Source organism: Lolium perenne, chromosome 3, assembly GCF_019359855.2.
Source record: "Lolium perenne isolate Kyuss_39 chromosome 3, Kyuss_2.0, whole genome shotgun sequence".
Taxonomy (NCBI): Eukaryota; Viridiplantae; Streptophyta; class Magnoliopsida; order Poales; family Poaceae; genus Lolium; species Lolium perenne.
In genome coordinates, this window is record NC_067246.2 from 13,392,258 (window position 1) to 13,536,436 (window position 144,179).

General features: G+C 47.0%; 1 protein-coding gene across 1 annotated transcript; it reads right to left on the reverse strand.

The window, feature by feature from the left end:
• Positions 1-33,778: 33,778 nt before the first annotated feature.
• On the reverse strand, positions 33,779-34,904 carry LOC139837793 (mannose/glucose-specific lectin-like). The gene is made up of 4 exons (XM_071827071.1): positions 34,899-34,904; positions 34,480-34,802; positions 34,145-34,436; positions 33,779-34,033 (listed from the first exon to the last, which is right to left on the reverse strand). Exons 1-4 carry the CDS (start codon positions 34,902-34,904, stop codon positions 33,779-33,781), a joined length of 876 nt encoding a protein of 291 aa, XP_071683172.1.
• Positions 34,905-144,179: the final 109,275 nt, after the last annotated feature.

Genomic DNA, 144,179 nt, shown 5'->3' on the forward strand with positions numbered 1-144,179 from the left:
GTTGAGTGTGTCGGTACTTCCCCGCTCCCATTTCGTTTTGGTGGAGGTCTCCGGGTGAAAACCTAGGTTCGGCGTGAACCGACGCGATGGCGGCGTTCTCAACGTCGTCACTCTGTTGAGAGCATCGCTTTTGGAGACACGACATTGTAGGTACCTTGTCGTGTTCCTCCGGTGCTTGTTGTTGTCCATGCTCGACCTTCATTTGCGCCATGTACGCCGTCGCCGGAGTCCTACCATTCACCTGCCACCTCCTTTTCGGCATCAACGGTGCATGGTGCGTCGACAAGGGAAGTCCAGTTGGAGTTGTTGTTCTTCAGAGGTGACCGGCGTTGGTCGAGACGCGGCTTTGTCATTTAGCCTGGATAGGCTCTTTCGCGCTGGAGTTGTAATGTCTGTGGTATTTGTCTTCGGACTACCCGGTGAGGTGTTCGTACTACACTTGTTGTTTGGAGCGAGTTTTAGCCATCTTGCCCCTAAAATTCTGCCTTCTAGAAACATATAAAGGCGTAAAAAAGACTCCTAGTTAGGCACGTACTAGTACATAGTTCAAGTCGTACGTGGTAGGTTCCCCCGGAGTAATTCGTATGCAATCCGAGTAGTAGAAATTTAGCTTATATCGGTGTTATATATAGAGAAAAGATTGTGCTAAGAACCAATGGATTGTCACAATTATAAAAATGAAATCACCCCCCAAGAAAACTATAGAAGAAAGTGCCCATGAGCTAAAATAAACGTGTGCTAATAAAAACAAAAATAGGAAAATGTTAACAATGACATTCCACGGGAAGAAATATCCCCGGCGGCATCCAAAAACTTGCTCTAACACAGTAAGAGCTATATACAAAAAAGGCCCCAATGCAAAGAATCTCTCCGGCTAAATAAATGCCTAATGAACATATAAAATGGCATGTTTTTTAACACCCAAGGAATCGGTCAAAACTAAGAAAATGAGGTCTCGGCGTAAAAACTCTCTCTCGTGACGCTCGACTTGGCCAATGGTGCCGGTAAGAACTTAGAAAACATGGTCGATCAGAAAAAATATGTTTGTGTGGAAAAGGTCTAGGGACCTAAAAATGTGGCTAGACACCTAGGGAGTGAAGAAATATTATGAGCTGACCTCCCAATAGAAAAAGTCTTTTTGGCAGAAAAATACACGACCACAAAAAAGAATACCAATAACACCATTGGTATCGTTAAAAAACAAAAACTTGTGCTAAGACCCATGGAAATGTAAATGACCCCGAACAAAAAAAATTGACAAAAAAATATGCTTAGGCATCCAAGAACGTGCGCTAACTTTCAAAATTTCTATAAAAACATAAGTTGTAAAATCTGAGAATGAGGCCCAACCAAAACAATATCTTCATCTAAAATATTGTCGAGGACAAAAGTAACACTCACACCTACTGAGCCAATAAAAATTATTGAATTAACATCCTACAAAACTCAGGCTAAAAATGCATGATTCCTCAAACAATTTGGTCTAACACACAGTTGATAAAAACCCAAAAAAATGTTATCCCAACAAAAGAAATATCTTTAACAAAAAAAATATGCCCTAGAACATCCAAAACACGGATGAACACTGATGAATAAAAAAAATAAAAAGGCTTGAAACAATCTCGATGACAAATATTGCCCCTAAAATGTGTCCTAACACCCAAGGAATTAGTAAAAATTGAAGAAACTAGGATAGCAAAAATATCTATGTATTCAAAATATGGTCAAGCACATAAAGTGGTAACGGCCACCATATCGGTAATAATAATGATAGAGGAATCTCAGCCAAAAAAACTCTCTATCAAAAAATTCAAATACCTTGCTAACACCACACTAGTGCATAAATGATTATAGGTGACCATTATTAGTGGTGAACCACAAAGGCGCGAAACAACTGTTATTTCGGGAAACTACCAGTGGCGTGCCAGGATATGGCCACGCCACTACTAGGTTACTACTGGTGGTGTGTCGGTGGAGAAGCACACCAATATTGAGTGGGACCCAGTAGTCGGAACCGGCACAGTATTGTAGTGGTGTGGGCTCTCAAAAGCACGCCACTAGTATAAGTACTACTAGTGATGTGGTTCTATTCCAGGCACTCCACTACTACCATAAGCCGGACCCGCTTCTGGGACCTACTAACTAGTGGTGTATCTCTTGTCTGGAACGCCACTAGTAGTTACATTACTTGTAGCGATGCAGTTGGGCGCACAAGCCACTAATAAGTGGCATCGTACTAGTGGCGTGTACCCTTGCTTACACGCCACGAGTATTATCTATATTAGTGACATAGTGACAGAATGGCACACCACTGATATAATATTTTAGATTTAAAAAATAGTGTTAACGTTCGGCCGTTGCCTGCCGGTGAGCCACGTTGTTCGTGCGATGACCTCGTGGCATGACCCCAGAGATGGGTGGATGCCTGGTGCGGCCGACACCTCATCACCGGGGTCATGCCGAGAGGCCGACGCACATTCATGGCCCGCCGGCGGCGCCGGAGAGCAGTTTCCCCACACCAGCCCGTGGAAGAGGAGCAACATGGGGGCCAACATGTGCGGGGAAGAGGTGCAGCCCATGGGGCAAATGCCGGTGAGCTAACTAAGAAAACAGCCGGGATATAGCAGCTAGGAGAGTGTCGGCGGTGCACGCCCGTGCTTATATAGTGTGTTATTAGTGGCAAGTCATTGTGGTGACGTGCCACCACTAGTAGAAAAAGGGGCAACCGTACCGGTTCCAGAGGGGCTTTTGCACCGGTTGAGCAACCGGTATAAAAGATCCGGTACAAAAGCCCCCCCCCCTTTCGTACCGGTTCCTTACGAACCGGTATTAAAGGGGCCTCCACATGGGCCACCAGGAGAGCTTAGGGCCCGGGAGCTTTGGTACCGGTTTGTAATACGAACCGGTACCAAAGGTTGCCACCCGCGGCAGAGAAAATGCATAAATCTCTGCCGCGGCAGAGAATTCAGGGTTTAGGGTTTTTGGAGGGGTTTAGGGGTATCGGACCGTTTCATATCGCGTCGATGCACCAGAAATGCGTTTGGGTTTAGGTAGTACATGAAGATCAAGGTGATGCATATATCAACTTGGTGCATATAATATAACACATGTAATTGCATAAGATCGCGAATTAAGTAGTACATGCATGCATGGAGATCGATCTTCATGCATATATAGTGGTACTCTCCGAGGCATACTATATATCTATTACATGTAGCATAGTGGTACTCTCTAAGTCAAACTATATGTTACATGTAGATCTTTATGCATAGTGGTACTCTCCGAATGGTGGTATGACTTCCCGAAGGAAAAATCCCGCCAATTCCTCTCCAATTGCTTTGAAGCGCTCCTCGATTGAGATCTTCTCCCGCTTTCTTGCCAACTGTAAAAGAATAAGATACAAATGAATACATGAGCTATGTGTGTGTGTATATATATATCAAATCACAATCAAACAATTATTACTGAAACTCAGCACAACTTATGGTAACAAAATAAATTTGTGAATATTGTTTTCGTACCTCTGTATTTCTTTGATTATTCGTTCTCTCACTGACAATTCTGTGGATGTACTCGCAAACGTAGTATCCACATAGATCAGTCCCCAGTGGTTGTTTCGCGCATTTCTGTAAAAGAATATAATTCAATCAAACAATAATCAAGTATGATAAAGGTGTGTGGACCTAGGTAGTACTACTTACTTTGTTCGCACGCCATGTCAGCTTCGGTGCCCATTCAAAGGACTGATCTTCCTTGATGAAAGTTTCCCATACGCTGCCCGACAAAAGAAAATGCATAAAAGAGTTATCAATCAGTTGATATCAGGAAATTAACAAAAAAACGATAAGAATTAAAATTACCTTTTGAGCATAAGAAAACAAGACTTGTATAGTATAGGCTCTTTGGTTAGTGAGTCAAAGACTTCAACTTCTCCATCGTACATTTTAATGATGATAAGAATAAAGTGAAACATGCGCACGTTTAAATATGTAGTTTCATATATATAAGTCATCAGTTAATATTTTAACATATGGTGAGCAAAATAGAATGTGTTATAAGACAGTAACACTCACTGGAAGTTGTAAGGCCAAAGTATTGTCCTTTTGTCACGTTGTCGCTTCAAAAACCTTAGCAAAGTCTCCGGTGTATCCCTGTTATAGAGGGGTTCTTTTATGGTTCTGACATGCATTGTGTCCGGGTCAATGAACCCAATGTCCGTGATTTCGTCCCTTTTGCATTCGAGCATCTTCGATCTGCATAATATAGCGCACAAAAGATTATAATTTGCAGATAATGAAGGAGCTGAGCTAAAGACTTCTCAAACTATATAAATAAATCGCTTACAGACAATAGCAACTGACGATAGATTTGTTGAGGGCCCAGAGATTGTATAACTGGAAAAGCTCGCAGAAGTCAACGCTCACAGAGTATTCTTGGAAGTAGTGCTCTTCCTTAACTCGCACCATGATAGTCTCGATCCCTCTCTTTGTGGCATTACTGTACCACATATGCAAGTTACGCATACTTGTTGGTGTAGCTTCCTGAGATTCTCGACCAAATCTTTCCCTTGAACATATTTATATACTACTTCAGTGAAGGGGTAATCGGTTGTGTTTTGTCGAGAACTTTCAACGGCCTTCTCATCAAACACCTTGAGAGGGGGGACCGATTGAACGGGTTGTTCTCCGAGCTGGTAGACTTGTTGTTTCCTTTTCTTCACCGTGACACCCGATTGAGTGGGGTTTTTCACCTCCATCATATCGTCATACGACCTTTCAATAGAACACCTATAGTCAGATGGCGGCGATGGTACATGGTCATATAGATTCTCGACGGTACGATAAACTTTCACCGGATCTAGTGTCTTCTCAATAGGTATCTCTGGCACTTTCTTAGCAAAAAAAGCTTTCAGCTCAGACTCACAGGTTTCATTGTTTTCCTCGATAGATTTTTCCCAAGGTAACTTCTCAATAGGCGGCAGTGGTTTCTCCTTTCTAGATCTCTTCCTAGGCGGCGTACCGTTCCGCTTAACGGGCGCTGTCTTACGCGGAGGATCTCGAGATGGTGGACTCACGCTGGGGTCCCTCTCACGTAGGTGTGGACTTTGCTACTCATGTGGACTTCTAGGAGGAGGAGTCGAAGGCCTTTCATGCTCATGTGGACTGCTACGAGGAGTCGGTGGCCTTTGCAAAAGGACAATGTATTTCTTGGGCCATAGGGTGAAACCGTGCTTGACATTGGCAAGTGTCTTCTCATCGTCACCTCTAGGAAAATCAAGCTCCACTGTTTCAAAAGCCGGAACAACTTCATCCACCCCGACACGAACACAGCCAGGTGGAATGAGCATATGGTGGTGCGTTGCTCCATCTTCACTTGGGTAAACATAGCCGACCGCCACCTTAACGGACGCATTTCTGAATAGCATATGTAGCTCGCAATCAGTCTTCTCCATGACATAATCCACGGGGTAGCTTCCTCCACATCCGTCAAGATGCGAGGAACCCACACTGCTTCTTCGCTGAGATGGGGCGGCATCGGCTTGAGGATCCTGTAGAAACAGCGGCTGATCAGGTGCCCTCTGATTTTTCTCAAGCACCTCCACCCTATTTAACAATTCCGTTAATTTGTCTGAATCCTTCTTCTTCTTTCGCGAACGGCTTCTATAAGTGTCAGCGCACTCCGGGAACGCTTCCTTCATGGTGAGACCTGGGCGAGCTCGTACCCGTCCAACGTGTTTAGGATTCCCCAGAGCGAGTGTCAACTCGTCATTCTCTCTATCGGGAATGTACTCTCCCTTTCGAACCTTTTCAATTGCATCAACAAGCTTCAGTACGATTTCCTCAATTTTTTCCTTCCATTTTCCCTGCGCAACGATCTGCCCTGTCTTTGGGTCCAACCCTGCCCCATGCGCGAATAACCAGAACTTGGACCGGTCGGGCCAGTCCCATGTCTGTGGAGTGATTCCTGCATCCATCAGTTTATTTTCAAACGCTGTCCACTTCGGAATGGCAGTCTTGTAGCCACCTGACCCCAAATGATGCCAAAGTTTCTTCTTTGAAGCATTTTTCGTATTTGTGACCGATCGGGACACAAAATTAGACGATTGATTATACCTCTTAAATGCGGGCCAGTGATCTTTTATCTTCACTAGATTATCATCGAATACTGGATCTTCATTCTTATATTTGTCCCATAAATTTTTCTTCCTGGTCTGGAATTGTATGGCCATCTTCTTGAGAGTCCATTCCTTGACTTTATTCTTCTGGCTTCCGGCATGTCTTCCGGTAGGCTGAAGCATGTCAGTAGACTTTCCCAAAGAAATTTTTTCAGCGCGTCGTTGACATAACTAGCTTCAGTCTCCGCGTTCTTCGGCTTATGCCACTCTTGAATGCTGATCGGTACATGGTCCCTAACAAGAACTCCAGCTTGATTTGTAAATTTGCGGCAGCGCTCTTTGGGATGCACCGGTTCACCATTATCCTTAAATGTGGTGAGGGCTAACCTACCCTCGCCCTTTAGAAGTTGCGTCGGGCCTCGTTTTGTTTTCACAGACTTGCTCGATGATCCAGAAGGCTAAAAGAAAATTGATTCGTTAATAAGTGCAATACAAATAAATGAATGCATCTAGTGATGAACATAGACTTGATACATAAATATACACCTCACCGGAGTTTGTTATGGACACTTCATTGTCTCTTCTAATTTCTTCAGACTCAAGTCCCTCACCGAAATCGTTCAGAAAGTCTGGGAACTCATAGTTATCTCCATCAGTCCCACGGGCACTCTCATATATCAATTTCTGCACCGCTTCTTCTTGATCCTCATCTCGGACGAAGGTGCCGTCCGCCATAGCTCAATGTCACTACAAAATTAAGAAAGCAATTATTTCATTCATCATGTCATGATCATATAACAGATTGCTAGATGGATAACAATTGAAATGAAGAAAGCAAAAACCCTAACCCTAACACTCGGCGCTCCTCCTCTCGCTCTTCTCTCTATGTCGCGGCGGCACCGCCACAGACTCGGCGCTACGGACTCGGTCACGGCCACGGACTCGGCACCGCCACGGACTCGGCCACGGCCACGGTCTCGGCGTTCCCCCTCCTCCTCTCGCTCTTCTCTCTTTTTCTCGACCCTAACCCTAACACTCGGCACTCCTCCTCTCGCTCTTCTCTCTATGTCGCGGCGGCACCGCCACAGACTCGGCGCTACGGACTCGGTCACGGCCACGGACTCGGCACCGCCACGCCGGGCGGCGACCTCGTCAAGTCCATCCTCTGCGCGGTATGGTCTCTTGCTCGCTCCCAGCTGGATTGAGTAGCCATGATCCAGGCTATGCCGCTGACGCAATGGGGGGTTTTTGTGGTCGTAGAGATGCAACCCTTACGCCGGCGAGCTGTTCACCGTCGAGAAGACTCCCCGGACGGTGCCGCTACTGTGCAACTCCACGGGCGTGGCGAGCCGGGTGAGCGGCGTGGCCGCGGCTACAGGGTACTGCGCAGACTGCAAGGACGTGTCCATACCGGGGTCGCCGTTCCAGCCGCCCAAGGGCGGCGCGACGGCGCCGAAGCTCACCGCGAGGTGTGGCAGTCAGAGGGCGACTTCTGCGGCGCGCTGGGCGGCGAGCCCATCTGCTTCGACGGCGAGGCCGCGGCGTTCAACACGACCCGCGTCATGCCGCCCGTGAACGGCATGTGCCTGGGAGCGCGTCGTGCCGCCCGCGAACGGCATGTACCCTGGCCGGCAAGGTGTTCCTGGCCACCGTGCCGACCGGACTTCGCCAAGAACGGCCGCTTCTTCGTCTCCTACAGCTGCGACAAGACGCAGTCGGCGTCATGCTCCTCGCCGACATTTCGTCAAACACGTGGTGGGTGGCGGACGCGGTTTAGGGCGCCGCGGCACGCGCCACTGCCCGCAGGGAGGCGAGGTTGATGGCTGCGGCGTAGGCGGCGGTTGGAGCAGGGAGGCGAGGTGGATGGCTGCGGCGTAGGCGGCGGCCGCTGCGGCGGGAGGCGCTGCCGGCCAGAGGAGGGGAGAAGGCGCGGGATGTAACATCCCAAAATTTTCAAAACAAAACAAATGAATTCCCCTTTTTCCAAATTTTGGAACCAACAAAAACTTTTATTAAATTAAGTTTGTTGCATAGTGAGCATTCTTAATTCTTGTGCTATTGCCATGATTGCTTGTTGAACTATTTTGAAATAATCTTAAACCCTAAACCTCACCCCTCTTTTCACCATCCAAGTTAAAACAAAATAAAAAGAAATTAAATAAGAAAAGGGCATTTGTGCCTATGGATATTTTTGGAAAACTTTACCCTAGGCCTTTCTACTTTGTTGAGAGGTTTGGAAAACCTTCATAAACTTTACCTAGCACTTATCAAACCAAATCCAAAGTGAATCCAAAGAAAATAAAAAAAAAACTAAAAATGCCATAGAGGCATATGAGAGTAAAATGCAAATTTTGTGAATTTGAGAATCTTGACCCTAGGACTTGTGGTGAATGGTTGGATCACTCCTATATACCATTTCAACACTCAACAACCTCAATTGGGTCAAGCCAAGTTAAATTAAAACTCAAATGCAACATATGCATAGAGGCATATGTGACACATAGCCATAATACCCAATTATTGCCCTATGACTTTAAACCTTGACCAAATGATGGGAAACCATCTCTAAACCTAACCTAATACTAAATTGACCCTAACCCATGTCCAAGTAAAGCAAGGTCAACAATTTACAAGAATAATGAAATTTGGCATCACCTCTTATGTGTTATGGCCATTTTTGCAAATCTTTGAGCTAGACCTTTTGGAATGGTTTCAATGGTTTGGAAATGTTCCTAAACTAATAAGAATCACATTTGAGTCAAGAAAAGTCAAATCAAATAGAGAGAAATCAAATAGTGAGAAAATGCCACTTCCACTCACATACACTTTGGCCATTTTTGCAAATCTTCCACCAAGGCCACCATTGCTTGCTCTCTTGCTTGTGAAACTCTTATATATCAAAAACAAACCCAAATGCATCCAAGAAACCAGAATCAAATCAAAAGAAAATTCAAATTTTCCATCACATGTGATAATGGTCATTTGGCCATTTTATATTTTCTTCACCACTTTGCATCCCTGGATCTTTTTATCTCTAAACCAAACTTGGTCAACTCTTGCCACCTCATCCATGACCATGTCATGGTGAACATCTTTTGTGTTGACCACCCTAGTTGACTCTGCCTAGTTTGACTATTATAGATGAGCCAAGTGGAGACTTTGAAATCAGGTTAAGATCATACCCATTTTGCCATTTTGCAAACTAGCCCCAAATTGACCACCACCACCCCCAATCCCTTTCTCTATTTATATAAATGAAGTGCACCAAAAAGAATTTCAAAATTTGAAAAGAAGTTTCATGCGGCCATTAACACAAACACTTGGCAGGCATAAACTCAGAATTCGCACACACCCATTTACCCACTGGTTTTTAGCCTACACTTCTTTTGCTTTGTGATCATCAGCCTACTGGTACCATCCCTGCATCATCCTATGCCCTGCAGCCCTGAGGAAAGTGATGCCATGATCATATTTCATCCATGCCGAGCCCCCATGCCATCACCATGCCATCTCTCCTCATCTGCTCCCTCTGGTCACCCTCACTATGTCAACTAGCTTCCCTGCACTACCCTAAGCACGCTTGTACCAGCCCTAAGCAAAGAGACACACGCCAGGGTCCAGAACACGCGCGCCCAGTACCTCGCCACGGCATGTCACGCACGCGGTGAGCGCGCCCAGACAATGCCCTGGACGCGCCAGTACGCCACTCGCCTGGACGCTGTCGTCCTTCTCTTCCGCTCACCTTGCGCGTGCACACTCCACACCCTGCCAGGAACTCGCCAGACATGCTCGCTTGGCCGCGCACGCCCCATCACCGTCGCCATGATCGACGCTCTGCCGCGCCTGTACTGTGAACACTCGAACGTTGCCAGCAAGCTCCAGACCACCCTCTCTCTGCGCCATCAAGCTCATTAGCTTCGCCTAGCCGTCGCCTACACAACGCGCATCCTCGCTTGCCCCTTCGAGCACCGGAAACTCCACGCCGTCGACGACCCCTTCGCAGCAACCACGGCACCCCTCCATCCGCTATAAATAGAGGAGCTCCGAGCCTCGATTCTTCACACAATCTGCTCCCCTCTCATCCTTGCCTCTTCTCCACCCACCAATTTGACCCCACCTCGCCGGAGCAGCCTCAATCGCAAGCTCGTCTCCGCCGGAGCCCGCAGATCATCTGCATCGACTAGAGCCGCCCCAAGCCTCGCCACTGTACCAGGAGCCTCTACACTGTCGACAACGTCGCCTCGCCCCTCTCCCTCGATCGCCGGCGGCCTGGAACGCTCTCCGGCCCCCTACCTACATCGCCAGCACGCCCTCCTCTCGCCGGAGAAGAAGAACGCCCTCAGTCGTTCGATCGCTTCCTAATCCAACGGCTGACGCTGCGTACCGTTTCGGTAAGAAAATAAGTCACTGACGTGTGGGACCCCATGTCAGCAGGCCGAACCGTTACTGGGCTTCTTCTCTGTTTAAACCCATTTCGGCCCATCCAGTTTCCCGCCTAGCCCACTTGAGTTATTTTTTCAAATAATTAGTTTCATCTAAATTTAAATACTGGTGCCCCATTCAAATTTGAATAACTTTCAAACTACTGCACCAAATTTAGCAAACTACATATCTCTGGAAAGCCCATGAAATTATCTACACTTTGCCACTGGTCTTAACCTCATATCTTGTGTAGTTTTTGAATAGCAAAAATAACAAAACAGAGACTTTTCAGTATTCAAATAAATCTTAAAAATCAACCAATTTGAATTTTGAAGTGAATCCAATTGAAATAATTCACATTTAACCAACTCTATTTTACTATGTAAAAAGATAGTATAGGTTCTGTACATGATCATGGGCTAGAAGCAAAATATTGGCTATGTAGTCAATACTAGCCCCTTTTCAACTATTTCAAATTTTAGGAAATTAAATCTATGAGGAGTAGCACCTCATTTAAATCACTTTCCCAAGTATGATGAAGTAATGTGATGACCCATATTGCATGGTCTCATACTTGCTCACTTGTAGTATTTAAATTGCAATGGGTATTTAAATCACATGAGATAATGAATCTCATTTAAATCTTGTTTCTCAAATAATAAGTGTGAAGTGTTGACCTGGGTCAACATGTGATCATACATGGATATTTGAGAAGATTAAATCTTAAGAAGGTTCAATGAGAGGAAATTATTTCTCACAAACTAAAGAGAAAACCCTAACTCCAATTTCAATAAGAGGAAATTATTTTTCCTAATACTAAAACAAGGAAACCCTAGCATAATGTTGTAATAAATGTTGAGTAGTGATGCTAGATCATTTGTGTGAGCCACTAAGGCTAATTAAGAGTACTTAAGTATTGTTTGGTGATTGTATCCTCGTATTCATTTATAGACGCTAGTACCGGAGACTATCAAGAGGAGGAGGTATTCTACCAAGAGGGAGAAGGAGAACACTTTGATCACCTCACCAATCAAGGCAAGCTAACACTCTTGCAAAGTTCCCATGTGCAAAGCTCTACAAGAGCAAGGCACCATTACCTTTTACTTTATGCTTAATGATCCTATTTCCCAAGTTTTATCCTTATAAGCTTTTACTTTGTTTATTAAAGCTTACTTTTATAGTTAACTTTGGTCTAAGTATAGAGTGTTACAAGAGTATCAAACTTAGCCTAGATAGCTACAAATTATTTAGCACCCCTCACGACTAGTTGCTAGTGCTAAACATTAAAAGTGACTACTCTAGTGGGGAACTTGTGAGTTGAAATGACTTTGAAAACCTTGGAATGAAGAGTCATTCTATTGAGAGATTTTGAAAGGTGAATGTGACTTGTGAATGACTTGGTGAAACTTACCAAAAATCTGATGGTTGGGTTCGGGTGCGATACCATTCCAATTTTACAAGTACCCCCACAATACCTGAATCTGGGTAAGGCTTAGCCGGAAACTTATGTATTTTAGTATGGGTTCCCTCTGAACAAGCGTCATAGGGGTTATGCCGAGGCTGCCTCCATTGAATGTGAAATGACGTGAAATGAGGTGAACGTCCTACCCAAGCCCTGTGCAGTTCCCGGGTTGACGGTTTGTTTTCACCGGGAGGCCAAGCTCATGGGGAGAGGTGCCTATACTAGGGTATGTAAATGAAAGGTTATGATTGGTAGTTCGCGTACTGCGTACGATAAATCAGGGCCAGTTACCCCTGACGAACTATTGCAATTGTTGTGGCACAAGTGTACAACCTCTGCAGAGTTTGACCTATTCGAATAGCCGCGTCCGCGGTCATGGACAGTTGGAGAGACCATACTGTTCCGTCATCAGAATTTTTCTAAAAAATATGAACGGTGGCTTGTGATTTGAATTGAAAGGTGACTTTGACTTTGAATCACAACTGAGTGTGGGAATGACACTAATGTTCCCACTGGAGTTAAGCTAGTCAAAAGAAGAGTTGTTTACTAAAGTGCTTATGAAATAAAACTGGCTTTATGCAAATGAAACTAGAGCTTAGAACCCCCTTATTATAGTTGATAATACTTACACTAGTATTAGTTTGCGAGTACTTTAAAGTACTCATGGCTGTGTCCCTGGCTATTCAAATGGCCAGACTATGAAGAGGAATACCAGAACCCGGAAGAAGGACAGCAGGACGTCTACGACAACTAGGATCACTCCTGACGTCAACAGTTGCCTGTGGAACAGATGGACCAAGACCGCTACTATTTCGCTTCCGCTACGTGTTTTGTATTTGGATCACTAGATCTATTATGTTGTACTAAGACTGGATCATGTGATCCTTTATTTGTAAGACGATTATGGTATGTAATGAATGATGTGTTGTGATATCAATCTATTATGTCTCGCAAAAACAATATTCCTGGGATTGCGAGGAATGGCATAATAGGCATCTGGACTTAAAAATCCGGGTGTTGACAAGTTGGTATCAGAGCCATTGTTGACCTTAGGAGACCCTAATTAGAATGGACGTCTGAAAAACTTAGTTTCAAAAACAAATGAAGTGATTATTTATGAAAACTTATTCTCACTCTTATCCTTGAGATCTTCTTCAAAATAAGAAAGTTGTGCCCTATTCTTCTTATACTACTACATAAAATTTTGACACACTACTCACTTCTCTAACTTACTCATCATAATTCTTCACAGATGGAGTACACCTGCAAGTCCTATCAGCTTGGCCACGGAGGAAACCTCATGTTCGACAAGGATCTGAAACAACTGGTTGAATATTTAGGACGCCCGTATCCCGAGTTCTTCGGAATACCCCTCAACAATCCATCGGGAGGACCACCTCGGTGGGAAGTTACTGCAGATCTGAGAGGAAGCCTTGGAGCCCCAATATGGGAAACCATCTGGTTTTCTGTAACGGGAATTACCTGGAAGGATGGAATAGCTAGAGCCATGCAGGAAGCAATTGTCCGTCTATGTGGACAGAATGTAAACAAGCTCAAGAATACCCGCTTCATTTACTACCCAAGACATGATCCCATGGGAAGACCATTAACCATGCCCCCGCACCCGGAGATGAGCCACTATGTTGCCTACCTCGACTACATGCTGTACAAGACCCACAAGGAGTTGGACAACGCCCTCGCCTTTCGCCAAGCACATTACCCGTGAAGACGAAGAATCCCCTCTGAAGAGTAGTATCATTAAAGCACTTTCGTAGGTGTGAGTTGTGTATCAGGATCCCCTTGTATCGTAGAACGAATGAATGGTTCTTCAAACCAACGGTGTGTTAGTTTTGTAATGTGTGATGCTTGGTATGAATGAAAAAAGTGTTGTTGGTTTTTACCCCCGCAACACTACGCAACTTTTCAAGTTATGAACTTTTTAAACTTTAACAAAACAAACCATAGAAATTTCCCTCTTATCTTATCATCTACCTCAATGTTCAGATGGCCCCACCAACCCGCAGCACCAACCAAGATGCAATGATGCAAATGTTGCAGATGATGATGGCAGACCGAGAAGTCGAGAGAGCTGAACGACAAGCCAACATTGCTGCACTGCAGCAGATAGCTCAGAACAATCAGGGCCATGGAAACCACGATCACCCTGGATCAAAGCTGAAGAATTTTCAGAACACCAACCCACCCATGTTCAACAAGACTGAAGAGCCCCTCGATGCTGATGATTGGCTCCAAACAATGGAGAACAACCTCGAAGTTGCGGCAGTTGAAGCCGCAGAGAAAGTACTGTTCGCCACCCACTACCTGTCAGGGCCTGCCCGAGCCTGGTGGACAAGTGCCCGCGCAATGAATGCAGGACAGATGATGACCTGGGAAGACTTCAAGCTGAAGTTCAGCAAATACCACGTGCCCCAAGGACTGATCAAGAAGATGAGAGACGAGTTCCGCGAACTCAAACAAGGAAGGATGTCCGTGGTGGAATACCGCGATAGGTTTCTTACTCTGTCAAGGTACGCCCCGGATGAGACCGACACCAATGAGAAAAGGAAGGAGAGATTTCTGAACGGACTGCATGATGAAATGCAAACTGTGTTAGTGAACATTCCGTTCGCTGACTTAGAAGCCCTGGTGGACTCAGCCATACAGATGGAAGGGAAGCTGCATCAGGCCAATGAGAACCGCAAGCGCAGAATGATCAACCAGAGTGGACCCCACCATACCCAGAAGTACCGCAACAACTCCTCTGGAGGATTCACCCCAAGATACCACAAGTCACCTGCTCAGACTTATCGCCCAAACTACACCAACAACAATGGAGGACCCCCGAAGACCGGAGGCAACACCAACAACAACAACAACCACTACAGCAACAACAACAATGGGAACAACAACAACACCAATAATGGTCCGAGGACTGGAAGCAATGCCATCCCCGTCAAACCAAAGGATAAGTCAACTATCACCTGCTATGAATGTGGCACTGTAGGCCACTACTCAAATGAATGCCCCAAGAAACTTGCCAAGACTGCACCCAATACTGCTGCACCTGCTCAGCAACAGCGCCGCTTCGCAGGTAGAAGGAACCAGAACAACAACAACGGCCGTTTCTACCACATGAATGCCACTGAAGCCCAGGAAGCACCTCAGGCCATGCCAAGTATGTTTTCCGGTTAATCAATTGCTCAATCTCTCTTAGGAACCTAACTTTTCTTAAAATCTCGGGACGAGATTTGTTTAAGGGGGAAGGGTTTGTAACATCCCAAAATTTTCAAAACAAAACAAATGAATTCCCCTTTTTCCAAATTTTGGAACCAACAAAAACTTTTATTAAATTAAGTTTGTTGCATAGTGAGCATGCTTAATTCTTGTGCTATTGCCATGATTGCTTGTTGAACTATTTTGAAATAATCTTAAACCCTAAACCTCACCCCTCTTTTCACCATCCAAGTTAAAACAAAATAAAAAGAAATTAAATAAGAAAAGGGCATTTGTGCCTATGGATATTTTTGGAAAACTTTACCCTAGGCCTTTCTACTTTGTTGAGAGGTTTGGAAAACCTTCATAAACTTTACCTAGCACTTATCAAACCAAATCCAAAGTGAATCCAAAGAAAATAAAAAAAAAACTAAAAATGCCATAGAGGCATATGAGAGTAAAATGCAAATTTTGTGAATTTGAGAATCTTGACCCTAGGACTTGTGGTGAATGGTTGGATCACTCCTATATACCATTTCAACACTCAACAACCTCAATTGGGTCAAGCCAAGTCAAATTAAAACTCAAATGCAACATATGCATAGAGGCATATGTGACACATAGCCATAATACCCAATTATTGCCCTATGACTTTAAACCTTGACCAAATGATGGGAAACCATCTCTAAACCTAACCTAATACTAAATTGACCCTAACCCATGTCCAAGTAAAGCAAGGTCAACAATTTACAAGAATAATGAAATTTGGCATCACCTCTTATGTGTTATGGCCATTTTTGCAAATCTTTGAGCTAGACCTTTTGGAATGGTTTCAATGGTTTGGAAATGTTCCTAAACTAATAAGAATCACATTTGGGTCAAGAAAAGTCAAATCAAATAGAGAGAAATCAAATAGTGAGAAAATGCCACTTCCACTCACATACACTTTGGCCATTTTTGCAAATCTTCCACCAAGGCCACCATTGCTTGCTCTCTTGCTTGTGAAACTCTTATATATCAAAAACAAACCCAAATGCATCCAAGAAACCAGAATCAAATCAAAAGAAAATTCAAATTTTCCATCACATGTGATAATGGTCATTTGGCCATTTTATATTTTCTTCACCACTTTGCATCCCTGGATCTTTTTATCTCTAAACCAAACTTGGTCAACTCTTGCCACCTCATCCATGACCATGTCATGGTGAACATCTTTTGTGTTGACCACCCTAGTTGACTCTGCCTAGTTTGACTATTATAGATGAGCCAAGTGGAGACTTTGAAATCAGGTTAAGATCATACCCATTTTGCCATTTTGCAAACTAGCCCCAAATTGACCACCACCACCCCCAATCCCTTTCTCTATTTATATAAATGAAGTGCACCAAAAAGAATTTCAAAATTTGAAAAGAAGTTTCATGCGGCCATTAACACAAACACTTGGCAGGCATAAACTCAGAATTCGCACACACCCATTTACCCACTGGTTTTTAGCCTACACTTCTTTTGCTTTGTGATCATCAGCCTACTGGTACCATCCCTGCATCATCCTATGCCCTGCAGCCCTGAGGAAAGTGATGCCATGATCATATTTCATCCATGCCGAGCCCCCATGCCATCACCATGCCATCTCTCCTCATCTGCTCCCTCTGGTCACCCTCACTATGTCAACTAGCTTCCCTGCACTACCCTAAGCACGCTTGTACCAGCCCTAAGCAAAGAGACACACGCCAGGGTCCAGAACACGCGCGCCCAGTACCTCGCCACGGCATGTCACGCACGCGGTGAGCGCGCCCAGACAATGCCCTGGACGCGCCAGTACGCCACTCGCCTGGACGCTGTCGTCCTTCTCTTCCCCTCACCTTGCGCGTGCACACTCCACACCCTGCCAGGAACTCGCCAGACATGCTCGCTTGGCCGCGCACGCCCCATCACCGTCGCCATGATCGACGCTCTGCCGCGCCTGTACTGTGAACACTCGAACGTTGCCAGCAAGCTCCAGACCACCCCTCTCTGCGCCATCAAGCTCATTAGCTTCGCCTAGCCGTCGCCTACACAACGCGCATCCTCGCTTGCCCCTTCGAGCACCGGAAACTCCACGCCGTCGACGACCCCTTCGCAGCAACCACGGCACCCCTCCATCCGCTATAAATAGAGGAGCTCCGAGCCTCGATTCTTCACACAATCTGCTCCCCTCTCATCCTTGCCTCTTCTCCACCCACCAATTTGACCCCACCTCGCCGGAGCAGCCTCAATCGCAAGCTCGTCTCCGCCGGAGCCCGCAGATCATCTGCATCGACTAGAGCCGCCCCAAGCCTCGCCACTGTACCAGGAGCCTCTACACTGTCGACAACGTCGCCTCGCCCCTCTCCCTCGATCGCCGGCGGCCTGGAACGCTCTCCGGCCCCCTACCTCCATCGCCAGCACGCCCTCCTCTCGCCGGAGAAGAAGAACGCCCTCAGTCGTTCGATCGCTTCCTAATCCAACGGCTGACGCTGCGTACCGTTTCGGTAAGAAAATAAGTCACTGACGTGTGGGACCCCATGTCAGCAGGCCGAACCGTTACTGGGCTTCTTCTCTGTTTAAACCCATTTCGGCCCATCCAGTTTCCCGCCTAGCCCACTTGAGTTATTTTTTCAAATAATTAGTTTCATCTAAATTTAAATACTGGTGCCCCATTCAAATTTGAATAACTTTCAAACTACTGCACCAAATTTAGCAAACTACATATCTCTGGAAAGCCCATGAAATTATCTACACTTTGCCACTGGTCTTAACCTCATATCTTGTGTAGTTTTTGAATAGCAAAAATAACAAAACAGAGACTTTTCAGTATTCAAATAAATCTTAAAAATCAACCAATTTGAATTTTGAAGTGAATCCAATTGCAATAATTCACATTTAACCAACTCTATTTTACTATGTAAAAAGATAGTATAGGTTCTGTACATGAGCATGGGCTAGAAGCAAAATATTGGCTATGTAGTCAATACTAGCCCCTTTTCAACTATTTCAAATTTTAGGAAATTAAATCTATGAGGAGTAGCACCTCATTTAAATCACTTTCCCAAGTATGATGAAGTAATGTGATGACCCATATTGCATGGTCTCATACTTGCTCACTTGTAGTATTTAAATTGCAATGGGTATTTAAATCACATGAGATAATGAATCTCATTTAAATCTTGTTTCTCAAATAATAAGTGTGAAGTGTTGACCTGGGTCAACATGTGATCATACATGGATATTTGAGAAGATTAAATCTTAAGAAGGTTCAATGAGAGGAAATTATTTCTCACAAACTAAAGAGAAAACCCTAACTCCAATTTCAATAAGAGGAAATTATGTTTCCTAATACTAAAACAAGGAAACCCTAGCATAATGTTGTAATAAATGTTGAGTAGTGATGCTAGATCATTTGTGTGAGCCACTAAGGCTAATTAAGAGTACTTAAGTATTGTTTGGTGATTGTATCCTCGTATTCATTTATAGACGCTAGTACCGGAGACTATCAAGAGGAGGAGGTATTCTACCAAGAGGGAGAAGGAGAACACTTTGATCACCTCACCAATCAAGGCAAGCTAACACTCTTGCAAAGTTCCCATGTGCAAAGCTCTACAAGAGCAAGGCACCATTACCTTTTACTTTATGCTTAATGATCCTATTTCCCAAGTTTTATCCTTATAAGCTTTTACTTTGTTTATTAAAGCTTACTTTTATAGTTAACTTTGGTCTAAGTATAGAGTGTTACAAGAGTATCAAACTTAGCCTAGATAGCTACAAATTATTTAGCACCCCTCACAACTAGTTGCTAGTGCTAAACATTAAAAGTGACTACTCTAGTGGGGAACTTGTGAGTTGAAATGACTTTGAAAACCTTGGAATGAAGAGTCATTCTATTGAGAGATTTTGAAAGGTGAATGTGACTTGTGAATGACTTGGTGAAACTTACCAAAAATCTGATGGTTGGGTTCGGGTGCGATACCATTCCAATTTTACAAGTACCCCCACAATACCTGAATCTGGGTAAGGCTTAGCCGGAAACTTATGTATTTTAGTATGGGTTCCCTCTGAACAAGCGTCATAGGGGTTATGCCGAGGCTGCCTCCATTGAATGTGAAATGACGTGAAATGAGGTGAACGTCCTACCCAAGCCCTGTGCAGTTCCCGGGTTGACGGTTTGTTTTCACCGGGAGGCCAAGCTCATGGGGAGAGGTGCCTATACTAGGGTATGTAAATGAAAGGTTATGATTGGTAGTTCGCGTACTGCGTACGATAAATCAGGGCCAGTTACCCCTGACGAACTATTGCAATTGTTGTGGCACAAGTGTACAACCTCTGCAGAGTTTGACCTATTCGAATAGCCGCGTCCGCGGTCATGGACAGTTGGAGAGACCATACTGTTCCGTCATCAGAATTTTTCTAAAAAATATGAACGGTGGCTTGTGATTTGAATTGAAAGGTGACTTTGACTTTGAATCACAACTGAGTGTGGGAATGACACTAATGTTCCCACTGGAGTTAAGCTAGTCAAAAGAAGAGTTGTTTACTAAAGTGCTTATGAAATAAAACTGGCTTTATGCAAATGAAACTAGAGCTTAGAACCCCCTTATTATAGTTGATAATACTTACACTAGTATTAGTTTGCGAGTACTTTAAAGTACTCATGGCTGTGTCCCTGGCTATTCAAATGGCCAGACTATGAAGAGGAATACCAGAACCCGGAAGAAGGACAGCAGGACGTCTACGACAACTAGGATCACTCCTGACGTCAACAGTTGCCTGTGGAACAGATGGACCAAGACCGCTACTATTTCGCTTCCGCTACGTGTTTTGTATTTGGATCACTAGATCTATTATGTTGTACTAAGACTGGATCATGTGATCCTTTATTTGTAAGACGATTATGGTATGTAATGAATGATGTGTTGTGATATCAATCTATTATGTCTCGCAAAAACAATATTCCTGGGATTGCGAGGAATGGCATAATAGGCATCTGGACTTAAAAATCCGGGTGTTGACACGGGACAACCCTAACCTGGTTGCCGGCGGAGGGGGGAGCGGCGGGTGATGACGGCGTGGTCCTCGTGGCGACGGCGAGGGTGTGGAGCGCGTGGTGACGACGGCGGAGACGGCGGCGATGGCGAGGGTCCTGGCGACGGCGGAGGGAGCACGCGCGCGGCTTCGCTGTGTGTTTGATGCGTGTTTTTTGGCCTCACGCGCCTAAGGGAACGAGGGGAGAGACCTTTGGTACTGGTTGGTACCACCAACCGGTACGAAAGACCTTTCGTACCGGTTGGTGGTACCAACCGGTACCAAAGGGTTTTTTTTGGTTTTCTTTTTCTTTTGCTGTTTTCTTTTCTTTTGCTGTTTCTTTTCTATTTCTTTTTTCCTTTCGGTTTTTTTTTCTTTTCTGTTTCTTTTTCTTTTCTTTTTTCTTTTCTTGTATGTTTCTTTTCTTTTCTATTTCTTTTCTATTTCTTATTTTCTATTTCTTATTTGCTGTTTCTTTTTCTTTTCTTTTTCTTTTTCTTTTCTGTTCCTTTTCTTTTCTATTTCTTATTTTTCTATTTCTTTTCTATTTCTCTTTTTTTCTTTTCTTTTCTATTTCTTATTTTCTATTTCTTTTTCTATTTCTTATTTTCTTCTTATTTGCTGTTTCTTTTTCTTTTCTTTTTCTTTTTCTTTTATGTTCCTTTTCTTTTCTTTTCTATTTCTTATTTTTCTATTTCTTTTCTACTTCTTTTCTATATCTTTTCTATTTCTTTTCTTTACTCCCGCCGTCCGCGCGGGAAAGTTTCCCGCCACGTACGACGTCGCGCGGGAAAGTTTCCCGCCACAACGCCGCGCGGGAGAAAAAAGGCAGGAAAGAAAGGGCGGGAATAAAATTTTATTACGATTGAACTCGAATTAAAAGTACATTGCTTAACTGAAAATTAAGATACATGACCAGATTCGAATGTTGGAGTCATTCAGTCATAGTCGTGCCTAGCCCTATAAACGTCGCCACTGTAGTCGTCGTAGTCGCCGATGTCGTCGTCGCTGGCATCGGGGTCGTGGTAGTCGAACCTCGGCGGGTGAGCACGCGTGGGCTGGGACTGAGGGTAGCGCAGGCGGGGGCCATGGTAGGCCATGACGCCCTGGAGAGTCCGGCCGCGCCACCACAGCCGACGACCAGCCTCGTTGAAGTTCGAACGAGGCGGGCCGTCCTCCTCGTGCCTGGCAAGCGCACTCTCACGCCGATTGATGAAGAAGCTTTCCCAAGTCGGGTTGTAGTCGGGATGCCACTAGGGATTCCTCCGCTGCTCTGGCGTGAGCTCGAAGTAGTAGTGGTTCGTGATGGCCATCTCGCGCGCCACACCTAGAGGGACAGGAGGAACCGGTACGCCTCCGTCGCTCAGCAACCAGCCGGTCGGGACGCTGTAGCCCGGCGGGCAGGGGTAGTTCGAGGCGCAAAGCGCCTCCGCCTCCCGGGGGGTTAGAGATACGATGGAAGCCATGAGAGAGAGTGATGAGAGGTTTGCAGATATGAGTCTAGATGTGATATGTAAATGGAAGCCAAGCCTACATATATATAGTGATAAAATGGCGGGAAGACGGAGGCGGGAAGACGGAGGTGGGAAGACGCAGGCAGGAAGACGGAGGCGGGATAAGGACGCGTGGGTAACCTTTAGTACCGGCTCGTGGGTGCAACCGGGACTAAAGCTGTCGGCAGGATAAGGACGCGTGGGTAACCTTTTAGTACCTATTGGTGGGTGCAACCGGGACTAAAGGTGGTTTTTCTGTCATCTAACAAAACTGTCGGTGGGATAAGGACGCGTGGGTAACCTTTAGTACCGGCTGGTGGGTGCAACCGGGACTAAAGCTGTCGGCAGGATAAGGACGCGTGGGTGGACGCACTGCTCGATGAGATTAAGCATGTAGCGCACGACGCCCTGTCGGAGGAAGAAGACAAAGTAGAAGCGGCGCCATGCCTATAAAAGGAACATCGATACGCCATGGCAAGCAGCTCAACAAGCCAACATGGATGGAGAGTTTCATCCCCATGGATGGAGGAAAGGGTTGGGAAATCTCCCGTGGCATCTTCGGAAGTTCCGCCTAGGAAAAATTTCCCTGCAAGCCCGCGAAAGCTACTTAACTAGTAAAACAAGCCAACCATCTCCATTGTTAATATCTTACATACAGTAACATTATTACACAAAAGTGATTTCCATATTGAGATACACAAGTTATGATCCCTATCTAGTCTTCTGAGTTTTCTTCATGTGTTTCCCTTTCTTCTGATTGCAACGCAACCATGGACAATCTTCATTATTTAAGATGATGCTTGGGTCAGTTTTTACCTTGAAGGGTGGAATATCATCAAACTTATTATAATCTTCTGACATGTCTGTCTTGTCCTCTACTCCCACGATGTTTCTTTTTCCTGAAAGAACTATGTGGCGCTTTGGCTCATCGTATGATGTGTCCTCTTGCCTTTCTTTTTTTTTTTGGTTTGCTAGACATGTCCTTCACATAAAAAACCTGAGCCACTTTACTGGCTAGGACGACTGGTTTGGTGTCGTACCCTAGATTCTTGAGATCCACTGTAGTCATTCCGTACTGCGCGTCTACCTGTACCCCGTCTTTCAGGTTGAACCATTTGCACCGGAACAAAGGGACCTTGAAATTAGGTCCATAGTCAAGTTCCCATATCTCCTCTATGTACCCATAATATGTGACCTTCTTCCCATTGTCATCTGGTGCATCAAAGCGGACACCACTGTTTTGGTTGGTGCTCTTTTTATCTTGGGCGAACGTGTAAAATGTATTCCCATTAATCTCGTACCCTTGAAAAGTCGATATAGTCGAAGATGGTTGCTTGGCCAACAAGTATAGCTGCTCGTCATCAGTGACATTCATGAGACGTGTTTGCAACCAACCGCCGAAAGTCATCATGTGTTTTCCATCAATCCAATCTTCACGTTACTCCGGGTATTCAGAGCGTAAGATATCCTTGTGTTCCTCTTTGTACAGAGCCACCAAGATGGAATTATGTAGAACTGTGTAGTGTGCTTGAGTGAAAGAATGTCCGTCCATACACGTTGTTGCTTTCTTTCCTAGCGTGCCTTTTCCACGCAGTCTCCCCTCATAGCGCGATTCAGGAACACCGATCGGCTTAAGGTCAGGAATAAAGTCAACACAAAACTCAATGACCTCCTCTGTTCCATAGCCCTTGGAGATGCTTCCTTCTGGCCTAGCACGGTTATGAACGTACTTCTTTAAGACTCCCCTGAATCTCTCAAAGGGGAACATGTTGTGTAGAAATACAGGACCGAGAACGCCAATCTCTTCGACTAGGTGAACTAGGAGATGTGTCATAATATTGAAGAAAGATGGTGGGAACACCAACTCGAAGCTGACTAGACATTGCATCACATCCTTCTGTTTATTTTGTAGAGTTAGTGGATTGATCCCCTTCTGAGAAATTGCATTGAGGAACGCACATAGCTTCACAATGGGTACTCGAACATTTTCCGGCAGAAGCCCCCTCAATGCAACCGGAAGTAATTGTGTCATAATCACGTGACAGTCATGAGACTTTAGGTTTTGAAACTTTTTCTCTGACATGTTTATTATTCCCTTTATATTCGATGAGAAGCCAGACGGGACCTTGATGCTACTCAGGACTTCAAAAAAGATCTCCTTCTCTTCTTTGGTAAGAGCGTAGCTGGCAGGACCTTGATACTTCTCTGGATTCAGGTTGTTTCCTTCGTGGATACTTTGCTGGTCCTGCCGTGCATCCGGTGTATCTTTTGTCTTTCCATACACGCCCAAGAAGTTTAGCAGGTTCACGCAAAGATTTTTCGTCACGTGCATCACGTCGATTGCAGAGTGAACCTCTAGGAATTTCCAGTAGGGTAGCTCCCAAAATATAGACTTCTTCTTCCACATGGGTACGTGTCCGTCAACATCATGCGGAACAGATTGTCCGTCAGGACCCTTTCCAAAGATCACTTTTAAATCCTTGACCATATCATATATAACATCCCCAGTAGGGCGGGTAGGCTTCATTCGGTTATCTGCCTCACCTCCGAAATGCTTTCCTCTCTTTCTTACGTGATGTTGTTTTGGAAGAAATCGACGATGCCCCAGGTACACATTCTTGTTTCCCAAATATATACTATCAGTCTCACCTAAACAGTGTGTGCATGCATTGTATCCCTTGTTTGACTGCCCTGAAATGTTACTAAGAGCAGGCCAATCATTGATGGTTACAAACAACAACGCTCGTAGGTTAAATTCCTTTTGTTCGTGCTCATCCCACACAGGTACACCTTCGTCACGCCACAACTGTAAAAGTTCTTCAACCAATGGCCTCAGGTAAACATCAATGTCATTGCCGGGTTGCCTCGGGCCCTGGATGAGCACTGGCATCATAATGAACTTCCGCTTCATGCACAACCAAGGAGGAAGATTATAGATACATAGAGTCACTGGCCAGGTGCTATGACTGGAGCTCTGCTCCCCGAAAGGATTAAAGCCATCTGTACTTAGACCAAATCTTAAGTTCCTTGCGTCATCTGAAAATGACTTGAACTCTCTGTCGATTTTTCTCCACTGCGACCCGTCAGCGGGGTGTCTCAGCATCACATCTTTCTTACGGTCCTCTTTGTGCCATCGCAACAACTTGGCATGCTCTTTGTTTTGGAACAAACGTTTCAACCGTGGTATTATAGGAGCATACCACATCACCTTCGCAGGAACCCTCTTCCTGGGGGTGGACTCGCCCTCAACATCGCCAGGGTCATCTCGCCTGATCTTATACCTCAATGCACTACATACTGGGCATGCATTCAAATTCTCGTACTCCTCGCGGTAGAGGATGCTGTCCTTGATGCATGCATGTATCTTCTGCACCTCTAATCCTAGAGGGCAGACAACCTTCTTTGCTTCGTACGTACTAGAGGGCAATACGTTCTCCCTTGGAAGCATCTTCTTTATTATTTTCAGCAACTTTTCAAATCCCTTGTCAGAAGTACCATTCTCTGCCTTCCATTGCAGCAATTCCAGCGTGGTACCCAGCTTTTTCTGGCCATCTTCGCAATTTGGGTACAACAGTTTGTTGTGATCCTCTAACATTTTCTCCAACTTCAACCTCTCCTTTTCACTTCCGCAGTTTATCTTCGCATCAAGAATGGCTCGACCCAAATCGTCATCGGGGTCATCAAAAATCGGCTCATCAAAAATGGGCTCTTCTTCAGCTTCGTCTTCCCCCATTCTACTATCACTGTCTTCAGTGAACATAGGATAGTTGTCACTATCCTCTTCTTCTTCGTTGTCTTCTAATATAACCCCTCTTTCTCCGTGCTTGGTCCAACAATTATAGCTGGGCATGAAACCGTTCTCCAGCAGGTGGACGTGAAGGGTCTTTGAGGTAGAGTAATCCTTCATATTCTTACAGGAACTACATGGACAATAGAAGAAACCATTCGACCGCCTGTTTGCCTCAGCCACGTTGAGAAAATAATACATGCCATTAATGAAGTCGGGATGGCACCGGTCACCGTACATCCATTGTCGACTCATCTGCATTATATATGTATATCAAAAATCATTAATTACACAACATCATGGATATATGAGTGACCAACTTAATTAATATTCAAGTTCATCACATAAAACTAAGTTTTTTTATAAAAAAGAAGAGGCTCACCGAGGTGGTACGGTGCCGGCTAGGGGACGACGCTGGCGAGCGACGGCGGTGAGGACGGGGATGATACTAAAACCTACAAAACATACTATAATTTCAGCTCAAATTGCATATAAAAAAAATAAAATCCCTAACTTAGGCATTTCATCGAACACCTTGCTAGAACTAGAAAAATAGTACGAGTTAAAACTACCAAAGAAATGAGCTAAATTAGGAACGCCGGAAGAAAGGATGATATTGCTAACCCTTGGATAGATGTATGCCGTTAATCTTGTTAAAATGGTGGAGAAAAAATAGAGATTTGTTGGAGTGTGAGAGGTGCAAAATTTTTTAGAGTGTGAGAGGAAGAAGAGAAAATGAGAGCCAGGGCCGGGCTGGGCGATGTGATAATATAGGGTGGCACCCTTTAGTACCGGTTCGTGTTACGAACCGGTACCAAAGGTCCAGCCCTGGCCCCACACGCGCCTGAAATTCGGGTGGAAGACCTTTCGTACCGGTTCGTAACACGAACCGGTACGAAAGCCCCTCACGAACCGGTATAGATGCTCCTCGCCCGCCTGGGCGCACAAACCGGTATAAAAGCCCCCTTTAATACCGGTTCGCAAGCGAACCTGTACGAAAGCCTCAGACGGTTGCCCCTTTTTCTACTAGTGCACTAGTATAAGACACATCAGTGTCGCGTCACTAATATATTTGTAGATCACTATTCACATATGACCCCTATCTGCTTGTTCTTCCTCCTCACTTTATTTGTCCTCTCTCCCCTCTTGTTCTTTTCCTCACACACTCTCTCCTCTAGTGGCTAGCTAAATCTACATCTCCACACACTAGCTCCTCTAGTAGATAGCTAGATCTACTTCTCCACCCACTATGTCCTATAGTAGCTAGCTAGATCTAATTCTCCCCCACCCACTCACTAGCATTGAATATCTCTCTGTCCTGCATTAATGATGCATTAAATACCACTCACTCGATCAACACCTCGGTCATCTTCTAATCTCTAGGGTGAGAAAACCTTCTCCTCCACCAGTACACATATTTGTTGACATGCACGTGTGAGATGATGAAAACCTTTGTATCGGCCATCCAGCTGATCGATGCAACGACTCATTGTAGTTGCTCCATGTGTTCATTTTACAAGGAATGTACAAGGGTTGCCAATGTTTTTGCGAAACGTTGATTCATTTCAGTTTCATCAAATTTCTGACACTCAATATGCCCTTTTTTGGCAAAGGTCATGCCGACATTTTATATGAAGCTCATTGGTTCTAATTCGTTTTCTTATACCTTGTAGGCATTGATCTTAAGAATACATGGATCGAAGCTTACATGGTTTCTTTAAGTTCGCGGTTGAATATATGAATCGAAAGGGTAGCCGAAAGATATTATGTCCGTGTCGTCTATATATGAACCAGGTTTTGCTATCGTGGCACAGTGATGGCGCACTTGCTCTGACATGGTTTCATGCACCAGTTTTAGAACATACCATGTCCATGTCCACCTCCAAACTAAACCGATAGGCTCTAGTTTGACCGAACCTAAGGTTGAGAATATATTGGGGAGAGCTCTTGTAGGAAGGTGAGCACCAAACCATGGTCCATCACTATCCAGCCACATACATGAATAAGCGAGCAATTAACAACCTCTAAAGGATGAGAATACTTTCTACAACCCACATAAATCGTAGGTGAGATGGGAATGCATCTGACTCATTCTGACACCACCTATTAATTAGAGTACTACACGCACCATGATCAATCTAGCTGCAAACTAATATGTGCCATTGGAATGCATCTGACTCATTTTGTGACTACCGGTTAACTGTAGTACACACACAAGCATTAATCCAGTTGTAGCATGATTGGTGCCATGGGAATGCTTGTGGCTCGATTTGAGATAAGCAATTATTATCCTCCTATGGCATGCACATTAATGCAACCGCCCATGGATCCACTAGCTAGACTTGCTTGCTAGCTCTTCAGTCAGAGTTTCTAAGATTGAAGACGAACATCGATAGCTTGTTGTCTGCATGTGAATCATTACTACCGAGATCATTCCTAGCGATGCATGGACAGATTAATTAGCATACACATCGAACCATGCGTTTTGGACACATATGTTTTTAGTTTTTAAAATGACTTTAAGTTTTCAAATATTGTGGTATTGTTTCATATTTAATTACTCCCTATTAGTCATTAATGCTAACTACATTCACCTTTGTGCTACTTTTATACTACTTTTGTCGCCCATATTTATAAATCTTTGTAGGCACTATTATGGGAGGCTAGCTGCGCAGATTAACCAACAGACTCGTGATTTATAATGTAACGTAAAAGTTGACACGTTATGTTTGTTTTCTGTTTTTTATATAGTTCGTGAGAAATTTAAAATATAGCCGACAGAAGGCTAGAAACAATTTGTGTTATGTACGTCGTCTAAGTAAACTGTTGGGATACTGCATCAGCCTGGCCTAATGAAGAGTCTGAATAATTTACTCCTCTAACGAGAAGTCCCAGAGTTTTTTCCTTTCTAAAGAATGGGTGGTCCCTAAGTGTGTATTGCTTATGTATTCTGCTTAAAATAACCAACCGTAACGAGTATTCCTTGGAGAAGTTTGATCAGGTGTGTATGTTGATCGTATAGGTGAAAGTCCCTGTAGACAACTTTGATATTGCATTGACAGGCCATAAAAATTCTATCTACCAGTCCTTTGGAAAAACTTTTCGGAGTCCATGTGCTCCTATAAAATTAAATGTGCTTAGAATGATTGCAACACAAATTCGGCATTCGGTATGACGGTATGTTGATCGCTCGATCTGCCGCGAACTAACGGCAGACTCCCTAACACCATGATACTATAAGGGGAGGGTGAACGAGTTGGCTCGCCAAGCTCCTCCTATATCACCGGACATTGTTGTTACCTACAACAGATATATGTAGATGCAAAATAATGAATATAACATCTGGGGTAGGTTTATATACGTGCTAAACCAGCCAAAAAACATGATTGCATCATTTTGTTTTCTATTAAATTAACCACCGCATGATGCATGGTTAGATGATGGGTGGATTACATATTATTTCTTCGGAAAGTTGAGAGTACGATTCTTTGCATATGAGATGATCAAATATATGTACATATTTGTGTTGTACTCCTAGATGCACACAAAAATGATAAAATTTAGGCTACATGTGTCCGCCATATAGAGGCAATGAGTGGTGAAAAGCTTCGTCTTTTAAAAAAGGTAACCAAGAACCAATCCCGCAATTTATTTTTGTAATTTTACCTATGACTGTAAAATTATACAAAATAAATCATGGCCCTTTTCGGTAGTGATTATAATTTTGTAGAGAAATTGCTGATTGTTTACTGTAAAATCCCATAATTTTGATAAGTAATTCTTTAAGAATTTATAATTTCTTACGTGAAACCAAGTAGAAAAAGGGTGTTTAATAACTATGTTCTACTCCATGAAACTAATAAAAGAATGAGTCAAGTTTGCCTCTATCAAATATTATGCCTATGAAGAAAAGATTGACTACTACTAGATGAAGCTCTAAAACCATATTTCTTACATAGTTCCTAAAACCTATATCGCTTGCTACTATACGTAAATATAACATTGTGAGACAATTAAATATAACATTGTGAGACAATTGATGGTGAGAAAAGTGTAATTATAATTTATACAATCGAATAACAAATATACTGCAGGAATATAGATCATATGGCTCCATGTGAAAAAGCAAGAAAACGATTAGATACATGTATATTAATAATCAATAAAAATAATAATTTTTTCTGTTATTTGTTATTCGTACAAACTTTTTTTTTGCATGAAAGAAGTAATAAAAGTTCTAGCCGGTGCAGGTGCACAGGTAAATGACTAGTTACACTAACCAGTATTGTATTACATGTCAACTTTGCGTGCCAACTTTTATTACAACTACTGGAACATACCTATATCTTCTGCTGTGATTTTTATTTGTCTTGCTCTACTGTGTCATTTCGCTGCGCTGAGTGCCTGAGTGTTTAGGAGTACAATTTTACTAAGAGCCCACTATGTAGTTCCTTCCATCTATTAAACTGAAGTTCGGGTTCAGAAGACCATTAAGCAGTGTATCTTGCCGCATGACCCCCAAAGTGCCTCTGTCTCTTGCCCGTGAAGATGAACAACATGCAGCTGCTGGCGACTCCTAGGAGTACTTGTGTTTAGTGTGCACCTGACCGGCGAGGAAGCGCCCATGGGGTGCCCCAGCCACTAGTATCAGACAAAATGGTGGACAATTAGAACGGAGGGTCAACCACAAAACTAATATTATTAAATTAAATGTACATAAAGTAATAGACTTCAATTCGATACACATATAAATCTTAAAAAAAGAACGTCCTAACGATCTTTGTGAGTTGGAGAAGATGGTGGATCACGAAGATGCAATGGATAAGAAGTTGATGCAAAAGAACGTCCACCAAACTGTCTCTGAGTCATTGTATGAGCAGTAAAAAACGAACCAGGTGGACAAGCTGAATCGCACATGATACAATTTTTGGAACCGACCAGATGAGGTGATGGTGATGTATCGCTTTGTACTAGTGCTTGATGAAGGAGGAGATATGTAATTACATGTGTTGGAAGACTATACGCTATGAAACTATGAGTATTTTAACCCTGAGCTAACATGCAAGTGATCGTGGAATACTTCCCATCTTAGAATTCAGGCCTGTAGTACAGTAGGGATTCAGAATAGTTGCATCCTCTATTCGGGATTGTGAATGCTCCCACATAAAATTAAGCATAGGATCATGACTACCACACCATTCTAGTGGTGTGCCACTGCTAGTGATCTCACCGCTAGCCCTTTTTCTAGTAGTGGTTGTACCATGTGGCCCGAGAGAGGACTACTGGTTGTTAGAGATATATTCCGTGTACTATAAACGGATAGTCTAGGATAGAGATAGGACTCTCGTGTCTTGTCTCACACTCCAAGATGACCCCTTGTACTGCTATATATACTCGCCCATGAGGCTCAATAATACATCCACCACATTACGCCAATCACTCTCCCTCTCTATCATTCTTCATGGTATCAACCACAAGTTTCTAATCTAGCCGCCGCATAGCTTCCGCGCCACGCTGCCCCCGGGAGGTCGATCTCCATGACCTACTCCGGGGGCCGCGCAACCCGTATGAGGGTTCGTCCGCCGATCGGTTGATCGGCTGCCCTCGCGTCCTTTTTTCCGATCCGTAGATCGATTTCCTTTATTGTCCGCCGGTCGCTCGACCGACGTTTTCTTTTTTGGTTTTACCGATCATAGATCGGATTGAGTCGCCCATCGCAGTCGTCATCACGCGCCTCCACTCCGACAATGGCATCGACCTGCACCGGCCATCTTCATCACCCGCACGGCACAGCCGCACGCACCGCGCACGGGGCGCCCCTACGTGCATCGCAGCAGGTTTTTCTTATCCGCGCGTCTCCAGCGCAAGTCCGTCTTCGGCGTTATCGCCCGGGACATCATTGACAACATCGCCATTGCCTTCGATCTGCGCGTCGTACACGCCATGGTGCGTACCGCGCTGCCGTCGGTCTGATCAACCGATCGTGCGCGCGTCTCCGCCAAGCAGATCCTCGAGCACGCGCCTATCACCGATCGAGCAACAGGCTGCCACGCGCCGCCGCCCTGGTCCACGCCTCCGGCATCCAACGCGCCTTCCTGACGCGTACGTCGCCGGTAGCCTCAATCCACTGCACCGACTCGCGTACTGCAGCTACGCCGTCCCCTCGGACCGTAGTGTTGCTACACGCAGTCTACCTCGCCGTCCCCGCGCACCGATGCCCAAGGCCACCACCACGCCGCTACCACGGCGTGGGTCGCCACTGTCCGCGCATGGTCTTCGTCAAGCCGTCGGCTCTTCATCGCCAACTTCGTGTACCGCCGCCGCGCCTCCTCACGTAACCTACATGGACACCCTTGGTCGACGCTGGTTTCATCGCCTACATCTTCGTCATCGTCTAGTACAACTTCGTCGCCAACGTCACCATCACTGCCACCGCCACCGCCTGGCAACGCCTGCACCCCGGCAACGCCACCTCCCGATAAAGCCTCCACCACGGCAACGCCACCTCCCGTCATCGCCAAGGACTCCACCCTCGCATCTACTCCAACAACCGCGGAGTGCATCGGCACTTCCCCGTCTTCACCGCTCTGCGCCTCGCAGCCGTCCTGGAGTCCTCCTCTGCTAGTCTACCACTGACATGGCACGATAACCGTACTGGTCCCGCTATACGCATGCTCGGTGCTTGCAACACTGCCGCGTGCCTTCGTCCCCGACGCGTCCCCGGGTTTGGAAAGGTCGGATCGGCGCCTCGTCTTCATCGGCATTGACAACGTCTTCTTTGGCATCGACTCCTATGACTGCCTCGACCGCGTCACCGACGATTCTTCTTGCATACTCGGTTCTGGCAAAATCGTAGTATGCTTACGCCCCCGACGAGCGCCTAGTTCTGGCACAACTATGGCCACACCTCGTCTTCGACGACTCGGACTGCATCGACTTCGGCATCGACATCCTCGACGACTGCACTCAACGCGTCTCCGTCATCATCATGGCGCTTCTCTGCGCCCGCGGTTTCACGTGGATTGATAACATTAGATCACTCACAAAAAATGCATATCCATCCAGACAACGAAATACGAGAAATGTCCCCAGTTTAACCCTCGTTTGAGAACAATGCAATGTCCACGCCCAAAGTACACCAACCGTCGACCCTTGATTTGACAACATATTGGAGAGATCTCTTGTAAGAAGGTGATCACGACATGCGGGTCCATCATTATCCGGCCACATAGATGAATAAGTTAGCAATTACAAACCTTGAATGTAAAAGAATACATTCTACGAGCCACATAAATGTAGGTGACATGGGAATGCATCGGATCATTTTGAGACCACCAATTAATTGGAGTAGTACAAGCACCATGATCAATTAATCCAGCTGTAGCTTGGTAGGTACCATGGGAACACATCTTACTCATTTGAGACCCCCAATGAATTGAACTTGCACAGACACCACGATTAATCCATCTACAGCTTTATAGGCACCATAGGATTGCATCTGACTCATTTTGAGATCTCCAAATTATTTTGTCCTCGTATGGCATGCAACATGAATGATCATGTGGCTCTCTGGAATGACTGTGCACTGGGTGGCATTTTAACACATTGCAAACCAAAATGATCAAGTGGCTTTGCACAGGGTGAATATGAAATGGTCGATGACCGTTCTGTAGTAAAGCAGGGTCTTGCTATTCAGTGCATTGCAAATGAACCTGAGCTCGTTAAGTGTGCGTTACCGGACAAGTATATCAATCCTAGGTTCACTTTTTCTTATTTGTGAGTAATTTAAAGCCAGGTTAGTAAGAAAGAGGTAACAAATTAAAAGTGGCTAGTGCCGTTATTTTATTTAATAGTATTTAGTTAGATCAACAAGAAATAAACAACAAAGTAATTTGTGAGCTTGTTTTAGACGTACGGGAGGTATTTATTTATTGCAAACCATGGGTGGCATATTACAACTTTATTCATACACACTTAGGTACGTATACATGAACATATATAATCTCTTAACAGTATTTGATCGAGCTGTAGACGATGCTGCTGGATCCCATCGTGCTTATTCATTACACACATATTATGACATATGTATAGCCAGCTAGCTAGCTAGTAGCTAGCTAGCAGGGGTTTAACGCATAGTAGCGGATCGAGTTGAGGTCTGCAGCCTGCAGGTACGACGTACATCTGGATGGGATCGATCGGTAGAGTAGCTAGCTGCTAGCTCGATAGATATATTTATATAAGTGATTGATTCATGGCTCGTTGGACACGAGCCCGACGTAGATGCCGAGGGCCATGAGGCTCTCCCCAGAGTGGCCGAAGAAGCCGACCATGGCGCCGTTGTCATCGCGGTCGTTCGGCAGCGGCACGCTAAAGGCAGTCCCCGAGGGGTACCCGTACGGGCCGTGCACATTCTGCTGGTTGGTGGTGAACTTGAGCGAGGTCACGCCGTAGTCGTCGAAAGTGCCAGAGAAATTGTTCACATACTCGCCTGGGCTCATGGAAAACTGCAAGACATGCATGGATGCATGACAAGTTGCATGCACTCAAAGTCGTCAGACGATCGATATTAGTACTCCGAAAGGAAATTAGGAATGAATTAACGTTGTCGTATGTACCGGCAGATTCTCATGTCCTTTGACCGTGCCCCAGGGGCCGGCAGATGTGCGCTTGACATGCTGGTCGACGTAGACGAAGGAGAAGCCTTTGATGCGCTCACCTATTTTCTGGGTGCTGTAGACGCTGACCTGCTTAAGCTTGACTGGCGTGGTGATGTCCACGGGTTGGCCGGATCCTCCCCACGGACCGATCTTGACCGGCAAACCATTCTTCCCCAGCACGTAGACGCCGAGCGCCGCCGCGAGGTGTTGCCGAGCAGCCGAAGAAGGCAACCACCTCGCCATTGTTCGGCTGCAACGTCACCACGAAGGTGGCCCCTGCCGGGTAGCCATACGGCCCGTACGGCTGCTTGTTGGTGACCAGCTTGAGCGAGGTGATGCCGGTGCCGTCGGTGGTGCCAAACACCTGGACGAGGTACTCGTCGGGATCCATGTTGATTTTACTGATGTTGTGTTCCGGGTCAATCTTGCCCCAGGGGCCGACAGGGAGGGGCTTCCTATTCTGGTCCTTGTAGACGAAGGAGAAGCCAAAGATACGGCCATCCTCGGACTCGGAGCTACAGATGGTGATGCTCACCAGGGATTGGGGCTTGCTTGCTTTATTGATGTCTTGAGGTTGTCCACCCTGCGGACCCCATGGACCAACCTTCATCGCGTCCTACATACAGCATGCATCACAAATTAAGCAAGTCAGTTAGTTACATGAAACTAGCTAAGCACATACAGTTCTATATATACATATATACAGCCTTACCGCCATACTCTCGACCTACTTCAACTGAAAACTTAGCCTGATATGTGTGTGCGCGCTTGCAAGTTGCGATGGACCCAATGAGGATGGAAGGCCACCTATTTATAGGGAGTCAGGTTGTTCGCGTACCTGACATGCATCTGTCTCCATCAAGCTCAGCACCTATATATCTGATTCATTTTTATCGGGGCCTGTGTTGCTCTGGTAATAAGTTAATCCTATTAACTATCGGCTTTGGAGGAGAGAGGAGCTTGCGTGCAAAGGGAAGGCTAAAAGCAGGCTTTAAGGCCAAAATTATTCTGATTTGGAGGAGATAAAAGCTTCCGTGTGTGTGTACACTACGGGGAAAATCGTGTTTTGCCGTGCTGCGCATGCTTTGCCGTGTGCCCTGGGGCTCGGAACACGGCAAAGGTAGTCTCTGCCGTGTGGAGGAAAAAAAGAGCACGGCAAAAAAATGAATCATGCTAAAACAACAAAAATGACCACAGCAAAAGTTTGAACTCGGCAAAGATCGTAAAACGCACACAGCAAAGTGGAGGACACGGCAAAGACCATCGGTGACACACGGCAAAGGCTAGGAGCACGGTAAAGTTATGGACACGTGGCCCTGTTGGCCTCTCCAGACGGTGCCATCCCGTCATAACGTCTAGGATTTGCCGTGTGTCCCTAACGGAGACACGGCACGTCGGCCTCTCTTCTCCCGTGTGCAGATGTTTTTCCCGCCAATTATTCCCGCGCGAAGGGGCCTAGCCTACAGAATTTTGGCGTGCAAAGTATGCATTTTTTATAGACCATGGCAAAGCATATCTTTGCCGTGTGCAATTACAAAAGAACATGGCAAAGCACGTCTTTGTCGTGTGCAATTACAAAAGAACACGGCAAAGCCCCCATCTTCTTTCCCGCCCTAAACTTTCCCGCCATTTCAACACTCGCCTTCCTACATATAGCCATGTCTCGGGCAGTTCTCCTCCACACCGCCACCAGCAGTTCTCCTCCAACACCACCACCAACAGTTCTCCTCCAACCCCACCACCGAAGCCTCCCGGCCTCCTCCGCTTCCCTGGAGATGCCTCCTCGTCGCCGTGCCAACCCTAGCTGCACGGGCTTCGTTGGCGTCCGATTGCGTCCTGGGGGCCATTTCGCGGCTGAATTATCCGCCGCCAGAGTGCGTGTGTAGCTCGGCACCTTCAACACCAGGGAGGAGGCTGCCCGCGCATATGACACCATGGCGTCGAGGTTTGCCCGGCCGTGCCACCACATGAACTTTCTGGAGGTCAGGTCTCTGGCAGAAGCCGAGAGTCTCGCTCCGGACCCGCAATTTGCGTCACAGGCGGAAGCGCGCCGCCACTGCCAAGGGCAGTGGCGGATTGCAATCGCCAAGGCGGACGAGCGGTTCATGGCGCAGTGGCGCAGAGACTATCCTGAAGACGTGGCAACCATGCGTGCATTCTGGCAGCAGAACAAGGTGGAGAGAAGAGCGGCGAGGACGGCAAAGAGGCAGAGGAAGGCTGCCATTAAAGCGGAGTACCACAAACTAGAGGCGTCGACACTCGATGCTGACTCCGACCAGTGGCTAGACATCATCTCAACTACCGCTTCAGAGTACACTGCCAGCGATGAGGAATATCTTATATCTTATATCTTATATTTACTAATTGGAGACTCCCATTCTACCTCCACGTTAATTCTTGGGTTTAGCAAATTTAATCCATCAGATGGATCTATGTGTTTATCTTCAACCGTTGGATTGAACACGGGACTCCCCGAGCCTCTTCCAACCGCATAACCCCTGGCCTTCGTCCTCTCTTCGCTACCATGGAAAAAACAGTCTCCCGTCGTGGCGTTCTCATGGATCTGGTGGCGGCAAGCTATCAGGCAGTCGTCGCGCTTTCCGGCCGCTCTGCCCATCTGTTCGTATTATACTGGTGCAAGACGGGAAAGCCTCCTCTACCTCCGATCGTTGTTGGTCTCTACCGTGTGTCTGTGTCTGATCGATCCGTGTACGATACGGCAGGTGTGTTGCGCTCCCCGATTGCTTCTATAGATTGTTTCGTATGATACTGGTGTAACCGGGCGAGCTTCCTCTATCTGACTACCTACCATCTCTGTTGGTCTCTATTATGTGTAGCTTTGATCTGGAAAGAGCAAGATTGCGAAGAATAATGTATCATGGTGATTAACATCAACTGATGGTACGTAAAAAAAAATCAATCGATACATCACACCCGAGATGATGTCTCCATGCGTGCAACATTGCTCGATTAGATTCCAGTGTGAGGCCCTCAGCAGTGCAGCGATTAATGTTTTGCTAGATCGCCCTATTCAGTCTTCTGATTTGAATTAAAAAATTAAGAAAGTTCCATTGTTTCTCCTTATGATTAGCCGCTTGCATTATTGTTTACCCGATCACGCGCATGCGAAGCACTTATAGGTATGCCATCAATTTTTCATGCGGCAAGTTGATCTGTAAAATAGCCTAAGCATCATATGTACTCCCTCTGTCCCATGAATGATATCATAGATTTGTCTAAATTTGGATGTATCTAGGTACCTAGATACATCCAAATTTAGACAAATCTAAGACATTTTTTATGGGACGGAGATAATACATTGTTTAGTTAATAAGATTATTCTGGTATATGTTGTTACATTATTGTTTGCTCTGGCAAATTATTGCAATAACTTCTTATATTATTTCTTAGGCAGGATCACTTCTGAATTTCAGGGTTGACTGCTTGGTGCCTGCTCTACGCACCAACGGTCAAGACTCACGAGTTGGTTTGATCTCATCAGGCTGTCATACAATTTAATACATAGGAATTCTCTACCCTATTTATAAGCCTGACAGTAGTACACTCTTTCTAAATGGGGCTATTTATATGACATTTATGTATATGCCTGACAAAGATGATGCCTGTTACTGCTGAAACAAACGATGAGCATACATATCAACACAAATTTATCTATTAAGGTTAGCTCTAACATGCATTTACTATTGAATATCTGTAGTGGTGTCTCACCATCCAAGATCATCTCGTACCAGAAAAGTTAGACATTATATTGTTAGCTATGGATTATCAAGATCGCGGTTCCTACACAATGTGGAATGTCCCGGGCTGCAATATATTCACTAGTAGAAAAATAGCCTTTAGTCCCGGTTCATAACGGGCTTTAGTCCCGGTTGTGCAACCGGGACTAAAGGGTCGAGACTAAAGGCCCCCCCCCCCTTTAGTCCCGGTTGCTTACGAACCGGGACTAAAGGTCCATCCACGTGGGCGGCTGGCGTGCGCCGGGGCGAAGGACCTTTAGTTTCGGTTTGTAACACGAACCGGGACTAAAGGCTATTTCGTTAATTTTTTTTTAATTCATTTGGGTTTCTAATTATTTTTCACTCCCTCTTTTTTTTCTATTTTTTCAGAATTTCTATTATTTTAGTTATTTGCATAGTTTAGTGTCTAACTACAATTATCTCTAGTCAAATTACTTACTCGTGGTCAAACTTCCCGCTCGGTCACCCATCCTCCCACTACTCTAGCACTAGCACGCTTAACTTCCGAGTTCCATTCCGTCCCGCATCCAAGTGCTTCGCGCGCATGTATGTGATACTAGTATCATATCAATCCTATTAACATGTTGGTCGATGTCACATTTCTTTATTGTTTGAATTTTAAATAAATCTTTTAATAAACAAAAGTAATGATGTAATAATAATCTTGAATAAATAAATAAGCATTAACTTTTTAATTTGTATTATTTCTAATTTTTTTAATTTTTTAAATATTTATTTTTTTGCCAAACCCAAAACCTAAAAATTTGAAAATCTAAAAATTGGGTAAAAGTAATAGTAATCTTTATGCAGGATGCAATTATTAATTTTAATTTTTAAAAAAAATTAAAAAATATAAAATCCGTAATTTATAGCAAAAACTAAAATCTTCCTGCTTTCATATTTTCATTTGGAATTTTGAGAATCTAAAAATTGGCTAACCGGGTAAACCACTGTCATCTGGTGCATCAAAGCGGACACCACTGTTTTGCTTGATGCTCTTTTTACGTTGGGCGAACGTGTAAAATGTATTCCCATTAATCTGGTACCCTTGAAAAGTCGATATAGTCGAAGATGGTTGCTTGGCCAACAAGTATAGCTGCTCGTCATCAATGACATTCGTGAGACGTGTTTGCAACCAACCGCCGAAAGTCTTCATGTGTTTTCCATCAATCCAATCTTCACGTTGCTCCGGGTATTCAGAGCGTAAGATATCCTTGTGTTCCTCTTTGTATAGAGCCACCAAGATGGAATTATGTAGAACTGTGTAGTGTGCTTGAGTGAAAGAATGTCCGTCCATACACGTTGTTGCTTTCTTTCCTAGCGTGCATTTTTCACGCAGTCTCCCCTCATAGCGCGATTCAGGAACACCGATCGGCTTAAGGTCAGGAATAAAGTCAACACAAAACTCAATGACCTCGTCTGTTCCATAGCCCTTGGAGATGCTTCCTTCTGGCCTAGCACGGTTATGAACGTACTTCTTTAAGACTCCCATGAATCTCTCAAAGGGGAACATTTTGTGTAGAAATACAGGACCGAGAACGCCAATCTCTTCGACCAGGTGAACTAGGAGATGTGTCATAATATTGAAGAAAGATGGTGGGAACACCAACTCGAAGCTGACTAGACATTGCACCACATCCTTCTGTTAATTTTGTAGAGTTAGTGGATTGATCCCCTTCTGAGAAATTGCATTGAGGAACGCACATAGCTTCACAATGGGTACTCGAACATTTTTCGGCAGAAGCCCCCTCAATGCAACCGGAAGTAATTGTGTCATAATCATGTGACAGTCATGAGACTTTAGGTTTTGAAACTTTTTCTCTGACATGTTTATTATTCCCTTTATATTCGACGAGAAGCCAGACGGGACCTTTATGCTACTCAGGACTTCAAAAAAGATCTCCTTCTCTTCTTTGGTAAGATCGTAGCTGGCAGGACCTTGATACTTCTCTGGATTCAGGTTGTTTCCTTCGTGGATACTTTGTTGGTCATGCCGTGCATCCGGTGTATCTTTTGTCTTTCCATACATGCCCAAGAAGTTTAGCAGGTTCACGCAAAGATTTTTCATCACGTGCATCACGTCGATTGCAGAGTGAACCTCTAGGAATTTCCAGTAGGGTAGCTACCAAAATATAGACTTCTTCTTCCACATGGGTACGTGTCCGTCAACATCATGCGGAACAGATTGTCCGCCAGGACCCTTTCCAAAGATCACTTTTAAATCCTTGACCATATCATATATAACATCCCCAGTAGGGCGGGTAGGCTTCGTTCGGTTATCTGCCTCACCTCCGAAATGCTTTCCTCTCTTTCTTACGTGATGTTGTTTTGGAAGAAATCGACGATGCCCCAGGTACACATTCTTGTTTCCCAAATATATGCTATCAGTCTCACCTAAACAGTGTGTGCATGCATTGTATCCCTTGTTTGACTGCCCTGAAATGTTACTAAGAGCAGGCCAATCATTGATGGTTACAAACAACAACACTCGTAGGTTAAATTCCTTTTGTTCTGGCTCATCCCACACAGGTACACCTTCGTCACGCCACAACTGTAAAAGTTCTTCAACCAATGGCCTCAGGTACACATCAATGTCATTGCCGGGTTGCCTCGGGCCCTGGATGAGCACTGGCATCATAATGAACTTCCGCTTCATGCACAACCAAGGAGGAAGGTTATAGATACATAGAGTCACTGGCCAGGTGCTATGTGTCAACACCCGGATTTTTAAGTCCAGATGCCTATTATGCCATACAACGCAATCCCAGGAATATTGTTTTTGCGAGGCATAATAGATTGATATCACAGAACATCATTCATTACAACTTCATAATAGTCTTACATCAGAGGATCACATGATCCAGTCTTAATACAACATAGTGGATCTAGAGATCCTATTACAAAACACATAGCGGAAGCGAAGTAGCGGTTGTGGTCCATCTGTTCCACAGGCAACTGTTGATGTCAGGAGTGGTCCTAGTTATCGTAGACGTCCTGCTGTCCATCTTCATGGTTCTGATACTCCTCTTCATAGTCTGGCCATTTGAATAGCCAGGGACAAAGCCATGAGTACTTTAAAGTACTCGCAAACTAAAACTAGTGTAAGCACTACACAACTATAGTAAGGGGGTTCTAAGCTCTAGGTTCATTTGCATAATGCCAGTTTTATTTCATAAGCACTTTAGTAATAAAAGACTCTTCATTTGCCTAACTTAACTCAAGTGGGAACATTAGTGTCATTCCCACAACTCTGTTGTGATCAATTCAAATTCACCTTTCAAGTTCAAAATCACAAGTCACATGTCACATTTTTGAAAAAAAAAATCTGATGACGGAACAGTATGGCCTTTCCAACCGTCCATAACCGTGGACACGGCTATTCGAATAGTTTTACACTCTGCAGAGGTCGCACACTTTTGCCACAACATTTGCAATAATCCGTCAGGGTTAACTGGCCCTGATTTATCACACTCCGTGTGCGGACTACCAACCATAACCATTCACTTACATACCCTAGTATAGGAACCTCTCCCCATGAGCTTGGCCTCCGAGTGAAGACAAACCGTCAGCCTGGGAACTGCACAGGGCTTGGGCCGGACATTCACCTCATTTCACGTCATCTCACATCATTTCACATTGCTTTGTGGAGGCAGCCCGCGGCATAACCCCGATGACGCTTGTTTAGAGGGAACCCATACTAAAGCACATAAACTTCCAGTTAAGCCTTTACCCATAATCAGGTATTGTGGGGGTACTCAAAAATTGGAATGGTATCGCATCCGAACCCAACCATCAGTTTTTGTAAGGTTCACCAAGTCATTCACAAGTCACATTCACCTTCAAAATCTTTCAATAGAATGACTCATCATTCCCAAGGTTTTCACAAACATTTGCTTCGCAAGTTCCCATCTAGAGTAGTCAATTTTAGTTTAGCAGTAGCAACTAGGCATGAGTGGTGCTAACTTACTTGTAGCTATTTAGGCTAAGTTTGATGCTCTTGTACTACTCCATACTTAGACCAAAGTTAACTATAAAAGTAAGCTTTAATAAATAAAGTATAAACTTTGCAAGAACAAAACTTGGGATGGGATCCTGAGACATAGAATAAAATTGTATTGGTGCCTTGCTCTAGTAGAGCTTTGCACTTGGGTAACTTGCAAGAGTATAGCTTGCCTTGGTTGGTGTACTGATCAAAGTTTTCTTCTTCCTGGCAGTAGACCTCCTCCTCTTGATAGTCTCCGGTACTAGTGTCTATAAACGAATACGAGGATACAATCACCAAACAATACTTAAGTAGACTTAATTAGCCTTAAGGGCTCACTCAAAATGATCTATCATCATCACTTAACATTGATTTGAAATGAGGCTAGGGTTTTCCTTCTTAGTGTTAGGAAAATAATTTCCTCTCATTGAAATGTGGATTAGGGTTTCTCTTTGGTTTGGGAGAAATAATTTCCTCTCATTGAATCTTGTTAAGGTTTAATCTCCTAAAATAACAATGTATGGTTATATGTTGACCAAGGTCAACACTTCACACTTATCATTTGAGAAACATGATTTAAATGAGGTTCTATACCTCATGCAATTTAAATCCTACTTGATTTAATATCCTCAAGTGAGCCAACAGGAGACCATAGAACAAGGGTCATCACATTACTTCATAACACTTGGGAAAATGATTTAAATGAGGTGCTACACCTCCTAGATTTGAAAATCCTAAATTTGAAATAGTTTAAATGGGCTAGAATTTGACTACATAGCCAATATTTTGCTCTAGCCCATGATCATAAACAGTACCCCTATCATATTATTGCATAAACAATTAGAGTACTTGAAATGTGAATTATGAGAGGTGGAATTACCTCAAAATTCAAAATGGTTGATTTTATAAATTTATTTGAAAACTGAAAACTCTCTGCCTTGTTATTTTTATCATTCAAATTATACAACAGATCTTGGTTTGAATCCAGTGTGGTTGGATAGAGCATTTCATAATCTTTCCAACAATATAAAATTGGTCAAATTTGGTTCAGTGGATTTGAAGTTATTTAAATTTGAATTATGCACCAGTATTGAATTTCACTGAAACAAATTTATTTGAATTCAAATTTTGGGCCTAGGCGGGAAAGTAAACGGGCCAGCGCGAGTGAGAGGGAATTGGGCCAGCCCAACTAGCGCGCCACGCACGCAGCGGGCCGCCTGACAGGTGGGTCCCGGCTGTCAGCGAGTTTTAATACCGAATCGGTATGGATGAATGTGGGACGTAGGATCAGGAGGAGATCGTGCGGCTTACAGGCGTCGTCTACGTCGATGAGAGGGGCGCACTGGCACGGCGGAGGTAGGGGGTCGGCGGCGATCCTGGGCTCCGGCGAGGCTGTGCGTCGGTGCAGGAGGAGGTTGTCGAGGATGGGGAAGCGACTGGTACAGACGGCGGCTCCAGAGGTGGCGGCAATCGTCGGCTTCTTCTGCAGCACCGCCGCGGGCTCCGGCGAGAAATTGGACGGCTACCGGCTAAATTGGCGAGGGGGAAGTGGCCGAGGTGGCTCAGAAGAAGGAGGGGAAGGTGATGGTGTGCTTGGATAGCTCGGGGAGGCCCTCCTTTTATAGGGTTGAGAGGTGGCCGAGGCGGAGCGGGGTAGGTCATGGTGGCGACGGCGCTAGGGGTCGCGAAAGGGCAAGGTAAGGGGCGCGTCGTGTAGGCGATGTCACCACGGAGCTAACGCGCGTCATGGCGAGGACAGGGGTTGACGGAGGCGGGCAGGCGACGTCGTGTACTGCAGGACCCGTGGCGGAGGGCGTCGACCATGTCGTCGTCTACAGGGCGAGCGCAGGCCAATGGCGGTGTCTGGGCGGTTCTCCGGACGAGGGCGAAGCGACTGGAGGTGAAAGGGGTGCAGGGGAAGGATGGAGTGACGAGGGGCGATGCTGTGCTGTGCGTGGCCAGGGCGTCCTTGTGCGCGCGCTGGCGTGCCTGGTCGTGGTGACCACGTCGGGGCACATCACGTTCTCGCGTTTGTCGCCGTCTCCTTGGCCAAGGGCTGGCACGAGCAGGTTCAGGGTGACGTGGGGAACCTCCAGGACATGGTGTGGCATAGCTGAGGTGAAGGGAGAGAGTGATGGCATGATGGGTGACATGGTGGCCGGCATGGTTTTGTTCTGGTCAAGTTGGTCCAAGGCAAGGGCTGGCAGGGCTTGGCACTGATGCAGAGGGGTACAGGGGTGCAGAGGGAGTGCAGGGTTGGACTTGGTCCAAGTAAAAAAAACAGCATGGGCACATAGCTAGGTTATGCCCACAAGGTGTTTGACAAAATGGCCGAAAGAAATTAATTTTTGAATTTTGCAATTCTTTTTGGTGGGATTGATTTGAATAATATTTGGAGCAGAGTGGTGGTGGTGGTGGTCAAAATGGTGCAGTTTTGTGAAATCACAAAATGGGTAGAATCTAGAATCTGCTTCAATGTCACCACTTTGCTTGATCACAATAAGAAATGGAGAAAGAATTAGACAAGGTGGTCAACACAAAAGTTGTTCACCTTGATGAGGTCTTGGATGAAGGTCAAAGAGTTGTGAGGGTTTGGTTTGAAAATCTCTTAATCCAGGGGCTCAAAGTGGGTAAGATGGTGAAAAAGTCACAAGTGACCATTATCACATGTGAGTGGAATTTGAATTTTCCTTTGATTTGAATTGTGTTTCTTTGATGCAAATGTGTTTATTATTGAGGTGTTAGGGTTTCACAAGCAATGGCACAAGCAAAGGTGGCCTTGGTTAAGGATTTGCAAAAATGGCCATTTGTGTATGTGAGTGAGATTTGCATTTTTCTCACTATTTTATTTCTCTCTATTTGATTTGATTGTTCTTGAATCAAAAGTGATTCTTATTAGTTTAGGAACATTTCCAAACCATTGAAACCATTCCAAAAGGTCTAGTTCAAAGATTTGCAAAAATGGCCATAAACACATGAGAGGTGATATTTCAATTTTCTTTATTTTCCTATTTTGTTTTTCTTGCTTTACTTGGGCATGGTCTAGGGTCAATTTAGGGTTAGATTAGGTTTAGATATGGTTTCACACCATTTGGGTAGAGTAAGGGGTCATAGGGCAAGATTTGGTAAAAATGGCTAAGTGCCACATATGCCCTTATGCAAAGGTTTGTTTTTTTTTTTGTTTCTCACTTAAATTGGTTGATAAGTACTAGGTTAAGTTTGTTGATGTTTTTCAAAACATCTAAACAAGGTAAGAAAGCCTAGATAAAAGTTTTAACAAAAATAGCCATAGGCACATAGGCCCTTTTCTTATTTAATTTCTTTTTATGTTGTTTTCAACTTGGAGGGTGAAAAGGATAGGGTTTAGGGTTTAAGATCATTTCAAAATACTTCAACAAACAATTATGGCAATAGCACAAGAATTAAGCATGAGTACTATGCATCAAACTTAATTTAAGAAAAGTTTTTGTTGGTTCCAAAATTTGGAAAAAGGGAAATTCATTTTCTCTTTGTTTGAAAATTTGGGATGTTACACTATGACTGGAGCTCTGCTCCCCGAAAGGATTAAAGCCATCTGTACTTAGACCAAATCTTAAGTTCCGTGCGTCATCTGAAAATGACTTGAACTCTCTGTCGATTTTTCTCCACTGCGACCCGTTAGCGGGGTGTCTCAGCATCACATCTTTCTTACGGTCCTCTTTGTGCCATCGCAACAACTTGGCATGCTCTTTGTTTTGGAACAAACGTTTCAACCGTGGTATTATAGGAGCATACCACATCACCTTCGCAGGAACCCTCTTCCTGGGGGTGGACTCGCCCTCAACATAGCCAGGGTCATCTCGCCTGATCTTATACCTCAATGCACTACATACCGGGCATGCATTCAAATTCTCGTACTCCTCGCGGTAGAGGATGCAGTCATTGATGCATGCATGTATCTTCTGCACCTCTAATCCTAGAGGGCAGACAACCTTCTTTGCTTCGTACGTACTAGAGGGCAATACGTTCTCCCTTGGAAGCATCTTCTTTATTATTTTCAGCAACTTTTCAAATCCCTTGTCAGAAGTACCATTCTCTGCCTTCCATTGCAGCAATTCCAGCGTGGTACCCAGCTTTTTCTGGCCATCTTCGCAATTTGGGTACAACAGTTTGCTGTGATCCTCTAACATTTTCTCCAACTTCAACCTCTCCTTTTCACTTCCGCAGTTTATCTTCGCATTAAGAATGGCCCGACCCAAATCGTCATCGGGGTCATCAAAAATCGGCTCATCAAAAATGGTTTCTTCTTCAGCTTCGTCTTCCCCCATTCTACTATCACCGTCTTCAGTGAACATAGGATAGTTGTCACTATGCTCTTCTTCTTCGTTGTCTTCCAATATAACCCCTCTTTCTCCGTGCTTGGTCCAACAATTATAGTTGGGCATGAAACCGTTCTCCAGCAGGTGGACGTGAAGGGTCTTTGAGGTAGAGTAATCCTTCATATTCTTACAGGAACTACATGGACAATAGATGAAACCATTCGACCGCCTGTTTGCCTCAGCCACGTTGAGAAAATAATGCATGCCATTAATGAAGTCGGGATGGCACCGGTCACCGTACATCCATTGTCGACTCATCTGCATTATATATGTATATCAAAAATCATTAATTACACAACATCATGGATATATGAGTGACCAACTTAATTAATATTCAAGTTCATCACATAAAACTAAGTTTTTTTATAAAAAAGAAGAGGCCCACCGAGGTGGTACGGTGCCGGCTAGGGGACGACGCTGGCGATCGACGGCGGTGAGGACGGGGATGATACTAAAACCTACAAAACATACTATAATTTCAGCTCAAATTGCATATAAAAAAATAAAATCCCTAGCTTAGGCATTTCATCGAACACCTTGCTAGCACTAGAAAAATAGTACGAGTTAAAACTACCAAAGAAATGAGCTAAATTAGGAACGCCGGAAGAAAGGATGATATTGCTAACCCTTGGATAGATGTATGTCGTTAATCTTGTTAAAATGGTGGAGAAAAAATAGAGATTTGTTGGAGTGTGAGAGGTGCAAATTTTTTTAGAGTGTGAGAGGAAGAAGAGAAAATGAAAGCCAGGGCCGGGCTGGGCGATGTGATAATATAGGGTGGCACCCTTTAGTACCGGTTCGTGTTACGAACCGGTACCAAAGGTCCAGTCCTGGCCCCACACGCGCCTGAAATTCGGGTGGAAGACCTTTCGTACCGGTTCGTAACACGAACCGGTACGAAAGCCCCTCACGAACCGGTATAGATGCTCCTCGCCCGCCTGGGCGCACAAACCGGTATAAAAGCCCCCTTTAATACCGGTTCACAAGCGAACCGGTACGAAAGCCTCAGACGGTTGCCCCTTTTTCTACTAGTGCACTAGTATAAGACACATCAGTGGCGCGTCACTAATATATTTGTAGATCACTATTCACATATGACCCCTATCTGCTTGTTCTTCCTCCTCACTTTATTTGTCCTCTCTCCCCTCTTGTTCTTTTCCTCACACACTGTCTCCTCTAGTGGCTAGCTAAATCTACTTCTCCACACACTAGCTCCTCTAGTAGATAGCTAGATCTACTTCTCCACCCACTATGTCCTATAGTAGCTAGCTAGATCTAATTCTCCCCCACCCACTCACTAGCATTGAATATCTCTCTGTCCTGCATTAATGATGCATTAAATACCACTCGCTCGATCAACACCTCGGTCATCTTCTAATCTCTAGGGTGAGAAAACCTTCTCCTCCACCAGTACACATATTTGTTGACATGCACGTGTGAGATGATGAAAACCTTTGTATCGGCCATCCAGCCGATCGGTGCAACGACTCATTGTAGTTGCTCCATGTGTTCATTTTACAAGGAATGTACAAGGGTTGCCAATGTTTTTGCGAAACGTTGATTCATTTCGGTTTCATCAAATTTCTGACACTCAATATGCCCTTTTTTGGCAAAGGTCATGCCGACATTTTATATGAAGCTCATTGGTTCTAATTCTTTTTCTTATACCTTGTAGGCATTGATCTTAAGAATACATGGATCGAAGCTTACATGGTTTCTTTAAGTTCGTGGTTGAATATATGAATCGAAAGGGTAGCCGAAAGATATTATGTCCGTGTCATCTATATATGAACCAGGTTTTGCTATCGTGTCACAGTGATGGCGCACTTGCTCTGACATGGTTTCATGCACCAGTTTGAGAACATACCATGTCCATGTCCACCTCCAAACTAAACCGATAGGCTCTAGTTTGACCGAACCTAAGGTTGAGAATATATTGGAGAGAGCTCTTGTAGGAAGGTGAGCACCAAACCATGGTCCATCACTATCCAGCCACATACATGAATAAGCGAGCAATTAACAACCTCTAAAGGATGAGAATACTTACTACAACCCACATAAATCGTAGGTGAGATGGGAATGCTTCTGACTCATTCTGACACCACCTATTAATTAGAGTACTACACGCACCATGATCAATCTAGCTGCAAACTAATATGTGCCATTGGAATGCATCTGACTCATTTTGTGACTACCGGCTAACTGTAGGACACACACAAGCATTAATCCAGTTGTAGCATGATTGGTGCCATGGGAATGCTTGTTGCTCGATTTGAGATAAGCAATTATTATCCTCCTATGGCATGCACATTAATGCAACCGCCCATGGATCCACTAGCTAGACTTGCTTGCTAGCTCTTCAGTCAGAGTTTCTAAGATTGAAGACGAACATCGATAGCTTGTTGTCTGCATGTGAATCATTACTACCGAGATCATTCCTAGCGATGCATGGACAGATTAATTAGCATACACATCGACCATGCGTTTTGGACACATATGTTTTTAGTTTTTAAAATGACTTTAAGTTTTCAAATATTGTGGTATTATTTCATATTTAATTACTCCCTATTAGTCATTAATGCTAACTACATTCACCTTTGTGCTACTTTTATACTACTTTTGTCGCCCATATTTATAAATCTTTGTAGGCACTATTATGGGAGGCTAGCTGCGCAGATTAACCAACAGACTCGTGATTTATAATGTAACGTAAAAGTTGACACGTTATGTTTGTTTTCTGTTCTTTATATAGTTCGTGAGTAATTTAAAATATAGCCGACAGAAGGCTAGAAACAATTTGTGTTATGTACGTCGTCTAAGTAAACTGTTGGGATACTGCATCAGCCTGGCCTAATGAAGAGTCTGAATAATTTACTCCTCTAACGAGAAGTCCCAGAGTTTTTTCCTTTCTAAAGAATGGGTGGTCCCTAAGTGTGTATTGCTTATGTATTCTGCTTAAAATAACCAACCGTAACGAGTATTCCTTGGAGAAGTTTGATCAGGTGTGTATGTTGATCGTATAGGTGAAAGTCCCTGTAGACAACTTTGATATTGCATTGACAGGCCATAAAAATTCTATCTACCAGTCCTTTGGAAAAACTTTTCGGAGTCCATGTGCTCCTATAAAATTAAATGTGCTTAGAATGATTGCAACACAAATTCGGCATTCGGTATGACGGTATGTTGATAGCTCGATCTGCCGCGAACTAACGGCAGACTCCCTAACACCATGATACTATAAGGGGCCGGAGGGTGAACAAGTTGGCTCGCCAAGCTCCTCCTATATCACCGGACATTGTTGTTACCTACAACAGATATATGTAGATGCAAAATAATGAATATAACATCTGGGGTAGGTTTATATATGTGCTAAACCAGCCAAAAAACATGATTGCATCATTTTGTTTTCTATTAAATTAACCACCGCATGATGCATGGTTAGATGATGGGTGGATTACATATTATTTCTTCGGAAAGTTGAGAGTAGGATTCTTTGCATATGAGATGATCAAATATATGTACATATTTGTGTTGTACTCCTAGATGCACACAAAAATGATAAAATTTAGGCTACATGTGTCCGCCATATAGAGGCAATGAGTGGTGAAAAGCTTCGTCTTTTAAAAAAGGTAACCAAGAACCAATCCCGTAATTTATTTTTGTAATTTTACCTATGACTGTAAAATTATACAAAATAAATCATGGCCCTTTTCGGTAGTGATTATAATTTTGTAGAGAAATTGCTGATTGTTTACCGTAAAATCCCATAATTTTGATAAGTAATTCTTTAAGAATTTATAATTTCTTACGTGAAACCAAGTAGAAAAAGGGTGTTTAATAACTATGTTCTACTCCATGAAACTAATAAAAGAATGAGTCAAGTTTGCCTCTATCAAATATTATGCCTATGAAGAAAAGATTGACTACTACTAGATGAAGCTCTAAAACCATATTTCTTACATAGTTCCTAAAACCTATATCGCTTGCTACTATACGTAAATATAACATTGGGAGACAATTAAATATAACATTGTGAGACAATTGACGGTGAGAAAAGTGTAATTATAATTTATACAATCGAATAACAAATATACTGCAGGAATATAGATCATATGGCTCCATGTGAAAAAGCAAGAAAACGATTAGATACATGTATATTAATAATCAATAAAAATAATTATTTTTTCTGTTATTTGTTATTCGTACAAACTTTTTTTGCATGTAAGAAGTAATAAAAGTTCTAGCCGGTCCAGGTGCACAGGTAAATGACTAGTTACACTAACCAGTATTGTATTACATGTTAACTTTGCGTGCCAACTTTTATTACAACTACTGGAACATACCTATATCTTCTGCTGTGATTTTTATTTGTCTTGCTCTACTGTGTCATTTCGCTGCGCTGAGTGCCTGAGTGTTTAGGAGTACAATTTTACTAAGAGCCCACTATGTAGTTCCTTCCATCTATTAAACTGAAGTTCGGGTTCAGAAGACCATTAAGCAGTGTATCTTGCCGCATGACCCCCAAAGTGCCTCTGTCTCTTGCCCGTGAAGATGAACAACATGCAGCTGCTGGCGACTCCTAGGAGTTGTGTTTAGTGTGCACCTGACCGGCGAGGAAGCGCCCATGGGGCGCCCCAGCCACTAGTATCAGAAAAAATGGTGGACAATTAGAACAGAGGGTCAACTACAAAACTAATATTGTTAAATTAAATGTACATAAAGTAATAGACTTCAATTCGATACACATATAAATCTTAACAAAAGAACGTCCTAACGATCTTTGTGAGTTGGAGGAGATGGTGGATCACGAAGATGCAATGGATAAGAAGTTGATGCAAAAGAACGTCCACCAAACTGTCTCTGAGTCATTGTATGAGCAGTAAAAAACGAACCAGGTGGACAAGCTGAATCGCACATGATACAATTTTTGGAACCGACCAGATGAGGTGATGGTGATGTATCGCTTTGTACTAGTGCTTGATGAAGGAGGAGATATGTAATTACATGTGTTGGAAGACTATACGCTATGAAACTATGAGTATTTTAACCCTAAGCTAACATGCAAGTGATCGTGGAATACTTCCCATCTTAGAATTCAGGCCAGTAGTACAGTAGGCACTAGTGGAGAAGAGGCCTTTGGTCCCAAGCCCCTGGGAGCAAATGTCCCAGTTCTGAACCAAACCGGGACCAATGGGGGGCATTGGTCCCGGTTCGTTTCGCGATGGACGACCCCACTCGCTGGCGTCTGTCCGTTAGCGGCCTATGGTCCCGGTTTGTACTACAAACCGGGACTAAAGGGTCGGCGGCAGGGTGCGGCAGGCCGTGTCAGGCGTTGGAAATCTTTAGTCCCGGTTTGTAGTACAAACCGGGACCATAGGCCCACCCTTTGGACCCGGTTTGTATTACAAACCGGGACAAAGTCCCCAATCTGCCTATATAGGCTTGCCCCTGCCCAAGTGTGAGCCACACTTAGCCATTTTTTCACTTTCTTCTCACAAGAGGGGTGTATTGTTTTGCTCTCTTCACATGCACAAGAGGTGTTCGATGAAATGCTTAAGAGGTTTTGCCACTTGAGTTCACACAAATCAAGTGTCAACACCCGGTTTTTTAAGTCCAGATGCCTATTATGCCATACATCGCAATCCCAGGAAGATTGTTGTTGCGAGACATAACAGTTGATATCATAAGTCGGCATTCATTACAAACCATAGTCGTCTTACAAGTAGAGATCACATGATCCCATATTACACAAATAGTTGATCTAATGATCAACGAACACAATACATAGCGGAAGCGTAGTAGTGGTGGACTCTCTGATCCACAGGTCAACGCTTGACGTCAGGAGGTACTCCTAGTTGTCGTAGACGTCCTGCTGGCCATCATCTTGATACTGCTGCTCTTCTTCATAGTCTGGCCATTGGAATAGCCAGGGACACAGCCGTGAGTACTTTAAGGTACTCGCAAACTAATACTAGTGTAAGTACTAACAATTTTAGTAATGGGGTGCTAAGCTCTAGGTTTATTTGCATAAAGCCAATTTTAGTTCACAAGCATTTAATACAAGACTCTTCATATGCTAACTAACTCAAGTGGGAACATTAGTGTCATTCCCACAACTCAGTTGTGATTCAAAAATCAAGTCACCTTTCAAATCATCATTTCTTTCTGAGAAAACATCTGACAACGGAACAAAGATGGCCTTTCCAATCGTCCGTAACCGTGGACACGGCTATTCGAATAGGTTTACACCTGCAGAGGTTGTACTCTTGTGCCACAACATTTGATTACATCCATCAGGGATAACCCTGAATCATCGTAACTCAGTACGCGGATCATCAACCATAACCTTTCACTTACATACCCTAGTATAGGTACCTCTCCCCATGAGCTTGGCCTCCCAGTGAAGACAACCGTCAGCCTGGGAACTGCACAGGGCTTGGGCCGGACATTCACCTCATTTCACATCATTTCACTTTTAACGGAGGCAGCCTCGGCATAACCCCTATGATGCTTGTTCAGAGGGAACCCATACTAAAATACATAAACTTCCAGTTACGCCCTACCCATAATCAGGTATTGTGGGGGTACTCAAAAATTGGAATGGTATCGCATCCGAACCCAACCATCAGTTTTTGTCAAAATCACCTTGTTATTCAGTGGTCATATTCACCTTCAAAACTTTTCAATAGAATGAATCATCATTCCAAGGTTTTCAAACTCCTTTGATTTACAAGTTCCCATCTAGAATAGTCAATTTTAGTTTAGCACTAGCAACTAGTCATAAGGGTGCTATCTAGCTTAACAAGCTTTTTAGGCTAAGTTTGATACTCTTGTACTATTCTATACTTAGACCAAAGTTAACTATAAAAGTAAGCTTAAATAAATCAAAGTAAAAGCTTTCAAGGATAAAACTTGGGACGGGTCATGAAACAAAAAGTAATAGGTAAGTGTGCCTTGCTCTGGTAGAGCTCTGCACTTTTGCACGAATATTAGCTTGCCTTGGTTGGTGTACTGATCAAAGTGGTCTTCCTCTTCCTGGCAGTAGACCTCCTCCTCCTGGTACTCTTCTGTACTAGCGTCTATAAATGGATACGAGGTAACGATCACCAAACAAGCTTAAGAGCTAGACTAAGCACACAAATGGGTTCACACTAGCTAATCTATCACCTCATTGCTAACATGTTGGTTGACTTTGTTTTCTTCTTAAGAAAAATAATTTCCTCTCATTACAAATATTGATTAAGGTTTCTATTTAGCTCCTTGAGGAAATAGTTTCCTCTCATTGAATCTTGTTAAGATTTAAGTTCCTCAAATAAGTAATGTATGAACCCATGTGGACCAAGGTCAACCATTCATACTCCTCATTTGAGAAAATGATTTAAATGAGGTAGAGTACCTCATGCAATTTAACACTACCATACTTATGATTTAACATCACCAAACAATTTAATATCACCAAATAATTCAACATGAGAGTTGGTAGACCATGGTCAATACCTCATATTGAGTTACTTGGGACTAGATTTAAATGAGAGAAACATCTCATAAGATTTAACCCATAGTTTTGGACAATATCAATTGACTAGAAATAGCCATAGAGCCATTTTTTTTAAACTAGGCTATGATCACACAAAGTAACCATGCTATATTTTTGCATAAACAATTAGAGTATAAGAAATGTGATTTTTGAGAGTTGGAATCAACTCAAAAGCATTTTTGGTTGATTTTTAATAATTGTTTGAAGTTGCAAAAGGCCCTGCCTTGTTATTTTTGTCACATTAATTTTACAAAGAATTTTGGGTTGAGGCCAGTGGGGTTCGATAGAGCTTTTCACAAGCTTTCCAAATATATAAAATTCATCAAATTTGGTTCAGCCGATTTTCTGGAATTAAATTTTGAAGTTGGAGCCAGGATTGAATTTGATTTAAACTGAAATTCGAAATTCAAATTTTTGGGCCCGCGCGGGAAAATTTACGGGGCCAGAGAACAAAGAAAATTGGGCCGGCCCATTCGCGTCCAGCGCGAGCAGGCCGCCTGACTGGTGGGCTCCACCGGTCAGCGGGTCATAAATCCCGAAACGGTAAGGGAGAGGGAGGGCCGTAGGATTAGATCCTGATCGGACGACGCACAAGCGTCGTCGTCTCCGGCGAGAGAGGGTCACTGGCGCGGCGAGGCTAGGGTGTCGGAGCGCTCACCGGGGCTCCAGCAAGGGTTGGCAGTGTGCGCGAGGACGATGTCGACGACGGCGAGTCGCTTGGTACCAGCGGCGCTTCCTGGGGAGGCTCCAATCGACGGCGAGCTTCCGCGGCGGTCACGGGCTCCGACAATCAAATTGGGTGGCTATGGCGGCTAATCGAGAAGGGGAGGTGGTCGAGGAGGTTGAGAAGGAGGAGGGGAGCGAGGTGGTGTGAAGAAATGAGCGAGGGGAGGCCTCTATTTACAATGGCGGAAGGGTGCCGTGGGTCTGCGGCGAAGTCGACCATGGCGCGAGCGTTCCGGCGAGCTAGGGTGGTAGGCGAGGGCGGCGTCCTGCTCAGCACGTCCTGGCGGTCCTCTGGGCAGCAACGGCGAGACTAGGCGGTGCCAAATTCGGTCGGGCGGTCGCGGGGTACTGCGCGGCAGTAGCGGGGTTTGGTCGTCTTCTCCAGCGACGGCGGGCGCGGGCCGGCGACAGGATGTTGTCTGGCGTGTCCGCGGTGCTGTGGCGAGGCGCTGGGCGAGAGAGGGGGTCCGGGGGTGGCCTGCATCGTCGTGGCGACGGGTGCCCGTGGCGCGCTCCGGCAGACACGCGTGGGCGTGGCCATGCCGTTCCTGTCGCGCCAGGGCATCGCGGGCGCGCGCTGGTCTGAGCCTTGTCGTCCACCACTCGACCAACGGCGAGTACCAGCACGCTCAGGGGATCAAGGGGGAGCTGTGGGACATGGTGGCCAGGGTTGGAGGTGAGAGGAGAGAGGGGAAGCATGTCCATGGGGGACATGGCCGGCATGGCCATGGCTAGGCCATGTTTTGCCCTCCCCTAGGGTTTCAATGCTGGGGTTTGGCTAAGAGGGGACCAGGGAACAGGGTGAGACCAAGTGGTAAACAAGGTTTGGCCAAACACTATTTCAAATAGTGAGAAAATGATTTGGTTTGATTCTGCCCACAAGGTGTTTGTCAAAATGGCCGCATGAAAAATATTTTCAAAATTTTGAATGAAATTTGGTGGAGTTGATTTGGATCAAATTTGGCACACAATGGTGGTGGTGGTGTTCAAAATTGAGTTAGTTTGCAAAAATCCAAATTGGGCATAATCTTGAATCTGATTTGAGGTTGCTACTTTGCTTGATGAGATTAAGAAAAGGAGAAAGAATTTGCAATGATGGTCTTGACCAAAGTTGTTCACCTTGAAGAGTTCTTGGATGAGGTGCAAAGAGTTGGAATTGTTTGGTTTGAAAATCTCTTAAAACAGAGGCTCAAAGTGGGCATCATGGTATAAAAGTCAGAAATGACCATTATTTCATGTGAGCTCAATTTGATTTAAAAATTGATTTGATTTGATTTTCTTTGATTCCAAAAGGGTTTATAGGTGTTTAGTAACATTCTCCAACCAATGGCACAAGCCAAATTGGTCTAGGTTGAAGATTTTCAAAAATGGCATAAACCACATGTGAGGGTTTTGTGATTTTTCTATTTCTTTTCTTTTCTTCCTCTTTGATTTGCCTTGTGATCTTCCAAGGATCAAGTTAGGGTTTTAGGTGGTAAGCACAAGGTACAAGGTTGCAAACACTCATCATGGCAATCACACAAAGAATTGAGTAAGAGCACTATGCATAGCACATGTGTGAATAAAAGTTTTTGTTGGTTCTAAATTTTGAGTATTTGAAATTCTTCTTCTTCATTGATTTGAAATTTGGGATGTTACATCAAGTCACACTTAACTTGCTTTTTTCTTCTCCATCGAGGTTAACAACTTTATCCTTTCATCTGTGATTGATAAAATGCATGTGTATATATACATCGTGATGTTCTGTAATGGTTTTTGATAAGCTTAATTATATCATGCAGATGAATCGACAATGGATGTACATTGACCGACGCTTTGACGAGTTCACTTCGGGACTGAGTAATTTTATGACAGTGGTTAATGCAAACAAACATGGTGGCTTCATGTATTGTCCATGTGTTAACTGTAAGAATACCGTAAATTACGCTCACTCGAGTACCATTCATGGCCACCTTCTGCGGGACGGTTTCATGCCCAGTTACTATTGTTGGACCAAGCACAGAGAAAGAGGGGTTATGATGGAAGACAATGAAGAAGAGGAAGAGGATGATGACGGTTATCCCAATTTCCCTGAATACGATGACACTGCAGAAGGCAATGAAGACAATGAAGCAGAAGATCAAGAGGCACCAGATGAGCCTGCTGATGATGATCTTGGTCGGGCCATTGCTGATGCAAGGAGAGAATGTGAAACTGAAAAGGAAAGGTTGGCCTTCGACAAGATGATAGAAGATCACAACAAATTGTTATACCCAACTTGCGAAGATGGCCATAAAAAGCTAGGCAGCACACTGGAATTGTTGCAATGGAAGGCAGAGAATGGTGTCACTGACTCAGGATTTGGAAAGTTGCTGACAATAATTAAGAGGAAGCTTCCAAGGGGTAACGAATTGCCCGCCAGTACGTACGAAGCGAAGAAGATTGTCTGCCCTCTAGGATTAGATGTGCAAAAGATACATGCATGCATTAATGACTGCATCCTCTACCGCGGTGAGTACGAGAATTTGGATGCATGTCCGGTGTGCACTGTATTGCGGTATAAGATCAGACGAGATGACCCTGGTGATGTTGAGGGCGAGCGCCCCAGGAAGAGGGTTCCTGCCAAGGTTATGTGGTATGCTCCTATAATACCACGGCTGAAACGCTTGTTCAGAAATAAAGAGCACGCTAGGTTGTTGCGATGGCACAAAGAAGACCGTAAGAAAGACGTGATGTTGAGGCACCCTGCTGATGGATCCCAATGGAGAAAAATCGATAGAGAGTTCCCAAACTTTGCACAGGATGCAAGGAACTTAAGGTTTGGTCTAAGTACAGATGGCATGAATCCTTTTGGAGAGCAGAGCTGCAGCCATAGCACCTGGCCTGTGACTCTTTGTATATATAACCTTCCTCCTTGGTTGTGCATGAAGCGGAAGTTCATTATGATGCCAGTGCTCATACAAGGCCCGAAGCAACCCGGGAACGACATTGATGTGTACCTGAAGCCATTAGTCGAAGAACTTCTACAACTGTGGTCCATAGCAGGTGTACCTGTGTGGGACGAGCACAAGCAGGAGGAATTTGACCTACGAGCGCTGCTTTTCGTAACCATCAATGACTGGCCTGCTCTTGGTAACATTTCAGGACAGTCAAACAAGGGATACAATGCATGCACACACTGTTTACATGAGCTCGAAGGTGATTATTTGGAAAAATGTAAGAAGGTCGTGTACCTGGGGCATCGTCGATTTCTTAGGCATACCCATCCCGTAAGAAAGAAAGGCAAGCATTACAACGGTGAGGCTGATCACCGGAGAAAGCCTCCCCATCGTGATGGTGTTGATATATTTGGTATGGTCAAGGATCTAGATGTAATATTTGGAAAGGGTCCTGGCGGACGGTCTGTTCCGAATGACGCTGCCGGACACGCGCCCATGTGGAAGAAGAAATCTATATTTTGGGATCTACCCTATTGGGAAGTCTTAGAGGTCCGCTCTTCAATCGATGTGATGCACGTGACGAAGAATCTTTGCGTGAACCTGCTAGGCTTTCTGGGCGTGTACGGGAAGACAAAAGATACACCAGAAGCACGGGAGGACCAGCAACGTAGGAAAGACCCCAAAAAACTGCATGAGAGAGATAAAGGACGTCATTACTCCAGCTACGCTCTTACAAAAGCAGAGAAGGAAATATATTTTGAATGTCTGAGCAGTATCAAGGTCCCGTCTGGCTTCTCCTCCAATATAAAGGGAATAATAAATATGGAGAAGAAAATATTCCAGAACCTGAAGTCTCATGACTGTCACGTGATAATGACACAGTTGCTTCCGATTGCATTGAGGGGGCTTCTACCGGAAAATGTTCGACTGCCCATTGTGAAGCTATGTGCATTCCTCAATGCAATTTCTCAGAAGGTAATAAATCCAGAAATTCTACCGAGGTTGCAGAATGATGTGGTCCAATGTCTCGTTAGTTTTGAGCTGGTGTTCCCACCATCCTTCTTCAATATTATGACACATCTCCTCGTTCACCTGGTCGATGAGATTTCCATTCTCGGTCCTGTGTTTCTACACAATATGTTCCCCTTCGAGAGGTTCATGGGAGTCTTAAAGAAATATGTTCATAACCGTGCTAGGCCAGAAGGAAGCATCTCCAAGGGCTATGGAACAGAGGAGGTCATTGAGTTCTGTGTTGACTTTATTCCTGACCTTAAGCCGATTGCTGTTCCTGAATCGCGGCATGAGGGAAGACTAAGTGGAAAAGGCACGCTAGGAAGGAAATCAATGATATGTAGGGACGGGATTTCTTTGACTCAAGCACACTACACAGTTCTACAAAGTTCCACCTTGGTGGCTCCGTATGTCGGTGACCACAAGAACTTTGTACGCTCCCAGAACCCGGGGCAGTCGAACGATTGGATTAGACGTGAACACATGTCGACTTTCGGCGGTTGGTTGCAAAAACATCTCCTGAATAACATCGATATTGAAGATCAGCTGTACTTGTTGGCCCATACACCATCTTCGACTGTAGTGACTTTCCAAGGGTACGAGATAAATGGGAATACATTTTACACGATCGCCCAAGATAAAAAGAGCACCAACCAAAACAGTGGTGTCCGATTTGATGCAATAATCAATGAAGGCCCAAATGACACATATTATGGTTACATAGAGGATATATGGGAACTTGACTATGGACCTTCTTTTAAGGTCCCTTTGTTTAGGTGCAAATGGGTCAACAAAACAGGAGGCGGGGTTCAGGTAGACAAGTTGTATGGAATGACAACAGTGGATCTCAACAACCTTGGGTATAGAGACGAACCATTCGTCCTAGCCAAGGATGTGGCCCAGGTTTTCTATGTGAAGGATATGTCTACCAAACCAAGAAAAAAGAAACATAAGGAAACGAATACATCAAACGATGAGCCAAAGCGCCACATAGTTCTTTCTAGAAAAAGAAACATCGTGGGAGTGGAGGACAAGACAGACATGTCAGAAGATTATAATAAGTTTGATGAAATTCCACCCTTCAGAGTGAACATTGATCCAAGCATCAAGTTAAATGATGAAGATGCTCCATGGTTACGGCCGAAGAAGGTTAAATGATGAAGATGCTCCATCATCAAGTTAATTGAAGAATGTGCATGGCACAAATGAGTATCTCAACATGGCAATCAATTTCCCATTTATTTTTGTGTAATCATGTAACTGTATGTAAGATATTAAAAGTGGAGATGTGGTTGGCTTTTTGTACCATATATATAGAGGAGATGTATTCGTTCACGGGCGCGTTCTTCGCTGACCTCCGGGCACATCGTAGGTCCAACAGGCGCCACCGTCGGGCCGTCGCCGAGTTCGAGCTCGACAACCCGAATACAACTTGGGCCGACAACGACCCTCGGTGGGACAACATTTGGACCGAGACAACCTCCGACGACGAGTAGATCGACTAGACTAGTTGTTTATCTATTTTAATTGTATTTTCAATAAAATCGTTGTGGCAGACGCTGATGATGAGAAAAGTTTCCCGCCACGACGGCGCACGTGAGGAAAAGGGCGGGAAACAATGGGCGGGAATAAACAAATTATTACGATTGAACTGGAATTAAAGTACAGAGCTCAACTGAAAATTAAGATACATGGCCAGATTCGACTGTTCGAGTCATTCAGTCATACTCGTGCCTAGCCCTACAGTAGTCGCCACTGTAGTCGTCGTAGTCACCGTCATCATCGTCGCTGGCATCGGGGTCGCGGTAGTCGAACCTCGGCGGGAGAGCACGCGTGGGCTGGGACTGAGGGTAGCGCAGGCGGGGGCCATGGTAGGCCATGACGCCCTGGAGAGTCCGGCCGCGCCACCACAGCCGACGGCCGGCCTCGTTGAAGTTCGAAGGAGGCAGGCCGCCCTCGTCGTGCCTGGCAAGCGCCCTCTCACGCCGATTGATGAAGAAGCTTTCCCAAGTCGGGCTGTAGTCGGGATGCCACTGGGGATTCCTCCGCTGCTCTGGCGTGAGCTCGAAGTAGTAGTGGTTCGTGATGGCCATCTCGCGCACCACACCTAGAGGGACAGGAGGGACCGGTACGCCTCCGATGCTCAGCAACCAGCCGGTCGGGACGCGGTAGCCCGACGGGCAGGGGTAGTTCGAGGCGCAAAGCGCCTCCGCCTCCCGGAGGGTTAGAGATACGATGGAAGCCATGGGACAGAGTGATGAGGTTTGCAGATATGAGTCTAGATGTGATATGTAAATGGAGGCCAAGCGTACATATACATAGTGAAAAAATGGCGGGAGGACGGAGGCGGGAAGCAGTGGAAAGCGCGGGAAGAAAAATAGGCGGGAACGCAGTGGCGCGGGAAGAAAATAGGCGGGAACGCAGTGGCGCCGATGATGATGAGGAGGAGGAAGAAGAGGAACCCAGAGCTGGTTGCTTCATCGTGTCTAACGCCGATGATGATGAGGAGGAGGAAGAAGAGGAACCTAGAGCTGGTGGTGAGCATATGGAGGAAGAAGAGGAAGCCAGATGGATGGAGGAAAGGGTTGGGAAATCTCCCGTGGCGGAACTTCTCGAAGATGTCGTTGGTGCACACGCCCTACGGCATCTTCGGAAGTTCCGCCTCGGAAATTTTTTCCTGCAAGCCTGTGAAAGACTCCATCTCCTCTAACAGTGTTGGGGAAACGGTTGGGAAATCTCCCGTGGCGGAACTTCTCGAAGATGTCGTTGGTGCACACGCCCTACGGCATCTTCGGAAGTTCCGCCTCGGAATTGTTTTCCTGCAAGCCCGTGAAAGACTCCATCTCCTCTAACAGTGTTGGGGAAAGGGTTGGGAAATCTCCCGTGGCAGAACTTCTCGAAGATGTCGTTGGTGCACACGCCCTACGACATCTTCGGAAGTTCCGCCTCGGAAATTTTTTCCTGCAAGCCCGTGAAAGACTCCATCTCCTCTAACATTGTTGGGGAAAGGGTTGGGAAATCTCCCGTGGCGGAGCTTCTCGAAGATGTCGGTGGTGCTCACGCCCTAGGACATCTTCGGAAGCTCCGCCTCGGAAAAATTTCCCTGCAAGCCCGTGAATGCTACTTAACTAGTAAAACAAGCCAACCATCTCCATTGTTAATATCTTACATACAGTAACATCATTACACAAAAAAAAATGGGATAGTGATTTCCTTATTGAGATACACAAGTTATGATCCCTATCTAGTCTTCTGAGTTTTCTTTGGTTTGGTCGACATGTCCTTCACATAAAAAACCTGAGCCACTTCACTGGCTAGGACGAATGGTTCGGTGTCGTACCCTAGATTCTTGAGATCCACTGTAGTCATTCCGTACTGCGGGTCTACATGTACCCCGTCTTTTAGGTTGAACCATTTGTACCGGAACAAAGGGACCTTGAAAGTAGGTCCATAGTCAAGTTCCCATATCTCCTCTATGTACCCATAATATGTGACCTTCTTCCCATTGTCCTCTGCTGCATCAAAGCGGAAACCACTGTTTTGGTTGGTGCTCTTTTTATCTTGGGCGATCGTGTAAAATGTATTCCCATTTATCCCGTACCCTTGAAAAGTCGATATAGTTGAAGATGCTTGCTTGGCCAACAAGTATAGCTGTTCTTCATCTATGCCATTAATGAGACGTGTTTGCAACCAACCGCCGAAAGTCTTCATGTGTTCTCCATCAATCCAATCTTCACGTTGCTCCGGGTATTCCGAGCATAAAATATTCTTGTGTTCCACTATATACGGAGCCACCAAACTGGAATTATGTAGAACTGTGTAGTGTGCTTGAGTGAAAGAATGTCCGTCCATACACATTGTTGCTTTCTGTCCTAGCGTGCCTTTTTCCACGCAGTCTCCCCTCATAGCGCGATTCAGGAACACCGATCGGCTTAAGGTCAGGAATAAAGTCAACACAAAACTCAATGACCTCCTCTGTTCCATAGCCCTTGGAGATGCTTCCTTCTAGCCTAGCACGGTTATGAACGTATTTCTTTAAGACTCCCATGAATCTCTCAAAGGGGAACATGTTGTGTAGAAATACAGGACCGAGAACGCTAATCTCTTCGACCAGGTGAACGAGGAGATGCGTCATAATATTGAAGAAGGATGGTGGGAACACCAACTCGAAGCTGACTAGACATTGCACCACATCATTCTGTAAATTTTGTAGAGTTAGTGGATTGATCACCTTCTGAGAAATTGCATTGAGGAACGCACATAGCTTCACAATGGGTACTCGAACATTTTCCGGCAGAAGCCACCTCAATGCAACCGGAAGTAATTGTGTCATAATCACGTGGCAGTCATGAGACTTTAGGTTTTGAAACTTTTTCTCTGACATGTTTATTATTATCTTTATATTCGACGAGAAGCCAGACGGGACCTTGATGCTACTCAGGACTTCAAAAAAGATCTCCTACTCTTCTTTGGTAAGGGCGTAGCTAGCTGTACCTTGATACTTCTCTGGATTCAGGTTGTTCCCTTCGTGGATACATTGCTGGTCCTGTCGTGCATCCGGTGTATCTTTTGTCTTCCCATACACGCCCAAGAAGTTTAGCAGGTTCACGCAAAGATTTTTTGTCACGCGCATCACGTCGATTGCAGAGTGAACCTCTATGATTTTCCAATAGGGTAGCTCCCAACATATAGACATCTTCTTCCACATGGGTACGTGTCCGTCAACATCATGCGGAACAGATTGTCCGCGAGGACCCTTTCCAAAGATCACTTTTAAATCCTTGACCATATCATTTATACCATCCCAGTAGGGCGGGTAGGCTTCGTTCGGTTATCTGCCTCACCTCTGAAATGCTTTCCTCTCTTTCTTATGTGATGTTGTTTTGGAAGAAATCAACGATGCCCCAGGTACACATTCTTGTTTTCCAAATATATACTGTCAGTCTCACCTAAACAGTGTGTGCATGCATTGTATCCCTTGTTTGACTGTCCTGAAATGTTACTAAGAGCAGGCCAATCATTGATGGTTACAAACAACAACGCTCATAGGTTAAATTCCTTTTGTTCGTGCTCATCCCACACAGGTACACCTTCTTCACACCACAACTGTAAAAGTTCTTCAACCAATGGCCTCAGGTACACATCAATCTCGTTGCCGGGTTGCCTCGGGCCTTGGATGAGCACTGGCATCATAATGAACTTCCGGTTCATGCACAACCAAGGAGGAAGGTTATAGATACATAGAGTCACTAGCCAGGTGCTATGACTGGAGCTCTGCTCCCCGAAAGGATTAAAGCCATCTGTACTTAGACCAAATCTTAAGTTCCTTGCGTCATCTGAAAATGACTTGAACTCTCTGTCGATTTTTCTCCACTGCGACCCGTCAGCGGGGTGTCTCAGCATCACATCTTTCTTACAGTCCTCTTTGTGCCATCGCAACAACTTGGCATGCTCTTTGTTTTGGAACAAACGTTTCAACCGTGGTATTATAGGAGCATACCACATCAGCTTGGCAGGAACCCTCTTCCTGGGGCACGACTCGCCCTCAACATCACCAGGGTCATCTCCCCTGATCTTATACCGCAATGCACCACATACCGGGCATGCATTCAAATTCTCGTACTCCTCGCGGTAGAGGATGCAGTCATTGATGAATGCATGTATCTTCTGCACCTGTAATCCTAGAGGGCAAACAACCTTCTTTGCTTCGTACATACTAGAGGGCAATACGTTCTCCCCTGGAAACATCTTCTTTATTATTTTCAGTAACTTTTCAAATCCCTTGTCAGAAGTACCATTCTCTGCCTTCCATTGCAGCAATTCCAGTGTGGTACCCAGCTTTTTCTGGCCATCTTCGCAATTGGGGTACAATAGTTTGTTGTGATCCTCTAACATTTTCTCCAACTTCGACCTCTCCTTTTCACTTCCGCAGTTTATCTTCGCATAACGAATGGCCCGACCCAAATCGTCATCGGGCTCATAAAAAATGGGCTCATAAAAAATGGGCTCTTCTTCAGCTTCGTCTCCCCCCATTCTACTATCACCATCTTCAGTGAACATAGGATAGTTGTCATCATCCACTTCTTCTTCGTTGTCTTCCATTATAACCCCTCTTTCTCCGTGCTTGGTCCAACAATTATAGCCGGGCATGAAACCGTTCTCAAGCAGGTGGACGTGAAGGGTTTTTGAGGTAGAGTAATCCTTCGTATTCTTACAGGAACTACATGGACAACAAATGAAACCATTCGACCGCCTGTTTGCCTCAGCCACGTTGAGAAAATAATGCATGCCAGTAATGAACTCGGGATGTCATCGGTCACCGTACATCCATTCTCGATTCATCTGCATTATATAAGTATATCAAAAATCATTAATTACACAACATCATGAATATATGAGTGACCAAATTAATTAGTATTCAAGTTCATCACATAAAACTAAGTTTTTTTTATAAAAAAGAAGAGGCTCACCGAGGTGGTGCCGGCTAGGGGACGACGCTGGCGATCGGCGGCGGTGAGGACGGGGACGATACAAAAAACCAACAAATCATACTTTAATTTGAGCTCAAATTGCATATAAAAAGAATGAAATCCCTAACTTAGGCATTTCATCGAACACCTTGCTCGCACTAGAAAAATGATACGAGTTAAACTAGCAAAGAAATGAGCTAAATTAGGAACGCCGGAAGAAAGGATGATATAGCTAACCCTTGGATAGATGGGTGCCGTCAATCTCGACAAAATGGTGAAGAAAAATGGTGATTTGTTGGAGTGTGAGAGGAGGAAAATATTTGGAAATGTCAGAGGAGAAGGAAAAATGGAGCTGCTCGGTGGCTCGGGTGGAGAAATAGGCATGAGACCCTTTAGTACCGGTTCTTTATATGAACCGGTACTAAAGGTGCAGCGCTGGCCCCACCTCCGCCTCAAATTTGGCGCGAAACCCTTTCTTACCGGTTCGTGTGTTACGAACCGGTACGATAGATCCTTAACGAACCGGTATTAAAGTTTCTCGGCGACACAGGCGATTAAACCGGTACTAATGTAGCCTTTAGTACCGGTTCGTAAGGAAACCGGTACTAAAGGTGAAATCCTTTGCCCGTTTTTCTACTAGTGACGGCGGTATTTTTCCTCCTCCTCCAAGTTTCCTCCTCTATATAAAGGAGAGAAGGGGCAGCCCTTGAGCCAACCCTATCCGCCACCTCTCCTCCCTCCTCCTTATTCCTGCGCTGGCTTGGTGAACCCCTGCAGGAATTTCTCCTCCACCACCACCACCATGCCGTCGTGCTGCTGGGATTCCGAGGGGATCTACTACCTCCGCTGCCCGCTGGAACGGGGAGAGGAAGGTCTTCATCGACTCCGTACGTGTGACCGAGTACGGAAGTGCTGCCGGATCGCAGCACTGGAAGGATCATCTTCATCAACCACGAGATTGGATCTCGTTAAGTCTTTGGATCTTCGAGGGTTAGTTCTCATCTATCTCGTTGCACATATCTCATAGATTATATCTTGGCTTTTACATAGATTGGATCTTGGTTTTATTCGTCTTAGCGGTAAAAAAATTTGTTTTCTATGCAACGAACCCTACAAACGTAAGTGCCGGCGATACACACCGTTACCCCCGGCAAATAGGCTAGGCGCCAGCGGTAACAAATACCGCCGGAGAATTGGAGAATGCGCCGGCGATAAGTTGGAGTTACCACCGGGGATAAGCCCTTACCACCAGCGAGGTGGTCGCCGGCGAATGTGAAGGCGCCGGCGGTAAGGTTTTTTGTAGTAGTGCTAGCCTATGGGGGAACACGGCAAAGGGAGGTGGGTCAACGGGGTCCCATGTTTTTTGCCATGCCGAGGCTAAAGACGGCACACGGCAAAGATAAAGGGATACGGCAAACTATGAATCTTTGTCGTGTTCTTCGAAGGGAGACACACGGCAAAGCCCATCCGACGTGGCACCGTCAGTTAGCCGGGGAAACCGTCAGTTCAAATTTTGCCGTGTACTGGGCCGGGAGGCACACGGCAAAACCTTTGCCATGCTTCGGGGTGCTAGGCACATGGCAAAGGTGCATTGCCGTGTTCCGAAACGGCACTGCCGTGTCTATTGCCAACACGGCAAAGACCTTTTTTGCCGTAGTGATATATATATATATATATATATATATATATATATATATATATGTATATATACACAGTCACACACTATTCAGATGCGCCTGTTAGACCACCTAAAAAAATCCTTTGATAAGTTCTGTATAAACGAAAATGTGAACAAACAAATAGAGAAAGTCATGCCATATACAAATTCTATATGTATCATTTTATATGCACATCCCAATTGGAAGGTTCATCCATCCCTAACATGAAATACTATAGCGATTGTCATAATACTATAAAAACAAGCATTACTCATGAAAAATATCCAGCATCATGTTTCTCTAATTAGAAGTTGCGGCTTCGATTTATCTATCGGATGTCGCACACACACGGAGAGAAAGGATTTCGCAGAACATACAAAAAAAAACATATGGCTGGCGTAATCGATTCATTTTCTTTGTATTGACTATCAAGAGTCTCTCCAAAAAACATGCATACAAACATATTGTGTTATCATCAACTAATTAACTAAAGGAATATAATTCATTTTTTATCCAAAGGTATCAAGAGAAAATAGTACATATAATAAACATTCAAAAGCATTATTTCTAATTTTCTTTATTAAAACAGTTGGAGAAATCTCGTGTTCTTAAAAGTCAAGATCTTGCGGATGCGTGGAGTTGTAATCTTCGCTTTGATGAAGTGCTCAAAGGGTTTGGGTTCATCAAGAATAGTGAAAATGGCTTATGTTTAGAAGAAAATAGTGGATGACATATTGTTGATTGGAAATGATGTATCTTTTCTTGACACAATTAAGACTTCACAAAAAAATAGTTTTTCAATGAAGGACTTGGGCGAGGAAACATACATATGAAGGATTAAGATCTACAGAGATAGATCAATGTTCCCAATAGGTATGGAAAGCGCCAAAAAGGTGTTCTTGCCGGTGTAGCAAGGGAAAGGTTTGAGTAAGATTTTATACGCATCTAAGATTGGATCACTCATGCACTCCATGATATATACACGACCAGATGTATCCTATGCTCTAAGTGTTATGAGCAGGTACCATAGTGATCCAGGTAATGATCATTAGACAATACTAAAAAATATCTGTAAATACTTGAGAAGGTCTAATGATATGTTTCTCGTATACGGTGGAGACGAGGAGCTCGTTGTAAGAGGTTACACAGACACTAGCTTTCTCACAGATCCAGATGATTTTTTATCTCAATCTGGCTTTGTGTATACCTTGAATGGTGGTACCGTGAGAAAGAAGAATTCTAAGCAGGACACTGTGGCAGATTCTACAATGGAGTCTGAGTATATCACCATTTCAAAAGCGGCATACGAGGACGTTTGGATCAAGAAGTTCGTCACCGATCTTGGTGTGGTTCCGAAAACTCTAGATCCTATGGAGCTCTATTGTGACAATAGTGGCGCCATATCCCCGGATAGCGAGCCAAAGTGCCACCAGAGATGCAAACATATACAGTGCCGATTCCACCTCATTCATGAATGTGTGGAGCATGGAGACATAAAGATATGCAAAATACACATGGACCGGAATGTGTGAGATCCAATGACGAAGTCTCTACCACACGAAAAACATGGGAAATAAAGGAATGCCATTGGTGTTATGTGCTTAAGCATTGACTAGATTATTGACTCTTGTGGAAATGGGAGAGTGTCGGAAATATGCCCTAGAGGCAATAATAATGTTGTTATTATTTTATTTCCATGGTAATGATTAAGTTTATGTTCTATTCTAGAATTGCATTTGTTCCTGAATGTGAGATTCAGAGGAAAACCCAATTGCATATGTGGAATAATAAACACCAAACATTTCCCTAGTCAGGCCTCTGGACTAGTTCATGTATTGTTGATGGTCTTGTTTTCGTGATCATGGGCATTGTTAATGTAAACAAGGATTATGTCAATAATGGGAGCACATTGTTAGGGTAGCAATGGTGTTGGATAGACTCCTCTTATTAGATATTGCGAGATGATGTCGTCAATATGTTGTCGTTCTCTACTCATAATGTGTTAGCATTTACTTGGTTCCCTAGACCATGAGAGTATTGTAGACCTTCATACAGGAAGGATGCTTTGGGGTCATCAAACGTTGCGTAGTAACAGGGTAATTATAAATAGGTGACTTTCGGGTACACCAGAAAGTATGTTTTTGTGCTAGATATGTCAAGACTGGGATTTTCCCCTCCCGCGATGGAGAGATACACTCTGGGTCAAATTGGTATTACGATATACAACATCGCCTAGGAATGTATTGTGACTAATGAGTTAATCACGGAGATAACGGAATAAAAAACAAAAAAAATAGTGCAAACTGGTAATCATGATATCTAGGTATAGTAAGGAGTTGATCACAGGGATACCTTCAAAGTATCAGGTCGTGTTGTGTAACGTATCGTGATGCAAAATGAATTGTATGTGGTAATACAAGGTTCGCTCGATAATGATCGTTCATAATATGTGGGCGTCATTATGTGTGTCAATATCCCGCTGACTAGCAGGTGTTGCAAACATGTCCACTTATGCTCGAACATTTAGGGTCACACGCTTAACGATTAGCAACATCTAGGAATTCTAAGATATGATGGAGAATGAGAGAGCAGGGTCCTGCAAGTGTTTCGGAGGATCTCAGAAGTGCTACGGGAGGTTCCGGAGTGGTCATGTGATGTCCAGAAGTGTTTCAGAAAGTATTGAAAGGTACTGCAATGTAGTGGAAGCTTCCAGAAGGTCTGGAAGGTTCAATAATATTCGGGAACATTCCAGAAGGTCCCCTACCTAGGCAGCACCTACAGGGCAATGCACCAAGGTAGTGGGGGTGAACCCCTTGGAGGAGTTGGCACTCAAACTAGGGTTTCCTAGTATGAACCTATTAGCACTCGTAAGGGCTGACCTGCCCCACCTAGGCCACCTATATAAAGGGGGGAAGGGGCACAGTCTTGGAGACACCAAGAACCCTGGCCGCCACTCCCCTCCTACTGACCAAAGCCGCCCTTTCGCTCCTCTAGATCAGATCTCACTACTAGAAAATAGCCTGTTAGCGGCACACCTATTTTTGGTATCAGTGTTGCACAACCCATGCGCCACTGCTACCACGCCACTACTAATACATAGCAATGGCGCACGAGTGGTGCGCCAGTGCTAAGGCCCATACTAGTTGAGCATTACTCCGTGCGCCACAACTAGCCATTGTAGGAAACCAAAAAAAAGTGAGTGCGCCACATGATAGGCTATTCATGCGCCACAGCTAACCACCGTACGAAACAAAAAATGGAAATAAAATTACAGAGCAGTTAACATTAAATTACTTATAGAGCAGTTAAAATAAAATTACAACGCAAATTTACATAAAACACCCTAAAAGGAAAAAAAAAGCAATCAGGTCCCTGAGAGGACAGCGCCACCGCCGGACGACCGGGTCATCGAAGGAGGACCGCCTTGCCGCACGAGGCCCCCATCACCACTCGAGGACCGCCTCACCGCTCGAGGCCCGCGTCGCCGGGCTACCACCGTCCTGCCGCACCCCGGTGCTTAAGGGCGGAGAGGTTGAGGACGGTGAAGTTGAAGAGCCTCAACCCGGCGAGGCTTAGCGACACGGCCGCTGACGCCAGTCGCGCACCGGCAGCACGAGCGAGCCCGGCAGCGCGTTCGGTCCAGCGAGATTCGCCCGCTTCCCGAGCACCGCCACCGCCAGGAACAAGAAGATAGGGGTGCCGCGAGATCCGCCCGCCAATGCGTGACACGAGCACCTCCGTCCGCCTCAGGTCGTGGACCGAGATTCCAAGTCTTGCAGATGGTGGAGCGCGAGAACAGGGAACACGGTGGTGGCCGAAGGCGTCATGGGGAGGGGAGAGAACGAACAGTGAGAGAAAGTGGATTGGGAGATGGGGGAGAGACAAATTGGATCGGGAGAGTGGGGAGTGGGAAGAGAGAAAGTGGATCGGGCCGGTGACAGGAGAGAGAGAAAAGGGCTGGTGGGGTGGCTTTGCGTGTGACGCGTGACACGTGACACGAGTAAGTTGCGAGTCCAAGAAGAAAAGAGAAGAAAACGAGTGAGAAAACATGGTGGCACATGTGCATGTGTGCGCCAAAGCTAACATGGGCTCACACTTACCAATGGCGCACCATGCATAGGTGCGCCACTGTTACCTCGAATAGCAGTGGCACACCTATGCATGGTGCGCCATTGGTATTTCTATAGGATGGGTTAAACCTTGGTCAAATATAGTAGTGGCGCACTATTAACTAGGTGCGCCACTGGTAACTGTGATAGCAGTGGAGCACTATATATTTGTGCGCCACTGCAAGCAATATTATGGCTAGCTGTTTTTCTAGTAGTCTCTAGTGCAAGCTGCTGGCGTGCAACTACTACTCCATCTCGTAGATTCCCCGCTGCTCCTGTTCTGCTGGTTAACACGTTGTTCCGGTGTCACTGATATGGTACTCATGGATATCTCGGAGACATCATACTTTTCGGCGTTCGATCGGGCGAACCTTCGTGAGGATAGGAGGTATAACACTGCTGTTGTAGTCGCGGGACATCAACATCGTCAACTTCTCCGTTGCACAGACATGATCGTCGAGGGTATAATCTCGTTGCCTTCTCCTCGATAGTGTATCTTAGTTGGTTCATGTGGTGTAAAATTTTATTTTGTGTCAGGTGCTGGTTGGCATCTACATGGTTCAATTACTCAATATTTGATTCAATCAATAAGACGTCATATAAGTAGCCGGGTGAATGATTGAAGGAGCAGCTAGCTAGCTGCTTGCGGGGTCAAGGAATGTACGACGTACCTACCTGGTGAGAAGGGGTTGGAAGATTAAACAATTGTATAAATCATTCGGTAGGCACCAACATTGTTCAATCAACCTGACACCTTGCATGCATGTGTAGCATCAATGTCGTATCCTGTCCTTACTCAATGAGTTCCACGGCTAGCGCTCCCACCTCACTGGCGTCAACCAAGCATACGTCATCCTGCTGACGAAGAGATGTGCTCACAAACTAACCGGGCTGGAGATTCTCTACGGCAAAGGATCAGGGGCAAACTAGCCGGGTCAAAACGATTCCATATAATAATTAGTTTTCAAAGCAATTAACAAAGTTTAATCTTACATTTTCCAGGCACCAAATAACACATCATGTTGAGGCTACACTGACAAGTAAAAACCGATTGAAACTTTTGGTTTAGCTTTCGGAAGAGAATTATAATTTCTGTCTGTCACACATTAATTAGATCACAGACAAAATTGGTTTCTTTGCTTGCATTATTTGGCTGTGAATATATATGAATTTTCGAGCGTGTCACTAGGTGTTAGCAAGCTAGCTGTAGTTTAATTTGGGGAGGTATGGATTATTGATCGGGTGGACCCACAAGTCATGGACTAATGGCTTGCCACTGATGATTATACAAAACGAACAAAATGGTTAGTCAGGTTCCGGTTGGCATCAACGTGGTTCAATCAATGAGACGCCACGAGTAGCTGTAGTGAATGACTGAAAGGAGCTGCTAGCTGCCACAGTTTTGTACGAGGTTCAATCAAGGAGCGAGGGGGCAGCAGTGGTCCTTCCTCATTGTTACAACCGAGCGGTGTAAATACCTTCAAAGCAAGCACTAGCTGCGTCCGTTTTCTACGTGAGTCCTAGTTAGGATCCTAGAGTTAAACACCGCTTTCTTCCGGGCCGCTCGCGCTAGCGGCTCCGGAGAGCCCCAAACCCTAACCAAAAAATCCCCCTCGGTCTCCTCTTCCTAGCCGCTGCCGCCACTGGCGCCAGTGGTGGCGGCCGCGCCCGGCTGTTGAAGGCGGTGGGCAGGGTCGGCGTGCCCTGACGGGTTCCCTTCGTCCGGGGGCAAAACTTAGTAATGACATTCCACTGGAATAAATAACCCCGGCGGCATCCAAAAACTTGTTCTAACACAGTAAGAACTATATACCAAATAGGCCCCAATGCGAAGAATCTCTAACAAAAAATGCAAATACCTCAAAACACGGGTGCTAACACCACACTATGGTTAGAAATCCCCACCCGTCTTCAGTCGGTTATAGCGGCGACGGTGCCCGTGGGCCTCGTTCGCCTCCTTGGAGGCGTCGTTGAGTGTGTCGGTACTTCCCCGCTCCCATTTCGTTTTGGTGGAGGTCTACGGGTGAAAACCTAGGTTCCCCGCTCCCACCTATATTATGTCTTTGATGAATTGTTTGTGTCCACTACAACTTAAAAAGAGAGTAGACAAATGAACCCGTGAACCCTGGTCCAATTTAAATCATTAGAAACACATTTCCAACACAATGATCACTCTTTATATTTTGCGCAATTAATTAATCCGAAAATACGAAAATACGTTCTTCACTTGCAAACACACGAAAACCAAAAACAACTATCTCTTTATTACTTTTATCTTTCTTGCTTAGTTTACTTGCTTTTCTTTACTTTACTTTATACTTATATTTCATATTACTAATACAAAACCTTGTGCTTGACAACCATACGGTGAAGTTGGGGACACAAGACAAAAACTTTGCTTTGCAGGTTGCTAGAAGAGGAGAAGAAGAGAACACATGTTTACCCATTCCCCGAGAGTTCGATATAAACCCTCGAGTCACCCTTGTGGGGAGTCCCAACGAGTTGGTACACACGGAGTTGTTTCCATCACTTAGCTACGATGGGGAGAAGGTGCTGATGTTCCGTGTTAGATGGGCTAAGAACGTCACAAAAGAAGACAGGTATTTCACCACCATGTGTATACCCGAAGCCAACAAATCAAAGACCACGAACGCCACCGCGCAAAATGAGCCATGTGTATTGGCTAAGCTCGTCACAAAAACTGTTAGCACCGAGAGGCCAAAATATAGTCCCCAATGCGAAGAATCTCTCTGGCTAAAAAAAATCTGTAACAAAAAAATGCAAATACCTCAAAACACGGCTGCTAACACCACACTAGTGTTAGAAAGTACCACCCGTCTTCAGTCGGTGATAGCGGCGACGGTGCCCGTGGGCGTCGTTGAGTGTGTCGATACTTCCCCGCTCCCATTTCATTTTGATGGGGGTCTCCGGGTGAAAACCTAGGTTCGGCATGAACCGACGCGATGGCGGCGTTCTCAACGTCGTCACTCTGTTGTGAGCATCGCGTTTGGAGACACGACATTGTAGGTACATTGTCGTGTTCCTCCGGTGCTTGTTGTTGTCCATGCTCGACCTTCATTTGCGCCATGTACGTCGTCGCCGGAGTCCTACCATTCACCTGCCACCTCCTTTTCGGCATCAACGGTGCATGGTGCGTCGACAAGGGAAGTCCAGTTGGAGTTGTTGTTCTTCAGAGGTGACCGGCGTTGGTCGAGACGCGGCTTTGTCATTTAGCCTGGATAGGCTCTTTCGCGTTGGAGTTGTAATGTCGGTGGTATTTGTCTTCGGACTACCCGGTGAGGTGTTCGTACTACACTTGTTGTTCGGAGCGAGTTTTAGTCATCTTGCACCTAAAATTTTGCCTTCTAGAAACATATAAAGGCGTAAAAAAGACTCCTAGTTAGGCACGTACTAGTACATAGTTCAAGTCGTACGTGGTAGGTTCCCCCGGAGTAATTCGTATGCAATCCGAGTAGTAGAAATTTAGCTTCTATCGGTGTTATATATACAGAAAAGATTGTGCTAAGAACCAATGGATTGTCACAATTAAAAAAATGAAATCACCCTCAAAGAAAACTATAGAAGAAAGTGCCCATGAGCTAAAATAAACGTGTGCTAATAAAAATAAAAATAGGAAAATGTTAACAATGACATTCCACGGGAAGAAATATCCCCGGCGGCATCCAAAAACGTGCTCTAACACAGTAAGAGCTATATACAAAAAAGGCCCCAATGCAAAGAATCTCTCCGGCTAAATAAATGCCTAATGAACATATAAAATGGCATGTTTTTTAACACCCAAGGAATCGGTCAAAACTAAGAAAATGAGGTCTCGGCGTAAAAACTCTCTCTCGTGACGCTCGACTCGGCCAATGGTGCCGGTAAGAACTTAGAAAACATGGTCGATCAGAAAAAATATCTTTGTGTGGAAAATGTCTAGGGACCTAAAAATGTGGCTTGACACCCAGGGAGTGAAGAAATATTATGAGCTGACCTCCCAATAGAAAAAGTCTTTTTGGCAGAAAAATACACGACCACAAAAAAGAATGCCAATAACACCATTGGTATCGTTAAAAAAAAAACTTGTGCTAAGACCCATGGAAATGTAAATGACCCCGAACAAAAAAAAAATTGACAAAAAAATATGCTTAGGCATCCAAGAACGTGCGCTAACTTTCGAAATTTCTATAAAAACATAAGTTGTAAAATCTGAGAACGAGGCCCAACCAAAACAATATCTTCATCTAAAATATTGTCGAGGACAAAAGTAACACTCACACCTACTGAACCAATAAAAATTATTGAATTGACATCCTACAAAACTCAGGCTAAAAATGCATGATTCCTCAAAAAATGTGGTCTAACACACAGTTGATAAAAACCCAAAAAAATGTTATCCCAACAAAAGAAATATCTTTAACAAAAAAAAGCCCTAGAACATCCAAAACACGGATGAACACTGATGAATAAAAAAATAAAAAGGCTTGAAACAATCTCGATGACAAATATTGCCCCTAAAATGTGTCCTAACACCCAAGGAATTAGTAAAAATTGAAGAAACTAGGATAGCAAAAATATCTATGTATTCAAAATATGGTCAAGCACATAAAGTGGTAACGGCCACCATATCGGTAAGAATAATTATAGTGGAATCTCAGCCAAAAAAACTCTCTATCAAAAAATTCAAATACCTTGCTAACACCACACTAGTGCAGAAATGATTATAGGTGACCATTATTAGTGGTGAACCACAAAGGCGCGAAACAACTGTTATTTCGGGAAACTACAAGTGGCGTGCCAGGCTATGACCACGCCACTACTAGGTTACTACTGGTGGTGTGTCGGTGGAGAAGCAAACCAATATTAAGTGGGACCCAAGAGGTCGGAACCGGCACAATATTGTAGTGGTGTGGGCTCTCAAAAGCACGCCACTAGTATAAGTACTACTGGTGATGTGGTTCTATTCCAGGCACTCCACTACTACCATAAGCCGGACCCGCTTCTGGGACCTACTAACTAGTGGTGTATCTCTTGTCTGGAACGCCACTAGTAGTTACATTACTTGTAGCGATGCAGTTGGGCGCACAAGCCACTAATAAGTGGCATCGTACTAGTGGCGTGTACCCTTGCTTACACGCCACGAGTATTATCTATATTAGTGACATGGTGACAGAATGGCACGCCACTGATATAATATTTTAGATTTAAAAAATAGTGTTAACTGTCGGCCGTTGCCTGCCGGTGAGCCACGTTGTTCGTGCGATGACCTCATGGCATGACCCCAGAGATGGGTGGCTGCCCGGTGCGGCCGTCACCTCATCACCGGGGTCATGCCGAGAGGCCGACGCACATTCACAGCCCGCCGGCGGCGCCGGAGAGCAGTTTCCCCGCACCAGCCCGTGGAAGAGGAGCAGCATGGGGGCCAACATGTGCGGGGAAGAGGTGCAGCCCATGGGGCAAATGCCGGTGAGCTAACTAAGAAAACAGCCGGGATATAGCAGCTAGGAGAGTGTCGGCGGCGCACGCCCGTGCTTGTATAGTCTGTTATTAGTGGCGAGTCATTGTGGTGACGTGCCACTAGTATAAGACACATCAGTGTCGCGTCACTAATATATTTGTAGATCACTATTCACATATGACCCCTATCTGCTTGTTCTTCCTCCTCACTTTATTTGTCCTCTCTCCCCTCTTGTTCTTTTCCTCACGCACTCTCTCCTCTAGTGGCTAGCTAAATCTACTTCTCCACACACTAGCTCCTCTAGTAGATAGCTAGATCTACTTCTCCACCCACTATGTCCTATAGTAGCTAGCTAGATCTAATTCTCCCCCACCCACTCACTAGCATTGAATATCTCTCTATCTTGCATTATTGATGCATTAAATACCACTCGCTCGATCAACACCTCGGTCATCTTCTAATCTCTAGGGTGAGAAAACCTTACCCTCCACCAGTACACATATTTGTTGACATGCACGTGTGAGATGATGAAAACCTTTGTATCGGCCATCCAGCCGATCGATGCAACGACTCATTGTAGTTGCTCCATGTGTTCATTTTACAGGGAATGTACAAGAGTTGCCAATGTTTTTGCGAAACGTTGATTCATTTCGGTTTCATCAAATTGCTGACACTCAATATGCCCTTTTTTGGCAAAGGTCATGCCGGCATTTTATATGAAGCTCATTGGTTCTAATTCTTTTTCTTATACCTTGTAGGCATCGATCTTAAGAATACATGGATCGAAGCTTACATGGTTTCTTTAATTCGCGGTTGAATATATGAATCAAAAGGGTAGCCGAAAGATATTATGTCCGTGTCGTCTATATATGAACCAGGTTTTGCTATCGTGGCACAGTGATGGCGCACTTGCTCTGACATGGTTTTATGCTCCAGTTTGAGAACATACCATGTCCATGTCCACCTTCAAACTAAACCGATAGGCTCTAGTTTGACCGAACCTAAGGTTGAGAATAAGCAAGCAATTAACAACCTCTAAAGAATGAGAATACTTTCTACAACCCACATAAATCGTAGGTGAGATGGGAATGCATCTGACTCATTCTAACACCACCTATTAATTAGAGTACTACACGCACCATGATCAATCTAGCTGCAAACTAATATGTGCCATTGGAATGCATCTGACTCATTTTGAGACTACCGGTTAACTATAGTACACACACAAGCATTAATCCAGTTGTAGCATGATTGGTGCCATGGGAATGCATGTGGCTCGATTTGAGATAAGCAATTATTATCCTCCTATGGCATGCACATTAATGCAACCGACCATGGATCCACTAGCTAGACTTGCTTGCTAGCTCTTCGGTCAGAGTTTCTAAGATTGAAGACGAACATCGATAGCTTGTTGTCTGCATGTGAATCATTACTACCGAGATCATTCCTAGCGATGCATGGACAGATTAATTAGCATACACATCGACCATGCATTTTGGACACATATGTTTTTAGTTTTTTAAATGACTTTAAGTTTTCAAATATTGTGGTATTATTTCATATTTAATTACTCCCTATTAGTCATTAATGCTAACTGCATTCACCTTTGTGCTACTTTTATACTACTTTTGTCGCCCATATTTATAAATCTTTGTAGGCACTATTATGGGATGCTAGCTGCGCAGATTAACCAACAGACTCGTGATTTATAATGTAACGTAAAAGTTGACACGTTATGTTTGTTTTCTGTTCTTTATATAGTTCGTTAAATATTTAAAATATAGCCGACACAAGGCTAGAAACAATTTGTGTTATGTACGTCGTCTAAGTAAAAATTCTATCTACCAGTCCTTTGGAAAAACTTTTCGGAGTCCATGTGCTCCTATAAAATTAAATGTGCCAAGAATGATTGCAACACAAATTCGGCATTCGGTATGACGGTATGTTGATAGCTCTGCCGCGAACTAACGGCAAACTCCCTAACACCATGATACTATAAGGGGAGGGTGAACGAGTTGGCTCGCCAAGCTCCTCCTATATCACCGGACATTGTTGTTACCTACAACAGATATATGTAGATGCAAAATAATGAATATATCATCTGGGGTAGGTTTATATACGTGTTAAACCAGCCAAAAAACATGCTTTCATCATTTTGTTTTCTATTAAATTAACCACCGCATCATGCATGGTTAGATGATGGGTGGATTACATATTATTTCTTCGGAAAGTTGAGAGTACGATTCTTTGCATATGAGATGATCAAATATATGTACATATTTGTGTTGTACTCCTAGATGCACACAAAAATGATAAAATTTAGGCTACATGTGTCCGCCATATAGAGGCAACGAGTGGTGAAAAGCTTCGTCTTTTAAAAAAGGTAACCAAGAACCAATCCCACAATTTATTTTTGTAATTTTACCTATGACTGTAATATTATACAAAATAAATCATGGCCTTTTCGGTAGTGATTATAATTTTTTAGAGAAATTGCTGATTGTTTACTGTAAAATCCCATAATTTTGATAAGTAATTCTTTAAGAATTTATAATTTCTTACGTGAAACCAAGTAGAAAAAGGGTGTTTAATAACTATGTTCTGCTCCATGAAACTAATAAAAGAATGAGTCAAGTTTGCCTCTATCAAATATTATGCCTATGAAGAAAAGATTGACTACTACTAGATGAAGCTCTAAAACCATATGTGAGAAGATGAGTGAAGACTTCTACGAGCGGTAGATTCAGAATAGTCGTACCCGGACAGATCTCTCGGGATCTAGCTCCCAATATAAGGGCCAGGAGAGAGGCTGCCGAGGACACACGCAATATTAGCAATAATAGCCACCGCAAGTCTAGAGCTAGGTCCCCGCAGAACTTAGCCTCTCGACGAGATCATAGCCGAAACCTTCGGCACCCTATTGTAACCCAATATTTTCATAATCAAGATCAGACAGGCAGGACTTAAGGGTTTTACCTCATCGAGGGCCCCGAACCTGGGTAAATCGCTCTCCCCGTTTGTTTGATAACCGATGTCTCGTGTCAGCCTACAGGATTCTATCTACCCTAAGCCCCATACGGAGGGCATTGCCGAGGAGTACCCTCGACATCGTGTGCATGCACACGGCAATGGGGACACATGCGCAAATCTGTGCGCCAAGGACGTGCGCGGTGACCAAATGGTCAGGCCAAATGGCCTTTGCCATGGGCTTGGTCATGGCACACGGCAAAGATGGCCTCTTTGCCTTGTTCTACACTACTAGGAATAACCTTATAGCCGGACTTATTACCACCGGAGAACTCGGGCCAAAGTGGCCGGCGGTAAGGCCGTCCAGGGTCGCCTCGCGTTGCCGCCGGCGAATATGGTTGGAGGCGCCGGGGCTAGCCCACTTATCGCTGGCGAAGAGAGCCAGAAGGCGCTGAGGATGTGTTGGGCCGCAAGGCCCCGGATGGGCCTCGCATTACCGCCGGCGAAATGGGTTAGAAACGCCGGGGATAAGGCTATCTACCACCGGCAAAATGGGTTAGAAGGCGTCGGGGGTAAAGTGGTCCTGCGTGGGCCACTCGGGCTGAAATTACCGCCGGCGCCCCGTAGTAAATTTCCCTGGGGATAAAATAGTTATCGCTGGCGTTTTCAGATCAATCTTGCCGGTGGTAACCTGGGCCTTTATACAAATTCGACCAGCCACCTACCACCACCCTCACTCACTCACATTTAATGGCAACTCGACCGAAGCACTTGTTAACTCATTCCCCCACCCATTTTAGCTAATTCAACCAATCAATTTTGATATATTTGAGCAAAAAGTGCTCCCCTCGCACGCACTAGCCCCTCTAGCTAGATTGCAAAATCTAGATCTAGATCTCGATCTATCTCCTCCACACACCACCTTTCTCACTTCTCTCTATTTCTAGATCTCTAGATCTCTCGAGCATAAGGTCGATGTGTGGCGTCTCTCCGGTGCTTTTGGACCTCGCGTCAACTAATAGGTATATAACTAATGAGTGGAATGTGCATTAGTTGGTGCAAAGTCGCGGTTATGTCACTTGTGATGGCAAAAAGCGGTTCCATGCATTGTTTTGATGTGCAGGAACATTGAGTTGCCAATGTTTTGCTGAAATGTTGATTAACTTCCGTTCCGGCGAATTTTGGAACTCCAGCATGATTTTTTTTAGCAAAGGTCTGTTGGAGATATGCCCAAGAGGCAATAATAAAAGTGTTTATTGTTATATCTTAATGTTCATGATAAATGTTTACATTCCATGCTATAATTGTATTAACCGGAAACATTAATACATATATGTTGTGTAAACAACCAGAGTACCTAGTAAGCCTCTTGTTAAGCTAGATTGTTAATTAATAGATGATCACGGTTTCCTGATCATGAACATTGGATGTTATTAATAACAAGGTCATATCATTAGGTGAATGATGTGATGGACACACACCCATAGTAAGCATAGAATAAGATCAAGTCATTAAGTTCAACTTGCTATAAGCTATCGATACATAGTAACCTAGTCCTTCGACCATGAGATCATGTAAATCACTTACACCGGATGAATGCTTTGATTACATCAAACGCCACTTCGTAAATGGGTGGTTATAAAGATGGGATTAAGTATTCGGAAAGTATGAGTTGAAGCGCATGGATCAAGAGTGGGATTTGGCCATCCTGATGGTGGATAGATATACTCTGGGCCCTCTCGGTGGAATGTCATTCAATTAGCTTGCAAGCATGTGACAAGGTCACAAGGGATGATAACCATGGTACGAGTAAAGAGTACTTATCGGTAACGAGGTTGAACTAGGTATAGAGATACCGATGATCGAACCTCGGATAAGTAAAGTATCGCGTGACAAAGGGAATCGGTATCGTATGTTAATGGTTCATTCGATCACGAAGTCATCGTTGAATATGTGGGAGCCATTATGGATATCCAGGTCCGCTATTGGTTATTGATCGGAGAGGTGTCTCTATCATGTCCGCATAGTTCACGAACCGTAGGGTGACACACTTAAGGTTCGATGTTGTATAGTAGATATGGAATATGAGATGGAGACCAAATGTTGTTCGGAGTCTCGGATTGGATCTAGGACATCACGAGGAGGTTCGGAATGGTCCGGAGAATAAGATTCATATAAAGGAAGTTGATTTTATGGTTGCGGAAAAGTTTGGGATTTTTCCGGTATCGTACCGGGAATCTTCTAGAAGGTTCCGAGGGTCCCACGGTGGGGCCCACCTGTCCCGGAGGGACCACATGGGCTAAATGGGTGGTGCACCACATCCACATGGGCTGGGGATGCAGCCCACCATGGCCCATGCGCCCCACCTAAAGGGATAAGGCCAAATCCCTAAAATTAAGGGGGGGGGGGGAACATAGGAGGCAAGTCTCCCCCTTGGCTGCCGGCCCTAGATGAGTTTGGGGGCCACCTTGGACGACCCTAGCCCCTATATAAAGTGGGGAGAGGGTAGGGGGTCGGACACACCCTTCCCCAAACCCTAGCCGCCCCCTCTCTCCCTCCTCCTTCTCCTGCGCAGGCTTGGCGAAGCCCTGCAGGAATTTCTCCTCCACCACCACCACCACGCCGTCGTGCTGCTGGGATTCCGAGGGGATCTACCACCTCCGCTGCCCGCTGGAACGGGGAGAGGAAGGACGCCATCGACACCGTACGTGCGACCGAGTACGGAAGTGCTGCCGGATTGCAGCACTAGAAGGATCGTCTACATCAACCACGAGATCTGATCTCGTTAAGGCTTTGGATCTACGAGGGTTAGTTTCTCATCTATCTCGTTGCTCCGATCTCATAGATTAGATCTTGGCTTTTCCATAGATTGGATCTTGGTTTTATTCATCTTTGCGGTAGAAATTTTTTGTTTTCTATGCAACGAACCCTACAGTGGTATCAGAGCCGTGTATATGCATAGATCTATTGCACGAGTAGAACACAATGGTTTTGTGGGCGTTGATGCTTTTGTTGCTTTTGTTATGTGTATTTTGCATCTTCCGGGATGGTGGGATGAAGCGGCCCGGGCTAACCTTACATGACCGCGTTCATGAGAATTGCTCCACGCTTGACATGCAACTTGTATTGCATAAGTGGCTTTGCGAGTGTCTGTCTCTCTCACCATAGTTAAGATTCAATCTACTATTTCAATTGACAACACTAGTATCAACGTTGTGGTTCATGTTCGTAGGTAGATTGGATCTTACTCGAAAACCCTAAACCATGTAAAATATGCAAACCAAATTAGAGGCGTCTAACTTGTTTTTGCAGGGTTTGGTGATGTGATATGGCCACGATGTGATGATGAATATGTATGAGATGATCATTATTGTATTATGGCAACCGGCAGGAGCATAATGGTTGTCTTTATTATTTCATGACCTGCGTGTCAATCACCATGTAATAGCTTTATTCCATTACTATGAGTTAGTAGTTGTAATAGTTGCTATGGATGGTGGACAAACATGAAGCGGCGCCATGGACCTTGGTGCAATGCTGGTGATGATGGAGATCATGCTTGTGTGCTTTGTAGATGGAGATCAAAAGCACAAGAAGAAAGGCCATATCATATCACATATTATGAATTGCATGTGATGTTAATCCTTTATGCATCTTATCTTGCTTAGATCGCGACGGTAGCATTATAAGATGATCCCTCACATTAATATCAAGATAATAAAGTGTTCTCCCCTCGTATGCACCGTTGCTAAAGTTCGTCGTTTTGAAGCATCTCGTGATGATCGGATGTGATAGATTCTACGTTCACATACAACGCGTGTAAGCCATGTTGCACACGCGGAAATACTTGGGTTTTCTTGACGAGCCTAGCATGTACAGACATGGCCTCGGAACACAGGAAACCAAAAGGTTGAACATGAGTCATATGGATGATATGACCAACATGTTGATGTTCACCATTGAAGCTACATCATCTCACGTGATGATCGGACTTGGTGTATTGAATATGGATCGTGTGCCACTAAACAACTATGAGGGATGTTGTATTAAGTGGAAGTTCATTAGTAATTAGATTAAAACATGAACTAATTATCATGAACATAGTCTGAATAGTGTTTTGAATTAAATTTGTAGAATTGGCATCCGTTATCTACCATGCGCTAGTCTAGTAATTGAGATAGAAACACTGTTAAATCTGACAAGTAACTTTACGGACTGGTACCGTATTGTTAAAGAATCAAGAAATGATTAAGTCCTATTGCGAACTATTGGTAAACCTCACATTGCTGATTCAAAAGAGCAATGGTTTCAATTAGTACCTAAAATCATCTTGTCTCCGTAAAACTTGAAGTTCAAATCCGTTTGAAAAGTAAGGAGCTGAAAAGATAGTTTTCAGAAATAAGCAAGGTGTGAGATATATGTGATATCTAAGACCTTAGTGCAAGATGATAGAATATAATTTAGTGAGACTACATAAACTCATAAGTTTTATGGGAATGTACGAAGGTTGAAGACGCTAGGCGTCCCGATCCTCCAATTAGTTGGGCACTAACGATATTCGCATATCCATGAAGTGGTCGTCCTTAGTATGCACCGTTGCTAAGACTCGTCATTTCGAAGCATCACGTGATGATCGGGTGTTATCGATTCTACGTGTGCATACAACGGGTGCAAGCCAGATTTTCACATGCGAATCGAGGTTAAACTTGACGAGCCTAGCATGTACATACATGGTCTCGGAAAGTCATCATGATTTGATGGATAAAAATTATGAGTGAAATTGTTCATCACATTAAAAAGTTACTAATAGTGAAATCTGGAACACTTGTCATGTGATGATCAACTTCAAAGTAAGAACCTCAAGGTTATTGGTATTTGACCAACAAACCTAGAGGTTATTGATGTTGAAGTGTTTTCTGAAAATGAGGAAAGCCAAAAGAGAAACTACAAAAGTTTTTGGCAGAAAGAAAGAAAAGACTAGAAAGTCTAGCTCAGGTGTATATAGATGATATACATGTTATGAATGTATTCTTTGGATGGTCACATAATGAAATTCTTAGGTATTTGTACCATATTGGTTGGTATGAGATGTCATACAACACAACACAATAAAAGAATATAATGGCCTAAGTGACTGACAAGGAATGTGGTAATAATGTACGTCTGGAACAAAATAAAGTGTTATTATGTTCATCGTTGGCATTCTACCTAGCCCTTCAGATTTATAATAAAGAACTTTATAATTGTTGTTTTGTTCTTGTCAAATGAAAACAATGAGTTGTTCAAATTATGACAAAGATCCCATGTATGATGGATAAGTTATTATAAATCTTTATGGTGAAACACACATGGATAACACTGACGCTAAAATGCCATAAGGCAAATGATGTGAATTCCACTTATTAGTGGAACCGCCATTTAGGTCATGTTAGAAAGGAACGCATGAAGGAACTCCATGCAAATGGATTTTGGAGTCATTCGATTTTTGAATCGTTCGGGCGCTTGCAAATATTTTCTAAAGAAAATGACTGAAATACCGTTCATAGGCCAAGAGTTGAACGGGCAAATAGCTTAGTGGAGACATACATGATGATGTATATGGTTCATTAGGCATAGTTGTTTGCGGAAGATTCTTCTACTTCATGAAAACTTCCAACAATGAATTGAGTGTATATATATGGATATATTTATTCAATGAGGACAAAGTTTGAAACATTTGAATAGATTCAAATAAATTTCAGCAAGAAGTGGAAATCATCGTAATAGAAAAGTCAAATATCTATGATTGGATCATGGAGGAAATATTTGAATTACGAATTTTAGCGAACATCTAAGAGAGTTACGAAATTGTTCCACAACTCACGATTCTCGGAACACCATAGCTATGATGGAGTATTCGAGGGACGTATCCAAACCTTGTTGGATTAATGATGAGATAAAATGATTCCATTATATTTTTTTGGATTATGCTTTAGAGACTACCGCTTTTTCACTAAATAGAGCGTCATCATAATCCGTTGAAATGACACCATATGAGTTATGGCATGGGTATAAACCCTAATAGTCCTTTCTTAAATTTTGGTATGCATAGCATAAGTAAATGAGTTTACAACCAAAATTGGATGAATGTCTTTATTGGTTATCCCAGAGAACAAATTGGGAATTCTTTCCACTATGAAGTCAAAGACAAAAGTGTTTGTCGATGTTACTTGATAAGGTTGATTATTTCCAAGAAATTGTTTCTAGCGAAGTATTTGAGTGGGAGGACAATGGAACTTGATAAGGTTGATAAACCTGAGCATGATGAGCAGAGTAGCGCAGAGTCGGAAATGGTTCCTAAGCGGCTACGACACTTATAGCTCCCATGTCTACAAAGTGTTATAGTCATGGAAATTGAAGTACCTATTGAACCTTGTAGGTATGGTTTACTTTGTGATCAAATAAATGATTTTTGGACAAAGGATTGATTTTGAACAATGATAAACCAACAACATACAAAGAAGCTATGATGGGCCCTGACTCCGTTAAAATGGCTAAGTGCCATGAAATCCAAGATAGATGAATACTTTTTGAAAGTAAATAGATCTATAAAATTAATGGACATGGATGCAATATCCTTGAAGAAGCTCGACTTGTCGAAAAGTTGTTTATGAAAAAGTTCAAAGAGTTGACTACGATAAGATTAGATCTTCCGTAGCGATGCTTATATTTTATGCGGATTATTCTAGTAATCGCTACATATTTCTTTTACGAGATATGTTAGTAGGATGGCAGAAATACATTCCTTACCATAAGTGTGTATTAAGGATGTATACTAGATACAACCAAGAGTTTTGCTAGTCCGTGGATGTCGTGGTATCGTCACGGCATATGCCATAGGGTGGCTTAAGTAGGTGGTTCCTGTATGGTCTACGGTGGTTTCCGGATGCGGGTATGAGTACGAGCGACACAGCGACGTACCCAGGTTCGGGGCCCTCGTATGGAGGTAACACCCCTACTCCTGCTCTAGAGTGTATACGAGATATCACAGTACAATGATGCTCCTGGAGCTGTAATCCGGCTGCGAGGGGAGGCTAGAGGTAGATGAAGGTCTCTCTCCCCGAGCGGTGCTAAGTATGAGAAATGTCTAAATGATCGATCGTTCGTCCTCCCCCTCGCACGAGAGGGGTGGTGTGGCTTATATAGTGCCTGTTACATTTATAGAGAAGTCCCTACTGCTACTGGCCGGGCCCGCCGGCTCTGGCTTTCCCGCATCCTGACGAGGGGCGGCGTCACCGGTCGTGGGCGTCACATCCGTCCCTCCGTAGGGGTCAGCGGGGACGGGACAGGCGAGCGACGTGCGGGGGGCGCCCGCTGTCTCCGCCGGCCGCCCAACAGCGCATGACGCAGGCCTCTGGCGTGGGGCACTATTGCTCCACAGTGCCCCTCGCCTTTACACTGCAGATGAGCTCAGCGTAGACTTTTTGAACCCGGATAGCCCTTCCCGAGCCTTCTCCTGCAAGGCTCACCAGCTAGGAGCCGGTCAGGGAGAACGGCCAAGCCGGATATGGCTCGTAGAAGCCGGCCCAGCCATAGCGCAGCCGGCCATGATCGGTCCAAAGTGCAGACACTGGGGTCAGCCGGCTCGCAAGGCAGCCGGCCACGGCTCCGGCCGGCTGCTCCTCGGCCGGCCTTGCCGGGAGCCAGCCGGCCTCAGCCAATCGTTGCCCAGTCTTTTGCCATACCCGGGGTCTTCCCCCCGACATTAGCCCCCGAAACTGGCGAGGTCCTGCGTAGAGATGGATCTGGGTAGGTTTCCCTGGCCGCTTAGTCGTTGATCTCATCAATCGTGTGTGAAGCACTTGAGGGGCCGGCTGAGAATTTTCGTTCAGCCGGCTGCGCCCTCCTTCGGCTTGCCTCGTCCGGCTGTAATCGAGCCGGATGCCGCTTGTTTATTGAAAAGCCCTTGAGGGGCCGGCTGGGAATTCTCTTCCAGCCGGCTGCGCCCTCTTTCGGCTTGCTTCGTCCGGCTGCTGTCGAGCCGGACGCCGCTTCGATGTCGCGGCTTTGATTTTTGTAAGTGCTGGAGATGTCTCCGGCTTGTCGGGAGAGCGTAGGCCGCTTTTGTGGAGAACGTCCGGCTGCGACTTGGCGCGCCGGGGTCTCCGCCGCCTCGAGGCCTGAACCCCGACTGACCGGCTCTGACGGAATCTTCCTGTCACGTCGTTTCGCCTGGTCACTTCATTGTCCCCCCGGATTTTCTGCGGGCGTGGGTGACGTGGCGTGCCGGTTACTAGTAACTGCCGGCGGCGTGGTGGAGATCGTGGGCGCAGTTAATCCCCACGACGCGGCCCACGACCCCACGTCGCCACTTGCCTGGCGCCCTTTAAATAGCGGCGGGGGGGCTCCGAGGAGGCCTCCCCGCACACTTCTTCTTCTTCCTCGCGCCCAGGCCCATTTCTCTCCGCTCCTCCGCACTTCTTCGCGCGCTCGTTGATTTCGCCGGCGAATCTTCGGCGAGCCTCTCGCATCCGGACGCGGGCACGCTACTCCGCCGATACGCCGCCGCCGCGCGTCAGTTTCGGCGCCACGGGTGGACGTCCGTCCGCGGCGCGTGCTCCTCCACCGCGCCCACCGCCGTCAAGCTCTTCGCCGTCGTCTTCCTCCTCCTCGAACTCGGTGGAGATGGCGCTCCCGAGCGGGTCGTGGGAGGGGTCCAGCGTCACCGATGAAGACATCGCGCGCCTCGTGCGCCTCCGCTGGATCCCGCCGCAGGTGCAGGCGCGCGCCCCGGGGAACGAGATGGCGCCGCAGCCGGAACCCGGCGAACGGGTGGTCTTCACCGCCCACTTCGAGCGGGGGTTCGGGCTGCCGGCCTCCGCCTTCTTCCGGCACTTCCTCGACTTCTTCGGCCTGCAGCCGCACCACCTGCCGGCCAACGCCATCGTCACCCTCAGCTGCTACGTGGCCTTCTGCGTGGGCTACGCCGGCTTGTGGCCAGACGTGGATTTCTGGAGCCGGCTCTTCTTCATCAAGGCCCAGACCACCGACGGCCACCTGCGAGCCTGCGGCGCGGCTTCCCTCTACTCGCGCCCTTCGACGCCGCTTCCGAAGATCCCGACTGTGGATTCGGTGAAGAAGTGGCAGACGACGTTCTTCTATGTGAAGAACGAGAACCCGGGGTTCGACTGGGTGAACCTGCCGAAGTACTCCCCCGATCCGCCTGCCGCCAAGCTCAACTGGGGCCACTGCTACAAGCCGGCCGACCAAGAGGAGGAGGTGAACATGCTCTGGCGGCTCCTTCGCGATTACGTCAACGCAGAGCGGCTGACGGCTGCCGACCTCCTCTGCTGCTACATCTCCCGCCGGGTGCTGCCGCTGCAGGCACGCGCCCACAAGATTGGTCACATGAGTGGCCGGTTCGACCCGACCCGGACGTCGAAGCTTGAGCTCAGCAAGAGCGGGGTGAACAAGCGGGTCAACTTCGTCTCCAACGCCAGGTTGTCGGACAACTGGGACTGGGGTATGGAGCCGTTCAGCAGGGACGATCCGCCGCCGTTGGTAAGCTCTTCTCCGCTTGGCCGGTTGCCGACTTGTTGCCGCTTGGCCGGATGGTCTGATATGTTTACGTTGTCTGCAGAGGTTCGCGCGGCAGCAGCTCGAAGACGGGGACCTGGCGGCGAAGGTGTGGACGCCGGATCACGTCGATCCGGCTGACCAAGCCGGCGACGATGAGACCCCGGAGGCGGCAGAACAGGCCGCCCAAGGGCATGACGACCCGCCGCCTTCGCCGCAGCCGGACGAGCAGGAGGTGGAGATGCCGACTTCATCGGCGCCGCCGATCCCCGCGGTGCCCCTCTCGACGAGGCCGCCCGCGGCTTCTTCGCCTGCACCCACGGGGCGGAAGCGGACCACCGCCCAGCTGGAGGCGGAGGCCAAGAAGCGGCGCCGGAAGGGGCTGAAGCCGGTCCCGGAAGCAGCCGGGTGAGTTTCTCCCCTCTTCTTTTTTGTTTGATTCCTTTTCTTTCTTCTCTTTCTCATCTTCTTGTTCGACCGATTCCAGGGCCGCCATCAAGTTCAACAAGAGTGCCGGCGCTGGCCCGGCCTCTGGCGTTGTGTCGCCGCCGCCTCTGCAGCGGCAGAGGAGGGAGCCGACTCCACAATCTCCGCCGCGGGCGCGCACGCCACCAGTCTTCCCGCCTCCTGCTCCGGGGGCGGGGTCTTCTGTGCCACCTCCTGGCTCCAGCGCCCAGGGCGAGCCGGCTCGCCGCGCCGCACAGCCAACCATCGACGACCTCTTCCCACGCCGTCGGCCTCGAGTACCGTCAGCCGGAGCCGGCGGGACTGCGCCCGAGGCGCCAGCAGCTGGAGCCGGCGGGGCTGCATCCGGAGTCGTCATCCCTGACACGAGGTCAGGGGATGTGCTGCCTCCGCCGGAGCCTCCTGCCGCGCCCGGCCCGGCGGGTTGGGCTGAGCCGCCTCCAGCTTCGGAGCCGGCGAGGGAGGAGCCGGCGAGTCCCACCGACGCGGACGCCAGGGCGTTGGTCAAGGCCAAGGGCCCGGCGAAGGAGCCGCTGGTGAGCCTGCACGTCTCGCCAGCCGCCTCGCTCCTCAATGTCGTTTCCGCTCCCGACTCCAGCTTGGGCTCAGCCGGCACCATGGAGAAGGAGTGGCGCGATGCCGATGTGCACGAGGTGACGAGCCGGGACAAGCGGAAGGGGATGGCCTCCATGGAGATGTTCTTCTCCGACTTCCGCGCCTTCGCCGACGCCACCGGTGCTGAAGCCAACAACCGCCTGAGGCGGATTGAGAAGGTCCACAAGGTAAGTTGATCCCCGTTTTTTGCAATTTGGTATTGTCCTGGAAGCCCTCCGAGGCGCAGGTCGGCTGCTGTGCGGCCGGCTTGGGTTTCGTTTATGTTCTAACTTTTGACTTCTTCCAGAGTCGGTCTCGGACAAGCGCACAGCCCTGTACAACCGGCTTGTGGCCAGCTACCACAAGGCGAAAGGCGAGCGTGCCGACATGGCCCGCGAGCTGGAGGCTGCCCAAGGTAAGACTTCTTTCCTTACGATCTTCTTTCTTTGGGTTATCCGGCTTGACGGCTCTGATTTGCCGGCTTGCAGCCATTGCAGCCCGAGTCCCTCAGCGGGAGGAGGACCTTCGCGCCGCCCGCGCGCAGTGCGCCGAGAGCAAGGAGGCGGTCAAGGCTGCGGCCATCAAGGCGCAGAAGACCGAGGGGGAGCTGGTGCGCCTGCGCCGGCTCGAGGCCGACCATCTCTCCGCCCTTGAGTCCGTCAAGCGGGTTGAGCGGGAGAAGGTGGATGACCTCAGCAGTCGGCTGAACGAGGTGGACGGGCAGTGCCGGAGGCTTCGCGACGAGGTGAACTCCAAGTCGGAGGAGCTGACGGCCACGGCCAAACGCTGGGTGGACGAGATCAGCGCGCTCGACCGTGGCTTGGCGGGTAAGTCCCATTTTTCCTTACTTTTCTTCTGTCCCTTGCCGGCTTCCGGCTGTCGGCTGCCAGCAAGGATTTTTGTTGGTAGCCGGCAGCTGGAAATCCTTGAATATTTTCCAGCTTCCGACTGGCGGGGGGCGGTGCTTGCTCGCCGGCTGCCGCCAGGCCCCCTTTATTTTTCGATATCTCCATCTTCAGGCTGGTGGCAGGCGGCGATTCTCACCGGCTGCCGCCAGGCTTTGCTTTTATCTTCGATGATCTCCATCTTCAGGCTGGTGGCAGGCGGCGTTTCTCGCCGGCTGCCGCCAGGCTTTGTTTTTAACTTCGATGATCTCCATCTTCAGGCTGGTGGCAGGCGGCGTTTCTCGCCGGCTGCCGCCAGGCTTTGTTTTTAACTTCGATGATCTCCATCTTCAGGCTGGTGGCAGGCGGCGTTTCTCGCCGGCTGCCGCCAGGCTTTGTTTTTAACTTCGATGATCTCCATCTTCAGGCTGGTGGCAGGCGGCGTTTCTCGCCGGCTGCCGCCAGGCTTTGTTTTTAACTTCGTAATTTTGCATTTTTCTGTCCTTTCCCCGGCTTCCGACTGATACTGCTGGCAGGGACCTGCCGGCTAGTGTCAGCCGGATTTATAGGCTTTTGACATGCTTCTTTTGCAGCGACTTTTCCCGAGGCGCAGCAGGCGGCGCTGGACGCGGCCGGCAGGGCGCGGCTTGCGCGCCGGGAAGCTACCGGCGAAGAGAGCTCGCCGCACTTCTCCATGGACGATTATCTGGCTTCTATGGCCGCCCGCGTCGAGCCAATCACCATGCTGGGCTACGAGCTTCGGCAGGCGGCTCAGGAGCTGTACCGGATGCTGTGGTCGACGGAGACGCTGCCGGGGCGAACTAGCCAACTTGATCCAGTGGCTCGAGAAGGCGCCCGACCGTCTGCTCGACTGGAAGGATTCGGCTGCGCGCGCTGGGGCCGACATGGCCCTCTCCTTCATGCTCTCCTGGTATGACGAGGTGGATCTCAACCAGCTGGAGACTCGGCGAGCCGGCGTGGAGGATGGGCTCAGCCCGGAGACCAAGACATCCGGCTCGCCCGGGCCTGCGCCATAGCCGACTTCGTCGACAAGGGCATCTTTATCGAGGACCCGAGTCCGCCTGAAGAGGGGGAGGACGAAGCCGAAGATGAAGACGTGGCGGACGCGGAAGCGGATCCGGCAGGCGGTCCCAGTGCTCCCCCGGCTGGTCCTCCTCCAGCCGGTGCTTAGACTTTCCTGCTTTTTAATTGCTTTTGCCAAAAGACAGCCGTTAAATCCCCGGAATGCCGGGTGTAGGTGTAAGACAATGTTATTATCTCTTTTTTATGAAGTCACGCTTTAGTGTGTTTGTTAATCACTTGTGCTCCGGCTTGTTTTCCCCCGGTCCGTTTGCTTTTTCTCATCCGCCCCACTCTTTGGCTTTGCTCTTGCCGATCAACAGCCGGGTTGCGGTCTGCAGCCGGATCAAGAGCGGGCCGCTGGGTGAGGCCGATAATATTTCAGTCGAACGAGCCGAGTTGAACATGCCGATGCTTTATGAAAATTTGGACAGAGTCGAGTCGCTTTTGCTCTTTCCCTTAGTCGTTTTTCGCGTGTCCGGTTCCTTAAGCATCTACTCCCGCCAGTCGGTCAGCCGGGTTGCGGTCTGCTGCTGGTTCGGGAGCTGGCTGTCCGGAAGCCGGATCACGGTACTAATTCGGCTGAGTGAGAGGGTTCAAGCCAATCGGCAAAAGCAGTAAGGTATGCGAAAAAATTGTTGGCGCACTCGGCGCAAACTTTTTCATAAGCATAGGTTACAAAAGTGATATAAGGGATACATACATTCCTCTCCTCAAGTGTAAAATGGGCGGAGCAGGTTGACATTCCAGGGACGTTTAGTCTCCTCGTCAGCCCTGTCCGGCTTGTTTTTTCTGGCCTCTTGGGCATCTATGAGATAGTAGGAATCGTTTCCCACCGCCTTGCTCACGATGAAGGGACCTTCCCATGGGGATGAAAGTTTATGCTGTCCGGCTGTCCGTTGGATCAGCCGGAGCACTAGGTCTCCTTCTCGGAATGCTAAGGGCTGGACCTTCCGGTTGTGATAGCGTCGGAGGCTTTGCTGGTAAATGGTAGACCTGGACACGGCCTGCAGCCGGGCCTCTTCGACCAAGTCGACTCCATCTTCACGAGCTTCTTTGGCTTCAGCCTCAGTGTACAGCTTGATTCTTGGTGCGTCGTGCTCGATGTCAGTCGGCAGGACGGCTTCGGCTCCGTAAACGAGGAAGAATGGCGTGAAGCCGACGGAGCGGTTTGGCGTGGTGCGCAGGCTCCAGAGTACGGAAGGCAGTTCTTCATTCCAGCAGCCGGCTGCTCGCTCGAGCGGCTCCACTAGCCGGGGTCGGATGCCGGCTAGGATCAAGCCGTTGGCTTTCTCCACTTGTCCATTGGACTCCGGATGCGCCACGGACGCTAAGCCCATCTGGATCCCCATTTCCTCGCAATAGCGAGAGAAGATGCCTTGGGCGAAGTTGCTGCCGTTGTCGGTGATGATGCTATGGGGGTAGCCGTATCTCACGATGATGTCCTTGAGGAAGGTGACGGCTGTGGAGCCGTCCAGCTTTTTGATCGGCTTTGCCTCGATCCACTTAGTGAATTTATCGATCATCACCAAGAGGTGTGTCATGCCGCCTCGGGCAGTTCTGAATGGGCCCACCATGTCCAGGCCCCACACGGCAAATGGCCAAGTGATGGGGATGGTTTTCAAGGCGGAAGCCGGCGCGTGCCTTTTCTTGGCAAAGCGCTGACAACCATTGCATTTTTCACCATTTCTTCTGCATCTTTCAGCGCAGTCGGCCAATAGAAACCGTGCCGGAAGGCTTTGCCTACTATGACTCTGGAGGAGGCGTGATGTCCGCACTCTCCTTGATGGATTTCCTTGAGGAGTTCAATCCCTTCAGCCGGCTCGACACACCGCTGGAACACCCCACTTACGCTGCGTTTGTACAACTGGTGGTTGATGATTGTATAGGCCTTGGGCCTTCTCTCAATCTGCCTGGCCTGGACCCGGTTTTCGGGCAATTTGCCATCTGCCAGGTAGGAGAGGAATGCTTGTGCCCATGATGGTACGCATCTTATCTCGAATACGCTTACCAACAAGGCCTCCTGCGTGGGAGCTTCCGGGTTCGACTGCGGAGCCGGCGGGTTCGGCTGATAAGCCCCCGACTTTGGCTGAAGAGCCCCCGGGTTCGACTGCATGGTCGCCGGGTTCGGCTGTGGAGCCGGCGGGTTCGGCTGATAAGCCCCCGACTTTGGCTGAAGAGCCCCCGGGTTCGACTGCATGGTCACCGGGTTCGGCTTTGGAGCCGGCGGGTTCGGCTGATAAGCCCCCAACTTTGGCTGAAGAGCCCCCGGGTTCGACTGCATGGTCGCCGGGTTCGGCTGTGGAGCCGGCGGGTTCGGCTGATAAGCCCCCGACTTTGGCTGAAGAGCCCCCACGTCAGCCGGCACGAATATGGAATCCGACTCCGGTGACGGTGTGATGGATGGCTTCCGCAAATGCTGTAGGGCAATGCCTGGCGGAATTGCCTGCCGGGTTGAGCCAATCTTGGACAGGGCATCCGCCGCCTCGTTGTTGGCTCGCGGCACATGATGAAATTCACAGCCGTCGAAGAAGCCGGTTAGCTGCTGGACGAGGAAGCGGTACGACGCCATGTTGGCATCTCTCACGTCCCACTCGCCGGATGCTTGCTGGATAACCAAGTCGGAGTCGCCGAAGCACAGGATGCGGCGCACGCCAATCTCCTTGGCCAGCTTGAGCCCATGGATGAGCGCTTCATACTCCGCCACATTATTAGATGCGGCGAAGTGGATCTGCAGGACGTAGTCCAGCCGGTCTCCTTTGGGAGAGGTGATGACGATGCCAACTCCCAAGCCGGTGCGCATCTTCGAGCCGTTGAAGTGCATCTTCCAGTGTGTGGAGTCAGGCACAGGCGGCAGGTACTGCATCTCGGCCCAGTGGACGAAGAAGTCGGCTAGGATCTGCGACTTGATGGCGGTTCTTGCCTCATAGAGGATGGAGTGGGCCGCCAGCTCCAGGGCCCACTTGGCAACCCGGCCATTGGCGTCCTTGCTGCCAATGATTTCCGCCAAGGGCGCTGTGGCCACCACCTTGATGGGATGCTCTTGGAAATAGTGCTTGAGCTTCTTGGCCGCCAAGTACACGCCATAGGTGACCTTCTGGTAGTGGGGGTAGTTTTGCTTCGACTGGGAAAGCACCTCGTTGAGGTAGTAGACTGGGCGCTGAACCGGCTGCTCCCTGCCAGCTTCCTTGCGCTCCACCACCAGGACAACGCTAACCACTCGGTTGGTGGCTGCGATGTACAGCAGCATCGGCTCCTTTGAAGACGGCGATGCAAGGACGGGTGCGGTTGACAGCACCCGCTTTAAGTCACGGAAGGCTTCGTCCGCCTGCGGCAACCAGACAAATGTGTCCGATTTCTTGAGCAACTGGTACAGGGGATGTGCCTTCTCCTCCAGCCGGCTGACGAAGCGGCTCAAGGAGGCCAGGCAACCAGTGAACTTCTGGACGTCCTTGAGGCACTGCGGCAGTTCCATCTTCTCGAGGGCACTGATCTTCTCCGGGTTGGCTTCAATCCCTCGCTGAGAGACGAGGTAGCCAAGGAGTTGGCCGGCTGGTACGCCGAAGGTGCACTTGGCCGGGTTGAGCTTCATCCGGAATCTTCGCAGATTGGTGAAGGTCTCTCTCAGATCATCAAGGAGGGTAAGCTTCTCCTTGGTCTTTACAACGACATCATCCACTTATGCGTGGACATTTCTGCCGATTTGATCATGCAAGCATCTCTGCATACACCTTTGGTAGGTGGCGCCTGCATTTTTCAAGCCGAATGGCATGGTCGTGTAGCAATAAGTCCCGTACGGGGTAATGAACGAAGTCTTTATTTGATCATCCGGATTCAGAGGAATCTGGTGGTAGCCTGAATAGGCATCTAGGAAAGACAACAATTCACAGCCGGCAGTCGAATCTATGACTTGATCTATGCGCGGCAGGGGGAAGGGGTCCTTGGGGCATGCCTTGTTCAGGCTGGTGCAGTCGATACACATGCGCCAAGTGCCATTCTTCTTCAGAACCAGGACCGGGTTCGCCAACCAGTCCGGGTGCAATACTTCCATGATGAAGCCGGCTGCGAGCAGCCGGGCGATTTCTTCACCGATGGCCTTCCTTCTTTCTTCGGCGAAGCGCCGAAGGGGTTGCTTCACCGGCTTGGCCTCTTGCCGGACGTGGAGGTGGTGCTCAGCCAACTCCCTCGGCACACCCGGCATGTCTCTTGGGGAGCATGCGAAGATGTCCCGATTCTCACGGAGGAAGTCAGTGAGCTCGCTTTCCTATTGGCTGCTCAAGCCGGCACCGATGGTGACGAACTTGTCCGGCTGCGCCGGGTCCAGCAGGATCTTCTTGGTATTGTTGGCCGGCTGGAAGTGAGTTGTCCCAGCCGGGTTGCCGACAGGCGGCATGCCGACTTGTGCGGCCTTGGCCATGGCGACGGCGTCGTGGATGAGCTGCTTCTCAGCAGCGATGACCAGCGTCTGAGCCATCTTTGAGCTCTGCGTGGCGCAATCCATGGAGCGGCGATACTCGCCGGCTACGGTTATGACCCCTTTCGGGCCTGGAAGCTTCATCTTTAGGTACCCTTAGTGGGGCACCGTCATGAACTTGGTCAAAGCCGGCCGGCCCAGGAGCGCGTGGTAGGGGCTGGCTAGTTCCACCACCTCGAACTCGACCTTCTCGGTGCGGAAGTGGTCCGGCTTGCCGAACATGACCTCCAGCGTAATCCGGCCAATCGGCTGGCAGGAGTGGCCTGGCACGATGCCGTGGAAGACGGTGGGGGTGGGGCGCAGCTCGCTCTCCTGGATGCCCAGCTTGCGGGCAGTGTTGCGGTAGAGGATGTTGATGCTGCTACCGCCGTCGATGAGAACGCGCGAGAAACGCACGCTGCGCCGGCTTGTGCCAATGGTTGGGTCGAGGACCATGGCGTAGCTTCCCGGCTTCGGCAGGACAGCCGGCGTGTCGCGGCGATCAAAAGTGATGGCCTGCTCTGACCAGTTTAGGTACTGGGGGACCGGCGGTATGACCGCGTTTACCTCGAGGGAACGGCGCTGCTGGCTCGTTTTGTCCTCGGGCTCGGAGGTGAAGATGATGTAGGTGGCATCCTCAGCGAGGTACCGCCCCTGCTGGAACATGTTGGCCTCGTGTTGCTCGGGGTTGCCGTCCTTGGCACCGGCTTGGCCACCCGGCCCACCGGCTGGCGGAGGCGGAGGCGGAGGCGGCAGCGGTTCGCCGGTGTTCAGCCGCTTGGTGAAGTGGCAGTCGCGGGTGGTGTGGTTGGACGGGTTCTTGCCGCTGTGGTACTTGCACGGCGTGTCGAGCATCTGCTCGAACGTGAACTTCGGCCTCCAGGGCCGGTCCTACTTCTGGCGCCGGCTTCCTCCAGCCGACGCATTGTCTGCCACGGCTGCCACATGGGCGGAGCCGTACCGGCGGTCCGGCTGGTCGCTGTGCCTCTTGCCGCGGTAACTGTCGCGGCGGTTGCCTTGCGAGGCTCCTGCGGTCGGCTTGTGCTCGGCCGGCTTGGGTTGATCGCGGCGAGGCGCGGCTGGCGAGTTGTTGACTACGCCCTGGCCGGCTTCCTCAGCCAACGCGTATTTGTCCGCGATGGCCATCAGGGCCGCTATGGTCTTGGGGTCGCTGTGGCGAAGCTTGTGCCACAGCATCGTGTTGGGCCGGCAGCCGGCCATGAAGAAGCTGATGGCCTGGATCTCGTGCACACCCTCGCAGGAGTTGCGCATCTCGCACCAGCGCGTTAGGTACGCGCGGTCCGTCTCGTCCGGCTCCTGCTTGCACATTTCCAGCTGGCGGGGGCGACCCGGCCGGCGATAGGTGCCGGTGAAGTTGCTGATGAAGGCATCCTCGAAGTCCAGCCAGCCGTTGATGCTGCCGGCTGGAAGGTTGTTGAGCCAGGTGCGAGCGGAGCCGACCAGCATGAGGGGCGAGTAGCGCACCGCCCAGCGCTTGTTGCCCTTGGCGATGCCGACTGCCGTGGAGTAGTCCAGCAGCCAGTCCTCCGGCTTGGCGGTGCCATCGTACTTGGGCGTGTCGCGGGGGAGTTGAAAGCCGTCGACCATGGGCTCGCCCAGGATGCGCGGGCCGAAACATTTCGGGCCGGCTGGCCCTTCTTCCTCCGCGATGCGGGATTCCGTGAGCCGGTCGAGGCGGTTTCTGGCGTCAACCGGCTCGACGTGCGGGCCCAGCCGGGAGTGGGCCGGCTGGCCACCGCCGCTGGCTTCGGGAGCCGGCTGATGTGGCCGCCTTGGCGCCGGTTGCTCGGAGTTGTACTCCTGGCTTCTGCTTGGTGGTGGGCGGCTGTGGCCGGATCCGCCGCTTCTCAGTCGGCTCTGCCGGCTTGGGCTGTCGTGAGTGGCGGTGGAGTCCCTGCGCCGGCTTGGCGCGGGTGAGGATGACTCCGCCGCGTCCTTGGGGCCGCCTCCGTGGCGGCCGGCTGCAACATGAACGCTGCCGGCGTACCTTGGGTTTTTCTGCTGCTCGGAGGCGATGTGGAGCAACTCCGTCACCCGCCTCGTCTGGCGGCGCAGCTCTTCGCCCTCCAGGCGGCTCAGCTCTTCTGCGGCAGCTTCGGCTGCGCGCATGTTCTTGTCGGGGGTGTTGTAGGCCGGCAGCTCCATGGAAGGAGCCGGCGAATCCGCGCCGTCGCGGTTGATCTCGGCGCCCAGGCCGCCTCCCCTGCGGCGGATCTGCCCGGCTCGGCTGGGGTCATTGCCGGCTGGCGTGAAGCCATGAGCGCGGTCGAACTCGCGCCTAGTGATTTCCAGCTGGCGCTTGGCAGCTGCCACTTCCTCCCCCTGTTTTAGGAGGAACTGGCGGTGTGCCTCGAGGTCCGCCTCGACGGTGGTGGGGTCTGCACCGGCGGTGAGCGGAGTGCTCAGTTTGGCCCTGGCCTCCTCCAGCCGGGACGGTGGTGGCGGTGCCTTTGGGCCGGAGGCGGAGCCGCCGCCGTCGGCGTTGCGCTCCAGGTCAGGGCCGCGGACGCGCGTGGTCCTGGTGGCGTTTTCGTCACCGGTTGCCATAACCTCCTGCACGACGCAGGGGCTAGCGAGGGTGTTGCTGGCGCCGGCTCCTGGGGGAGGGCTTGCACAGCGCAGTACATGCTGCGGGTAGCACGGTGGCGCGATGGCTGCGACGTAGACGTCGTGGCCACCGATGGAGATGATGCTGCCGCCGGCGGGGAAGGGCCTGTCGGCGAAGCAGCTAGCGTTGTCGCTGACGCAGTCGAGGGAGCCGAATCTCCAGATCAAGCCTGAAGCGACTCGCTCGCCGGTGGCGGTGGTGAGGCCCGTCCGGAAGAAGACACCGGCCGCAGACGCTGAGAGCCCCACGGTGGGCGCCAAATGTCGTGGTATCGTCATGGCATATGCCATAGGGTGGCTTAAGTTAGGTGGTTCCTGTATGGTCTACGGTGGTTTCCGGATGCGGGTATGAGTACGAGCGACACAGCGACGTACCCAGGTTCGGGGCCCTCGTATGGAGGTAACACCCCTACTCCTGCTCTAGAGTGTATACGAGATATCACAGTACAATGATGCTCCTGGAGCTGTAATCCGGCTGCGAGGGAGGCTAGAGGTAGACGAAGGTCTCTCTCCCCGAGCGGTGCTAAGTATGAGAAATGTCTAAATGATCGATCGTTCGTCCTCCCCCTCGCACGAGAGGGGTGGTGTGGCTTATATAGTGCCTGTTACATTTACAGAGAAGTCCCTACTGCTACTGGCCGGGCCCGCCGGCTCCGGCTTTCCCGCATCCTGACGAGGGGCGGCGTCACCGGTCGTGGGCGTCACATCCGTCCCTCCGTCGGGGTCAGCGGGGACGGGACAGGCGAGCGACGTGCGGGGGGCGCCCGCTGTCTCCGCCGGCCGCCCAGCAGCGCATGACGCAGGCCTCTGGCGTGGGGCACTATTGCTCCACAGTGCCCCTCACCTTTACACTGCAGATGAGCTCAGCGTAGACTTTTTGAACCCGGATAGCCCTTCCTGAGCCTTCTCCTGCAAGGCTCACCAGCTAGGAGCCGGTCAGGGAGAACGAAGCCAAGCCGGATATGACTCGTAGAAGCCGGCCCAGCCATAGCGCAGCCGGCCATGACTGGTCCAGCGCAGACCTGGGGTCAGCCGGCTCGCAAGGCAGCCGGCCACGGCTCCAGCCGGCTGCTGCTCAGCCGGCCTTTGCCGCGGGCCAGCCGGCCTCAGCCAACTGTACCCAGTCTTTTGCCATACCCGGGGTCTTCCCCCCGACAGTGGAATACTAGATAGGTATACAAACTTCAACTAGATGAAGTGAGTATCACGGAGTTGGAATCTTCACCGGATGAAATGATCAAAGAGTTTTGATTTCATCGGAAAGGATGAAGATGCTTGCATTTGCAAGAAATTAAGTGGGAGCGCCGAGACATAGTTATAATATTATATGTGGATGACATATCATTGATTATAAATGATGTAATTATGTACTTGATGTGATTAAAATGTTTCGTTGAAGATTAACTTCAATGAAAGGATATGGACTAAGAACATATTTAGCGTCAAGATCTATGAAGATAGATTGAAACGCATAATAAGTTTAAGTCAAAGTACATAGAATAAATATTGAAGTAGTTCAATATGAAAATGTTAAGAAGGTGTTCTTTTCCATGTGAAGGTTTAACAAGACTTGAGTGTATTTGACACTCAATGAGTAAAAACACATGAGAGATTTTAGATCACGAATAATATGTACAAAATCAGATGTCCTGTGCTCTAAAGTGTTACGTGCATATACCAGAATGATTCATGTAATGATCATTGGACAATAGTAAGGATATCCCTGAGTGCTTTAGAAGAACCAAGGATATATATAGTTTTGTATGGGGTAATGACAAACAAATCGCTGTAAGGTGTTGCACCGATATTAGTTTGGTCAGATATAAAAATGAATTTCAAATCTCAATTAGGCTAAGTGTTCATTAAGAGGCAGCGCAATGCTAGATTTAAATGAGTTCTAAATATTGTGACGGATTCTACAAACAAAGGCAGAGTATGTCATTGTTTTGACAATGACCGAGGGTGTTTGAGTCAAGGAGTTCTTTGAGAACTTGGTGTAGTTCCGGTAGTGTCAGAACTTTGAAGCTATATTGTGTGTGACAATATTAGTGACATATTTCAGACCGCGGAATTAAGGTTCCACCAGAAGACTAAGCATATACGATTAATGCTGACTCATTTGAAAAATGAGTGATGCGTGGAGACGGAAATGAATTGCAAAATACATACGTTTCTGAGCGTGTCAGATTCGTTGACTGAAACCTCTCCCGTGAGCAAAACATGATAAGCACCAGAAGGCCAAGGTGTTATATCTTTAGGAATGTAAACTAGATTATTGACTCTAGTGCAAGTGGGAGACTGTTGGAGATATGCCCAAGAGGCAATAATAAAAGTGTTTATTGTTATATCTTAATGTTCATGATAAATGTTTACATCCCATGCTATAATTGTATTAACCGGAAACATTAATACATGTGTGTTGTGTAAACAACCAGAGTCCCTAGTAAGCCTCTTGTTAACCTAGCTCGTTGATTAATAGATGATCACGGTTTCCTGATCATGAACATTGGATGTTATCAATAACAAGATCATATCATTAGGTGAATGATGTGATGGACACACACCCATAGTAAGCATAGCATAAGATCAAGTCATTAAGTTCAACTTGCTATAAGCTTTCGATACATAGTAACCTAGTCCTTCGACCATCAGATCATGTAAATCACTTACACCGGATGAATGCTTTCATTACATCAAACGCCACTTCGTAAATGGGTGGTTATAAAGATGGTATTAAGTATTCGGAAAGTATGAGTTGAAGCGCATGGATCAAGAGTGGGATTTGTCCATCCTGATGGCGGATAGATATACTCTGGGCCCTCTCGGTGGAATGTCATTCAATTAGCTTGCAAGCATCTGACAAGGTCACAAGGGATGATAACCATGGTACGAGTAAAGAGTACTTATCGGTAACGATGTTGAACTAGGTATAGAGATACCGATGATCGAACCTCGGATAAGTAAAGTATCGCGTGATAAAAGGAATCGGTATCGTATGTTAATGGTTCATTTGATCACAAAGTCATCGTTGAATATGTGGGAGCCATTATGGATATCCAGGTCCCGCTATTGGTTATTGATCGGAGAGGTGTCTCGATCATGTCCGCATAGTTCACGAACTGTAGGGTGACACACTTAAGGTTCGATGTTGTATAGTAGATATGGAATATGAGATGGAGACCAAATGTTGTTCGGAGTCTCGGATTGGATCTAGGACATCACGAGGAGGTTCGGAATGGTCCGGAGAATAAGATTCATATAAAGGAAGTTGATTTTAGGGTTGCGGAAAAGTTTGGGATTTTTCCGGTATCGTACCGGGAATCTTCTAGAAGGTTCCGGGGGTCCCACGGTGGGGCCCACCTGTCCCGGAGGGACCACATGGGCTAAATGGGTGGTGCACCACATCCACATGGGCTGGGGATGCAGCCCACCATGGCCCATGCGCCCCACCTAAAGGGATAAGGCCAAATCCCTAAAATTAAGGGGGGAAAACTTAGGAGGCAAGTCTCCCCTTGGCTGCCGGCCCTAGATGAGTTTGGGGGCCATCTTGGCCGACCCTAGCCCCTATATAAAGTGGGGAGAGGGCAGGGGGTCGGACACACCCTTCCCCAAACCCTAGCCGCCCCCTCTCTCCCTCCTCCTTCTCCTGCGCAGGCTTGGCGAAGCCCTGCAGGAATTTCTCCTCCACCACCACCACCACGCCGTCGTGCTGCTGGGATTCCGAGGGGATCTACCACCTCCGCTGCCCGCTGGAACGGGGAGAGGAAGGACGCCATCGACACCGTACGTGTGACCGAGTACGAAAGTGCTGCCGGATTGCAGCACTAGAAGGATCGTCTACATCAACCACGAGATCTGATCTCGTTAAGGCTTTGGATCTACGAGGGTTAGTTTCTCATCTATCTCGTTGCTCCGATCTCATAGATTAGATCTTGGCTTTTCCATAGATTGGATCTTGGTTTTATTCGTCTTTGCGGTAGAAATTTTTTGTTTTCTATGCAACAAACCCTACAAGGTCATGCCGAATTTTTCTGTGAAAACCGAGACGACGGTTTAATCAGTTATCTTGTCATGCAGGCGACGATGGTCATCGAGATGAAGGAAAGCGTCGTGGATAGATAAGTGGAACGCACAACGGCTGACATGTATCGAAATAAGCGCAAGGATATAATGTTTCCTTGTCGAAGATGCAAGGTAGGGTCATTGTTTGACCACTTTTCAGGCATAGTGAATGAGCACCTGCTCAGGTATAGTTTCATGGAGGGCCATACTCAGTGGATGAGTGATGATGGAGATGATGATGAAGGTGATGATGATGACCATGACGAGGAAGAGGATGCCCCATACGACAATGAAGATGAGGAGGAAGAGGATGTCGCACACGTTGATGGTGAAGAAGGCCGGGAAGAACATGCGGACGATGAGGACATGAGTAGGAATACCCCGTTAACCGCGGCCGTGCAGGACCGTCATGTTCAAGAACTTCTACTCAGCAACACATCGACCGACCCCAGATTCGCCGTAAGATGGAAGTCTATGCTGGATAAACTGGAGGAAGACTCGAGAACTCCGTTGTACGACGCAGCTCGCGGGACGGAGGAGAGCCGTCTGAGAGTAGCTCTCGATATTCTGGAGATGAAGGCAAAACACAAATGGTCCGACACAAGCGTGGACGAACTCTTCGGATACTTGAAGAGGCGCTTACCTGAAGATAACACGTGTGCCGGTAGCCTACAGGAGGCTAAGAAAATCGTGTGCCCTCTCGATTTACCGCACTAGAAATAGCACGCCTGCATCGGTGACTGCGTAATTTATCGGAACGAGCAGGCCAAGCTAGATACATGCCTAGTGTGCGGCGAATCTCGATACAAGAGAGGGACGGGAAAAGCTCCTCGAAAAGTTGTGTGGTACTTCCCGCTCAGGCCCCGTCTCCAGCGGCACTTTGTGGACCCCAAGGAAGCAAAGCTCATGCGCTGGCACGCGGAAAGAAAGGAGGCGGTGATGCACGATCTAGAACGGGTTGAAAACCCAGTGCTGACACACCCTTCAGATGCAAGCCAGTGGAAAGCATTAGACAATGAGTGTTACGAAGAATTCATGAAAGAACCAAGGAACATCAGGCTGAGTGCGAGCACCGACGGACTGAATCCATTTAGCAACCAAAGTAGCAAGCACAACACCTGGCCCGTGTTTGCATGGATGTACAACCTCCCCCCATGGCTATGCCTAAAGAAGAAGTACATACACATGAGTATGCTAATCCAAGGGCCGACGCAGCCAGGGAGCGATATCAACTTGTATCTGGAGCTATTTAAGGAGGAGCTAGACAGTTTATGGGAGGAAGGGATAGAAACGTGGGACGCATACGGACAGGAAACTTTCCGTATGAAAGCCGCACTATTGACGACGGTGCAGGACTATGTCGGATACGGATATATCATGTGCCAGGTGTACCACGGACACAAGGCATGTGTGGGGTGCATGGAAAAGACTCCGTTTCTACAGCAGGGTAAGGATCCCGGGTCTTCGAAAACCGTCTACAAGAGGCATCGAATGTGGCTTCCCAAGAATGACCCATGGAGGAAGCGTGGAGACCTAATCAACGGAAAGGATGAGCTCGAAGGACCTCCACCTAAGCGTAGCGGCGAAGAGATCGATACTCTGTTGAAAAACTGGAAAGACTGCCCTTCGGCGGGTAAGATAAAGAACCAGAAGTGGAAGAAAGGAGATAAGAAGAAGAAAAAGGAACCCGGGCCGCTCTTGGGGGTATGGAAAAGGAGGTCCGTGTTTTGGGACTTGTCATACTGGAAGATCCTCGGTACGACTCATAGCCTTGATGTCAGGCATATCACGAAGAATGTGTGCGAGAGCTTGCTTGGCGCTGTGCTCAACATGCCGGAGAGGACGAAAGACGGGTCGAAAGCAAGACACGACCAGATGGCCCTAAATATCAGAAAAGAGCTTCAGTTGGCACCGGTTAACAAGGAAACTGATGAGGAGGAGACGGATGATCTCAAGCGCAAAAGGGTGGCCAAGCAGAGCAAAACACTTCGCCCACGCCCCTCCTGCTTCACTCTAAATCCCGATGAGCTCGAAAAATTCTTCAAGTGCCTATTAGGAGTCAAATTTCCCTTAGGCTACGCGGGGATGATGCGCAGATGGCTGGACCCGACGAAAAAAATCTTCAGCGGGATGAAGTCTCATGACTGTCATGTCATGATGATGCAGATACTTCCGGTTGCAATCCGAGGGATAATGGAACCGCACGTCCGTGCAACGCTGACTAACCTCTGTAACTTCTTCCACATCATCACTCGGAAGTCGATAACCGTCAAGAAACTCGGGAGGCTGGAGGAAGAGATCGTCACAATCATCTGCGAGATGGAGATGTACTTCCCGCCCGCATTCTTTGACATCATGGTCCATCTCCTGGTGCATATAGTGGACTATATCGAGGATCTCGGGCCTCCGTTCCTTCACAACATGATGGCATTAGAAAGAATGAACGGGTTCATCAAAGGATACGTTCGTAACAGGGCACATCCGGATGGAAGCATCGTCCAGGGCTTTCTCACCGAGGAGTGCATCTCTTTCTGCAAGAATTATCTAAAAAAGGATGACCCATGTCTGGTTGGTTTGCCTGCCAACAAGCTCCTCGGCAGATTCGGGGGAGTAGGCCACAACACTGACAAGAGGGAACTGGACGCGGATCAAGATGATAGGAGAACAGACTTTAACAGGGCCCACTTAGTAGCGCTACAACACATGAACGAGGTCGAGCCTTGGGTGGATCAGCACATAACCATGATCAAGAACAGTGCTGGCAGGCCGATGACGGAAGAAGAGGTATTTAGAGCGCACAACTCCTCTTTCGTGCGCTGGTTCAAAGACCAGATTGATGCCAATCCCCCACCAATGACAAGCGATGCAAACATAATGATATTGGCCTTGTCTTATGGGCCCGCCCCCAACCTCATGACTTATCAGAAATACGACATCAACGGTTACACATTCTCCATGGAGGAGAGAGACAAAAGAAGCGACTATCAGAACTCGGGTGTGATGATGGAATCATACACGGGTGAAGAGAAGAAAAGGTACTACGGAAGGATCGAAGAAATCTGGGAGCACGACTACATCGGGGAGAAGCTACCGATGTTCCGTGTCAGATGGGCTACAGACATCACAAAAGAAGATACGTATGTCACCACCATGCGACTGCCCAACAAATCCAAGACCAAGAACCCCACCGCGCAAAATGAGACATGGGTACTGGCTAAGCACGTCGAGCAATGCTTCTTCATAACTGACCCGCCAAGGCCCAGCCGTGTTGTCGTAAGGAGAGGAAAAAGGGCACTCGTCGGAATGGATGGAGTTGCCAACGAGAAAGACTTCGACAGCCTCGTCGGAGACCCAATCATGGAAGAACCTGATGAAGATGATAAAACATACGCACTAAGAAGAAGAAGGACGACGCTACCTAGGTCAGGTCTTCCTCCGTACACAAGGAGTAATGACGATACTGGCGGGGTCACAAATACCAAGCGGAATGGCAAGCAGAAGATTCTTCAAGTGTGAAGAATAGTATTTGTGTATTTCTAAATAATATCTCTCGAACAACCATCATTTGTATCCTGTGATATTGATCAACAATTAAAACCCTAAATTTATATCTTGCAATTTATCCTTCAATTTATATCTTGCAATTTATCCTTCAATTTATATCTTGCAATTAAAACCCACAATTTATATCTTGCAATTAAAACCCTCAATTTATATCTTGCAATTAAAACAGCAAAAGGTACTGGAAGAAAAACTTACCTCCGCGAATACATCGTTTCGGCCGGCGGTAAGTCCACTTGGTCCCACCTGTAAGTGGCGGACAACTTACCGCCGGCGTTTACGCCAATTCGCCGGGGGTAAGTGGAGGATGACTTAGGTGTGGCTGGTTCCCCTCCGGCCAAATCGAAACCAAATCACCCCCCGGCCGCCTCCCCTCTCGATCTGCCGCCTGCCGCCATCACCGCAGGTGAGCCCCCTCTCCCCTCCCTCCCTCTCTCCCCCTCGCCCCCCAAAGCTAACTTAGCTCGTCGCCTGCCACAGTGTCACCATCGCTCGCCACAGCTTCCCGCGTCTCGTCGACGTCACCGGCCAGGCTCTGGGGCTGCTGCTGCCGGCATGACACCGTCGCCCTCCGTCGCCGTCACTTTCGCCGCAGGTGAGCCCCCTCTCCTCTGCCTCCCTCTCTCCCCCCCTGTTCTTCGTCTGGCCCCATGTGTTCTTCGTCTGGCCTACTCAAGATAGGTAGTTAGGTACACAGATTATAATGCTCGTTCCTCCCTTGCTGCAAGCTATAATGAGCTGGAAAAAATTGAACATTAGCATTAAAATATTTATCCACATTTTGAAATGAATGGGTGAACATTAGAAACCACTAATATGTACAACTGATGAACACTAGTAGAGCAATAGTTTTTGTGACTCATACATGTGTTTCAGGGGAAAATATTGTCAAGAAACTGAGCTAGTAGAGCAAATATATGTTGCATCAATTTTAAAAGGCAGTAAGAAAGGTGAGCTTATTTACTGTTGTTGCCGGATCCGGTGGGTCGCGTCTCCGCTGCTCGTTCCTTGGCATATTCTGCCTCGAGGACTTCGTCAGCAGGAAGCACCACCTTCTCGAAGAATTCGTCGTGGCGGATGCGGCGCGCAATCCGGGTATCGTAACCACTGCACACATCCAGTAGTGCATCTACATCTGTATTCGGAGGAACTCCGGTGGTGACAAGATCTAAATCCAGACTCGGAGACTGCGCCAAGCACATAGCCAGCGACATACAGGCCGCCCCTCTGGCGGAAGAAGCTTGGAGGTCTGCAACCAGCTCCGGAAGCATGTCCATCCTCTTGATCATCTCGTTGATGTCGCAGGTGCGGCTATCCTTGATGTTCAGGTTGTGGCAAATCTTCCGGCACGCGGAGACAAGATCCTTACAATCGTCTCCGGCAAGCCAGATAAGATCGTCATGGGGAACTTGGTTGCGGCGTTCTTCATTATATCCAAGGGGCTCTGCACAAAAATGTTGAGTCAAAAATCAAGTAAAGATTGGTGGATTCGTTTGATTCTTTGGAGTCTGGATTCCTACCCATGACGTCGGAGTTGAGAAGGTCCCAGCCTTTCTCCACCGTAGTCATATAGTTCCGAAGGCCATTGACTTCTTTTTGCAGTTTTTGCACTGTTTCGCTGTCAACTTGGCGCTTCTGAACAAAGTCCGCTTCTTTTTTAAGGAGCTCGGAATTTTTCTCTGTTAGCTGCTTCTCCGCCCGCTCTCGCTTTCTGTCCGCCTCTGCCAGTTTGGTCTCCAGATCCTGGTAGGCGGAGCGCAGGCTTTCAAGCTCGGAGGATGCGGTGGCGAGAAAGGTAGATGCATCTATTAAATCATAAAGTTAAAGATAAGTTCGAAGTTTGGAACAATGATAGACCAGGTCGGAAGCTTACTTTGGGCTTCCGCCAGCTGTTTTTCCAGTTCTGCAATCTTTTCCTTTCCGGCCTGGATATCCTCCGCCTGGCTTAAAGTGACGCGGCGCTGCAGGGAAATATTCTTGTTGAGCTCATAATGCAGCGCCTGCTGCTCCTGAAATAGCCAGAGTTCGGATTAGTCTCCGGCCGTGTTCATTTTCTGTGTGTACGTTCTTTCGAAGCATCATTGACGGAAATATTTCCACCATGATGCTTGGGGGCTACCATGGCACTTCAAAACATTTTCAGTTAATCTTACTCTAAGTATCGAAGCGCTAACTATTACTAGTTTCCGCCTAGATACTTGGGGGCTACTGGGAATATCATATTACCTTGCGTTTGACGAGGAGATGGTCGAAAAAGTCACTCATTTCCTTCTTGTGGAGTTGAATCTCGGAAGATTCAACGTCCGCCTTCCCCCAAGCATTGGACATCATGGAGTTTAGGAGGTCCTGCTCCAGTTCCCACTTCTCCGCCTCCGTTAATTTATGGAAAAACTTCTGCGAGTAGGCCTTTGGAGTGGACCACAGGTTGGTCGGATCCCCAAAGTTCTCTGGGAAGGTTACGGCATCATTAGCCGGAGCTTCCGCCAAGTCTCGGGAGTTAACTTCTTTTTCTTCCGGGGCCTTATCCTGGGGACCTTCCAGAGCTGCTCGTCTCGCGGCGGATGAGCTTACGCCTCCTCTCTCGCTGCTCACAGGAATTATCTCCGGTGGAGTTTGGACAGCTGGAGTAGGGGAAGGCGGGGCTTCATGCGGTGGCGATTGTGGAACGGGGTGTGAGGTGCTTGGGGGTGTTGGTGTGACCGGAGGAATTGCTGGTGAGGCCTTCAGATATTTTGTAATCTTCTTCTGGGTGTTAGTCCGGGAAGCAGGGGCCTTCTGACTCCTGCGACAAGAAAAAGAAAAATATAAGTAATAAGCTTACACGGAAACTGAGAGATGATCTCGGATACTTACGTGGCTCCAGGAATAAGGGGGAGCGATCCTTTCCCTGCGTTGGCGAGCAGTTTGAGGCGCTCGCGTTCCGCCTTCTTTGAGTCTAGGGGAGGAGGCTTTATGGTCTTGGCCTTCTTGGTGGATGCCTCGCCGCTGGCACCGGCTTCGGAGCCGGAAGTCTTGGCGCGGGGACGCTTGGCAGGTCGGGGAGCAGCTTTTTTGGGAGCTTGCCCCTCCTGTTCGTTGTCATCCTCCGGATCCTCCTCCGCCAATTCATGGCTCATGGGTTCTCGGAGAATAGCTCTGAAATCCTCCTCCGCCAAAGTATCGAGCTGGAGAGGTAAAAATAATAAGTTAGAAGCAGTTCCAATTTTGAGAAGTTAAAACATAAAGACGCGAATACGTACCGGAGGGCATTGATTATTGGTCTTGATGTTCATAACAATCTCAGGGACCGGCTGGCCCCGGGTAACCTTCACAAGAGTCTTGATCCTCCTCTTCAGAGAATCTGCTGGCAAGTTGTCGCGGGTGACTCGGAGTGGATCGTCCACCCCGGTGTACTCGCAGATTTTCCTTGCGTTGTACTTCAGGGGTTGGATCCGGCGGGAAAACCAGCTGAGGGTCAGATCAGTTCCGGTTAGCCCATCGTGGACTAACCTGGAAATCCTCTACGCTGCTTTGTTCGATTACGGATATTGAGCAAGCGCGGGAATGAGACACCAGCTGTCGAGTTCTTCCGGAGGCTGGTTGATGAATTTGGGGAGCCCTGGGTGAACGTTCGGAACTTCGATGTTCTTCACGTAGAACCATTCGGCGTTCCAATACCGGACTGATTCGTGAGAGGAATGAGGCGGATACATTCTTCCAGGGCGGAGCATGAAGGTCATGCTTCCGCAGTTTACCATTGCTTTATCCTTCGTCTCCTTCTTGACGCGGAAAAAGAATTGCCACAGACGGATGTCGGGGCGAATTCCGAGATGTCCTTCGCAAAGTGTCACGAAGTTGGAAAGGAGGAGATAGGAGTTGGGGCAGATGTTGTGTGGCTGGAGCCCATAAGTGGTGAGGACGGACAGGAAGAATTCCGAGCAAGGGAGAGACAGACCGCGCTCTACCCAAGCTTTCGTAAGGACACGCTTGTCCGGATCCGGCTTGGGTGTGACGGAGTCCTTCATAAAACTCCAGTGAGGAGAGATCATGCCTTCCTCCTGGGGCTCCCTAAGATCCGAATCCTTGACCTCACAGGGCCACCATTGTCCCTTTTCACCTTCCCGGTTCCGGGCCTTGGATCCTTTTTTCTGCTCCAGCTCTTGCACTTTAGCTGCCATCCTTGCTTGGCCTTCGAGTTCTTCCTGGATCTCTTTGAGGGTTGGGATCCGGCCTAATGTGTTGCTGGAAGATGCGGAGAAAGGTTGAGCTAAGCGCGTGTCGGAAACATATGGTGGTAGGAATGCTAATGGTTCCGGAAAACTTGGTTCTTTTGAGCTTGAGTCCGGAATATTTGGAGAACTATCAGTATATCTAGGTGAATTAGTTGACATGGATCCGGCTGCATGCATGCGATGAGATTGTTTGAGTAGCCGGAAACTAAGCTAGTCTACTTTACTTCTTCTTCTACGGGTCCGGCGGACGTACCTTCAATGGCGTGGCGGTTCCCCGTCGCTCCGGCGAAGATGAGGTCGCCGAACTTGGTGCACTGAGCTCCAGATGACCACGGATCGGCGGCGGAGGCATTTTCCCGATCAAACGTGACGATCTCAGGTCAAGGACGGCCTTGGAGCGGCGGTGGGCGAAGGTCTCCGTGCGGAAGCTCGCCGGAGTTCAGATCCGGTGGGCGGCGTTGCGGGAGGAAGATGATGAAGTGGGGTTTGCGGTGAAAGAATGGGAAAATTACCGATCGCGGAGGGTATTTATAGACCCCGCGCGGAGATTCGTGATTCGGATCTGACGGTGAGAACGGAACGGTCGCACCGTTGGATGGCCGCCATGTGTCTTAGGTTAAAAGCGGTAAAATAACGCAGAGGTAACTTAACTGTGCACATCCGAAATTTCCGGCTGAAGATTCGCATCTCCGAAAATTTAGCACGGGAAAAGAGGAAGTTGTGCACAATTTGAGCCAACAATCTGCTACATTGCCATTACAGAAGAACGAATGATTTTCGGGTTGATGAAGTCGGAAACAAGGAAAAGTTTGGAAGCTCTTCAAGATTCTTTTCGGATCCGAGTTAAGTAAAGTCGGAGGAATGATGAATCTCGGAGAACTTCGGGGGCTACTATTGTGGGTATACTTTATGGGTGTATCAACGACATAGCCTAGATCCGGCATGCCCGAGTGACCCATAGACGGTGATGGTGGCATACGGCCCATCGGGCGGCCCAGTCGCTGTAAATCATGAAGGATGAATTCCATCCTAGGAGCAAGGAGCCGGATCCCAATCGACCTACAAAGAAGGCCGGATCCGTGGAGGCCCATAAAGTGTCCGTATCCAAAATGACCTAGATGGAAGGCGGATCCTTGACGTACACGGCAATGTAATATTCCGTAGTTAGGCAACTTGTATTCCGGCTAGGATTCTCCGTGTAAACCCTAGATCCAGACGTCTATATAAGCCGGATCCGGGGAGCCCTTAGGGCAGATCTCGAGCTAGAGACGAGAGAACCACAACTCATTGTAACAACGCGAAAGCGCCCAGATAATTCCAGACAAGCAGCAGTAGGCCCTGTCATCGAGCAGGTGTTCCGAAGCTGGGTAAATCGCGTACCACCGCCCCGAGGACTCTCCGCCCAATGGCCCCTACTTCTTCTCCCCCTCGTGAGGATCCCTCCTCCGAGGTACCGTCGAATAGGCAACGACATTTACTTTGCGTGCTGTGAAACCAAGATCATTAAGCACATGAAAAACAAACAACAATACAATCAGACTATCAAGTTTGTGGACACACGACATAATTCACTTCAGATGTGAGCCAATCACCCATTCATTGAAACACATGTACAACTGATGAAAAATAATTTGGTGGGATAAAATTGGTTTTTATATATGTACAGATGTATGGCATGCTACTTGGAACTGTGCTTGTTGTGAATTCAGTGTAGAATATGCAATATTGTTTCAGTTAAAATGCCTCCATTCTAATCCTGAATTCAGTCTAGAGTGTGACAAGACAAATACTGTCAGTGCATGGATTATGTGTGCCTCTGTATTTTTTTCTAGCTACCGTTGCTTCCTTCTAGGCCATAATGCATTCTTTTTGGGGGTAGTGAAAAATATTTCAGTGACACAAGCAGACAACATAACTTCCGTTCTTGGCAGCTGCTGTTGCTTCCTTCTTGGCCATAATGTTATTCAAATATATTTTACCTGAGAAAGTTGAACTGCATATATTTTACCTGTATCATCCAATGAAGATGCCCAGAAAAAATGTGTATTGAGAAATGGCAGCTGTTGTGAAATGTCGCTGCAGGTACATTGAGTGCCAATGTTTCGCCGGAATGTCGATTAACTTCCGTTTCGGCGAATTTCTGGCACTCCGGCATGACCATTTTTAGCAAAGGTCATGCCGAATTTTCGCTGTGGATTTTCGTGTCTAAAGTCTTTTCTTCTTGCTTGTGCAGTGCTAGGTATAGCTAGCCATGTCGTCTTCTATAGACCGCAACGAAGACGTTGCCGGGTCTTCTCACCAAAACTTGGATGAGCACTACAGGCACATGGCCTCGGGGGTGCAGCTGGAGGAACTTTCAGGGGGCAACGATGACGAGGCCACAGATCAGGGGATCATGAGATGGACGACGATGATTCCCATGATGGCGGTGATCAGAGGGCCGGCAGCGACGAGACCACCGACAGTGGCGTTGCCGGGGATGGCTCGGAGACTACTACCGAGGCCAAGAGGCAACGGAAGCAGCAGCGCCCAAATAGGGTCGGCACCATTCGATAAAGAATCACCGCGGTGGACCTCAAGACCGGTCTTCCTACTGATCCAAAGCACCTGGCGAAGGTGTACGGTCTCCAACTGGGAGCAATCCTTCGGGACGTCATCGACGTCAACGAGATGAAACTCCGAACCAAGAAGAAGCAACATCTGCAGGCCCAACTCCTTGCGCGGCTGCACACGCGGTACGAGTTCCCTGAGGACTACAGGAGCGAGGATCCCAAGGCTCACGTCATGAACAGACGAGCCCTCTCTAAGTTCACCAAGAACCTCAGCGGTTATAAAACCATGCTGAGGGGATGATTGGTGACAACAAGAGTTGGACAGAGATCCAGCGCCACTTCCCGCGGATGACCCTGGAGCAGTATAATAAATTCCTGGAAAATGAGCAGCTAGACTACACCAAACAGCAATCGGCCTGGGGGAAGGAGCTGGCGGATAAGAACATCGGTCACCACAGTCTCAGTTGCCGTGGCTTCGAAGGCAAGCAGTCGATATGGGAAAAGGAGGACCAAGCCTACGGAGATGCTGGCATCGAGAACCCTTATGACAAGTACAAAGACCCACTCTTCAGGGCATATGTCAGGTCCCGGTACCGTAAAGAAATTGGTGGGAAACGTGTCACGAGACCTGATATGGTGGTGGGAGTTGACTTGGTCACCGACAAGACGGTGCTGGCACTTGAGAAGGCAGTGGTAAGCAATTTACCAGCTTATTAATTTGATACTGCTCACCAAGTCCATTACATTCTAGTAGCAACCATCTCTAAAATTGTTCATGTTACTTCTGGCAGTTCAACGAACAAGTAGCCGAATCAGCTAGCTCCTCGTCACAGACGTCGACGGGAAAAGTCCCGTGGGACACGCCTTTTATCAGGGGTCTGAACACCGTGAAGGAGCGGCCGCCGTTGGACAAGCCGCACCGTGTCCCTGGCACCGGAGGTGGTCGCAAGCTTGTCGACTATGTCTTGGACGTGCCCGCCAGCACTAAGGAGTCGCGGCAGGCGGAGAAGGACCGGGAGCATGAGGCTCTTCTGAAAAAGGTGGCCGACTTGGAAGCTACCATGGACCAACGCGTCGAAGCCGCGGTACAAAGCAGGGTCGATGACGCGGTGGCCAGCAAGGTCGATGACCAAACGCGGTGGCCAGTAGTTATTTCGCCGGTAGGCAAAAGGGACCGATCCCGGTGATCAGCCTAGGCGCTAGCAACTCGGACAACCAGCCTCCAACTACACACGCTCAATGCACATCCAACTTGGTGACTCCACTCGCCGGCAATGTAGGTGCTAGAGAGGATTCGCCTGCCGTGGGTGGCGCCAGCAGCCCCTCAGTCACTTGCACGCCCGGCCTCGGTCCATCGACGCGAGCCGAGCTTGACGCCCTCACGGTAATTAATTTAGCCTCTCAAAGCCTCTGCGAATTAGTTACTTTGTCGTTGCCCCTCTCTAACCTACACATGTTTTCACAGGAGGACGTGACTCCTTGCACCTTACTCCTAAATGTGGACAACGAGTTGAAGGATGTAGCGAGGGCCAGTGTCCTCCTGCTAGCAATGCGGATGTTCAACTATTGTATGATGGACGATAGCGTGAGCTGGGTTCGCATGAATCGATTGTTACCGGGATGCGAACACTTGGATCCTCCTTATCAACCCCCGGATGCCAATTTCGAGCTGACTATCGAGCAACTCAAGAATCACATCCCTCTATGGCCGAAAGCCCTAATTCGGCTGAACACCGCCTCAGGGTCGGAGGCGAGCCATGGCAGGGTCACTCCTGAGGCTGCGACGGGGGCGCCGAGACATGCCAGGGTCACTCCAATGACTGCGTTGGTGGCAAGCGAAGACAGGGTCAGTCCTCCACCGGCTGATGGTCCTTCCGAGCCCGAGAGACAGAACGATAATGCGTTGGACATCGATCGGGCTCCCATCGATACGTTCATCGCTGATATGGAGGCCGACGACGTTTCTCTTTCTAAGGCACCCACTCGTCGTACCCTAAAGAAGAAGTTGTTCCTTTCTCAAGAAACGCCCGAGCAGGAAGAAACTATCGCCTTCACCGCTCCGCCGCAAGTTGGGCTTACCCCGAGGACACTCCTTGGTGCGACCACGGAGGAGTTGAAAAAAGCTGGCACTCCCCTGTGCAATAAGAAGAAGAGTAGGAAGCGGAAGAATAGGCCGGGGAATGTTGACGCAAGCAAGACATTATCGACAAGTTGTCGACCCTGTGGAGGACGATGCATCACCTAGGCCAGCCGATGCAGCCGGCAAACATTGTCAAGCAGCTGACGCCGGAAATGAGGAGCGTGCATGATGTTGTTCTAACCCAGGAGCGGCTACTTCTTGGAGATACAAATCCCTCATACCCGGTCTTCACGGCCAAGGTGCCCACTGGCTGTGGCTTTGTCACCACATACCCCACGGACTTGATGTTCATTCGGTATGAAGACATCTTTGGGCTCTTCCACATGCACCGGCTAGACCGAAACTTGGTCCGCCTGGTATCGCTCAGCATGGCGCACGATATCATCGTGGAGAACACACCGCACATCGCTATCATGGACCCCTTCTACATGACTCCAGGTACCACCGAGAACGAACAGTCGTTTCTCGCGAAGTACATCAGGGATTTTTTGGTGTCAAATAATGATAAGCAATGCATTGTCATACCATATTTCCTCGAGTAAGTATTTGGTTGCTAAAGTATCCTCTATTACATTCTTTCGTGAATTTCCTTAATAGCTGAGGATGATGGTTTATTTCCAACTTTTTTGCGCAGACTCAAGTACTGCACCCTCATCCTCTTTCACCCGTATCAGTCCCATGTAGTTTATCTCGACTCAGGGAGTGATAAGCGGAAAGACTATACCGACGTTAGGTCTACTCTTGATAAAGCCCTCAACGGCTTCATAGCCGAGTTTGGCATCGACAAACTCAAGCATGAGAAGAAAGTTAAAGGTTGTTATGTGTCCAACCACATAACTAATTTCCCCTGCCTCAAGAAATCGTCGGATGACAATGGGATGGAGGCCTGGTTTGCCATCCTACAGATGAGGGCGATTGTAAAGGATGAGCACGATCTCTTGTTGCCAGCTAGTCTTCGGAAAAGGTGCGTGAACATGTCGGACACCACCGATGCAAACGTATGAGCCGAGTTCCGTGCCATCCAGCGGACCATTAGCACAATACTCTGGAGGGATGTCCTCACTACTGGTGGCTTGTTCCACTATGGTATCGTACCGAGTAATAGAGAGATCGAAGGCCACTTAGAAGATGGCTGTGACGAGAGGACATTCAACACGCTGGAGGGCGTCCGTCCCTTCCTGCGGAGGAATACTTGAGTCACAAACTTGTCTCCTACAAATGTTAGTCATAATATTACTTAAGCATATTTGATGTTTTTTCTTTGCACACCTATATGTTATATATCTCTCTATGAATGTACTAACAACTTACATTTCTTTCTTGTGTGTGTGTGCATAGATGACGTACTATGTCGTTTACCACGACAGGGTTCCCGGAGTCTACGAGGACTAGGAAGATTGTAGGAGGCAGGTCCACCATTTCAGCGGCAACAGTTAGAAGGGGTACCCCACTTTGGAGGAGGCGGAAACTCGATACGCTAACTTTCGAGCACGACAGAGGAGGGAGATGTGGAGGACCCCCTTCGTCATGATGATGCTTGCCACCATCGCCTCTCTAGTCTACTATGTCATTGTTGTTTAGCTAGGTTTGAACTTATATCTATTTGTGTAATATTTGCTACTTGGAGTCGCGAAGTTTGAACCATATGGTCCACTAGCTACTATCTACACTTGTGTTATTGATGCATGCATGTGATGAACATTTGGGTACATTCTATATCTGTTGTGCTAATGATTTGTATCTTGCTGTCATTCTGGTATTTCCCTATATATTCTGTGTATATACTGTGTATTCTGGTGTATATACTATGTAATTCGAGATTTTTCTTTTTGGCTCGTGTTAACATTACCCCTGGCGAATTTTTACTTTTACCCCTGGCGTGAACGTTGTTGGAGATATGACCGAGAGGCAATAATAAAGTGGTTATTGTTATATCTTAGTGTTGATGATAAATGTTTATATCCCATGCTATAATTGTATTAAGTGGAAACATTGATACATGTGTGTTTTGTAAACAAACCAGAGTCCCTAGTAAGCCTCTCGTTTAACTAGCTTGTTGATTAATAGATGATCATGGTTTCCTGATCATGAACATTGGATGTTATTAATAACATGATCATATCATTAGGAGAATGATGTGATGGACACACACCCAAAGTAAGCATAGCATAAGATCAAGTCATTAAGTTTGATTTGCTACAAGCTTTCAAATACATAGTAACCTAATCCTTCGACCATGAGATCGTGTTAATCACCCACATAGGATGGATGCTTTGATGACATCAAACGCCACTTCGTAACTGGGTGGTTATAAAGGTGGCATTGGGTATTCTAAAAGTATGTGTTGAAGCGCATGGATCAAGAGTGGGATTTGCCCATCCAAATGACGGATAGATATACTCTGGGCCCTCTCGGTGGAATGTCATCCAATTGGCTTGCAAGCATGTGACTAGGTCACAAGGGATGTCAAATCATGGTACGAGTAAAGAGTACTTATCGGTAACAAAGTTGAACTAGGTATGGAGATACCGATGATCGAACCTCGGAGAAGTAAAGTATCGCGCGACAAAGGGAATCGGTATCATATGTTAATGGTTCTTTTGATCACGAAGTCATCGTTGAATATGTGGGAGCCATTATGGATCTCCAGGTCCCGCTATTGGTTATTGATCGGAGAGGTGTCTCGATCATGTCTGCATAGTTTGCGAACCATAGGGTGACACACTTAAGGTTCGATGTTGTTTAAGTAGATATGGAATATGAGATGGAGACCGAATATTGTTCGGAATCTTGGATGGGATCCAGGACATCACGAGGAGGTCCGGAATGGTCAGGAGAATAAGATTCATATAAGGAAAGTTATTTTCAGGGTTTCGGAAAAGTTCGGAAATTTTCCAGTATTGCATCGGAGGGTTTCTAGAAGGTTCCGGAGGGTCACCAATGGGCCCACTTTCTCGGGAGGCCTGCACAAGCCCTCAAGGGCCCAGCCGGCCAGCCCAAGTAGGGCAACCCTAAAAAGGAAAGGAAAACTTTGGGGGAAGTACTGTTCACGGAAGTATTGTTCATGTTGGTTACTGTTCACGCGGTTACTATTCATGTCGGTTACTGTTCACGCACTAGTAGAAAAACGGCCATCAATACCGGTTCCAGAGGGCCTTTCGTACCGGTTAGGCAACCGGTACAAATGAATCAGGACAAAAGCCTCCCCCCTTTGGTACCGGTTCCTTACGAACCGGTATTAAAGGGGCCTCCACGTGGGCACGGAGGAGACCGCGGGGCTGGAGACCTTTGGTACCGGTTTGTAACACGAACCGGTACCAAAGGTTGGCTACCGCGGTAGAGATATTGCATAAATCTCTACCGCGGCAGAGAATTTAGGGTTTAGGGTTTAGGGTTTAGGAGGGGTTTAGGGGTACCGGACCGTTTCATCGTACGAGGATCGCGTCGATGCGCCAGAAACGCGTTTTGGTTTAGGTAGTACATGAAGATCAAGGTGATGCATATCAACTTGGTGCATATATATAACACATGTAATTGCATAAGATCGCAAATTAAGTAATACATGCATGAAGATCGATCTTCATACATAGTGGTACTCTCCGAGGAATACTATCTATTACATGTAGCATAGTGGTACTCTTCGAGGCAAACTATATATTACATGTAGATCTTCATGCATAGTGGTACTCTCCGAAATTAGGTATGACGTCCCGAAGGAAAAATCCCGCCAATTCCTCGCCAATTGCTTTGAAGCGGTGCTCGATTGAGAGATTGTCCCGCTTTCTTGCCAAATGTAAAAGAATGAGATACAAATGAATACATGAGCTATGTGTATATATATATATCAAATCACAATCAAACAATTCTGACTGAAACTCAGCACAACTTATGGTAACAAAATAAATTTGTGAATATTGTTTACATACCTCTCTATTTTTGTGATTATTCATTCTCTCGCTGACAATCTTGTGAATGTACTCGCAAACGTAGTATCCACATAGATTAGTCCCCAATGGTTGTTTCACGCATTTCTGTACAAGAATATAATTCAATCAAACAATAATCAGGTATGATAAAGGTGTGTGGACCTAGGTAGTACTACTTACTTTGTTCGCACGCCATATCAGCTTCGGTTTCCATCCACCGGCCGGATCTTCCTGGATGAACGTTTGCCATACGCTGCCCGACAAAAGAAAATGCATAAAAGAGTTATCAATTTGTTGATATCAGGAAATTAACGAAAAAACCGATAAGAATTATAATTACTTTTTGAGCATATCAAAAGCCGTCTTGTATAGTATAGGCTCTTTGGTTAGTGAGTCAAAGACTTCAACTTCTCCATCGTACATTTTAATGACGATAAGAATAAAGTGGAACCTGCGCACGTTTAAATATGCAGTGTCATAGATATAAGTCATCAGTTAAAATTTTGACATCTGGTGAGCAAAATAGAATGTGTTATAAGACAGTAACACTCACTTGAAGTTGTAAGGCCAAAGTATTATATTTTTTTCACATTGTCGCTTCAAAAACCTTAGCAAAGTCTCCGGTGTATCCTTGTTATACATGGGATCTTCTATGGTTTTTTCATGCATTGTATCCGGGTCAATGAACCCAATGTCCTAGATTTCATCCCTTTTGCATTCGAGCTTCTTCGATCTGCATAATATAGCGCACAAAATATTAAATTGAGGATAATTGCAGACATTGTCAAATTACATTAATAAATCACTTACAGACAATAGCAACTGATGATAGATTTGTTGAGGGCCCGGAGATTGTATAACTGAAAAAGTTCGCAGAAGTCAACGCTCACAGAGTATTCTTGGAAGTAGTGCTCATCCTTAACTCGCACCATGATAGCCTTGATCCCTCTCTGTGTGGCATTAGTGTACCATATATGCAAATTACGCATACTTGTTGGTAGCGACCTGACATTCTCGACCAAATCTTTCCCTTGAACAAATTTATATGCTACTTCAGCGATGGGGTAATCGGTTGTGTTTTTTCTAGAACTTTCAACGGCCTTCTCGTCAAACACCTTGAGAGGGGGGACCGATTGAATGGGTTGTTCTCCGAGCTGGTGCACTTGTTTCCCTTTTTTCGCCTGGACCACCGATTGATCGGGTTTTTTCGCCAGCACCATCTCGTCATACGACCTTTCAATAGAATGCCTATAGTCAGATGGCGGCGATGGTACAGGGTCATATAGATTCTCAACGGTACGCACAACTTTCACCGGATCTAGTGTCTTCTCAAAAGGTATCTCTGGCACTTTCTTAGCAAAATGGGCTTCCACCTCGGACTTACAGGTTTCGATGTTTTCCTCGATAGTTTTTTCCCAAGGTAACTTCTCAATAGGCGGAAGTGATTTCTCCTTTCTAGGTCTCTTCCTAGCCGGCGAACCGTTCCGCTTAACGGGCGCTTTCTTACGCGGAGGATATCGAGATGGTGGACTCGCGCTGGGGTCCCTCTCAGGTAGGTGTGGACTTTGCTGCTCATGTGGACTGCTACTAGGAGGAGTCGATGTCCATTGCTGCTCATGTGGAATTTGCTGCTCATGTGGACTGCTACGAGGAGGAGTCGGTGGCCTTGGCGAAAGGACGATGTATTTCTTGTTCCATAGGGCGAAATCGCGCTTGACATTGCCCATTGTCTTCTCATCGTCACCTCCAGGAAAATCAAGCTCCATTGTTTCATAACCCGTCACAACGTCATCCACCCCGACACAACCATAGCCAGCTGGAATGGGCATATGATGGTGCGTTGCTCCATCTTCATTTGGGTAAACATAGCCGACCGCCACCTTAATGGACATGTTCCTCATTGGCACATGTAGCTCGCAATCTGTCTTCTCCGTGACATAATCCACGGGGTAGCTTGCTCCACATCCTTCAAGATGCGAGGAACCCACACTGCTTCTTCGTTGAGATGGGGCAGCATCGGCTGGAGGATCTTGTAGAAACAACTGCTGATCAGGTGCCCTCTGATTTTTCTCAAGCAGCTGCACCTTACGTTCCAATTCCGCTAACCAGTCTAACTCCTGCTTCTTCTTTCTCGAACGGCTTCTATAACTGTCAGCGCACTCCGGCCACGCTTCCTTCATGGTGACACCTGGGAGGGCTCGTATTCGTCCAACGTGTTTAGGATTACCCAGAGCGAGTGTCAGCTCTTCATTCTCTCTATCGGGAATGTACTCTCCCTTTCTAACTTTTTCAATTGCATCTACAAGCTGCGTCGTGACTTCTGCAATTTTTTCCTTCCATTTTCCCTTTGTAACGATCTGCCCTATCTTTGGGTCCAACCCTGCCCCATGCGCGAACAACCATAACTTGGATCGGTCGGGCCAGTCCCATGTCTGTGGAATGATTCCTGCATCCATCAGTTTAGCTTCAAATGCTCTCCATTTTGGAATGGCTGTCTTGTAGCCACCTGACCCCAAACGATGGAAATGTATCTTCTTTGCAGCATTTTTCGTATTTGTGACTGATCGGGACACAGCAGTAGATGATTTCTTATACCTCTTAAATGCGGGCCAGTGCGCTTTTCTCTTCACTAGACTTTCAGTGAATACTGGATCTTCATCTTCATATTTGGCACATAAATTTTTCTTCCAGGTCTGGAATTGTGTGGCCATCTTCTTAAGAGTCCATTCCTTGACTTTCTTCTTCTGGCCTTCCGTCATGTTTTCCGGTAGGCTGAAGTGTGTCAGTAGACTGTCCCAAAGAAAAAGTTTTAGAGTATCATTGACATAACTAGCTTCACCCCCCGCGTTCTTCGGCTTATGCCACTCTACAATGCTGATCGGTACATGGTCCCTAACAAGAACTCCAACTTGATTTATAAATTTACGGAGTACTCTTTGGGTTCCACCGGTTCACCACTATCCTTAAATGCGGTGAGGGCTAACCTACCCTCGCCCGATAGACATTGTGTTGGGCCTCGTTGCTTTTTAACAGATTTGCTCGATGATCCAGAAGGCTAAAAGAAAAGTGATTCGTTAATAAGTGCAATACAAATAAATCAATGCATCTATTGATGAACATAGCCTTGATATATAAATATACACCTCGCCGGAGTTTGTTAAGGACACTTCGTCGTCTCTTCTTTCTTCAGACTCAAGCCCCTCACTGACATCATTCAGAAATTGTGAGCCGAAATCATCGTCATCTCCATCGGGTTCTCCATCGGGTTCTGGTCCACGGGCACTCTCATATATCAATTTTTCCACCATTTCTTCTTGCTCCTCATCTCGGATGAAGGGGCCGTCCTCCATTGCTCAATGTCACTACAAAATTAAGTGCTATTATTTGATTCATCATGTCATGATCATAACAGATTGCTAGATGGATAACAATTCAAGTGAAGAAAGCAATAACCAAACACAAGATTAAGAGAGTGTGCGAGGCCTTTCACATATATACTTAGGAGTAACATATATTATTGCAATGGTACAACACTGCTAACGATATGAACCCACTGAACAACTCATTTGTGTATTTTCTAGGAGCTAACAATAACTAGCTAGTCTCTATATTTTCTTGCAGAGACCGGGTATGCAAGGACTTAAGCCCAAGTGCACCGCCATGGTGCCAAGCTCGGGCGCCACCACGTCGAGTAGCCTCAGCCCGTGGATGCACGAAAGGGTCTTAGTTAGAGTCAAAAGGCAGCCCATTTAAACCCCTGATTTTGCTGACCCGACACGGCGGTTGGCGACGTCGACAACCACTCACGGACGCCGTGGCGCCATCGATTACCCAATAACTAAGCGGGCCGTGACGCCGTATAGTTGTTCTCTCTGATCGCCATGAGATTTTTTTATCAACATTGATAGATGACCACAGCCCTGCAGCACCGTCCCGAGCTCCTCCTTTTCCCGAGCTCGACGCCGCCGCGACGCTGCTCTACGTGGCCCCTGCTCCGCGTCGTTGGCTGCTGCCCCGTCGATTGGCCACGTCGACGGCCTCGGCGCCACCGAGCTGTTCGACCGCCTCCTGCCCACCATGCCCTGGAACACCCTCATCGACACCGTCATGGGGGAGCTGCACGCGCGGGGCAAGACTCTCCACGACGTCGCCGAGGTGCTGAGGGCGGCGCCCATCGACCCGCACGTCGTCGCCGCCATCAAGGCCGCCTACGGCCTCGGCTGAGACCTCAGGGTCCTCTGCGACGCCAACCTCTTCTTCATCGAGACCATCCTCGACCACCACGGCCTCCGGGGCTACTTCTCCGAGATCAACACCAACCCGAGCCACGTCGACGCCGACGGCCGCCTCCGCATCGCGCCGCACCACGACTACCACGCCGGCCCGCACGGCAGCGGCCTCGGCACCTGCCCGCCCAACATGTGCAAGGGCCAGGTGCTCGACTGCACCCGTGTTGGCATTTCGTCGAGCACCCTGAGCGCGGTGGCGACGAAGACCCTGAGCACGGCGGCCGGCCTTGGCATAGGCGTCTGCTAGCGCGGTGGCGACGAAGACGGAGGAGAGGCGGCGTGGCAAGGCGGCATGGCCGGTGTCGGCGGACTATGTTGCTTGCCGGCGAGCGGGGGGTGGGGGACAAGAGGAGGAGGCGCGGGGACTCACCTGCTTGCCGGCGAGTGGGGGGAGCGGCGGCGGCTTGGCGCCGGGGAGTTGCGACGGGGAGCGGCGCCGGGGAGCGGGGGGTGGCTGCGGCGGATGACGGCGGACGACTGCGGGGAAATGTCGATGAATGGTGGTCGATTCGCAGCGGCTAAGGGAAGAAACCGTGGAGAGGACCTTTGGTACCGGTTCTCCCCACCAACCGGTACCAAAGGCCTTTGGTACCGGTTCTCCCCAACAACCGGTACCAAAGGGTTTTTTTCTTTCTGTTTTGCTATTTCTTTTTCTTTTTCTGTTTTGCTATTTCTATTTCTGTTTCTGTTTCTATATTAAATGTTCATATATACTATATATATGACACAATTGCACGCATTTTTAAATGTTCATATATATTATATAATGTTCATATTTGCACGCATTTTTAAATGTTCATATATACTATATAATGTTCATATTTGCACGCTTTTTATTATAATGGGCACTTTATTTCCTCGACAATCTTACCTCGGGCCAAATGACGGAGGAAACGGGCGGGAAGAAAAGGGCGGGAGGAAAAGGGCGGGAGGGAAAGGGCGGGAAGAAAAGGGCGGGAGAAATGGGGGGAGGAAAAGGGCGGGAGGAAAAGGGCGGGAGGAAAAGGGCGGGAAGAAAAGGGCGGGAGGAAAAGGGCGGGAAATAATGGGCGGGAATAAAATTTTATTACGATTGAACTGGAATTAAAGTACATAGCTCAACTGAAAATTAAGATACATGCCAGATTAAGTCACAATCGGCCGAACTTGTTTTCGAATGTTGGAGTGATTTAGTCATAGTCGTGCCTAGCCCTATAAACGTCGCCACTGTAGTCATCGTAGTCGCCTACGTCGTCGTCGCTGGCATCGGGGTCGCGGTAGTCGAACCTCGGCGGCTGAGCACGCGTAGGCTGAGACTGAGGGTAGCGCAGGCGGGGGCCATGGTAGGCCATGACGCTCTGGAGGGTCCGGCCGCGCCACCACAGCCGACAGCCGGCCTCGTTGAAGTTCGAAGGAGGCGGGCCGTCCTCCTCGTGCCTGGCAAGCGCACTCTCACGCCGATTGATGAAGAAGCCGTCCCAAGTCGGGATGTAGTCGGGATGCCACTGGGGATTCCTCCGCTGCTCTGGCGTGAGCTCGAAGTAGTAGTGGTTCGTGATGGCCATCTGGCGCGCCATACCTAGAGGGACAGGAGGGACCGGTACGCCTCCGACGATCAACATCCAGCCGGTGGGGACGCGGTAGCTCGGCGGGCAGGGGTAGTTCAAGCCGCAAAGCGCCTCCGCCTCCCGGGGGGTTAGAGATACGATGGAAGCCATGGGAGAGAGTGATGAGGTTTGCAGATATGAGTCTAGATGTGATATGGAAATGGAGGCCAAGCCTACATATATATAGTGAAAAATGGCAGGAAGATGGAGGCGGGAAGCGATGGAAAGTGCGGGAAGAAAATAGGCGGGAACACAGTGGCGCGGTAAGAAAATAGGCGGGAACGCAGTGGCGCCGATGATGATGAGGAGGAGGAAGAAGAGGAACCCAGAGCTGGTGGCTTCATCGTGGCTGACGCTGATGATGATGAGGAGGAGGAAGAAGAGGAACCCAGAGCAGGTGGTGAGCATATGGAGGAAGAAGAGGAAGCCAGATGGATGGAGGAAAGGGTTGGGAAATCTCCCGTGGCGGAACTTCTCGAAGATGTCGTTGGTGCACACGCCCTACGGCATCTTCGGAAGTTCCGCCTCGGAATTTTTTTCCTGCAAGCCCTTGAAAGACTCCATCTCCTCTAACAGTGTTGGGGAAAGGGTTGGGAAATCTCCCGTGGCGGAACTTCTCGAAGATGTCGTTGGTTCACACGCCCTACGGCATCGTCGGAAGTTCCGCCTTGGAATTTTTTTCCAGCAAGCCCGTGAAAGACTCCATCTCCTCTAACAGTGTTGGGGAAAGGGTTGGGAAATCTCCCGTGGCGGAACTTCTCGAAGATGTCGTTGGTGCACACGCCCTACGGTATCTTCGGAAGTTCTACCTCGGAATTTTTTTCCTGCAAGCCCGTGAAAGACACCATCTCCTCTAACAGTGTTGGGGAAAGGGTTGGGAAATCTCCCGTGGCGGAGCTTCTCGAAGATGCCGTTGGTGCTCACGCCCTAGGACATCTTCGGAAGCTCCGCCTCGGAAAAATTTCCCTGCAAGCCCGTGAAAGCTACTTAACTAGTAAAACAAGCCAACCATCTCCATTGTTAATATCTTACATACAGTAACATCATTACACAAAAATAAATTGGAAAGTGATTTCCATATTGAGATACACAAGTTATGATCCCTATCTAGTTTTCTGAGTTTTCTTTGGTTTGGTAGACATGTCCTTCACATAAAAAACCTGAGCCACTTCACTGGCTAGGACGAATGGTTCGGTGTCGTACCCTAGATTCTTGAGATCCACTGTAGTCATTCCGTACTGCGGGTCTACCTGTACCCCGTCTTTCAGGTTGAACCATTTGCACCGGAACAAAGGGACCTTGAAAGTAGGTCCATAGTCAAGTTCCCATATCTCCTCTATGTACCCATAATATGTGACCTTCTTCCCATTGTCCTCTGCTGCATCAAAGCGGACACCGCTGTTTTGGTTGGTGCTCTTTTTATCTTGGGCGATCGTGTAAAATGTATTCCCATTTATTGTAACATCCCAACTTTTCAATAAAGAAAGAAAGAGAGAGTTTCCAAAAACCCAAATTTGAGAACCAACAAAAACTTTTTATCACCATATAGTGTTATGCATATAGATCACCTTGTTAATTATTTGAGTGTGCATTTTGCCATGATGCTTGTTTATGTGTTTACACTTACTCTAAAACCCTAACCATGATCTCATGATCATCCAAATCCAAAGGAAAAGAAATGAGAAAAGAAATTATAAAAATCCACTCAACACACCCATATGGCCTATGCCATTTTTACAAATCTTTAACCTCGACCATTTTGGTTTGCACCATTGGTTGTAAATGGATACTAAAAACTTATTAACACTTTGGGAATCAAAGAAACCCAAATCAAAACAAATTTGAATCAAATTTGAGCTCACATGTGATTATGGTCACTTGTGTCAATTTCAGCATGATACCCACTTTGAGCCCCTGGTTTTTGAGATTTCACTTCTACACTTGTCCAACTCTTTGCACCTCATCCAAGACACCATCAAGGAGAACAACTTTGCCCAAAACCATCACCCCAAACTCTGTCTCAAATTCAAATGAGAAGCAAGCCAAGTGGAGACTTTGAAACAAATTCAAGATCATATGCAAAATGTGATTTTGCAATTCAACTTCATTTCTACCACCACCACCTCCATTCTACTTCTCTTATTATATCTTTACACTTCACCAAAAATCTTTTCAAAATTCGAAAATAAAATTCTTTCGGGCATTATGTCAAACACCTTGTGGGCAGAGATGGAATTCATGCCCATGCTGAGAAATTGGTTGGACCAGGTCCAACCCTGGCCACCTCTGCTGTCCTTGAGCATCACCTCACCACCCTGCACCACTTCCATCACTTGCCAAGCACTGGCGCTTGCTCATTTGACCAGAGCATGACCATGCCGTGGCATGGCATGGCCAGCTCGTGCCATCACCCTCACCTCTCACCTCAGCCAAGCCCTGCCATGTCTAGCAGACCCCTCTCACTCTCCTGAGCACGACCAGACCCAGCCTCGACGAAAAACCCCATCGCAACGTGTAGAAATCGACGTGGCCAGACGCGTCCCGACGCGCCCACGACGCCCAGAGCGCGGCAGGACATGTCCCTGGACGCGACAGGACGCCGCCGTGCCCCGTCGCCTCACGCCTCCCCTCGATCTCCCCATGCACCAGTCGCCTCGCCACGGTACCCTCTACCTCCCAGACAACTCCATTTGACCGCGGACCAGTTGTAGACGACGCCCTTGTCAGCGACCGTCCGCCACCGTACTGCCAGGATGCGAGGAAGATGACGACGCGACCACTCCACCCCTGACCTCGCCTGGACGTGCGCTGTGATCACTGTGACGCCAGGAACCCGAAGCGCCCATCCCTTGCCCCTTCGCCGCCCTGGAACGACGAGCTCGTCGACGACCTTGCCCGCTCCCCGCAGCACCTCTGGCCCCTATAAAAGCAGGCCGCCCCGAGACGAATTCTTCACACCCCCGCGCTTCTCTCTCACCACTGAGCCTCCTCGACCACCTCTCTCACTCAATTAGTCACCAGAGCCGTCCAATTCGTCGCCGGAGCCCGCGGAGGAGCTGAGATCACCGCCGTCGATTGCGGCCACCATTGGAGACGCCTCTGGTGCCATCTGCTTCCCCTTCCTCGACAACGTCGCCGCCGCACGTCGCCACCCCTCGCCGGAGCTCCAGCACGCCGCCGACCCCCTACCTCCGCCGCTGCCGCAAGCTCTTCTCCCCGACGGTGACGACGACTCACAACCGTCAGATCTTCATCTAATCGCACGGTCGAGGTTAGCACATACCGCTTCGGCGAGTTACTCTCGCTGACCAGTAGGACCCACTGTCAGGCAGCCCGTAGCGATACTGGGCCGGCCCATCTCTCTCTCCCGCTGTGCAGCCCACCTCGTTTCCCGCCAGCCCAACCTTTTGAATTCAAAATTTCCAGAATAGATAAATATTGCAAACTGGTGCCGACTTCAAAATTGCATAGTTTCAAATCCACTTGGCCAAATTTTACAAATTTTATATATTTGGAAAGCTTAGAATTTTATCTACACAATGCCACTGGTTTGAACCCTAAATCTGGTATAGAATTAAAGTAGAAAAATAAACAAGGCAGGGACTTTTCTGACTTAGAAGAATTATTAAAAATCAACCAAAAATGATTTTGAGTTGATTCCAACTCCTATAAATCACATTTCACTTGCCCTAATTGTTTCTGCAAAAATATGCCATGCTTACTTTGAATGATCAGGGCCTGGTTTAATTAAAGGACTATATGGCTATTTCTAGTCAAAAATATTGTCCAAAACTATTAATAAATCATATGGGAGTTTTTCTCTCATTTAAATCTTGTCACAAACATTTCAAAATGAGGTAGAGACTCTGGTCACTTAGGTCTCATAGGAATTGTTTGATGATATAAAATCTTTACCTCATTTAAATCATTTTCTTCAATAAGGAGTATGAAGAGGTTGACTTTGGTCAACCTAAGTCATATATTATTCATGAAGGAAGTTAAATCTTAATAAGATAATGAGAGGAAATTATTTTTCTTAAATAAGAAAACAAGTCCACCCACTTCATAAGTAAGGTATGATGCTAGCATAAGTTGTGTGATTTATGTGTGTGCTTAGTCTAGTACCTAAGTTTGGTATGATGATTGTATACCCCGTCTTCGTATTTTAGACGCTAGTACCGAGGAGTACCCAGAGGAGGAGGAGGTCTACTACCAAGGAGAAGAAGACCACTTGGATCAGTACACCAACCAAGGCAAGCTAATATTCTTGCACAGTGCAAAGCTCTACCAGATCAAGGCGCACTTATCTATTACTTTATGCTTCATGATCCCTTTTCCAAGTTTTATTTCTTCCAAGCTTTTACTTTGGTTATTTAAAGCTTACTTTTATAGTTAACTTTGGTCTAAGTATAGAATAGTACAAGAGCATCAAACTTAGCCTAGATAGCTACAAGTTAGTTAGCACCCCTCATGACTAGTGGCTAGTGCTAACAAATAAAATTGACTACCCTAGATGGGAACTGGTGAAGTGAAATGACTTTGAAAACCTTGGAATGATGATTCATTCTATTGAAAGATTTTGAAGGTGAATATGACTTGTGAATGATATGGTGAAATGGATAAAAGCTGATGGTGGGTTTGGATGCGATACCTTTCCAATTATTTAGCACCCCCACAATACCTGATTATGGGTAGGGCTTAACTGGAAGTTTATGCATCTTAGTATGGGTTCCCTCTAAACAAGCATCATAGGGGTTATGCCGAGGCTGCCTCCGTTAAAAGTGAAATGATGTGAAATGAGGTGAATGTCCGGCCCAAGCCCTGTGCAGTTCCCAGGCTGACGGTGTGTCTGCACTGGGAGGCCAAGCTCATGGGGAGAGGTGCCTATACTAGGGTATGTAAGTGAAAGGTTAGGGTTGATGATCCGCGTACTGAGTTACGATGATTCAGGGTTATCCCTGACGGATGTAATCAAATGTTGTGGCACAAGTGTGCAACCTCTGCAGAGTGTAAACCTATTCGAATAGCCGTGTCCACGGTTACGGACGGTTGGAAAGGCCATACTGTTCCATTATCAGATGTTTTCTGGGAAAAGGGTTGATGATTTGAATGTTGACTTGTTTTGAATCACATTTAAGTGGTGGGAAGGACACTAATGTTCCCACTTGAGTTAGTTAGCAAATGAAGAGGCTTTTACTAAATGGTTGTGAACTAAAATTGGCTTTATGCAAATAAACTTAGAGTTTAGCACCCCCTTACTATAGTTGATAGTGCTTACACCAGTATTAGTTTGCGAGTACTTTAAAGTACTCACGGCTTTGTCCCTGGCTATTCAAATGGCCAGACTATGAAGAGGAACAGCAGTACGAGGAAGATGGACAGCAGGACGTCTACGACAACTAGGACCACTCCTGACGTCAACAGTTGCCTGTGGAATAGATGGACTACTACTACGCTACTTAGCTTCCGCTATGTGTTTTGTAATTGATCAATAGATCAACTATTATTGTAATGAGACTGGATCATGTGATCCTTGGTGTTGTAAGACAATTATGAGTTGTAATGAATGATGTTCTGTGATATCAATCTATTATGTCTCGCAAAAACAATACTCCTGGGATTGCGATGAATGGCATAATAGGCATCTGGACTTAAAAATCCGGGTGTTGACATTTATCTCGTACCCTTGAAAAGTCGATATAGTCGAAGATGGTTGCTTGGCCAACAAGTATAGCTGTTCTTCATCAGTGCCATTAATGAGACGTGTTTGCAACCAACCGCCGAAAGTCTTCATGTGTTCTCCATCAATCCAATCTTCACGTTGCTCCAGGTATTCCGAGCGTAAAAATATTCTTGTGTTCCACTATATACAGAGCCACCAAACTGGAATTATGTAGAACTGTGTAGTGTGCTTGCGTGAAGGAATGTCCGGCCATACACATTGTTGCTTTCTTTCCTAGCATGCCTTTTCCACGCAGTCTCCCCTCATAGCGCGATTCAGGAACACCGATCGGCTTAAGGTCAGGAATAAAGTCAACACAAAACTCAATGACCTCCTCTGTTCCATAGCCTTTGGAGATGGTTCCTTCTGGCCTAGCACGGTTATGAACGTATTTCTTTAAGACTCCCATGAATCTCTCAAAGGGGAACATGTTGTGTAGAAATACAGGACCGAAAACGCCAATCTCTTCGACCAGGTGAACGAGGAGATGCGTCATAATATTGAAGAAGGATGGTGGGAACACCAACTCGAAGCTGACTAGACATTGCACCACATCCTTCTGTAAATTTTGTAGAGTTAGTGGATTGATCACCTTCTGAGAAATTGCATTGAGGAACGCACATAGCTTCACAATGGGTACTCAAACATTTTCCGGCAGAAGCCCCCTCAATGCAACCGGAAGTAATTGTGTCATATTCACGTGGCAGTCATGAGACTTTAGGTTTTGAAACTTTTTCTCTGACATGTTTATTATTCCCTTTATATTCGACGAGAAGCCAGACGGGACCTTGATGCTACTCAGGACTTCAAAAAAGATCTCCTTCTCTTCTTTGGTAAGAGCGTAGCTGGCAGTACCTTGATACTTCTCTGGATTCAGGTTGTTCCCTTCGTGGATACATTGCTGGTCCTGTCGTGCATCCGGTGTATCTTTTGTCTTCCCATACACGCCCAAGAAGTTTAGCAGGTTCACGCGAAGATTTTTTGTTAGGTGCATCACGTCGATTGCAGAGTGAACCTCTAGGATTTTCCAATAGGGTAGCTCCCAACATATAGACATCTTCTTCCACATGGGTACGTGTCCGTCAACATCATGCGGAACAGATTGTCCGCCAGGACCCTTTCCAAAGATCACTTTTAAATCCTTGACCATATCATATATAACATCCCCAGTAGGGCAGGTAGGCTTCGTTCGGTTATCTGCCTCACCTCTGAAATGCTTTCCTCTCTTTCTTACGTGATGTTGTTTTGGAAGAAATCGACGATGCCCCAGGTACACATTCTTGTTTCCCAAATATATACTGTCAGTCTCACCTAAACAGTGTGTGCATGCATTGTATCACTTGTTTGACTGTCCTGAAATGTTACTAAGAGAAGGCCAATCATTGATGGTTACAAACAACAACGCTCATAGGTTAAATTCCTTTTGTTCATGCTCATCCCACACATGTACACCTTCTTCACACCACAACTGTAGAAGTTCTTCAACCAATGGCCTCAGGTACACATCAATGTCGTTGCCGGGTTGCCTCGGGCCTTGGATGAGCACTGGCATCATAATAAACTTCCGCTTCATGCACAACCAAGGAGGAAGGTTATAGATACATAGAGTCACTGGCTAGGTGCTATGACTGGAGCTCTGCTCCCCGAAAGGATTAAAGCCATCTGTACTTAGACCAAATCTTAAGTTCCTTGTGTCATCTGAAAATGACTTGAACTCTCTGTCGATTTTTCTCCACTGCGACCCGTCAACGGGGTGTCTCAGCATCACATCTTTCTTACGGTCCTCTTTGTGCCATCGCAACAACTTGGCATGCTCTTTGTTTTGGAACAAACGTTTCAACCGTGGTATTATAGGAGCATACCACATCAGCTTGGCAGGAACACTCTTCCTGGGGCACGACTCGCCCTCAACATCACCAGGGTCATCTCGCCTGATCTTATACTGCAATGCACCACATACCGGGCATGCATTCAAATTCTCGTACTCCTCGAGGTAGAGGATGCAGTCATTGATGCATGCATGTATCCTCTGCACCTCTAATCCTAGAGGACAAACAACCTTCGTTGCTTCGTACGTACTAGAGGGAAATACGTTCTCCCCTGGAAGCATATTCTTTATTATTTTTAGTAACTTTTCAAATCCCTTGTCAGAAGTACCATTCTCTGCCTTCCATTGCAGCAATTCTAGTGTGCTACCCAGCTTTTTCTAGCCATCTTCGCAATTTGGGTACAACAGTTTGTTGTGATCCTCTAACATTTTCTCCAACTTCAACCTCTCCTTTTCACTTCCGCAGTTTATCTTCGCATCAAGAATGGCCCGACCCAAATCTTCATCGGGCTCATAAAAAATGGGCTCATAAAAAATGGGCTCTTCTTCAGCTTCGTCTCCCCCCATTCTACTATCACTGTCTTCAGTGAACATAGGATAGTTGTCATCATCCTCTTCTTCTTCGTTGTCTTCCATTATAACCCCTCTTTCTCCGTGCTTGGTCCAACAATTATAGCCGGGCATGAAACCGTTCTCAAGCAGGTGAACGTGAAGGGTTTTTGAGGTAGAGTAATCCTTCGTATTCTTATAGGAACTACATGGACAACAAATGAAACCATTCGACCGACTGTTTGCCTCAGCCATGTTGAGAAAATAATGCATGCCAGTAATGAACTCGGGATTTCATCGGTCACCGTACATCCATTGTCGATTCATCTGCATTATATAAGTATATAAAAAATCATTAATTACACAACATCATGAATATATGAGTGACAAAATTAATTAATATTCAAGTTCATCACATAAAACTAAGTTTTTTTATAAAAAAGAAGAGGCTCACCGAGGTGGTGTCAGCTAGGGGACGACGCTGGCGATCGACGGCGGTGAGGATGGGGACAATACTAAAACCAACAAATCATACTTTAATTTGAGCTCAAGTTGCATATAAAAAGAATGAAATTCCTAACTTAGGCATTTCATCGAACACCTTGCTCGCACTAGAAAAATGATACGAGTTAAACTAGCAAAGAAATGAGCTAAATTAGGAACGCCGGAAGAAAGGATGATATAGCTAACCCTTGGATAGATGGGTGCCGTCAATCTTGACAAAATGGTGGAGAAAAATGGTGATTTGTTGGAGTGTGAGAGGAGGAAAATATTTGGAAATATGAGAGGAGAAGGAAAAATGGAGCTGCTCGGTGGCTCGGGTGGAGAAATAGGCAGGAGACCCTTCAGTACCGGTTCTTTATATGAACCGGTACTAAAGGTGCAGCGCTGGCCCCAACTCCGCCTCAAATTTGGCGCGAAACCCTTTCGTACCAGTTCATAACACGAACCGGTACGATAGATCCTTAACGAACTGGTATTAAAGTTTCTCGGCGACCTGGGCAGTTAAACCGGTACTATTGTAGCCTTTAGTACCGGTTCGTAAGGAAACCGGTACTAAAGGTGAAATCCTTTGCCCGTTTTTCTACTAGTGACGGCGGTATTTTTCCTCCTCCTCCAAGTTTCCTCCTCTATATAAAGGAGAGAAGGGGCAGCCCTTGAGCCAACCCTATCCGCAACCTCTCCTCCCTCCTCCTTATTCCTGCGCTGGCTTGGCGAAGCCCTGCAGGAATTTCTTCTCCACCACCACCACCATGCCGTCGTGCTGCTGGGATTCCGAGGGGATCTACTACCTCCGCTGCCCGCTGGAATGGGGAGAGGAAGGTCTTCATCGACTCCGTACGTGTGACCGAGTACGGATGTGCTGCCGGATCGCAGCACCGGAAGGATCGTCTTCATCAACCACGAGATTGGATCTCGTTAAGTCTTTGGATCTTCGAGGGTTAGTTCTCATCTATCTCGTTGCACATATATCATAGATTATATCTTGGCTTTTCCATAGATTGGATCTTGGTTTTATTCGTCTTTGCGTTAGAATTTTTTTGTTTTCCATGCAACGAACCCTACAAACGTAAGTGCCGGCGATACACACCGCTACCCCCGGCAAATAGGCTAGGCACCAGCGGTAACAAATACTGCCGGAGAATTGGAGAAGGCGCCGGCGATAAGTTGGAGTTACCACCGGCGAAATACAAGGCGCCGGGGATAAGCCCTTACCACCGGTGAGGTGGTCACCGACGAATGTGAAGGCGCCGGCGGTAAGGTTTTTTGCAGTAGTGCTAGCCTATGGGGGTACATGGCAAAGGGAGGTGGGTCAACGGGGTCCCATGTTTTTTGCCATGCCGAGGCTAAAGACGGCACACAGCAAAGATAAAGCGACACGGCAAACTATGAATCTTTGTCGTGTTCTTCGAAGGGAGACACACGGCAAAGCCCATCCGACGTGGCACCGTCAGTTAGCCGGGGAAACCGTCAGTTCAAATTTTGCCGTGTCGGGCTGGGAGGCACACGGCAAAACCTGTGCCATGTGTCGGGGTGCTAGGCACATGTCACATGTTCATTGCCGTTTTCAGAAACGGCACTGCCGTGTCTATTGCCAACACGGCAAAGACCTTTTTTGCCGTAGTGATATATATATATATATATATATATATATATATATAGGTATATATACACAGTCACACACTATTCAGATGCGCCTGTTAGACCACCTAAAAAATCCTTTGATAAGTTCTGTATAAACGAAAATGTGAACAAACAAATAGAGAAAGACATGCCATATACAAATTCTATATGTATCATTTTATATGCACATCCCAATTGGAAGGTTCATCCATCCCTAACATGAAATACTATAGCGATTGTCATAATACTATAAAAACAAGCATTACTCATGAAAAATATCCAGCATCATGTTTCTCTAATTAGAAGTTGCGGCTTCGATTTATCTATCGGATGTCGCACACACATGGAGAGAAAGGATTTCGCAGAACATACAAAAAAAACATATGGCTAGCGTAATGGATTCATTTTCTTTGTATTGACTATCAAGAGTCTCTCCAAAAAACATGCATACAAACATATTGCGTTATCATCAACTAATTAACTAAAGGAATATAATTCATTTTTTATCCAAAGGTATCAAGATAAAATAGTACAGATAATAAACATTCAAAAGTATTATTTCTAATTTTCTTTATTAAAACAGTTGGAGAAATCTCGTGTTCTTAAAAGTCTAGATCCTGCGGATGCGTGGAGTTGTAATCTTCGCTTTGATGAAGTGCTCAAAGGGTTTGGTGTAACGGCCCCGGGTAGTACCCCTAATAGATTATGCTTGTTCTTTTATTTTATGCATCATCATGTCATCATGCATCATGTCACCCATGTTTTAATTAAATAAAACTATTTTACAAACCTTCCTTATCTTTCAGTTTAAATAAAACCCTAACCTCCCTCTTCCTCATATTATCTATTTTATAATTAATAATTTTCCAACAAAGAAGTTTTTGAATATAATGTGTTTTGTTTTGGTTACAAATAAATTAAATATTTTGTAAACTAGTTTTTGAATCTCACTCTCTTTCCTGAATATTCAAAACAGAATTGAATCTATTTTCAAATGGCTAATTAAAAGGAAAAGCAGAAAAACCCCTAACAGCTATCCTTCCCGGGCTCATCCCCTCCTTCCCTCTTCTGGCCTGCTTCAGGCCGCAGCCTTTTTCTTCTTCGCTGGTGGCCCCTCTCTCTCTTCCCATTTTCCTCTGGCCTGGCCCAAGCCCACCTCTTCATGGCACGTAACGCTTCGACCTCATCCTTCTTTCTTTTCCTTGTCGCCTTCCTCGTCACGCAGCGAGCACGAGCTCCCCCTCTCACCAGATGAACCTCCCCTTGGCCTTGCCTTTTCCCTGGACCACGCTTTCCTTCACCCACCTTCTTTCCTCCTTCCCCAAGTCTTCTCCTCCTCCCCTTTTTCTTCTTTCTTTGCAAGGAAACGAGAGAGGAAAGAAACCCCCACCGCCACTGCCCGCCATGGCGCCGCCGCTCCCCACCTTCCCTCGCCCTTCTGAGGACACCCAGAGATGCGCCTCGACCTCCTCTTCAACCTGGTGCAAGCAATCGAGCCGGGGTGCGCTATTTCGCCGCCGATGACCTTCTTCCCCAACCCCGGCCGCCGGCGTTTCTCGCCGAATTTGGCCGCCACGGCCCCCCTCCGCCTTCCTCGACCTCGCCGTCGTCTTCACGGTATTGTGGCGCACCTCCTCGACCTCCTTCCCCCTCTTTTTGCCTCTGGGTTCCGCTCCTTCACCGTGTGCCGACCCGTGCCGCCGCAGGACCTCGCCGCCGGTGCCCCTCCGACGTCCTCCACCTGGCGGCGCCACCACCCCTTGGTCCGCGCCGACGAGGCACACCTCCTGCCCCCTCGCGCGTTTGCTGGGGTGCCCGGAAACATCCGCGTCGCCCGCTCTCCGCTCCGCCTCGCCGCGGTGACCACCTCCCTGAAGAACGCGAGCGGCATCCCCTTGCAGCCAAGCTACGCCACGTCAGCGCCAGCGTGGCCGTGTGGGCCATTCCCGTCAGTGTCTGCGGCTAGATCCGCCTCGGTGAGAAACGTCTCCCCCCCCCCAGATCTGCAATTCTTGCAAGAAGCCCCCTACCAGTTTTTGTTTCCAAACCGGTGCCCCTGCCTCCTATCTTTTACATGAAAACCCCTGGAACTTCGGCTATTCAACCCGGGGTCCTTCCCCCATTTTGAAAATTGTTTCTGGGTCCTTCCCCTTTTAAATAAATCTGTTTATTTATTTTAAAATAGCAAAACCCTAATATGTTAATAACTTTTTAATGGTAATTCATATGAAAATGTTTTCTACATGAAAATTGATCAGAAAAATGCACTGAACATGATTATGCCATCCATGCTAGCTGTTACATAATGCATCATACAATCTCGTGATAGTTTGCAATAACACCTAATATGGAACATATGGAATATGTGAGATACTATATAAACGTTGTCTCGGTTCCATTTAACTTTGAAGCAGCGCACCCTTGCCATGATTGTGCCATGCTAATTAACATTTAATATGCGGGGTAGAAAAATAACTCGAACCTAATAATTGCTTGTCCGGATTCCGATTCCGCATAAATTGGATAGTTGCATTGCACCATCGCTGCCATGTCATGCATATCATCTTGATCATGCTGGATCTTCTTTATCCGTAGTAGTAAGACTTGCATACGATATGTGTTCCAGCATTTGCTTCTTCCCGGATAGGATCGCGAAGTGGTGCGGTGAGATACGACAAGTTCTCCGGATGTCCCTCGGCAAGCTTTAACAGGCAAGCATTTCCTAAACTCCTGTCTCTGCAGGAGTCGCTCACCTATTTTATTTTGCCTTCTCTCTTATGCTAGCCTTGCGTTGCGTTCTTGTCACGTGTCCTTTCCACTTGTTACCTCAAGCAGCCCATATTGCCACCACCACCTCCTACAGCTATTGTTTGGTTATCGAGTCTGCCTTGCGAGTCGTATTGCATGCTATTGCTGTTTATATCTCGTTACCGTTATCGTTATCTTATCGGGTTATCTGTTGGGGAATCATGACACATGGTTTTTGGATATGTTTGTTGGAGATAATCACACTTACTTTTTGTTAACAACTAAAATTGTAAGCAGAGGCATCTGTGAGCCCCTTTGCGAAAGCATCGGAACTTTGACTCGCTAATGTCCCCTAGGACCCGAGTTCTTGTTATCTGTTCCGAGATTGAGCGCTCTACCCGTACGTGGGGACGATTATTGGGACCCCCCCTCACCCATTACCTTTTCTCTAGTCAGTTGAAAAGGGGGCCACAACCTTGGTTTTATTTGCCTATGCCATGTATGCCATGCTTTACTTATTGTTGCCTTCGGTTGTTTACTTCCTGTTGCCTTCGGGTGTTTATATTCTGTACTGTACCTTGTGGGACGTTTAGCGAAGCGTGTGGTTTGCACGCCTAGCTGCCGGCGCAAACCCTGAGTCCGTCTCGGAGTACGGCCGGACTTCGTCACGGGTAGCTTAGTTGGGTGGCCCCCCTAGACTTTCTTGTTGAACTGGGAACGGCCTTGTTGTGAGACTCCGCCGTAATTAAGTGGGTTCGAGCATGCGTATGGTTACATTTGGGCAACCCCTGTAGGGTGTACATCTTATCGATAAGCCGTGTCCACGGTTATGGATGACTTGGAATTGTATAGCTCGATCATAGAACAACTTACACCTTTATGCTGATGCTAATAATTTGCTAATAACTTGCGTAGTAATATAGCATTACTTCAACGGCTACCTAATAAAACTTGTCCACCGTGTGAGTGCCTTTGTAAGTACTTCCTTGCGAGGGGGGAACGCATCGGTAGGGTTATGATTGCAGAGTATAGAACTGTTAGTTTTATGCGCTCTCTCATCTTCTCTGATTAGACGACTGTTGTAGAGTTTCTCTATAGGTTTTTCGTGCCTGCGCGCTGCCGCTTAACCCCACCATATTGCCTATGACATTCCTCTTGCGTCCTCTAAGTCCCCTGCGTGCCTCAAGTACAAAGGACGACTGGTGGACGAATGCTATACGTCTTGAGTACGAACCCGTACTTATTGCTGCTTCTTTGGGACATAACCGGGCTGGTATGAAGTTATGTTTGACGAAGACGACGTTAGCACGGTTACCCTTCCGGCTTGGCCTGGGCAGGGTTATGGACGCCACTGGTTATCTTCAAGACTCTTAGTCCAATTTGTATCTTGTCCGTACTCGGACGCATTCGATTTTCTGTATGATTCGAATCTTTGTATTGTATATTTGTATCTTGACTCGTTGGAGTCGTTGTTGTAATATATGTTTCTTGTGGGCTCTATTGTAATCATGTTGTAATGTTACTGCTCGTGTTAATTCCTCTGGAATCACGTGTGTGATTCGTCGCGCACGTCGTGTCGGAGGGCGTCTCTGAATCGATATCATGCGGATTTCGGCGGGATCGCTGGAATCCTCATGGTACCGGTTCCGGGGCGTCACAAGTTGGTATCAGAGCCTAGGTTGACGGTACCCCACTAGTCCAGCCTGTAGGATAACCTTGCCAACGGACGTTGTTGTGTCTAGTGCAAAACCTATATTCGAAAACTCGTTGGATAGTTTCGATTAGCTCTGATTTTCTCCTTACCTAAATTCTTTCTCCTCTTACCTTTGCGAGATTTGCATCTTCTCTCTTATATGTGTTCTCCGAGTCTTAGGTTCCGACGTGGGTTGGACGATCTTGCCTTATCCTAATAGGTTCGATCTTCGGAGGATCCCGATAGACGCGCATCATCAACAGCGGAACAACGACTTCTTGTTAGTGGTGTCGCCGATCTACGTGGAGCAAGAACTCTTGTTAGTGGTGTCGAGGAGATCGACACGTCGCCTGAAGACCCGATAGTTCACCTCTATCCCCCGTACCTTGAGGTGGAACCTCGGGGCGAGGTTCCTTGTTTGTGGTGTCGATTGTAACGGCCCCGGGTAGTACCCCTAATAGATTATGCTTGTTCTTTTATTTTATGCATCATCATGTCATCATGCATCATGTCACCCATGTTTTTATTAAATAAAACTATTTTATAAACCTTCCTTATCTTTCAGTTTAAATAAAACCCTAACCTCCCTCTTCCTCATATTATCTATTTTATAATTAATATTTTTCCAACAAAGAAGTTTTTGAATATAATGTGTTTTGTTTTGGTTACAAATAAATTAAATATTTTGTAAACTAGTTTTTGAATCTCACTCTCTTTCCTGAATATTCAAAACATAATTGAATCTATTTTCAAATAGTTAATTAAAAGGAAAAGCAGAAAAACCCCTAACAGCTATCCTTCCCGGGCTCATCCCCTCCTTCCCTCTTCTGGCCTGCTTCAGGCCGCAGCCTTTTTCTTCTTCGCTGGTGGCCCCTCTCTCTCTTCCCATTTCCTCTGGCCTGGCCCAAGCCCACCTCTTCATGGCTCGTAACGCTTCGACCTCATCCTTCTTTCTTTTCCTTGTCGCCTTCCCCGTCACGCAGCGAGCACGACCTCCCCCTCTCACCAGATGAACCTCCCCTTGGCCTTGCCTTTTCCCTGGACCACGCTTTCCTTCACCCACCTTCTTTCCTCCTCCCCCAAGTCTTCTCCTCGTCCCCTTTTTCTTCTTTCTCTGCAAGGAAACGAGAGAGGGAAGAAACCCCCACCGCCACTGCCCGCCATGGCGCCGCCGCTCCCCACCTTCCCTCGCCCTTCTGAGGATACCCAGAGATGCGCCTCGACCTCCTCTTCAACCTGGTGCAAGCAATCGAGCCGGGGTGCGCTATTTCGCCGCCGATGACCTTCTTCCCCAACCCCGGTCGCCGGCGTTTCTCGCCGAATTTGGCCGCCACGGCCCCCCTCCGCCTTCCTCGACCTCGCCGTCGTCTTCACGGTATTGTGGCGCACCTCCTCGACCTCCTTCCCCCTCTTTTTGCCTCCGGGTTCCGCTCCTTCACCGTGTGCCGACCCGTGCCGCCGCAGGACCTCGCCGCCGGCGCCCCTCCGACGTCCTCCACCTGGCGGCGCCACCACCCCTTGGTCCGCGCCGACGAGGCACACCTCCTGCCCCCTCGCGCGTTTGCTGGGGTGCCCGGAAACGTCCGCGTCGCCCGCTCTCCGCTCCGCCTCGCCGCGGTGACCACCTCCCTGAAGAACGCGAGCGGCATCCCCTTGCAGCCAAGCTACACCATGTCAGCGCCAGCGTGGCCGCGTGGGCCCTTCCCGTCAGCGTCTGCGGCTAGATCCGCCTCGGTGAGAAACGTCCCCCCCCCAGATCTGCAATTCTTGCAAGAAGCCCCCTGCCAGTTTTTGTTTCCAAACCGGTGCCCCTGCCTCCTGTCTTTTACATGAAAACCCCTGGAACTTTGGCTATTCAACCCGGCGTCCTTCCCCCATTTTGAAAATTGTTTCTGGGTCCTTCCCCTTTTAAATAAATCTGTTTATTTATTTTAAAATAGCAAAACCCTAATATGTTAATAACTTTTTAATGGTAATTCATATGAAAATGTTTTCTACATGAAAATTTATCAGAAAAATGCACTGAACATGATTATGCCATCCATGCTTGCTGTTACATAATGCATCATACAATCTCGTGATAGTTTGCAATAACACCTAATATGGAACATATGGAATATGTGAGATACTATATAAACGTTGTCTCGGTTCCATTTAACTTTGAAGCAGCGCACCCTTGCCATGATTGTGCCATGCTAATTAACATTTAATATGCGGGGTAGAAAAATAACTCGAACCTAATAATTGCTTGTCCGGATTCCGATTCCGCTTGAATTGGATAGTTGCATTGCACCATCGCTGCCATGTCATGCATATCATCTTGATAATGCTGGATCTTCTTTATCCGTAGTAGTAAGACTTGCATACGATATGTGTTCCAGCATTTGCTTCTTCCCGGATAGGATCGCGAAGTGGTGCGGTGAGATACGACAAGTTCTCCGGATGTCCCTCGGCAAGTTTTAATAGGCAAGCATTTCCTAAACTCCTGTCTCTGCAGGAGTCGCTCACCTATTTTATTTTGCCTTCTCTCTTATGCTAGCCTTGAGTTGCGTTCTTGTCACGTGTCCTTTCCACTTGTTACCTCAAGCAGCCCATATTGCCACCACCACCTCCTACAGCTATTGTTTGGTTATCGAGTCTGCCTTGCGAGTCGTATTGCATGCTATTGCTGTTTATATCTCGTTACCGTTATCGTTATCTTATCGGGTTATCTGTTGGGGAATCATGACACATGGTTTTTGGATATGTTTGTTGGAGATAATCACACTTACTTTTTGTTAACAACTAAAATTGTAAGCAGAGGCATCTGTGAGCCCCTTTGCGAAAGCATCGGAACTTTGACTCGCTAATGTCCCCTAGGACCCGAGTTCTTGTTATCTGTTCCGAGATTGAGCGCTCTACCCGTATGTGGGGACGATTATTGGGACCCCCCCTCACCCATTACCTTTTCTGAAGTCAGTTGAAAAGGGGGCCACAACCTTGGTTTTATTTGCCTATGCCATGTATGCCATGCTTTACTTATTGTTGCCTTCGGGTGTTTACTTCCTGTTGCCTTCGGGTGTTTATATTCTGTACTGTACCTTGCGGGACGTTTAGCGAAGCGTGTAGTTTGCACGCCTAGCCGCCGGCGCAAACCCTGAGTCCGTCTCGGAGTACGGCCGGACTTCGTCACGGGTAGCTTAGTCGGGTGGCCCCCCTAGACTTTCTTGTTGAACTGGGAACGGTCTTGTTGTGAGACTCCGCCGTAATTAAGCGGGTTCGAGCATGCGTATGGTTACATTTGGGCAACCCCTGCAGGGTGTACATCTTATCGATAAGCCGTGTCCACGGTTATGGACGACTTGGAATTGTATAGCTCGATCATAGAACAACTTACACCTTTATGCTAATGCTAATAATTTGCTAATAACTTACGTAGTAATATAGCATTACTTCAACGGCTACCTAATAAAACTTGTCCACCGTGTGAGTGCCTTTGTAAGTAGTTCCTTGCGAGGGGGGAACGCATCGGTAGGGTTATGATTGCAGAGTATAGAACTGTTAGTTTTATGCGCTCTCTCATCTTCTCTGATTAGACGACTGTTGTAGAGTGTCTCTATAGGTTTTTAGTGCCTGCGCGCTGCCGCTTAACCCCACCATATTGCCTATGACGTTCCTCTTGCGTCCTCTAAGTCCCCTGCGTGCCTCAAGTACAAAGGACGACTGGTGGACGAATGCTATACGTCTTGAAGTCTTGTTAAGTACGAACCCGTACTTATTGCTGCTTCTTTGGGACATAACCGGGCAGGTATGAAGTTATGTTCGACGAAGACGACGTTAGCAAGGTTACCCTTCCGGCTTGGCTTGGGCAGGGTTATGGACGCCACTGGTTATCTCGTGTTCTTAAAAGTCTAGATCTTGCGGATGCGTGGAGTTGTAATCTTCGCTTTGATGAAGTGCTCAAAGGGTTTGGGTTCATCAAGAATAGTGAAAATGGCTTATGTTTAGAAGAAAATAAGTGAGAGCGCACTAGCATTTTGAAAAATTTATGTGGATGACATATTGTTGATTGGAAATGATGTATCTTTTCTTGACACAATTAAGACTTCACAAAAAAATAGTTTTTCAATGAAGCACTTGGGCGAGGAAACATACATATGAAGGATTAAGATCTATAGAGATAGATCAATGTTCCCAATAGGTATGGAAAGCGCCAAGAAGGTGTTCTTGCCGGTGTAGCAACGGAAAGGTTTGAGTAAGATTTTATACGCATCTAAGATTGGATCACTCATGCACTCCATGATATATACACGACCAGATGTATCCTATGCTCTAAGTGTTATGAGCAGGTACCATAGTAATCCAGGTAATGATCATTAGACAATACTAAAAAATATCTGTAAATACTTGAG

Coding starts and splice junctions, on each gene's coding strand:
- LOC139837793 (XM_071827071.1), bottom strand. Junction 34,437..34,479: donor AACAAGCAGCCGTACGGGCC/GTATGGCTACCC, acceptor GTGACGTTGCAG/CCGAACAATGGCGAGGTGGT. Junction 34,034..34,144: donor AAGGACATGAGAATCTGCCG/GTACATACGACA, acceptor CATGTCTTGCAG/TTTTCCATGAGCCCAGGCGA.